The 121,896-nt window shown below is 38.1% G+C and overlaps 2 protein-coding genes across 6 annotated transcripts; one reads left to right on the top strand and one right to left on the bottom strand.

The window, feature by feature from the left end:
* Positions 1-542: 542 nt before the first annotated feature.
* LOC126831060 (uncharacterized) lies at positions 543-82,973 on the bottom strand. 5 transcript variants are annotated; one of them, XM_050561673.2, is made up of 8 exons: positions 82,933-82,973; positions 56,424-57,343; positions 31,683-31,775; positions 12,840-13,101; positions 6,447-6,696; positions 4,022-4,370; positions 2,370-2,516; positions 543-1,764 (listed from the first exon to the last, which is right to left on the bottom strand). In XM_050561673.2, exons 2-8 carry the CDS (start codon positions 56,480-56,482, stop codon positions 1,449-1,451), a joined length of 1,476 nt encoding a protein of 491 aa, XP_050417630.2. In that variant the 5' UTR covers positions 56,483-57,343; positions 82,933-82,973; the 3' UTR covers positions 543-1,448. The 5 variants fall into 5 exon arrangements, with proteins under 5 accessions (XP_050417630.2, XP_050417629.2, XP_050417632.2 ...); XM_050561672.2 differs by lacking the exon at positions 82,933-82,973 and adding an exon at positions 64,992-65,092; XM_050561675.2 differs by lacking the exons at positions 31,683-31,775; positions 82,933-82,973 and adding an exon at positions 64,992-65,092.
* A 20,136-nt stretch (positions 82,974-103,109) lies between these two features.
* LOC126830371 (large neutral amino acids transporter small subunit 2) lies at positions 103,110-120,640 on the top strand. Its single transcript, XM_056102912.1, has 11 exons — positions 103,110-103,563; positions 104,409-104,534; positions 107,991-108,090; positions 108,315-108,359; positions 109,220-109,343; positions 110,357-110,460; positions 112,193-112,289; positions 112,849-112,998; positions 115,698-115,872; positions 117,364-117,446; positions 120,629-120,640. Exons 1-11 carry the CDS (start codon positions 103,110-103,112, stop codon positions 120,638-120,640), a joined length of 1,470 nt encoding a protein of 489 aa, XP_055958887.1.
* Positions 120,641-121,896: the final 1,256 nt, after the last annotated feature.

Below are 121,896 nucleotides of genomic sequence, written 5' to 3'. Positions count from 1 at the left end.
TGAACATTCTACTTCTATAAGAAGGAGAGTTATTGTGTTCCAAAGTCTCGACCAATCAAATTGCTTATCTCTGTTTAACCTGAGCAGAAAATGCTCATTATCGAACTTAGTCAAGATATTGATGTAATGAAACTATACACAAAGTTTCATCACTCTCACATAATTAGAAGTAAAGTTATGGTGTCCCAAAGCATCAACCAGTTAAACTGCTTATATTTGCTTACCTAAAGCACAAAATGATCATCTTCGAACTCCATAAAAGGCATTCACTTAATAAACACCTACACCAAGTTTGAACACTCTATCTCAATTAGAAGAGGAGTTATAGTGTCCCAAATGTCCCAAAAATTGTGACTGACAGACGGACAGACAGACCCATTTTAATAGTCCCCTGCTTTCCTCGAAAGGCGGGGGTCAACAAATGGGTGTGGGTGGGGGGTGGCTGGATGGCTCATAGAACACGTCAAAGTGATCCTGTACCTTTATGATAAACAATATACATGTCATGGGCAAGTTCCTTTGTTTTAAATGCACAGGGAGGATAGTAGCTGATTTATAACTTATATTCTAGTATATATAAGATAAACAAGGTGCGACGGATAATACAGGAAATTATTGCATGAACTTGATTGAGGTATAGTATAGTCTTTATATATAAATATACTCGATATACATTCAGATATAAGTCACGAAAATAGATATTTATTCACGATCGTCATATTCGTAATTCCCGCCATCGCCATGAATACAGCCCCCGGGCGTAGTATTGCCAGCACCATTGGTAGCAGTAGTTTCTTCCCTAAACTTTCGACTTCTTGCAGAACACGTAACAGTGCGTCTTTATTCAATCAGCTAAACGACAAGAGAGGGACTTGACTATCGCCGATTGTAGATCCTACGCTTGGGAAAATGCCCTTGTATTCATTCAGTCCGCTAAAAGACAAGAGAGGGACTTGACCATCGCCGATTGTATATCCTACGTGTGGGAGTTGGTATGTAAGAGAATGCCCTTGTATTCATGGTGTTGTGTTCTAATATGATTACGGAGCGACTCTTTCTACATGGTAACACATTCTCTTCATTGTTATTCCAGTTAGAAATCAGCACACCAAGTCCCTGTGGTCAAATGTATTCCTTCCATCTATACCACTCATTAATAACTTAAATACATTGTATCTACATTTTTCACTAAAATATACTTATTTTACATTGATATTCTTCCTAATATTATGCTCTTTTTTAAATACTTAGTACTTCACTATGATGATGATGGCCACCATATTCACTGTATACGTCAAAGAGGTACGTTGAACACGTCATCAATTATGTGATCACGTCATCAATTATGTGATCACGTTATTCCGGAAGTGATAATGACCGGAACAATCACACATCGTCGAGCATATAGAGGTAGAAAAATGTACACTTAATAATACATCACTTATATCTCATTTCCCGCGTTTCTTCGCTTTTCTATTCCGACTTCCGTTTTTATTTTTATTTTTACTTTTATTAGGTTTATCGTCTGCTTTATGTTTGCCCGTTTCGTCACCAGCCTTATTTTTTTTTATTTTTTCGACTGCTACATGGTTATTTGTTTTTTCTTCAGATTTATAATGACTCGTATTTGTTGGTGTTTTCTGGATGTAACCTTTCAGCCCCAACTCGTCTGGTTCTAATTCTGGACAGAAACCACTTCTTACGTCAAACTGTCCCTTTTTATTATTGCATAATGGCGGCATGCATCGTCCGGTCTTAATGCATCTGAAGAAAAAGAGAAAACAAATTATCGCCGATTAATCGTCTTTTCAAAGTTGACATTAATATACGCGAGATATCCTTATAGTTAGCATGCCAACGCTCTACCCATCGAGTCACCGCGGCTCCAGTAGACTACGGATCTTCCTTGCCAAATAGACTAGTACGTCACTAAAAACAAACGACTAAAGGAACCGACCAATTGCTCTCTAAATGTAATCAATTCGGGTGTTACAGGGTCAAAAACCCTAAAACAAAATCAACGACACCTTTTCTGGGTCCTCCTACTGTCCAAAAGTGAAGGTTGGCATCATCATATATAATTAGATTGACGATCTCCTGCCAGGAATAATACATGTGGAACAGACGAGAATAATGTGTTTAGTCGCCATGATGATTTTCCCATCAACAAATCCATGACAGTTGGAATTGGAAATAGTAAGCCACGATCCAGAGAGGGGGGGGGGGTGTTAATGTCCACTCGACACAAACTAGGTGATTTTGGGACTAAGATATGGTTAGCCATTCTCCCCCACCCTCTCCCCTCAATACTCAAAACTATACATTAACCATTCGGTGCTCCCCCGTCCAAATACTCCAAACCAACTTACATTAAATCTCGTTCTGCTAGCGGTATTAATCCATCCTTCATACTTTCACAGAGATAATTCTCCTCGTTAGGTGCCTCTAAACAATCACATACACATTTTACGTCAGGACGAAATTTGGTAAACGGTGACGGGCATTCTTGGTGGCAGCTGTAAAAACAAAGATATAGTCTATACTGTAAGATCTCAACTATTGTCTACCGCTGTAAATATCTTTTATAATAGTAAGTACAGGGGGACCACACTACACACAAGACAAAAATCTACAAGATAAACCTGCGAACAAGACAGGGTACAGACATTGCAAACAATAATAAACAAATATCAAATCAAGTGAATTGATCTGGGGGCCAGCCGTAAGCGTCTACTGCGATGTACCGTCGCGTGTCTGTAATAGTACATGCTGAAGCACATAATAGCAGGGGGGGGGGGGGGGTTGCTCTGAGCTAGTTACGGCCCTGACTTCAATCTAAATCTAAATTAATCAACTTGCCAAAGGTGCATCTCACGCCGTAAATGTTGGACGTTGTTTCCGACACAATACAACATATCGATTAAAAATATTGATACCAGTTGATAAATAATTCGTAGGGGGGTCGGAGGTTCATCCATGGAAAGGTTTTTGGTGTATACATATCAAATAATATGACTAACTGTTCAGTTTATTTCACGTATATAATCTTCGTATTATGCCTGCTTAAAGCGCCTACAGTCGTTCGAGTACCAGCGTGTAATTTAAAACGCCACTGATATCAAACAAAAAACAGTTATTTTACATTTCTTTGTAGTTTAAAGACACCAAACCGTTTTCTCTCTAATCAACACAATATCCCCAACATTTCTAATTAATGAATGAATTTCTCTGCACCAAATGGGCTAATGAAAACAGGTATACGTATTTTGCCCTGCAGCAATTAATAATAATAATAATAATAACTGTGATGCAGGGCGGATCCGGGAATTTTTGCAGGAGGGGAGTTTGCCAGGTTCATGTTAAGGAAATTTGACAGTTGACAATGCATCACGCCATCATCGTCTCTCAATTACGTAGGCATACATACACGCATTATGTGTTTTTTAAAAAGCGAAATCCAACACCCCGTTTGACGTCAATTTTTATTATGAATTCACATTGTGATTCAATTTCATTGATGCAAAGCATTAATTGTGGTATCGCACATGTCTATATTATTATTTCACGCTTTGAATGTCAATCCTATTCCACCGCCTGATGATAAAGGATAAATCGCATGGCCCTGTCAATTTTCTCATAAAAGTGTTGTTTTACAATTTTTCTTATATAGCCGACAAGGGAGGTGTGGGGTTTAGGGGGGTGGGGTAGACCCCCAAACGCCCCCTCTGGATCCCTCCTCAACGTGTACAATCCGAACGACGACACGTTGTTCCTCACTCGCTGAAGTGCCGAAATGAAATGAAATGAAATGAAATGGGTTAAACGTCCTACTGTTCTGCTCCTAACCTGGGCTAATGAAGACGGGCACACGCCATACAGTGTGCTATGAGGGAAAATTTGCCCGGGCAGCGGCGCTACGGCCTACTCTTATATCGCCATTTTGATATGTTCGGTATTCTCGGCAGCACAATGACCGGTTTTGAGACCATTTATTCGTATGAAATTTGATAATTGTTCCTACCCTGGAAGACCTTTTCTTTCCTTGCAGCCACACTCGGTATGGTTAACAAACGGGAGGGACATCACCATGTTTTTATGAGGAAGGACTGAGCCAGACGTCGGGTCAGTTATTGTTAATACTAAAAATGTTTTTGTCACAATTTTAATCGTTTTTGGACCACATTCTTGTGTTGCGTTTCCACAGCAACCAGTGACGTTGCGACACCTGTGTAAAACAGTGCATTCTGGGAAATACATCTTATTCTCGTTATTTTCATCCTCTATGTGAACTATTTCTGGTTGCGGATATTTACACTGACCAAGTCGGCTTGTCTCCATCTCATCAATGTGATGGTAGGCTTCAGCTAATTCTACAAACAAAAAACAAATGTGCATTTTATAATTGCAAGTCCTGATATTTTTTTAATTTTAAAGGAGCTAAATCGCTAATATTTTGAACCTAGAAATTGGCAGAAATGGGCCGTAACACATATAATAATATAATATGAATTTATATAAACTGTTTTACATTCAATCGTGTCCGTTTTACTGTGAATTGTCATCAGTTATGTTCGGCGAAATACGCCAGAAGTCTCAACCGCAAGTCAGTTTCTAGCGTCTGGTTATTCCAGTCAACACTAATATTATTTATTGCGCATGCCCTCCAAATAAGAACATGATATCACCGTTTGACATGACTTGTGGAATATGTCTAGTCTCATTCTTTGAGCACCTTGTTACAAATGGCACTGAAACGCATTATGGTACACGATTCGTGTACCAATGGTAAAATGTTTATTTTGTCTTAAATATTGGATATCAGAAGCCCATCTTTTTCAGGTAAGATTGCAAAAAAAAATCGTGTTTTCAATGTCGAAGATTTTGGATGATATTGAGTTACGGACTTAGCTACTTTAAACATAAACTAACTAAACAAGCGTTGCTTTACTAACTAAATATTCACACATTTGACACGAAACTGAACTGTATCTTTCCAATCCAACTTATGCTAGGTTCACACTGTCGTGCAATGCGTTACAATAGGGTTGTCCCTATTGAGTTCACGATCTGGTACGTGCGGATACGTATCGGATTCGTTTTGACAAGATCAACACGATTGGCTACGACTGACCTCAATATATGATAAGACCTGATAGGATCACCACGATTTCAATCGTAGCGGGAATCGTGTAGTGGGAACCCGGCTTTAACGTGAGTCGATTCAGACAGACACGACTCTTACGTAACAATTCTGGTTGTCAGCTGCTTGTAAAGTGGTTGGAAACCCTGGACCCACTGTTGTCATTCTGCAGTTCCAATTTGTAATAAGTGGTTGTACTAAACAACGATAAAAACCACCAAGAACCGAACAAGAGCGGATGGTCAGCAGCGGTGAAGATATTGCATAAAGTGACCGACAAGCAAAGATATGAAGAGCCCTGGGGTAGAACGATCTAAGTCACTTTTTCAACGAACCCCAGTTAATGGCGCCATCTGGTAGCAAATTGTACAAGCTTTCTGTGGAACAATCAATTTCAGGTAAAAACGATCTGAGTCACATCGAACCAAAGCCCTTCGAAAAGTCCTCCCTGGAAAAAAAGTCCATCGTATCCTTTATTTGAACTTAATTTGGCTGAAAAGTGGAAGTCAGTTATTGTACTGGTAATAATGATTCGTATTAAACATCATTTTGAACTTGTAATTAAACCCATTCGTTGTTCTGTTCGCGTCAAGCATTCTCGTCCAAAAGTCTGTTTGCCTTTTATGCGAAAAGACGAAAGTGTGACTAAGATCTTTCTTCCCCTGGACTCTTCATATGAAATAAATATGCATAGTCTGTAAATCATATCCAAATTTTGAAGGATTTCATAAAAAATTGAAAAAATTAGGAATAATCATAATTGGGACAAAAACGGTCCTACTAATCACCAACAAGAACTGTTTTAGTCAGTTTTATTTATTCATAATTTTTGTCCATTTTTTATGAAATCTTTTAAATTTTGTCTAAAGGGGCGGACTCTGGTTTTCTACTGGGCTGAAAATCACAATGTACAAAAGAAATGAAAAAATGAAATGGGGTTTAACGCCCTACTGTTCTGCTCCAACTGAGATAATGAAGACCTTGTGCTATGAGGAAAATTTTGCCCGGGCAGCGGCATTATGGCCTACTCTTATATCCAACTGCCGAGGGATCTTTTACGTGCACGTCAATGTATACATGGAACCTCGGTTTTTCGTCTCATCCAAATGACTAGACAGCTGTCCTTGTCAGGCCCCCCGTCCTGCACCACTGACAAGCGGAAATCATCCCGATGAACTTTCTCTGCCAATGCAGGTATCGAACCCGCGACCTCCAGGCTAGCGAGCCAGCGTCTTACCCACTTAGCCACCGTGGCTCCCATGTACAAAAGACAAATTAACAAATGAATACACACAGTAATAATTACCTTCTTCCATTTGATTGGTTCCCGAAGACAACATTTTTTCAGTATCGTAATCATAATATTCATCTTGGCGTTTAATCTCTCGTTTTCCCGTTAACAGTGTCTCTATTGTTTTAGCTGTTAAAAGTTCATGGATCTGATTATCTGAAATGTCTTTCTCCTTTAAGAATATTCGTATTAAATCATACGGATTACTTGCACCACGAACAGTTTTTCTAAAATCTGATAATGTCACCGGATTTAATTGCACGTCCTGAAAGTATATCAAAATATAAAATTATTACAGAAAACTTAGATATTAGATTTTCAAAGAAAACAAGCATGCATTTGATAAACTTTGAAATATGAATCAGAAGTAGCAGACGATAAATATCACGTGGTGGTTTAAATTTTCTGTATTTTGACCCAACGCTGAACCGGATTGCCAGATAAAACAGCAGTGATCAAATTCTATGGAAAATGTGGATAAAAAGAAACTGACATTGATAGGAAGGTTAAATTAAATGAAACATACCATTAGGCCTAACAACATCCCCTGCTACGTTTTAAAGCAATGATGCAGTAAATTTTAACAGAATGTTTACTGAGTTATACAGTCTGTTACTGTCAGCCTATTTAGTCTATCTTAATGGGTTTTTTTAACGTCCACTCAACACAAACTAGGTCATTTCGGGACTAACACATGGTTCAATTTTATTTCAATAATTCGCTTGGGAAGAAAATGGAGGACCAGAAGAAAACCCACGAAGTTGGACAGGCGACTCTAATCGAAACCACGCCAGCTGACTCAATAACAGACCTTATGATACAGCGCACACCTGCTAACCATTCGGCCATCCAACCTCCCTGTTAACTTAAAGGAGGTATAAACGTCTTTGATTGAAGTCAAACTTAAATATTGAAGGACGTCTAGTCATTTTTGCGTGCATTTATGCTACCAATTTGTCCCCGTGTCAATATTATATAAGGTCCAGTGAATCGACGGGACATACCCCTATAAACAAAACAAATCCAATGTTTTCTATGTAAACTCGTTATTTATAATGTTTAGGACCGTGTCTTTAATGGAGGGACATGTCCCTATAAACAAAACAATTCCAATGTTTCCCTATGTGTGTGCACTTGTTTTATAATGTTTAGGACCGTGTCTTTAATGGAGGGATTTATTTACTTGCACTTTGTATACCTGTTACATATACGTTGATAAATTTACAAACGTTCACGATAAGACAGACATGTTGACTGATGTAAATATCAAATATTCCACAAACGCCGTTAACAGTTTAAAAAAACGCTAGATTTTAATCAGTCTTATAAATCTTCTCTTTTCGTAAAGAAACTATTTATAATCTTATTTGTATAAACGGGTAAAATTGACAATAAAGTCGGTATAACCTGAAATTTAAGTGTTTATAGCGAATCAAAGAAACAATATTAAATAAAGCATCTGTTTATTGGGGCGTACACCTTAATACGTCCACAACATTATGTTTTTCGTATAAAAACGTCCATGTAACAGAATATGTTTACGAACAAAATGAATAATATTCATCAAATTAATCAGATAATGTATAATAAACCTTCGTTTTTTTTATATCTTAAAAAGAATATTTCATTGAGGATGTTTAGACGGGCGAGATTTGAATGGAAACCACAATGCTATTATCAACAAAAAAAAAATCCGCAAATTTAATTGTTTAGAATTTCAAATCGTTTCCTAACCGTGACTGAATAATCTCATAGCTAAAAGTAAAATGGTATAATTGAACTAAAAGGAGCCAAATCGCTAATATTTGGGAACTAGAAATCGACACAAACGGGTCGCAACGCATATAATAATGTAATATGAATGTATATAAACTGATTTACATTCAATTGTTTCCGTTTTTACTGTAATTTCACATACGTTCGGCGAAATACGCCAGAAGTCTCAATCGAATGGCAACCTCTAGCGCCTTGTTATTCCAGTCTACACCGATAGTATTTATTGGGCATGCTCTCCAGGTAAGGATATGGCGTCACCGTTCGACATGACTTGTGAAATATGTCTAGCCTCGTTCTTCGAGTCCCTTGTTACAAATGGTGCTGAAACGCATTATGGAACACGATTCGTGTACCAATGGTAAAATGTTTATTTTGTCTTAAATATTGGATATCAGAGGCCTATCTTTTCCCGGTAAGATCATAACATCAAAGATGATTTAAATTGGCAAATAATTCGTGTTTTTAATATCGAAGACTTTGGATGAGACTTAGCTACTTTAACACTTGATCAACCGACATTGTAAAATAAAATCTAGCTAGATTAAAACAAAAATTATTGCATTATGTAAATCTTTATTCCCTGAATATTCACAAATTCGTCGAAAATTACTATTTTGCCTTATTACACTATTTTGCCTATACCGTTTTTTTTTAGGACTAATGGTTTGGATTGTTCGTACTTGGTTTTATTTTGCTTTACACTAATTCAACTGGTCTTAAAATTTAAGTACCTTAGTTGTCAATTCGACAGGCGACAAATGTGACAAAGTGCTCTATAACTTTCATCAAATTGAACTATTATTTAGATGCATTGTGCTTATTGATCTCCAGTTGGTTTTGATAATACATGTATATGATATTATTTTTTCAGCTCTACAAATATTGTCTTCCGCTGTGTTAGAATTACAGAATTAATTAATCCAATCTGATTAAAATATAGATCTATATTTCGTTTCGTTTTTTTATATTTTCGATAGCCTACACTACATGAAGATCTGACAAGTTATAGCGATATGTCACGTCAGGGGTCAAAAGACCGACTTATGACCCTATGACGTCAGACATTTGATTAACCAATCAGCATTGATATTACTAGTGGATTACCCACAGTTCCGTGATAAACACGCCTAAAGCTCGCCGTAACAGACCGTTTCATTGGTTTATTCCTGACATCATTCAGAACACGAGTTAAATAACAACTCTTCCAGATCCTAGTGTAGTAAAGACAAGTAAAACGAAATTTTGAACTATAAAAACGAAACGAAATAGGATTTGTGTTTTAATCAGATTGTAATTAATCCCACGTGTAGAACCTAGCCGGTGAATGGACTCACCCGAGTTCAGCCGCTGTCGTGGCAGAGGCGGAGAATGGTTGTCTATTAATGTACCATGTTAATGTTATTGTTTCCTGGTGTAGTTTATTTCCTTTTTTATTTATGTTCCTGTTTAGTTTAAGTTCCTGGTGTATTTATGTTCCTGGGGCCTGTTTCACGAAATCTTAACTAAAGATAAAATCCAAATTTTAGTAGCTACTTCAATATTGATTGGCTTAGCACTAAAATCTATCTAATATTATCTAATCAAATTACTAAAATTTGGATTTTATCTTAATTAAAATTTCGTGAAACAGGCCCCTGATTTATATTCTTGTTCCTGATTTAAATATACATTATGCAAGAGCTAAACCTGATTATTGCAAGTCTTTATTGAGGCTTCAGATGTCATAGAAATTATAAATTAGATCTTTATTTACACAACAAGCACAAATCCAACTCTCTATTAAAATCCCCCATAATGTATCTTTAAATAAAATGTTCTATTTACAAAACTGATATTTTATTATCACTATAATAGCGTTACACAAAATCTATATTAAGTAAGTTTATATAATTATTATCCAATATAAAACCGACTGAGTTTTATTGTATAAACATGTAGTTAAAAAATGTCATTTACTGCACATTGTAACGGTACGATCCAGTGGTCGTATAAAATATATACCGTTTGTCAGCATAAATTGAGACCCGTAAAATTTGATGACATTCTAAACATTGAACAGTAAATACATTGAAATTACCGGGAAAACATATTTGGTGAAATAAATATATCAGCTCATTTGAAAAATGAAATTAAATGAAATGGGGTTTAACGTTCTACTGTTCTGCTCCGGCTCGGCTAATGAAAACGGACATAAACCATACAGTGTGCTATGAGGGACATTTTGCCCGGACAGCGGCGCTATGAGGGACATTTTGCCCGGACAGCGGCACTATATATATATATATATAGTGCCGCTGTCCGGGCAAAATGTCCCTCATAGCACACTGTATGGTTTATCGAATTCCAACTGTCAAGGGATCTTTTACGTGCACGCCAATGTGTACACGGGACCTCGGGTTTTCGTCCCATCCGAATGACTAGTATGCTGTCCTTATCAGGCCCCCCGTCCTGCACCAATGACAAGGGGACATCACGTCAAAAAAACTCATTTCAAATCTTCAGCGTTAAACATTGCTACTATTATAATGCAATCAACGAGCAAGGCGACGAATAACGTGCTATTCAACTTACAAGTACAGCGCGAACATAGTTTGCCAATAAGAGAGATAAATGGGGTTTAACGTCCACTAGACACAAACTAGGTCATTTCGGGACTAACACATGGTTCAATTTTATTTCAATAATTCGCTTGCGCGTAGGGGTCTTTAGCAGTGGGAGGAAATCGGAGGACCCGGAGAAAACCCACGATGATTGACAGGCGACCTTACTCCTTGTCACGTACAGCCGGGGAATCGAAACTACACCAGTTAACTCAATGACAGTCTTTATGATTCAGCCACCCCTCCTCACACCCCTACTCCCCAATTTGCCAATAAACAGGGTTTCCTGTTCACCACAACTATGCTTCCATATAAACATATATTTCGTGGATTGACTAGATGACCTAATTATGCCTAAAGAAGCAGATCTTTAAAACTATACCACCTCTACTGAATAGTTGCTGTTTTATTTATACCGTTCACCTGTTACCAATAGTCTTCTCAATGTTGAGGAAGAATGCATCATGATTCCCAGACTAATTGGAAAGAGGTGTCTTTAATTCTCCCCAAATTTTTTAAACATAAAGTTTTTATATATAGATTTTTGGCGTTCTTCTTAGTGTTCAGGGGCCTGTTCACCAAATTTTAACTAAGATAAAATCCAAATTTAAGTAATTTGATTGGATAATATTAGATTGATTTTAGTGCTTAGCCAATCAAAATTGAAGTATCTACTAAAATTTGGATTTTATCTTTAGTTAAGATTTCGTGAAACAGGCCCCAGGTTAATAATGATATGTACACAAATGTAATTTCAAATAATTATCAAACTCATATAAAGTTGACTTTTTGCAGTTCACAAGACAACACCGCATTAAGCAATTAAACATACATTATGCAAGAGCTACATCTGCCTATTGCAGGTCTTTCTTTAGGCCTGAAATGTTATCTAAATCATTAATTACACATTAATTAACTTATCCAGACCATATTCAACTCTCGATGTCACCGCTAGCCTGCGATATTTAGCGGATTGGAATACATTTTTTTGAAAAATAATTTTAAAACAATAATTGGATAATCGGGACTTTGTTTTTATCGTACCGACTTTAATAATGATGATCGAGGCTATACTTAAAATTCAAAAGCTAATATCTCGGTTCAGAGTGAATAAATTTGACTGAAATTTTCAGCATATTCTATTTACGTTATCTATTTTTTAAACTTATAGCGAGAACAGTCAACTCTTTATCTAATCTCTCATAATGTACCTTTAAGTTATTTAATCTCCCATAGTGTATCTTTAAGTTATCTGGGTTTTTTTAACTATTATAGCGAGAATAGTCACCTCTTTATCTAAACTCACATAACGCCCCTTTAAGCCCAGACCAAGGTAAAACAATGATATAATGTACAGTTGAGGCTGAATGTGGCTCATGATAATGGTAGTGTATATTATGGAAGACTAAACAGCTCTTTATTCAGTGTTCTTAGTTCTTAGTTCTTCATTTGTTGTCGTATTTCGATATTTGTTCATTAAAATTAACATTTGTATCTTAAAATCAATATTTGTTTTACAAATCAGACATTTGTCATATCAGATTTGTAAAATGTATTTTTGTTTAATTTAATTGTATTTTAATAAAAAGATAAAATTTATTTTTGTAAATCAATAAAATAATCTACATTTACATTTCATGATAGAAATACAACGAAAAACAAGTCTCGAACAACAAATTTCCAAATACAAATATTACAAAAAATTTCTCCAAAAACAAAAATAAGAACTAAGAACCCTGAATAATAAGCTGTTTGGTCTTCCATAGTATATGACTATTATTATCAAATAGCAAAAGACAGGATTTAAATGTAAGGCTCTGTTGGTTGATCTGACAACTTTTTTCATTCATCTTTTCATTTCTGTTTTTCTTCTCTTTTAACCCTAACTAACCCACCGGCCCTCATTCGCGTGCAGGCTCTCCCCCCCCCCCTTTTAGTCTTATGGGTTAGGGTTAGGGTTAGTTATCTTTGTATAAAAAGGGCCGCCTAAAAAAGTAGTCAGATCAGCCAACAATGCCAAATGTTTACTTACCATTAATATATCTGAGTCTATATACTGGTCGACATGTTCATGTGAAATATCATAATCTGTATCTAGAGTTTTGTTTAAAATAAGTCCAGCACAGGTGGCAATAAATATTAAAAAAAACACACACTGTCCTAGAACACGCAACATTTTGATTTTGGTCCACTTTGTATGAGATTGTCTTTTCTGGCAATGCTGGCACCGTATTTCTACAATTCCTGTCTCTCGGAACCTTTCCACTTCCTCCAACCTTCCACTCACTGAAGCTCTGAAATTTCAAATAAAATTCCTAATTAATTTAATATATCATAATTAACAAGCAGTGTACGGGATGTTGACATAATATAATCTCCCTAGATAAAAACAGAGATGGGATTTCTCGTAAAGATAACCCAGGGTACGCAGAAACCGTCTGTTAAAATGGCTACGTACTCAATTCTTTTGAACACAATTTCTCATTTGCGAATGAATAAACAAATGGTGATACCCCTTCCTCTCACATTCTGCACACAGGGATCCATCTCCTCCATTCATCGATAATAGATCTCTACCCTAAATGGCCGCCATATCAAAAAATTAGTATACTGTTTAGTAATGCGTTTCTACTCCGTTTCACATCTGACATACACACAAAGAATAAATAAACTTTTTCAATAAATATTCAACAAAATTCTCGAAGTATACTTCGTGTTTTCGACTAAAATCGTCGATTTAGGACTTAAAATGTCGGTCAACTAGCTTAATGTCTGTTCTCAAGCGGATAACCTATGTTTAGTATATGTATCTCTGACTGCAATTGGATTTATTCAATTACTCTAAACTATTTCAAGCTTTACCTTCAAGTTTAAAAAAAAACAAATAAATGAAAAGGAATAAAATCTCCTAAATAACTAACGGAATAAAAAGGCTTAATGGCTGATGAGATGAGCTGTATTGAAGGTTTTTATTTTTTCTTCTACCCGTAAGCAATTAACTTTGATAGCCCAAACATTCTTAACATGCCACGTTGAATAATCTGAATTAAAGTTGATAGTTAATGTTTATATTATGCTCAGCTTTAATAATAAAACGTGGTTTTAAAAAATCATGATGAAATAACTAGGCAATAGCTGACTGGGCTGTAGTATGGCTTTATGCAGTGCTCTTATGTTAGCTAAAATCATACTTTCTGTGTAGGATAAAGCACGAGACTGAGGGTATGATGGGGAAAGAAAGACTGAAGAAAATAACCCGAGAAAAAGAAAAACTGAGGCTGGTAGGTCGAGGTTTTTCTTTCGAGGGTTTTTTCTGAAGTCTTTCTTTCACAGCATAACCGAAGTCGCTTGCTTATAAACCGTCTATGTTTACATGTACGTAAAATGACAATATCCCTAAATTCCAGAAAGAAAAACCTTATATCATGTTTTCTTATGGAAAAAAAACTACCCTGGAAGAATAACCCGTTACAGGTTTAAAGAAAAACTTTCAGAAGAATACCCCCAAATTCCCCTGTATATATATTCAAGTTATTGCGGGCATAGAATATACCCCAAAGATCAAAGAGATTTGCCGTTATAGGTTTATAATGATAAATGAAAAATCGGGTTTAGAAACAAGGAAATTTAAACATATATTCTAATACCGATAATCAGTAAATATAAAATATCTTAATTTCAATTTTATAAGACCAATTCTGAAATTAGGTAAGAGACATGCAATCTGATTAAAACACAGATCCAATTTCGTTTCGTTTTTATAGTTCAAAATTTCTATTTTACTTGTTTTTACTACACTTGCTACCACTCGGCAAACCTCGGCAGATTCCGGTATCCTACATCTAGCCTCGGCTGTGTGACAGTAAGTGATATGTACCTACGCCTATACATTTGCGATGCGGCACCGGTTTACTTATAAGGGAAACTTGCCCGCGTTTAGAAAGAAGTTCTCAAAATTGCGTCGTTCGAAGAGTGTGTAGAATTTTCAGTGCAAATTTATCCTTGTCTAAAGAAAATCGGATAAACTTGAAAGAAAACAGCTTCAAACTTTGAAAATTTTGTAAGATAAAACATTCTTCAAATACGTCGTCATCAATGACGTCATTGGTCGTCATGGACAACGCCATTGTAATCCGGGAACTTGAAAGTAGTTCTAAAGGCGGACTTTGTCATACAGCCGAGATTAGCTGTAGGGTACTGGAATCTGTTGAGGTTTGCCGAGTGCACTTGCTACATGTAATGTAGGCCATCGAAAGTATAAAAAACGAAACGAAATATAGATTTGTATTTTAATTAGATTGAGGGAAATGGAACCGTATTCCCATGTCGACGATAGCCATAAAATGACAAATTTTGTTAAATCTAAAATTACTGCAAACCATCAAGCTGCGGTAAAAATTAGTTAAAGTATATGACTACAGCAGGAGAAGAACGCCATGCTGCGTTAAAATGAGTTAAATTTAATAACTCCAGCTAAAGAAGAACGGTTCTTATTGTCATAAAAGACCTGCAATAAATTAAAACTATTTCGAAAACACTACATAGTTCTAAGTGTTAATTTTCTTTATAAACAATATTTTCATTCACTAGATATCTGAATTTGTATTTGAGAACAGACTGTGCCAATGTGTATGCCCTCACTATACTTAAGATACAAAACATGAATTTTTTTTAGAGTATATTTGTAATTATAACGAGATATATAAAATAGATAAACTAGAGACATTTTTTTTAAAATATATATTTGAAAGGAGGAATTAATAGAGAATGCAGAGCTGACAGAAATGGGGTTTAACGTCCTACTCTTATATCGAATTCTGTCAAGGGTTCTTTTACGAATAGCCTCTGTCCCTGCCAGGCAACCCCGAAAACGGGAAACCACGCTAGAAAATCCCAGGGGACAGATGGGTGTGGTATTATTTGTTGCGGTATGCCGAGGGGGTGGCGGTATGGTACAGTCCAGCACAACCTACAACCATCCAATACTACCAAATGTCCTGAAACAAGCTGGCTAGGACAGACAATGATTATACGTTATACACTTGACTTGTACAAGGCTGAAAACAACCATAGAATTATTTTACGGAGATTTAAACGCACGAATTGTTGCACTTTGTGAAAGATAGCCATGATTATCTCGACGGGACAACTTTATATTGACAGTTTTGAATTGTCTGTTTTCTTGCATCTGAATGTAAGAGGTTGAAATGTAGGTCATTCAGAGCTGGACAGATGGCTATCTTTACGAAGTACAAGTTTATATGAAGCAAAGACGAACATCCGACACTTTGGCAGTAGTTTTTTTGTTGTTGAACTCGAGATTCATCTTAACAACATGAATAGGGCGTCTAACCACAGGCCTACGACAATAACTGGGGCAAAAAATCTTCAAAAAACAGCGCCGCACTATGTCTGAGGTCAGACATGAATCAAAATGATTAATGACTGTATGCGAACATTAAATTCACGAATATAATATGGTATATGTGAATGTTATGCATATATCGCTTGAATAAATCTTTTTAAAAGGAAAACTTAATATTTTTGACATGTCAAATAACTACCCAAAACGTAGATGAGAAAATATGTTAAAATGCGCTCAAAACAAACAAATTACGGGCAGTAATTCTTGTGTATTAACAAACAATTTACGGTGTCTATTTCTTGTGTATTAACAAACAATTTAAGCCTTATTTGTCATTTTTATTATCTTAACGCACGCGCAGGGGTCTTTGCTGCGGGGAGGAAACCAGAGTAAACCCACGAGGTTGAGAAGCCACACACGTTCACACCAGGGATCGAAACCACAACCGGAAGCCAGAGGTGACCGGCCAGGTAGAGGTCGAAGCGTCGCACATCCCAACCCTCCACAGTAACAAATGTGTAGGGCAATTAAATATATAGACAAGCAATAACAACAAATCATAAACCATGCATGACAACAACAAGATCAAAGGCATGAAAACTACATGATCAAAGGCAAGGTGCATATAAAGGATTAGTGAGACCATTGATGATTGGCATTAATTTGTTACTGCACTTGCTTGAAAACGTTGAGAGAATACTCTTCGAAACGTCGCCTAAATAAATCAGTAATTGTTCTTCCATAAGTATGTGAAGAGCTCCGGGGAAGAACGATCTAAGTCACTTTTTCAATGAACCCTAGTTAATGGTGCCATCGTAACCTTTATTTTGACGTTAATATGGCTGAAAAGTTGAAGTCAGTTGTTGTACTGGTAATTATGATTCGTATTAAACATCATTTTGAAGTTGTAATTAAACCCACTCGTTGTTTGGCGTCAAACATTCTCGTCCAAAAGTCTGTTTTGCCTTTTATGCGAAAAGACAAAAATGTGACTTAGATCGTTCTTCCCCTGGACTCTTCATGTGTTATAGTTTGTTGTTCTTATTTTAACTAAATGCCTCTAAACTAGTTAATAGATTGGAACAAAACACACCATAAAGTAGTTGCCTCACATTGGCAGCACTATGAATGTGCTCTGTGTATTTTAGTATTTTTCAAATTGAAGTCTTACTTTGTGATCTTTGGACTATAGCAGTATAAAGACCTTGTTGGACATTTATATTGTAAAATATTTTAGTTTTTATTTGGATATTTGCAATTAAATGTGTGTGTTGATTATTCTAGCTCAATTATAAGGAAAGTTTTTGTGTCCCAAAAAGTGTGACAGACAGACATACAGACGGGCAGACCAATTTTAATTAATAGTCCCCTGCTTTCTTTGATGAAAGGCAGGGGACAAAAAACACAGACATTTTATTATATCTAATATTTCTTTTTAAACCTGTATGTAGCAATAAAATGAACATTGGATAATTAAAATATGTATTATGACGTATACAATATGCATATACACACACCAAGAGATGACTTTTATAACTTCAAAGTTGAGCACAATTCTTATCAAAGGTATGCATAATTCAATTTGAAAAAATATTAGGTTTTTATGTAAGAATAAATAAATAATTATAACTTATAAAAAATTGACGTTTGCGGTCGTCGATCCTAGAAAGCAATATAATAACAAACTAGACTATTTCGGGACTAACATATGGTTCAATTTTATTTCAATAATTTGGTTGCGCGTAGAGATCTTTAGCAGTGGCAAGGAAACCGGAGGACTCGGAGAAAACCCACGAGGTTGGACAGGCGACCCAACTCCTTGTCACGTACAGCCGGGGAATCGAAACCAATAAGTCTGGAAATAAGGCACCTGTCACAGACAATGTCAGGCACAGATTCAGGCTTTGTCAGGCACAAAACTTCTGGTGCCTGTCATTTTGTCCACACCGATTTGTCTTTTTTATTGATATTATTAATACATAATGTACATGTCCGGCACTTAGTTGAAAATGTCAGGAATTATTTCATTAGTGGCTGACATTTTGTCAGGTACATCTAAAACCATTATTTCCAGGCCTGGAAACCACGCCAGTTAACTTAATGACAGACCTTATGATACAGAGCGCACGCGCTAACCATTGTGTTATCCAATCCCCCAATGAAATAAAAAACTAACCAATGGAAAAAACTGTGTACAAAAAGCATACTTTATCAAAATAAACAAAACCAGCATTTCTACAAAATGTAGAAATAGCGAATCATGGCCCGTTTTGGTGAAAAGATGTCTACTTTTTTAATTTGTTACGGAAAGTGGCTCAAAGTAATTACTAGTAAACTACATGAAAACTGAGTTATAAAAGTTAAAGGTTACTTACATTTCTAGTACAATTCTCAACACACTGATGTTTTTGATATATATAATGGAAGTTTCGTTAATGTTCTGGCTATTGTATTACCTGTCGACAAGGTGCGGTAAGAACCAACCAATGAATATCGTAAACGGTTTTCTTAATTATTCAAAAAGTCTATTTATCAAGGTTATGACTGTCATTCTAAATCTCAGGAGTTATAAAATGGAAACAAGACACTAAAACTAGAGTAAAATAAATAAATAACTAACTGTAAGGTTAGGTCTATTTAATAAGGCCAATTTCAAGTTTGGTCAATGGTCCTTCCTAGTGCACAGTAAATTAGATTATATAAGACCAGTCTCCACCCTAACCCAAAACAAACCATATATCAAATCCTATCCCTAACCGTTAGTAAATAAAATCAACTAGATATAAGAATCCCTAGCCCTAACCCGGTGATATGGAACAAACACGATTTTTTTAGAAAATCCAATCCGTAGTAGGAAACACACTAATGTGGCTCTCTCCCGAGAGACTCAAATTTATTTATTTTTTTTCTTCAGAAACAATAATACGAGAATACCAGAAGCACCATCCAAGGAAAACCATCAGCGCCACCAAAACCAAAAAACAGTGAAATCGCCTTTGTATATAAATCTAATGTATTGTAAGTATTTTTTAATAAAACTAGGAAATATCACGAACAATTTTTCATCATCCTAGGTCAGTGCTTATGTGGAGACTTAACCTCTCCCCCAAATTCTTAAACCTAACCAACAATTACGTGCAGTAACCTTATTTACATCTCAGCGACCTTGAAGGAAATTGAGCTGGCCTTAACAAATAGATTTAGCCCTAACTATGGACTATGTGTATACAAAACCTTGGATACACTCGGCCTATGTGAAAATACAGTGCGCGAATGACGGAGGGTCTGGTAAAGGATGGGACAAAAAAAGATGTCCCGTGTACACGTTGTAATTCGATATAAAAGTAGTCCGGAGCGCCGCTGTCCGGGCAAAATTCCCCTCATAACACACTGTATGGCATAGATCTGTCTCCGTCAGCCCAGTCATTGTATGCAAATATGATGCAATTCTCTAGATCATATTGTAATACATCTAATATACACGAGTGTCTGCTTCAGGGGCGTGTCAGTGTGTCAAGCAATTAAATTCATTGTTTACATTAAATCGATATGATTGACAGATATTGATTTTAGCATTGAGCTAGTGATCATGATTATTGAAATTTGTGACATGATTCATAAAAATCTAAAACGACCCCGTCATCGCATAATATCGCTTTAAGAAAATGTTAATAGTTTCAAAATGTCCACGGACTATAAAACAGCCTAAATAACGTCAATGATTTCGAAGAGATAACTTAGGGTGTTGCACTGCTCTTTTAGGTCCTCCAAGGTCTGGAATCAAGTTAAAATTAGTCGGATTTAGCAAACCGTTTCCACTTGACAAAAAAAACAAAACCTTTATACCATGAGAAAACCCAATCTGATTAAAATACAGATGTATATTTCGTTTCGTCTTTTTAAACTTTCGATGGCCTACACTACATGAAGATCTGACCAGTTATAGTGGGAGGTCGAGTCAGGGGTCATACGAGCGATTTTTGAACCTAGGACGTCATACATTGATTAATCAATCAGCGTTGACGTTTCTAGTGGTTTCCCCACGGTTCCGTGCACAACACGCTAAGAACTCACCGTAACAGACCGTATCATTGCCCAATTCCTCACATCAACCAGAACGCGGGTTATATAACTATTCTTCCAGATGCTATAGTGTTGTGAAGACAAGTAAAACAAAATTTCGAACTATAAAAAACAAAACGAAATATGATTTGTGTTTTAATCAGATTGTATATCGTCGCTTCAATTATTTGGACTACTATATATCATTCCAATATGGAAATGTCATCAATGACTTCAAATTTACACGCTCACAGAATTAATTAAGCTATGACAAAACCGACACAAGAAATACGTGACGCGCAGAGCTTTCAGTGACAAGGACAATAACTCCGCGAGAAATTCCACAATGTCTATATTCTCTAAAGCAGTGATTCTCAACCAGTCAGTGCCGCAAGATCTTCCTAAGTGTGCCGCGACATTTTGAACGGCACACAAAGGAAATTTCTCACTAAAGAAGCCAGCTATTCCGTCCGTATTCGACTGATGAAATTCGAAACACTGCTATGACTAGTCTACGGTTGTATACCGTCTGACTTGCCATGTTTTTATTTTGCAAAATTCAAATATTTTTCATATATATTTAGCCAGGTGCGCCGCTATGTTTTCACATGTGTTCCAAGGTGTGCCGGTGGCAAAAAAAGGTTGAGAACCACTGCTCTAAAGCTATGGTCGCATAACTGAAGTTACGCCAAAACAATTTCAACTTACATTTTCATCGAGTTCTCCGTTAGTTTTTTGCCTTTTTTATATAATCATGCACGTGTAATAGTATAGTCAACAGAATACATACACCTTATATTTTTCACCTGCCATGTAGTATAAAACAGGTGATGCAATATCGTTTAAAAGTTAAGTTCATTCATCCGATATTCAATAGGTGTGTTAAAAATCCACCAATGAAATACAAAGCACAACCGGGTCTATTATGAAAATTCACGTGAATATTACACACATCCTTTCTTTACCTATATTGTGAGTATATGTTTTATATATTCATAAAATATTTATAAGGTAGTCAGTTATTATGGAGGTTATAGAACGAATAGATATGATTTTAATGGCCCAACAATTAACAGGAGAGAGAGAAATGAAATGAAATGGAGTTTAACGTCCTACTTTTCTGCTCCTAACCTGGGCTAATGAAGACGGGCATACGCCATACAGTGTGCTATGAGGGAAATTTTGCCCGGACAGCGGCACTACGGCCTACTCTTATATCGAATTCCAACTGCCAAGGGATCTTTTATGTGCACGCCAATGTGTACACGGGACCTCGGTTTTTCGTCCCATCCGAACGACTAGACAGCTTTCCTTGTCAGCCCCTCCGTCCTGCATCACTGACAAGGGAGAACCACGCCGGAAAATCTGGATGAACTTTCTCGGCCAATGCAGGGATCGAACACCCGACCTCCAGGCTAGCGAGCTAGCGTCTTACCCACTTAGCCACGTGATCCCCCTGGAGAGAGAGAGAGAGAGAGAGAGAGAGACAGAGAGAGGGGGGGCGGTCGGGATAACTTAAACAGAATATGCTGAAATTTCAGTCAAATTGCTCCACTCTGAACCAAAATATTAGCTTTTGAATTTTAGGCTAGACTCGATCATCATTACTAAAGTCGATGGGACAAAAACAAAGTCTCGATTATCCATTTATCGATTTAATTATTTTTCAAAAAATGTATCCCAATCTGCTAAATATCGCAGGCTGGCGATGACATCGAGAGTTGATTATGGTCTGGATAAGTTAATTAATGTCTAATTAATAATTTAGATAACATTTCAGGCCTAAAGAAAGACCTGCAATAGGCAGATTTAGCTCTTACATAATGTAAGTTTAATGCTGAATAAAGTATACGATTGCTTTTCTTTATCAGAATTGTTTATTTAACAGTTTACACGAGCCAAGTCAATGACCAGAGAGTTGTTATCAACAATTGAGTGATGGTAGTTAAACGAATTAAACATTTCTGTTAAGAGTACATCTCGCATATGATGATTCTTGGTAGTTATATGTTCTTGATGCAACTTATTCCTTATTCCTGTCGACTGTACCCCCGAACTTTTAAATTTAGACTGCAAGATAATTTCGATTTGGTATGAAAAATTTGAATTATTTTTTGAACTGCTTGTGAGCGTGTATACACATTGTCATTATAGAAACATATATATATACTATTCAAAAAAAGTACTGGATATTTGATTTTGGGGGCATAATACTAAAATATGCAAATGACTACGAAAAAAGTCACTATAGAACCTAACAGAAGAAACATTTCCAGTAACATGTGACGCCCAAACGCAACAATAGCTACCGCATGGAATGCAGGTGATGCTTGGGATCATCATGGGGGTCCAACCCAAGATTTGCACGACTCTGACTTTGAATGTTACAGTCATTGTGGCATTGAATTCCATGCTTCAGATCGGCACAACACAGGCGGTTGTGGCGCGGACGATGAATGTTTCTCAGTCTGTCATAAGCAGGCTATGGTCCAGATACCGTGATACACAATCTGTACAGGACAGACCACGCTCAGGTCGACCAAGGGCGACAACTCAAGCCCAGGATCGATTTATCCGTACCTTGGCCTTGAGAAATCGTGTCATCACAGCAAATCAGATCAGCGCTCGTCTTCAAACAGACACTGGTGTGAGAGTGAGTGGCCAGACGATTCGGAATCGACTGCATAGGGATCACCTTCGCGCCCGACGTCCTTGCGTGATCCCTTGTTTGAGAGATCATCACATTCAGGCAAGACGTCGTTGGTGTAGGGATCGTCAACACTGGGATAATCGACGCTGGAGCAATGTGATGTTTTCAGATGAGTCAAGGTTCACTGTTGATTTTTTGGACAGACGTAGGAGGGTGTGGCGTCGTCGAAACGAGCGCTTCCAAGACGTTAACGTCATCAGACATGATCGATTTGGGGGTGGTTCTGTTATGGTGTGGGGAGGCATCACTGTTGCTGGAAGAACGGCTTTACATGTTGTTGCAGGGCGTGTTACAGGCCAGTACTAGCGGGACAACATCTTGGCAGTCCATGTTGTGCCGTTCGCACGACGTCATGGCCGCCGTTTCATCTTCCAGGATGACAACGCAAGATGTCACAGGGCCAGGATCGTTACAGGTTACCTCCAACAACAGAACATCACCACATTACCTTGGCCAGCACTGAGTCCCGACCTCTCCCCCATCGAGCATGTCTGGGACATGCTTGGACAGAGGTTACGTCAACGTCAACAACGTCCTGCCAATGTCCAAGAACTTGCTGCTGCGTTGCAACAGGAATGGGACAATCTGGACCAAAATGACCTTAGACGTCTCATTAGGAGTATGCCACGTCGGATCAATGCTTGTTTGGCGAACAGAGGAGGATTTACCCGTTACTGACTTGGTTGTGATGCTGTGGTAACTTTGCTGTTTGACCCCGGGTATCATTTTACCCTTATAATGGTCAGTCTGTGCTTTACTTAGTCTAACGATCATTTGGAATAAATCGATGAATGTGAACTTCATTTCATTTTGTCATTTGTTTCTTCGTCAGTTTCATTAGGTGACTTTAATAACACTTAAAAATCAAATATCCCCTACTTTTTTTGAATAGTATATATATATAGAAACTATTATTACTATTATTATTTTTATTATTATGTACTTGTATAATATTGTTGGCATTTTGCCTAGAATATACACTTCATTCATAATTTGATTGTATGATCCACTCGTCTATGAATCAAAGTAAAGAGGCAACGAATTAAGAGAACACAGCAACTGTTTCGTTTTTATGGATTGCACTTATTACATTAAATCTAATAATAGCCCGTTTATGTGAGTTTTTTTATATAAACAATATTTCAAGGTATAACACCACCAATACCTTAAAGCGGAGTTCACAAATATGACAAATAAAATAAGGGTTCGGTTAACCCCCAATATTAGTATAAATTAGGTTGTTTTATTATAAAAAAGAAACTATGTGCGATTAATTACTTGAAAAAAAATAAACAAAGAATGATCGATTTGCACTCGGAAGAGGTTGTGAATTTTGTTAAAGCTGTTGTCTTGGAAATAAGCTGCAGTTTTACCAGTTTGTAGAATAGAAACACGAACCTATATAATTGTCAGCTCGTTTTTTTAAAAGAAAACGATAATCGACGAGTCTACCATATTCATAATGATAATTCCATGCATTATTTTGTACTAGCAGGGTTAAAGCTGGACTCCGATTACAAAACTACAGAAATAATTAAATAAAAAAAGGTAACGCCCTAAACGACCGCCATACTTGTTTTCAATTTGTAGAGGAAACATGGCGATCGCTTAGGGGTAACAAAAACACACGCAGGTCACGCCCACTTCCAGTAATTGCCGTGTCAAGCAAACTGTAGTTTTGTAATCGGAGTTCAGCTTTAATGTATGTTATTCAAGGACACGGTTACACGGGTTCATCATACAGCCAAGTTAAAACGACCTAACACGTTAAAGTAACCAAGTCTTTAACTCAATGTCATCCAAAGTCTTCGACATTGATAACACGAATTATTTGTTAATCTAAATCAACATAGTATCCAATATTTAAGACAAAATAAACATTTTACTATTGGTACACGATTCGTGTACCATAATGCGTTTCGGCACCATTTGTAACAAGGGACTCGAAGAACGAGGTTAGACATATTCCACAAGTTATGTCAAACGGTGACGACATATTCTTATCTGGAGAACATGCGCAATAAAACTATCTGTGTAGACTGGAATAACCAGACGCTAGAGACTGCCATTGAATTGAGACTCCTGGAGTATTTCGCCGAACATAACTGATTAGAAATTAGAAACGACTGAATGTAAATCAGTTTATATACATTCTTATTACTTTAGTATATGCGTTGCGACCCATTTATGTCAATTTCTAGGTCCCAAATATTAGCGATTTAGCTTCTTTAATTGTGTGTCTGTTGATAGTAAAGAACAGAACACAACAGGATAAAATTGGTATTGTATTGTGTAAAAAGAAAGGAAATAAATAAATAAATAATAAAATTATTCCAACTCTGTCCTACCATCGGTTTATAATCTAGAATTCCCTAAAACTGAAACGAAATATATCATTTCTAAAAATAACTTCTTTATGGTTTAGAACGGTAGTTGGGAGACCACATGACATGACAACATGACATGACAACATGCTATCCCGAGCCCTAAATTCCACATCGTGTGAATGGTTCCCAGATGATAAATGTAACCCATAATTCTATAATCTATAGAAAATATCCCGAGAATATTTGAAAATGAAAATATAAACTAAACGTCTAGGTGATTAGAACGATAGTTGGGAGACAAGATGACATGACAACATGTTATCCCGAGAACTATATTCATTTCATGTGAATGGTTCCTAGATGATAACTGTATAATTTATAGAAAATATCCCGAGAATATTTAAAAATGACAAATATAAACTAAACGTGTAGGTTTTGAAATAATAATATTTTTTTTTCTCCGCGATAAAACAATGAACTAGAAGAATCGACTTACCTAACAAACGGTGCTTATCATTTTAAATAAACAGCTGAATAAAACATGGAAGAATCTTGTTATTGGGGAGAGAGATATCAACTACTGGAAATCATCAGCATAATCGAGCAAAAACTTCAGTAATCTGCGTTTAAGACGAGGGTTTGAACATAGAATAGAAGCCTATTTTCTTCCCGTCATTTCAATCAAAATTCCTCTTATGCCTTCACTTGCCAAGAAAAGCCGTTGTTGATCAAGCTGTTATGCAATAGGGTTAAATATATTGAATGTGTAAGAGATAATACGTGCAGATTTGCTTGCAAGACAAGGTACATAGTAGATACGTAATTAGTTAATTGAGCGATTAAACTTGTACTACATGTTACCCTTCACAGATAGTAACTCACCGGCAAAACAATCATCTCTTAATTCATAACATTACGACTGATGCAATCAGCGCGTTTTGACCTTTAAAGTTGCTATGTCTCTAACTCAATATCATCTAAAGTCTTCGATATTAAAAACATAAATTATTTGTCAATTTAAATTAACATTGATGTTGTGATCTTACCGGGAAAAATGGGTTTCTGATATCCAATAATTAAGACAAAATAAACATTTTACCATTGGTACACGAATCGTGTACCATAATGCGTTTCAGTGCCATTTGTAACAAGGGACTCGAAGAACGAGGCTACACATATTCCACAAGTCATGTCAAACAGTGACGGTATATTCTTATTCGGAGAGCATGCGCAATAAATACTATCGGTGTAGACTTGAATAACCAGACCCTAGAGATTGCCATTCGATTGAGAATTCTGGCGTATTTCGCCGAACATAACTGTTTTGAAATTATATACATTCATATTACATTATTATATGCGTTGCGACCCATTTGTGTCAATTTCTAGGTCCCAAATATTAGAGATTTAGCTCCTTTAAATAGATCAGATTGTTGAAACATTAATTTCACACGAATGTAAAACCAGTGATGTCACACGTGGACGTCGCTAATATTAACCTTTACTCACGTCTACAAATCCGGATTCACACCCATTTATGCTAAAGTAGCTTAATTTTGAACTGTAGCCGATTTATTTCGAGATTTTAACAAAACACAATTAAATTTATTACGTGTGTCTTTTGGTTCTCGACCTATTATCTTGTTTTATTACACAGATCCTTACAATGCTACTGTTGTATCATAAGGTCTGCCATTGAGTCAACTGGGGTGGTTTCGATTCTCCGGTTATACGTGACAAGGAGTCGGGTCGCCTGTCCAACCTCGTGGACTTTCTCCGGGTACTCGAATTCCAACTGCCAAGGGATCTTATATGTGAACGCCAATGAATACACGGCACCTCTGGTTTTTCGTCCCATCCGAAAGACTAGACAGCCGTCCTTGTAAATTTAGAACCAGAATATGATTGAGGGCTATAAACAATGGGACCACGATCTCACTCGTGCGGTATCATAAGGGTGGTAATATTCTTTCTACCAAAAATGGTGGAGATGATTTTATTGTGTGACCACCTAACATGATGACTTGTGAAGTCAGGAAATAAAACAGTAAGAATAAAGTAAATACATGATAAAGTAGTTATTATAATGGATCTTTATGTCTAAGATTAGCTAATCGGGCAACAAAATTGCCATAAACCCACAAATATATTAGTAAACCATTTAAGTTAATGCGACCTGCTATAATGCTACATTTAAAGGGATTGTTCTATGATAAAGGGTATCTCAGTTAAAAAAAACATTATTATAGTTAAATGTCTAGTCGAGATTTCATCTTTATGGCTGATGAAGAAGACTCCTTCCTATGAGTTTTATTGCGAACCTAATGACTGCTCATAATCACACACATTTTATACCAAGATAAAAAAAAGAGAAGTTTTTGTTATGTGTGCGTTATAATGTTCACAGAGACATGGACTGTAAATCACGAGGGATTATAGAAATATTTTAAGCTGTAACTTTTTTATGGAAACTCTTTGTGGTGCACGCGACGCATTATTCAAAGGTGAAGAATTATGACAGGTTTATATAAATAAAAAAAATGCGAAAATGGCGGTAATGGTTGAGAATTGTTATTTTTATTTTATAAACTAGTGTGTAATACCGAGATGTGTTATTAATCAATTATGCTATATTATCTAATTATCCTTAATTACCCTCAAGTAATATTTAGCTACTCGAGTTAAATATTTACATTATGTTAAGTATTCCAGAATTTCAGATCTTGAGATAATTTTGATCTGTTATGTGGTATCCTATAATTATACAAGTATGTATCCGAACCAGTGCATTCACTTGAACATACATCAAACAAGAGCTAAATCTGTCTATTACAGGTCTTTCTTTAGGCCTGAAATGTTATCTAAATTATTAATTAGACATTAATTAACTTATCCAGACCATAATCAACTCTAAATGTCATTGATAACCTGCGATATTTTCTGGATTAGAACCCGGTCTGCTGCTTCTGATTAAATCAAAAAATGGACAATCGAGACTATGTTTTTATCGTACAGACTTTAGTAATAATGATCAAGGTTAGACCCAAAATTCAATCGCTAAAATCTCGGTTCAGAGTGAATCAGTTTGACTGAAATTTTCAGCAAATTGCCTTTACATTATCTAGTTTTTAACTATTATAGTGAGAACTGCCAGCTCTTTATCTAATCTCCCATAATGTATCTTTGAAGTTACAATTTCATATTTTTAAGTTATAGTTTTAAAATGTATTAAAATAAAGCCCTAAAATAGATGGTATCTATAAACAGTCCTACCTTGTTAAAGAATAATCCTATTAATCCTATAATTCACTATTGCCAGTTGAGAAATTGGCGAAAATATCATTTTCAACTTTAAATTCAAACGTTTGGCGATAGCTATTCCATGATGGGGAATAGGAAAACAAGGGAGGTAATTGGGAGGTAATTGTGTTATTATTTCTGGTGTGAAGATTTTTAAGTGTGAGAAAGATAACCTATGATCGTATAATAGTGAGTTGACAACCTATTGAGCAAAAGACATAGAAATAATTATGTTTTGACTTTCTTAGAAAATATGAAATTGCAACTTTAAGTTATTACACAAGAAATCCCCGATATATTTGAAATGAAAATGGTCAAAAAGCACCCAATAATGTAATATGAGTTTATATGAATTCATTTACATTCATTTTTAACATTTTTATTGATAACTAGCAGGATACCCGGCTTCGCTCGGGGTCATAACTCCGAAACCGGAAGTTGTAGACTAACGCCACCTGGCCTATGTTACTCCCCGGTCCGAGCTACCCCATACCCCAAATTTCAGACTCGGGGCAGACCTAGTGTAGCCGCCAACCCCGAACTGACAGACTTCGCTCGGGGGTCATAACTCCGAAACCGGAAGTGGTAAACTAACGCCACCTGGCCTATGTTACTCCCCGGTCCGAGCTACCCCTATACCTCAAATTTCAGACTCGGGGCAGACCTAGTGTAGCCGCCAACCCCGAACAGACAGACAGACAGACAGACAAACGACAGTCACAAATATATATATAGATTTATAATTAGTTATTTTCGTCAAAACAGAATTACTCCGGCCAATCTGATTAACATACAGATCTATATTTCGTTTTTTTTTTATACTTTCGATGACCTCTACTGTATGAAGATCTGACTGGTTGTAGTGGAAGGTCGCGTCAGAGGATATAATGTCTGTAATGTCAAAGACTGTGGATAATATTGAATTAGAGCTTTACGCTCTTTAAAAGACCTTTTATTTCGGGACTCTTTGAAAATTGTGACTTCTCCCTGAAGGAGGAAAGGAGAAAAGTATCTAACTCACTCAATATCATCCACAGTCCTCGACATTGCTAACAGGAATTGTTTGTCAATTTAAATCGACATTAATGTTGTGATCTTACCGGGCAAAGATGGGCTTATCATATTCAATATTTAAGAATGAAAATTTTAATATTGGCACACGAATCGCGTGCCAGAATGCTTTCGAGCGCCATTTGTAATGAAGCGGCTCGATGAACGAGGCTTAACACATCCCACAAGGGAATACTACCGGTGTGGACTAGAATAATCAGGCACTTGAGATTGCCATTAGATTGAGACTTCTGGCGTATTTCGCCGAACACAACTGATTAGACATTACTGTAAAAATAGAAACGATTGAATGTAAATCAGTTTATATACATTTATATTACATGCGTTGAGACCCATTTGTGTCCATTTCTAGGTGCCAAAGAATAGAGATTTAGCTCCTTTAAGTTATTTTAACCTTCTCCTGTGCTCGTCTGTGATTTCTGTTACACGGGAATCAATTACTGAAGAACTGTATACAGGTTCGAGAGAAGAATGCCACCCTACCGGGAGGAGCATACCACCCCACAGAGAGCAGCATGCCACCCCACCGAGAGAGGCATGCCACCCTACCGAGAGGAACATACCACCCCACCGAGAGAAGCATGCCACCCCACCGAGAGAAGCATGCCACCCCACCGAGAGAAGCATGCAACCCCACCGAGGGAAGCATGCCACCCCTACCGAGAGCAGCATGCCACACCACCGAGAGGAACATACCACCCCACCGAGAGAAGCATGCCACCCCACCGAGGGAAGCATGCCACCCCTACCGAGAGCAGCATGCCACACCACCGAGAGGAACATACCACCCCACCGAGAGAAGCATGCCACCTCACCGAGGGAAGCATACCACCCCACCGAGAGAAGCATACCACCCACCGAGAGGAACATGCCACACCATCAAGGTTTTGTTATACCTATTCTGCGGAAGTGTACTTTCCTGTCTTGTGGGGGGGGGGGGCTATTATGAGGAAATTCTCGGTTGTCAAATCCTATTTGTAAAAACGTTCAACCTATGCATTAGTAGAAATGAAGGATAGAGCCTGGGTTCTGGCATTCGTCGTGGTATTATTTTACTTTGTTGTGGCCTGGATGCTGTGTTAAGATGATATTGTTTTTACATGTTCAAGCTGAAAGGTTATTGGTTATTTGAACGTAAGAGAAAAGGACCTTGAATAGAATAGAAGGAATTCTATGAACTTAGACATTAATAACTTTTAGAAAGACATTCCTGAGCCGAATAGCATGCAGATTGCAGACGGGGAGTTTAGATATCAAATAATGCATTTTCTACTATGGTTTGAATTATCCGATTGCAGACGATGATATCAGCTCTTATAACTTTTCATATAAACGGGAATAACAGAGAGACACATCGGGTATAGTAATTCGTGCAGAAATTAAAGTATATAAAACTGGTTTCTTAATCAAATAGAATCAGGAGAGTCATTACCGGTTCATCAACAATATGGGATTGTTCGTCTTTTTAGTCGGAGTTTATTTTTTTTTATCTCCGACAATTGCGCCAAATGATCATGTTCACACTATCCATAACATCAACCTCGATGATTAGCCGGTAATGCGAGAGAGAATTTTATTTTATAATACTATTACGCCGAGGAATTGTTAGAATTCCAGCTGACGCTACTCCTTGTGATGCCCAGTCTGGGCGGTGTGTGTGTGGAATAGCTTTATTTTACGTCCGCTTCCATCGAAGTGATATCGCAAACAGATGCCATAGATATACACCCCTCGACCGGTTGTATCATAAAGTCTGTCATTGAGTCAACTGGCGTGGTTTCGATTCCCCGGTTGTGCGTGGCAAGGAGTATGGTCGCCTGTCCAAACTCGGGGGTTTTCTCCGGGTCCTCCGGTTTCCTCCCACTGCTAAAGACCCCTACGGGCAAGCGAATTATTGAAATAAAATTGAACCATATTTTAGTCCCGAAATGACCTAGTTTGTATCGAGTGGACGTTAAAACCCATTTCTCTCCCCCCCTCTCTCTCTCCCTCTTTTGAAGTGAGTACAAAGAAGATTTATGAAATGTGAAATTAGCCTACCTCCTGAGTAAGACACCAGAAGGATATGGTCTATAGAGAAGGGATGCGGGGATGTAAGATCTCCCTTTTCGTCTCTTGCTCTTCCCAGACACACTACAATATCCAAAAATTGTATGAATAATTTATTATTAATAAAAATTTACTCCACAAATCGACATACAAGAATGATAAAAACAATAGACACGCACAGAAATAATATTGGCACTATATAACAAAAGTCAACAGCATGATTATTGTAACTTTCTACCAAACTTGGTACCGGTTATTAAATAGTCAGCCAAAATAAAAACAAAATCAAGCACAATCGAACCTTACCAGTGGTCAGATACTAAATCCAGCTGACAAATTCGACAAAAACAAGTCATTAAGGTATATGGACTCGCCACATAAGGGAAATTCAATAGAAAAACGCAATAGAAGGGTAATCACGACTTGCCTTCCCAATTGAATCACCACGATTAAAACCACGATTTCAATTGTAGCAGGAATGGTGATAGTGAGAACCAAGCAATAGCATTTAGTCCATATTAATCCATGCGCTTAAAAAGAAGAACCAAAGATAACCTCTTGAAATATTAGTTTAAAAGCGGGCTAATTTTCTAATCTGTATATTTAAAAACTTGAGAAATATTCAGAAGAATCTTTCTATCAAGACAAACCCAAACTATTCGATATCGGTTTGAATAAATTATAATTGGCTGCCGAGTTTTACGGTGTAACAAAAGATTGCCTTATAAGTTAGATATAAATGTGGCCACCACGTTTGGGAAGGAAGAGTTTAAACCACTGATTAAAATTCCATTCTATTGGAGGATTCAGTGCATTTGTGACAAAGTACTATATAACTTTCATCAAAATGAACGGTCATTTAGGTGCTTTTAAGTACAATATTAAAATACTGTATGGCCTCAGCTGGTTTTTGATAATATATGATATTGACTTTTCAACTCGGTATAAACTTCTGTTAAATCACGGACTGGCTATGATCTAATTAATCATGTAATTAATCCCATATGTCATTTAAAAACTACATAGGATCTGTGTACAAGATCCACATGACTTCAAAGGAATATACACTGGTCAGTAAGCATACCATGACGTGATAAAGAGACAATTGTATGATCATGTGTCTTATCTATTCTCCGGTGCTATATAATCAGGAGTTTACGGACAGTTAGGCAGACGACTAAAGACGACTAGAGAGGAGCGAAGACGGAGAGACCGGCGTATGGGCTCACCCAAATTCAGCCGCTGATTTGGCAGAAAGGCAGAATGGTGGATTTAATATAGTTATGTGTATTCTTGTCGTAGTCTAGTTCCGGTATATTAGTTTAGGTTCCTGTATTGTTTTGTATGTAGATGTTAGTATATACCTGATGTAAATAAATCATATATTTACTAAACTGATCTCTGTTATCACTAAGATAGTGTTACACATTCGGTAGACTGTGGTTGTAATATTATGCACGAATAAGACGTGGATGTTAAACCCCATCTATGCGCTCTCTCTCTCTCGCTCTCTCTCTCTCTCTCTCTATACTGCCCCTCCCCTCGATCTCATTGCTAAGTATTCAAGATGACTGTTTATTTGCGTGCACAAGAGGAACTGTCCGGTAGTTGTGGCGACGTTGCTCAACACTGTTTCAGATTAGATTGAAATAAACACAGCAACAACCTGTCCTTATCTATTTCTATGCAAACACTTTTAATGTTAACGATATGATTTAAACTTTGTTTAAACGATACCTTTATCTTAAAATTAAAGATTAGACAGCAACTATTAATGTGAATTGAAGTAGAATCTTGTCATTTCCATCTGATTAACGTTTTCCTTGTCTACGATTCCTGACAGTTACAGGAATATATTGGGTAAGATTCTTGTTTTCTACACACTTATATAAACAAATCATTAATTCAGTGACATAATAAATATATAATGTTTATAATTCTAGTATAAAACATAACATTTAAATTAAAGGCTGATAAAAATCTTGTAACAACATTTTACTTATTTATACGACTCGTCGATTAAACGGGACAAATCTTATCTATTGAAGCAATAAACAGAGTGGGTTGAAATATAATATCATTTCTTACAATTATAAGGGGAAATGTTGCCCGGGCAGCGGCACAATGGCCTACTCTTATATCGAATTCTGACTGTCAAGGGATCTTTTACGTGCACGCCAATGTGTACACTGTTCCTCTGTTATTCGTTCCATCAGAACGATTAGCACCACTGACAAGGGGAAACCACGTCGGAAAATCCCGATAAATTTTCTCGGCCAATGCAGGGATCGAATATGCGACCTCCTGGCTAGCGAGCCAGCGTCTTACCCACTTAGCCACCGTGGCTACTTATTACAAAATTATTACCTTATAAGAGAGAGTGATGGGGTATAACGTCCACTCGACACAAACTAGGTCATTTCGGGACTAACACGTAGTTCAATTTTATTTCAATAATTCGCTTGCGCGTAGGAGTCTTTATCAGTGGGAGGAAACCGGAGGACCCAGAGAAAACCCACGGGGCTGGACAGGCGAACCCTACACACCTTGTCACGTACAACCGGGGAATCCAAATCACGCCAGATGACTCAATGACAGACCTAATGATATCAGACCCCTGCGTGCAAGCGAATTATTAAAATAAAATTTAATCTTATGTTAGTCCCGAAATGACCTAGTTTGTGTCGAGTGGACGTTAAACTCCATCTTTCTCTCTAAAGGCATAGTATGGTGCTCTCATACATTTTATATTGACTGATTCCCCCCCCCCCCTCTCTCTCTCTCTCATTAGAGACTTTTGGCAAGCGGATTTTTCCCATCCGTATCACGTATCCGTATCGTATACACGATACGTTGCGTCAATGTAGTTTTAGAGTTTTGGCAGATTTTCGCGTCGCGTACTTATGCGTCTCTGAGCTGAGCTTAGTTCTATTACAGCATCATCACCAGTAGGCCTACTAGTCAAGTGCCTAGCCTACAAGTCGCTGGGCTGTTAAAAAAGAAAATGTAATGTCAAATCTTATTAAAAATCTTCGACCTCGATTCGACAGCAATTTCTGAAAGTTTGTATTCCTTTACCATAGAACAAAATCATTTACAGGTCCCACCACCCTAAATTTAGCAGCATGTAGACAGACTGGAAAAGTATGAAAATTCCGAGAAAAACACGTCAAAAATAATGATGACATTCCAGTCGTTATCATGGTTAAAATCACATCAAATATACACCTTCGTGTTCTGGGATAGCCTACACATAGATTCATAAAAAAAACCGCTATAACACATCATTTCAACGTCTACAAGTAGCAAAAAGACGGTAAAAAGATGACAATGTTTTACGGACCTTTTCCGTATGAAAGCTGTTCGATACGTGCTGTCGTATCCGTATGCCGTATCACGTATGAGAAATACACACACATTGATGACGTCAAACGCGAAATCCAAACGGATACGCGATACGGACCAGGAATTTACGCTTGCCAATAGTCATTAATATATTCTAATTGAATGTGTAACCTCATCAACAGAACGTTAATAACAATATGTACAGAGGAAGAAATGTCAACATAATTTTGTTTATCTGTTCGTTAAAGAAGATTTTTGTGTTAAATGTTAGGTCACAAAGATAATCATGTTATGTCACTTTACACGCTGAGACATCTGTCAGCCAGCCTGCAAAGTGGTGATAGATGGAAGCTAACTTTATAAAAAGTTCCGCTGGAGGGCTTGTCTGATTAGTTCATAACAAAAACAAACAGGGGGTGGTCTTTAGTGGGATAAGCAACTAACGTATGTAATACAGCCTAAAAAAACAAATCTCTTCCTGACAGTTATCTGACAGAACAACACAAACACTTAAGATACTGTAGAATCTGTCAAACCGGTCATTAAAAGTTGTAAGGAAAACTCATTTACATCATGTATGTCTTTCAACCATTGATCCGAGTTTTGTGTGCATTAGAAGGGTAAAAAAAACCCTGAACGGTTGTATACACGCGATACCCACAGATAGCATGTAATGTGTATATATTTTACCACACACAGCCTAATTAAACAAGAACTAAATACAAACTCAGGGTGTCAACAAATAACAAAAAAACTAATAAACAAAACAAACCTCAACTAGCCAAAAAACCCAACTAGCCAACCGTCTTCTTACACAGCAGTAAATCATGTATAGAAACTGAGGGAATCAACAAATAACAAAAAAATTACCCCCCCCCCCCAAAAAAAAAAAAACGGCAGTCTTTTTACAGAGCAGTAAACCATGTATATAAACTCGTTGATGGACACACTACGTTTTGCATTCCGTGTTGACAGTTCTAATCTTCTAAAATATTGAGTACAGAATATAAAGCGAATAACAAATTGAAAAATATCTGACTTGGATCAGAGAGAGAGAGAGAGAGAGGTTTAACGTCCACTCGACACAAACTAGGTCATTTCGGGACTAACATATGTTTCAATTTTATTTCAATAATTCGCTTGCGCGTAGGTGTCTTTAGCAGTGGGAGGAAACCGGCGGACCTGGAGAAAACTCACGAAGTTGGACAGACGCCCCTACTCCTTGTCATGTACAACCAGGGAATACAAACCACGTCAGTTGACTCAATGACAGACCTCATGATACAGCGCACACCCGCTAACTATTCAGCCCCCCCCTCCTTTGGATCAAATAATATACTTACTTACTAATTAAAGTTTTATCTTAGCTAGGTTGACTATCGTTAATTCAGCTGATCCCTGAACGATCAACAATAAGAAGATATTGCTGGTCTCTCCGCTTTCCGAGTCCTCGGTAACACAGCGAATATCTCGATCGTTCCAGGAATCAGTTAAATTCTATCTGAATTTAATACCCATTAAATATACTTCATTTACTTGAGATCATATTCACGATGATAATCAATTGTACATGTTACATTAATGGGAAACTTGAAAGGAATTTTACATTCTAAATTATGTAAATGGATATGATATTCATGTTTCATAACCACGCGTTGTTAAAAGATTAAGACGATAAAGGGCACATTAAGCAGTCAGTTTTATTCATAGGTCTAGACACCTCAGTATTATTTCCAAATACACAGCCTGAATAATAATAGCTACGTTTCGCCAAAATACTCATTAACAGTTTTAATCGCAACCATAATCTTGGTTAATTTTGACTTTAAAATATTGCCATGCTTGTATTACACCTGATGTTAAAAGTAACAAATACATTCGAATTTTATAAGATTTTGTAAATCAGCTTAAAGGTTAACTTAAAAGAGAACCCAATCCTTTGATGGTCGAGATTAAATTTCATTTTCCGCAACCCAGATGAAGTTATAAATAGGGAAATGAAATGGGGTTTAACGTCCTACTGTTCTGCTCCTAAACTGGGCTTATGAAGACGGGCACACGCTATACAGTGTGATGTGAGGGAAATTTTGCCCGGGACGTTGCCCAGTTTCTCTACTCTTTATCGTATTCGTTTCAACGAGATTCCCCGGTTGTACGTAACGAGGGGTACGATCGCCTGTCCAACCTCGTAGATTTTCTCCGGGTCCTCCGGTTGCTTCCCACTGCTAAAGACCCCTACGGGCAAGCGAATTATTGTAATACAATTGAACAATATGTTAGTCCCAAAATGACCTAGTTTGGGTCGAGTGGACACGAGGTTGGACAGGCGACCCTACTCCTTGTCACGTACAACCGGGGAATCGAAACCACTCCAGTTGACTCAATGACAGACCTTATGATACAACGCACACGCGCTAACCATTCAACCATCCAACCCCGCCTAAAGTGTAAAACACTTTATTTGAATAAAAGTAAATAAGAACATAAAAGATAAAACCCTTTAAAATCGACAAAACACCTGATTCACAATATGTAATCTTATACAATCTCAGGTACACTTTGGGCAGGTATCTATTCAAACAATTTCGTCATTTGATAGGTAGGAAGAATATTTTCAAATCCACTGAAGCTAAAAATGCATTGAATTTAAATTTTGGATGTAATGTGTAGAATATACGTATATATAACACCTATAACATATGTGTCGAATATCCCTATATAACATCTTTCCTTGATATGACCGTTTTTGTCAAAATTGTTCAATTATTCGGAATTCTTTTTGAATTTTTTCGTCCGTGATTAGCTGGACCGACCGTTTTTGTCAAAATTTTTATTATTCAGAATTTTGTAAGTTTTTTTTTAATGAAATCATTTAAATTTTGAATATCTATAACATATATATCTTCCCTTGTCGGTAACTTTTTACAATATGTTGGACGATACTGACAAAAGAAACATTTTTGTTGGTGATGAGTAGCATCGTCCTAAATCTACCAGAGCTGAGTTAACAGTACACTGATCTAAATCTACCCAATTGGCCATATTCATGAAGACGACTATTATCGGATAAGGTGGGGATGCTACGCATAGTGAAGTTAGGCCAATACAAGCCACATAAAATACCCTAATAAACTAGGAAAAGGTGGGGATGCTACGCATGGTGAAGTTAGGCTAATACAAGCCACATAAAATACCCTAATAAACTAGGAAAAGGTGGGGATGCTACGCATGGTGAAGTTAGGCTAATACAAGCCACATAAAATACCCAAATAAACTAGGAAAAGGTGGGGATGCTACGCATGGTGAAGTTAGGCCAATACAAGCCACATAAAATACCCTAATAAACTAGGAAAAGGTGGGGATGCTACGCATGGTGAAGTTAGGCTAATACAAGCCACATAAAATACCCAAATAAACTAGGAAAAGGTGGGGATGCTACGCATGGTGAAGTTAGGCCAATACAAGCCACATAAAATACCCTAATAAACTAGGAAAAGGTGGGGATGCTACGCATGGTGAAGTTAGACTAATACAAGCCACATAAAATACCCTAATAAACTAGACGATAATTCCTGGGTATGTTCAATCTGATTATAATACAGATCTATATTTCGTTTCGTTTTTTTATACTTTCGATGGCCTCCACTACTTGAAGTGTAGTAAAGACAAGTAAAACGAAATTTTGAACTATAAAAACGAAACGAAATAGAATCTGTGTTTTAACCAGATTGGGGTATGTCAATTAGGGATTTAGCAACGTGGATTCTAAATGACAATCAGAAATCGGAAAATCGAAACTTAATAAACCTTCGTCTGCACCTTTAGAGGGGCATTATGGCACATTAGTTATTCGCACTATAATAGTTTAAAATCAGATAATGTAAAGGGAATATGCTGAAAATTTCAGTCAAATTGTTCCACTCTGAACCAAGATATCAGTGATTCAATTTTAGACCTAGCCTCGATCATCATTACTAAAGTCGGTACGATAAAAAACATACTCTCGATTATCCAATTTTGCATTTAATCATCAATGAGCGTTGAGCAGCAGATCGGATTCAAATCCAGTGTAAATCGAACACATAAGATGGCATCGGGAGTTGATTAAGGTCTTTTCATGTTAACAAATGTCTAATTAATAGTTTATATAAAATTTCGGGCCTAAATAAAGACCTGTCATAGGCAGGTTTAGCTGTTGTATAATGTACGTTTAATTATACCTTTAGCAGACATAACATTAAGTTACGTATATGCAAAAATCTCATCTAAAAGTAACCCCATCGACCCCAACAGTCGCCACAGGAAGCTTAAGAGGCAATAAAACTACACAAGTATCGTCTGGCGTCGACTAATGTTCTGATGTACATGTTTAAGTGCAACTTAATTCACATACATACTACATACCTAATAAGGATAGATTTATTTACCGCAACTATGAAAGGGCAGAGTATATTGAAAGATTAGAGACGACCCAACGTGATCTAGCACGAGACTTGGGATATTATATAACACCTTGTGGTTATTAAACTGTCTCTAATAACAGTCCTGATATTACCAGACATATAATAACCCAAGTCAACAATAAAACTCGGAATTAAAAGGGGTACGACAGCTATATTCTTGGAATTCTTAAAATAGACGAAAATAGTCTAAAAGCACATACAGGGTGACCCGAAAAGAAAACAGAACTCGTAAAAATTTGATTAAATCCTATAATGGTCGCTGGACTTAAAGGGCCAATCCCGATAATATTTTGGAGGATAAAACTGCTTAATTTTGTGTTAGAATCCCTTAAAATCCTCTACCTTAGGGCCGGGCAACTAACTCAATATATGTGATATCTTTTTTAAACAACTTAAACCTGTCAGTCTTCATCTGAAAATGGAGACTGGTGTCCCAAGCTGTATTATGCGTTTTCTGTGGATAAAACCAGGCTTTAATAAAAAAAATTATGTGTAGGTGAAATTTACCTTTCGTTATCGTACAGCACATGGGTCATTCATTGTATAGACCTCTAAAGGAACGGGAATCAATTATCAGGTCATCCAACAAAAAAACTGACCCGAAATTTTAAAAGGGTTACGTTTCCGGATAAGCAGTTTTGACGTTCACGACCAAACGACTTAATATTTTGAGCTGAAACTTTGAGACAAGGTAAATACACCATTCCTCTATATTTTGGCGCTTAAATATCATATGTACTCAGACTTTAATTTTTGAGACTCTGTTCAATTTGGGATAGTCCCTTTAAACATCAGTCTGTGTTCATCATTACCCAATGTTTAACTCATCTTGGTCGCTTTGTATAAAAGTCATGTTTTTTCCAAAATATACCCCAAAATGCCTCCGTGGCATTAGAGGCAAGCTTGCATAAGTTGCGCAAAATTGTCAATTACTCGAACACATTCCATTTTGGGGATTTTGCTGGACCTTTGTAGGATTTTATAAATTTTTTATGGGATTCTGGTTTTTTTGGGGATGGGGGTGCGGGGCCACCCTGTATTAAAGTAATATGAATGTATAACCTGATTTACATTCAATTCATTATTGCAATTTCTAATCAGTTATGTTCGGTGAAATACGTTAGCAGTCCAGATCGCCTGGCAGTCGTTTGTGCCTGGCTAGTTCAGTCTACAATTTTATCTTTTAGTCGTTTGTGAACCAGTCTAATTTAATATCAACCATATTGACTTGTAGGATATGTTTCGCTTTAAAAATTGTCCATCAAGTCTTATCATTAAAAATGGTGCCCGGGACCTGAGAAGAGGGATAGCGGTAATCTGTAATCCGTTACGAATTGTTGTAAAAATTATGGATTTCGCCAATACACACCAAGCGGCGGATGATCCTCTTCTGCTCCGAATTGCACTGTAAGTGTAGGCCAGTCAACCCAGACATTTGTCTGATATTGTATCAAAATCATTTATAGGACGCTGCCACATTTTATGGTTCTTATTTACAAATGTTGCAAGTTGCCTGGGCATAGGCGTACGGACTCGATGACAGTTAAGGGGGCAGAACCCGAAATGCCCGAAAAAATTTCGGGTTTACAGAGAGCGCCAGTCTTCCTTGACAGGCTAAGAGAGCGGAGCTTACCTTGCCCCCCCCCCCACTGTTGCAGCTGCATTCACAAATAATAATCGATGCCCGAAAAATGTCGCACAAAGTAGAGTGGCTCCAGACAATATGATTTAATCCATAGTCAACTCAGTACAAATTCGTATTATTCAATTAAAAGAAAAGTAAAATTAGTGTTATATTTAGGCTCGATAACAGTAAGGGAAGCAAAACTAAAAATTTCGGGTTTACAGACAGCGGCGCCGGTTTTCTTCCAGGGGTGAAGAAGCGGAACTGACCTTGTATGGACCCCCCAAGAAAATTTTGGAATATTTGACAGCCGCAAACGCGTTTTCCTGCTATTCAAGCCCGTAAAATTAGTGTTTTATTTGATTTTGGGCACTTTATTTTGCCAAGTGGATTTTGCCAAGTAGCTTGCTCGAAAGTTAGGGGGGCAGCTGCCCCCCCACCTGCCCCCCCCCCCCTGGCTCGTACGCCTATGTGCCTGGGTCACGTTTGGAATACACATAAGATTTTATTTGTGTTTACATTGATATCTTCCAATCCACTATGCCTTTCTTTTTTCAACATGCATCTTGATTCGTGGCTAAAGTGGGTAAGATGCTGGCTCGCTAGCCTGGAGGTCGCGTGTTCGATCCCTGCATTGGCTGGGGAAGTTCATCGGGATTTTCCGACGTAGTTTACCCTTGTCAGTGGTGCTGCAAGCAGAGCTGTCTAACCTAGTCTAGTCGTTCGGATGGGACGAAAAACCGAGGTCCCATGTATACATTGGCGTGCACGAGAACAGTACGACGTTAAACCCCATTTTATTTTATTTACATTGGATAACATGCACGTCTTCATTATAGTCCAGTCGGAGCAGAACAGTAGGACGTCTTCTTTAAATACCAGTAGGCCGTTACACCCCATTTCATTCCATTACAATTCATGCATTTTGATTCCCAGGGGACATCTTGTTTTAATCACCAATTGTATACATACGCAAGAACACAGTTCCTTCACGCTGAAGTTCAATCCTTACGATGATGATAAAAGTCCTCATTCTTTTTCTGAAGCTGGTAAAAACGTTTTATCTGTTAAGCAGACGAAAGGTGATCATATTTTCATTATTCGGTTCATTACTTGGTGCAGTGCTAAAACACAGGGGGTAAACGGTGCTCCATAGATGTGCAGTTATACTAGATCGCCTTCTTTCTCAACAACAACAATTGTACACCGGACTGCATTAAGATTCCTTAGAGGCCCGGGAGACGGATCGCCGAATGGTTAGTGTATCATAAGGTCTGTCATTGAGTCAACTGACGTGGTTTCGTCAATTCCCGCTGTTGTACGTGATAAGGTGTAGAGTCACCTGTCCAACCTCGTGGGTTTTCTCCGGATCCTCCGGTTTCCTCCCACTGCTAAAGACCCCTACGCGGAAGCGAATTATTGAAATAAAATTGAACCATATGTTAGTCCCGAAATGACCTAGTTTGTGTCGAGTAGACGTTTAACCCCATCTGGCCGTTTGACCCCTGTTGGACAACTCATTCATAAGAAAAAATCAGGCAGCAGGTCGACAAACCTACCCATATAGACATATAATCCATCAAAAAACATTAGGTGGACTTTATTTCCATGTCAAGGCTTCAACTAGGGTCTCGCTGCCATACTAAAACCCGAGGTTCAACTATTGTTGATAAAAATGCAATTGTTTTATTAAAGACGAGGTTATTGACAATGACAGTGTTTACGAATAAAGATTAACTCGTAAATACTGTATTAAGTAATGGATAAAGCACGACCATAACTAAAGACGGGTGCTTTATCTTACTTATAAACCGTTTGGGACACACATGAAACTGAACTCTGATAAGGAAATATAGTCCAAGAGTTGAATATAAGTTAAATCCCGTGAAAAATAGCATTTCAAATACACATGTTTGAAACACGGATAAGAAATTTTGACAAATTTATTATTTTATTCAAATCGTGCATTTTAGTGCGGATTTAATTTATTTGAATCTATGTTTGTTTACATGGAACTGCATAGAATCTTGTCATCTAAACTTGCGTTCTCATTGTATGCAAATTTCAGCGAATAGCCGCAGGAATTCGGATTGGTTTGTCTCGGATGCGTCACATTACAGCTTATTCGGATTGAATTCAAATTGAACCGCGCCCCACGGAATGTGCATAACTAGCAGAGGTGAAGGTCGTTCATATCGAAGATATTCGTGATCTTCTGTTGCAATGTTTAATTTGCTGAGATCAGCAAGACTACATCAGCGACGCCGGGTCTTGCATTGCATCTTCGGCATCCTGCGCGCACGATTTCCATGGCACCAGAATCAAAGGCGAAAGAGGGTGATTCTCTTCTGGTAGCGAAGATACATTTCATAATTAAAATCCTTTCAGCACTAAACATGCATAATGCAAAGCACTACATTTTGCTATTCCAATGCTGTCTTGTCGTTTGCATTTGATATACCGCCAGAATGATTTGGTATTATTGTCGTCGAGCTATTGTTGGATGGTATTATTGTTCAAATTTAAAAGAATTAAAGAAAACTATCTTTGAAAATTGTAGCAGATATTCAGTTATTGTATTTAATTTAAACAATAAAATAACATATTGTCGATTGTTTTTATCTTTTTTGGCTTTCATTGGAATTAAAACAAATTTGGCTTTCATTGGAATTTGGCCAAAAATTGAGTCTGTTGACCATAAGTTGCATAACTTTATTTAAAGCTTGTGTTATGTTTATTTGGGAATTTAATTGGCGTTATTTTATACAGACTGTGTAATTGTTTTTAAATGGACGGTAATCCCTGCAAAAGTTTCTGGTTCTGATGACCTAACCCCAACCCTAGATCGGTGATTCTCAACCAGTGTGCCGCGAGTTCTTCCTAATTTTAAAACGGCACACTAAGAAAGTGCGAAAAACAACGTGATCCCAATTGAGTATATTCACTGGTGTCTATTGATGAGTTCATAGCTGTGTTTTTCTTTTATTTAGTTTGAGTCATTCTATATGTTTATGACTAGTCTCTGTCTACGGTTGTATGTCGTCTGACTTACCATGTTTTTATTTTGCAAAAATTCAAATATTTTTGATATATATTTAGCCAGGTGTGCCGTTGGCGAAAAAAACACAGTAGTTAACAAATAATCGTCTTCCTTCCTATTTTATACCCCTCGCTCTTAAATCCGCCCCCCCCTCCCCGCCCCCTTAGTTACATTAGTGATTAATAATGATAAGAGTTTAATATAATGAGTGTTAGAAGTGGTTAATCTCAAGTGTATGTATGTTATCTGACAGCCTTGGTTGGTTATAATAACTTTATTAGTCTCATAAAGCAAATTAACAGATAGTTTACAAACCTAACTGTAAGCTACTTGAAGATATCAACCGCTAACCACGTGCGAGCTTACTATAATCCAGAACCCCACCACGATGTTAGCGACTAATGAATATGAATAATCAAAGAGTTACCATAGTGGTACCCATAGTCTCTTCACTGGCTTTTGGTCAAGTGGAACTGAAAGATGGTAACACGTTTTGAGATGGAGAGTTTGCGAATCAAGTCATTCAGAATAATACACATCGATTTAGATTCGAAAACCCAAATATTGAATATTAGAGTCACGTAATGACTCCTTATTTCCGGGGGGTGCGATGGCCTAGTTGTCTTGAGTGTCACGCCTCGACCTCTAGCTGGCTGGCCACCTCTGGCTTGCGGGGTGGTTTCGATCCCTGATGTGAGCGTTTGTCGGTTTACTCCGGGTACTCCGGTTTCCTCCCACAGGAAAGACTCCTGCGCGTGCGCTAAGATAATGAAAATAAAAAAAGACTTGTCTGCGATATCACCTTGGGTGGAAGCGGACGTTAAACCACTAAGAACATAACACATCCTTATTTCCACTTCCCTACACGCGACCAGAATAAACTGAGGGATTTTCACCACTATCTTATAATTCTGGCGTCATATCGAAAATCTAAGTCAATCAGTCGACGCCTATCTAAAGACGAATCTTCTGTTCTGAGCCGATCCAGCTTGAACTGACGCAGCATTTTTGGATTTGTGACGTCATTGCCGCCATCATGGAATTTTTACGCCAGATCTGAAGTCCATCTCATGATTCGATGTACACGTGTACTAAGAAGCCGGTAACCTTGTAACTTGGTATATGATGGTGGACAAACAATAGTTTAGACTGTATGAGAAGCTTTATTCTTATTATTTCTATTATTTGTAATTATTGTCTTTAATGTTTTATTGTTACCCATACGTTCGTTAATTGTGTATATTTTATTTAATCCTTAGATACTAGCTTCTTTAAATACCGAATTGTACATTCATTCAATATTATAGGTTTCCAGGACAGCCACTCTGCCTGTTAGACATGCTGTTCTGTGTATATGATATTGTATGTCTACCGGTATTCAACCGTTTAAAGGATACTTCAAGTGTGTATTTTTTTACCGAAGATTTACACTGTTACAGATTGGTGGAGATGCCGGGTATAATTGGTATTAAAAGAAATCGATTGAAATTTAAATAAGTTATCAAAACATTACATTGGACATTAAATGAATGAATGAATTAATAAAGGAACGAATGAATAAATGTACGAATTATATCCCCATTACAATATTCGGATTCGTAACGTCATCGTTGCTATCTTGACCAGGTGACATCATATCTGAAATCAGTCGATGCGTATTATTCCAAGGAACATCCATGTCAAGGAACATTCGTGCGTTCCAATGGTGGGCTTTTTAAAATATAACATTTGAGACCTAAAGAAAGCCCTGCAATAGGCAGATTTAGCTCTTGTATAATGTATGTTTAACATACATCGTCTGGGCTATATATTCTAGGTATTGTTGTCCCTGCATTCTGTAATTGAAAGGATTTAAATTTCATGTCTGTAACGACTTTTAATTAATAAATAAATTTCATTGCATTAAGTAACAAGGGCAGTGTAGATTAAACTACGCACAAGTGAAGTTATCCACATGTTACCGAGCATGTCAGCCATCAAATACGCTCAATTTTCACTCGTATGTTGTGTTTATATAAAGCCTACTGGGTGAATACAGATAACGACAGGTTGACTAGAGGCAGGTTAACATTATATAAACGGTCAATCTATCTGTCATTAAGTGCAATTTGACACTTAGAACGTGCCTGTGGTGCTGGTACATACAGAGGGTTATCACCCAGTATAAACCTTATTAGTGCTCAATTCAATAATCCAGATACAGTATATATCTCTCTTTTCGGGGAGTTGGGTGGCCGAATGGTTAGCTTGTGCGCGTTGTATCATAAGGTCTGTCATTGAGTCAACTTGCTTGGTTTCGATTCGACAGGTTGTACGTGACAAGGAGTAGGGTTGCCTGTCCAACCTCATCGATTTTCTCCGAGTCCTCCGGTTTCCTCGCACTGCTAAAGATCACTACGCGCAGGCTAATCAACCTCTAATTATAGTCGGAATTATACTTCTTTGATAAACCGGGGGTTGGATAGCCGAATGGTTAGCCCGTGCGTGCTGTATCATAAGGTCTGTCATTTAATCAACTGGCGTGGTTTCGATTCCCCGGCTGTACGAGTCAAGTAGTAGGGTAGCCTGCCCAACCTCGTGGGTTTTCTCTGGGTCCTCCGGTTTCCCCCCACTGCTAAAGACCACTACGCGCAAGCTAATTTTTGAAATAAAATTGTCTCGAAATAACTTAGTTGGAGTCGAGTGGACGTGAAACCCCATTTTTCTCTCTCTTTTTCGGTATGCTCCCCCCTTGTCAGTGGTGCAGGACGGGGGGGGGGCTGATAAGGACAGTTGTCTAGTCGTTCGGATGGGACGAAAAACCGGGGTCCCATGTATACATGAGGCAAAATTCCCCTCATAGCACACTGTATGGCGTATGCCCGTCTTCATTAGCCCAGTCGGAGCAACACAGTAAGACGTAAAACCCCATTTCATTTAATTCCATCTGCGATGCCGTTTACACACCTGAATAAACAATTATTTTATCAGAAGATAAACATATCAGATATGAATTTTAATGAATAAGATTAATGAATTATAGCCAGGAATTTTATCTACTAGATTTGACAACTGATATCCAAATTCTACCGCCCGCTTATTGCTTCAAGTAGCGTTAGATCCCCCAGATATACTGTAATAATGATCGAGTGTAGTGGCTTGGAAGACTTGTCCTTGCTGAATTTTACAATACTAGTATTGATTACCTTCAACGGGTGTCGTGCACGATGTGTCTAACCTTCCAAATTTATCACTCGATGGATGCTAAACATTTATTCAATCTCGTGTAGAATTAATCGTAATTTTAGAATGTTGACTATAAAAGGCCGGAGGTAATATCGAACCCTGTAACATACTGTGATAGAGTAATACAAATTACATACATAACGATTATTCACTACAATCTTTTCCTAAATTGATCATTTCGTGTTTACCATTTTAGCGTTTTCCGAGATTCTATCTGGATTATCGCCGTTAATATTGTTGACTTTTTAGGCTTTGGTTTTCTAACTTATGACGTCAATTGGCAGATCATCGCAATTAAAAAAAACGCCCAAGAACAGGGCCTGCTGATTACACCCCCCCCCCCCCACCAAACCAGCTGACGCCAACCCCCAAGACCGACTGACGACAACCCCCCCCCAGACCGGGGACGACTGACGACAACCCCCAAGACCGGGGCTGACTGACGACAACCCCCAAGACCGACTGACGACAACCCCCCAAGACCGGGGCCGACTGACGACAACCCCCAAGACCGACTGTGCTATTTGTATAACACCTTTCCTATATTCATTACTGAGTCTTTTTTTTTCTTTTTTTTTCTTCTTTTGTTGAGAGTATGTTTTTTATTTTGAGTGAAGCCCGTGTCATTACAGGCCCGGGACATACCGTGTCATTACAGGCACAGTGGACGTTTTGCAACGTATCCCTTCACTTTATTTTATCTATATTGTTGGCTGTGTGTGCTTTGTGTTTCTTGACCGTAGATTTTCTTTGTGTTTTGGTTACGTGTTGTGTAGTTCTCCTGCATTTACTATTGAGCATAACGCAATTAGGATTTATACCGCGTACATATTATTATTACAAACATTTGTTATAGCCGCCCCCACCCCTATATACGTGTTCAGGGGAGCTTTACAATATAGAATTATGAAATCATAAAAATAATACTTATAAAAAATACCGCAAGAATCAATATAGATAGAAATGGGGTTTAACGTCCACTAGACACAGACTGGGTCATTTCGGGACTAACACATGGTTCAATTTTTTAATTCAATAATTAGCTTGCGCGTAGGGACCTTTAGCAGTGGGAGGAAACCGGAGGACCCGGAGAAAACCCACGAGATTGGACAGGCAACCCCAATCCTTGTCACGTACAACCGGGAATTCGAAACCACGCCAGTTGACTCAATGACAGGCCTTATGATACAGCGCGCACGTCCTAACCATTCGGCCATCCATACATGTTTATCTAAAAAGCTTCGAGAGATAGACGGGTTTTTAGTTTTTTCTTACAAGTACTAACATTATTACAGGACCTGATGTCATATGGTAATTTATTCCATAAAGCAGGTGCTTGAACAGTAAAAGATCTAAGACCGAAAGTTAAAAGTTTTGAATGTTTGAGCTATCATCGTAGATATGTACATATCCTTGAATCTTTTAAAATGTTAAAACATTATTATATGTTGTTTCGTAGATAACTGGGCCCTGTTTCTCCAAATCTTAACTAAAAATAAAATCCAAATTTTAGAAGATACTTTAATTTTAATTGGCTAAGCACTAAAATCAATCTAATATTATCCAATCAAATTACTAAAATCGGGATTTTATCTTAGTTAAAATTTCGTGACTGTTAGATCCACATGTAAAACATCCAGTAATTGCAGCTTATAATCATTTTAAAAAAATTGAAGATATATCTTTCATCTCGATCTTAAGAAATGTAATACCATTTTCTGTAGTGGGCTCATTCAAAACAGATTAGTCATTGAGAAAAAAAACCTAGGTAAACACACACACCACAGAGAAATTTAATCATTTGCGTCATCCTTTTTAATATTTCCAGATATCTTTAATTTAATAACATTGAAACACATCAAAATATCATGAAATTTGAAATATAGTTATCGGCCTTACATAACAGATGGCGTCAATCTATTACTGCATGTTGACAAATAAACCATGGGCAACTACAAATATAATTATTTATCTGCCATTTTCTAATGAATTAATGGTTTTCATTTAGCAAAGTCCTTTGAAATTACAAAATATCCCATTATTTGTTACAATCTCAATTGAAAATCTGGATTTACACTTCTTCAAGATTAAAAACCGTGCTGATGACTGACAAAACATTACAATAATGACATTATCAGGATGATTAGGAAAAATAATGGGGCAAAAAAAAAAGTGGATTTACAAGATAATGCAACACTATCTCCTTAAGGGAAACATCTTGGGTTTAGGTTGGTTCATGCGATAAGACTGTATTCCAGTGAAACATCTTGAGTTTAGGTTCATATGAGAACACTGTATTCCAGTGTTTTTTGATAAACTGTTTACAGAGGTTTAGTATGAAGAATAGTACATTCTTGTTACAAATCAACTCGGTTATTTTATAACTTATTTGAACTTTAAACAATTATACTAAAGTATATTAAAGTTTGAAAACTAGGACGAGCGTTATATAGACCGGTCATATCAAACATCGAATGTCGATTAGGCTTTATTTCAAAAAGAGCCCCCCCCCCCCCCCAAGTACAACAAGATCCTAGCTCACAAATAACCTAATGACATGAAATAAAACTGTTTCTTGAAAGTTTAATATTTTTCTTTATCTTGTAAAAGTGATGTAAAGACATATTCGTCGGTGAAGTGTCAAAATGGTGTATCTAAGAATTTTTAAAGATTAAGAAATAGAACCTTTTGCATTTCAAAATTTCCACAAATCAAGATACAACATTTGGCTTAGACATTATACATTTAAATTATACTATATAATCTATAAAATATACATTCTTTAAAATACATGGAAATTAAATAAAAATATTTGTGCATGGCCACTGTTAAACTATACAAGGACGGAATTGGGGATATACTGTTATGTATATGACTTGAACAACGTACTGATCGATAATACGGTGTGCTTGTAGGCACGTATTTAATTGCGTGTTCATTCTAAAACCAATCCCTGCATAGAAACCGTTAATCGTATAATAAAATAAAGTGAAAAGAATTGATTAAATTAAAGACTCCTACACGTATACATTTTTATATTTTTGGAAACGTGACGTCGCTATGAGTTAAACTTGGGTGGGGGAACCCACTTCAAAATGTGAAGAAATGTGAAAATTAAGGACCTAAAATCCCATTCGCCTTTATCTAAATGTATATCTAAATGATTCATGCTCTAATCTTGCTTCTTCATGCGCCTACATTCACTTCATGGACAACGCGGACGACACAGCTTCTGGTCAGTGGGGTGGGGTACCTAGCCATGCCATGATATTGTCAAGATAAGAATCGCTGTATATATACTAAACGCCTGTGTCATCTGCATAGCTTATTTCACACTTTTAAAAGGATTCCTGTTCTTTCGACAAACTGCGGTGTTATTTTGGAATTTTATTTGGAGAAAATTGAAGAGATCGCATACCAAAAAAAATAGTGAGCGATAAACATTAATGTCAGCGATCTCATATCAATTTTGGCAATACTGTTTCTGATTTGAAGGGCAATACCATTTCTTGAACGTGTACATAAAGATGAGTTCCCTTGGTAAACTCGAGACCGGTTTTACGTCTGAGCTATGGATGAAATGTTTCACAATCCTGTTTATAATATTATATCTAGTCTGGGTTTCATCAGAATATAACGAATAGGTTTCCAATAGAAATACCAACATGTTACATTTAATCTAAACAGAATTAATAACGTACATAGTTCACAAAGGTGGTCGACATACAAGAAGCAGAAGGCACTAGCGGTAAAGGTGTATATATTGACTAACCTTTGTATTACCTGTAATCATTACCTGTATGAACACAATATTATTATAGTTCAAATATCATTGTAGTTCAAATATCATTGTAGTTCAAATATAAATTCTAAACACAAATGTAGGTTTTTTTTCTTATATATTCCCTTTTCTAATTAATAAAACATTTCCCTGGTTTGTACATAACCAGGTTTGTGGCACTACATAAGACTATGTTCATTTGATGAAATTAAAGCAAGGATCACCAAACTTTTTTCATAGTGGGCCAGAGATAACTGAAAGAATGCAGAGCGCGGCCTGGATAAATATTTTGTTCAATACAATACACTGAATGGAGACAAAAGATACGGATAGTCATTCTCATTATTTATCAATACATGAAATATACAAAATAATAAAAACAATAAAATGTTTTAATCTTGCCAAATTGTTTGGTGACCCCTGCCATAACGCGTGACGTTACTGACTAGGTGTGCGATATGCGTTATGTAAGACGCTAAAGCATGTTTTATCGTACTGACTTTAGGCAATGATGATCGAGACAAGGCCTAAAATTCAACCGCTTATATCTCGGTTCAGAGTGGAGCCAATCTGATTACAATACAGATCTATATTTCGTTTCGTTTTTTTATACTTTCGATGGCCTACACTACATGAAGATCTGACAAGTTATAGCGATAGGTCACGTCAGGGGTCAAAAGACCGACTTATGACCCTATGACGTCAGACATTTGATTAACCAATCAGCATTGATGTTTCTAGTGGATTACCCACAGTTCCGTGAAAAACACGCCTAAAGCTCGCCGTAACAGACCGTTTCATTGGCTTATCCCTGACACCATTCAGAACACGAGTTAAATAACAACTCTTCCAGATCCAAGTGTAGTAAAGACAAGTAAAACGAAATTTTGAACTATAAAAACCAAACGAAATAGGATCTGTGTTTTAACCAGATTGGAGTGGTCAATTTGACTGAAATTTTCAGCATATTTTCTTTACGTTATCTAGTATTTAACTATTATAGCGATAACTCTCAACTCTTTAACTAATCTCCCATAATGCCCCTTTAATCGACATTGTCATAAAGAGATACTTAAAAGGTTATTTTAGTCTCACCGATTTCGATAAAACAAAAATGACATTAAGAGAGGTATTACGTAAGGCCTAGATAAAGAGCTGGTTGTTATATGTATTGAAAATTAATTTATTCTCAACGAAGTTAGGAAGATTTGACAACCAATCGCCCAAACCAAGTCTTCCGATGTTCTAGAGAGTTGATGTGCCTGTTATGTGAATATATGTCTAAATAATATTAATGAATGTAACAGTCGAAGCTAGAGGGGATTTAACATTCACTCGACACAAACTAGGTTATTTCGTGACTAACATAAGGTTCAATTTTATTTCAATAATTCGCTTGGACGTAGGGGTCTTTAGCATTGGGAATAAACCGGAGAAAACCCACGATTTTGGACAGGCGACCCTACTCCTTGTCACGTACAACCGGGGAATCGAAACCACGCCAGTTGACTCAATGACAGACCTTATACTACAGCGCGCACGTGCTAACCATTTGGGGGTTATGGAGGCTAAATGGGTAAGACGCTGGCTCGCTAGCCTGGGGGTCGGGTGTTCGATCCCTGCATTGTCCGAGAAAGTTCACCCAGATTTACCGGCGTGGCCACACTTATCAGTGATGCAGGACGGAGGGCCTGACAAGTACAGCTGTCTAGTCGTTCGGATGGGACGAAAAACCCAGGTACCGTGTACTCATTGGCGCGCACGTAAAAGATCCCTTGACAGTTGGAATTCGATATAAGAGTAGGCCGTAGCGCAAAATTTCCCTCATAACACTCTGTATGGTGTATGCCCGTCTTCATTAGCCCAGTTCGGAGCAGAACAGTAGGACGTTAAACCCCATTTCATTTCATTTCGCTAACCATTCGGCCACCCACCCGCAAGAAAAAAAGACCTGCAATGCGTAGATTTATCTTTTAAAGAATGCGTCTTTAAATGGTATAAATTTGAGAGATTTCTAACGATCTTGACACGGGAATGTTGAGGACCTACTACTCATATTTGTCGATGACATAACAGTGACCACATAATGTTAATATCTTGCTGTATGTCACCTTCAACAGTACTCTAGTTTGTGGTTTGTTCGACTGTCTGACTGTATTGTTCTATTTTAAGACCAGGTGTCTAAATATATATTATTCATGCAGTGTATATATGCACATGAAATATGCTAATTACTAGGCCTAAATATAAAATATAGGACATGAACTTATAGTATATATTTATTTAATAGGGGAGTTGGATGGCCGAATGGTTAACTCGTGAGCTTTCATAAGGTATATGTATGTCATTGAGTCAACTGGGCTGGTTGTACGTGACAAAGAGTAGGGTCGCCTGCCCAACCTCGTGGGTCCTCCCACTGCTAAAGACCCCTACGGGCAAGCGAATTATTGAAATAAAATTGAATCGAATTGACCTAGTTTGTGTCGAGTGGGCCCTCTCTCTCTCTCTCTCCCTCTCTCTCTCTCCCCCTCTCTCTCTATCTCTCTCTCTCCCCTCCCTCTCCCCCTCTCTCTCTATCTCTCTCTCTCCCCCCCTCTCTCTCTCTATCTCTCTCTCTCTCTCTCTCTTTTCTAAGCATTCTCGTACGGATTCTAATAATAGCCGAAATAAATATCCTTTGTTCACCAGAAAGTGGTATGCATCATGGATACTCTTAACATCTTGTTAATCTTCTAGTATTTCATTGATATAATATGCACAGTTCGCTCTTAAAGTGGAACAATGAATTTATTCTGCAGACAATTTATTCTGATTGTTTACGTGTGTTTACATTCTTGTAATTTAAATAATATACGACATTTCGTAACATTTTCAATAAATAGATTAGATATCCCTAAGAGTGGGAAAGGATATTTTTTTTAATTGATCTTCGTGAATATTAAAAGGTTATTTTCAGGGTGACACCGATTATGATCTTGTTTGTTCAATGTTAGGAAACAGCAGTGGTGGTAGCATCGACTATTCTTAGCGAATTCCAACTGCCGTGGGGTCTTTAGAATTCAAACAGTTTATTGAGCGCAAATATGTTAATTATAAGGGTGTCAATATTTGTTGTAATATATTAAAACCTCCCGGTGGTGGTTATACCAACGGCGTATTTACCCACAGAGTGTTAATATATAAACATTATGTAAGATTCTAGTAATTAGGGGTAAATTATACTGTTTTAACTCTTCAGCACGGGCCATCTAATCTTCATTATTCATTCAAAGTTATTCTTTGTTGTTATCTGTTCAAAAAACCACAGCGCAAATCATCGGGTAGGTGACTACGGTTGCCAGAATTTTAAGTTCATTGCCATGGCATGCCAAATCGGAGGGGGGAACGGTTTATCAAAGAGAGAGAGAGAGAGAGAGAGAGGTGCCAGAATTTTAAGTTCATTACCATGGCATACCAAATGGGAGGGGAAGGTTTATCAAAGAGAGAGAGAGAGAGAGAGACAGACAGACAGAGAGAGAGAGGGAGAGACGGGTGCCAGAATTTTAAGTTCATTGCCATGGCATACCAAATCGGAGGGGAGACATTTTATCAAAAAGAAAAGAGAGAGAGAGAGAGAAATGGGGTTTAACGTCCACTCGACACAAACTAGGTCATGTCATTTCATTTTAATGATTCGCTTGCACGTAGGGGTCTTTAGCAGTGGGAGGAAACCGGAGGACCCAGAGAAAACCCACGAGGTTGGACAGGCGAATCGAAACCACGCCAGTTGATTCAATGACAGACCTTATGATACAACACGCACGGGCTAACCATTCGGTTATCCAACCCCCCCCCCCCCCCCCCCCGGTTTATCAAAGAAGTGTAATTCCGACTATAATAAGAGGTTGACTCGTTGAGTATCCTAATGTAGGTAATTAAGCGGATATGGACTTTCATTTGTCAAATGAGGTTTCTATATGAAGCGTGTATATTACATGTGGTTTTCTCTGGGCCCTCTGGGTACCTTGAACTAATATAAAAAAAAAACAACAGCACGGAAGCGAATTATTGAAATTAGTATATATTTTAGTCCCGAAATGGCGGGGTTTATGTTGAGTAAGAGTTAAACAACGTTTCTTTTTCATTGAATATAATATTACAACTTGAAGAAAGGAACGAGTTTGTCAACAAAAGAAAACGGCCGTAAATATAAATTACACTGATTCTAACGCAATATTTACGAAACAAAAAGTGTGCTATGGCAACAGCCCAAAATTTCACATCAAAATATTTCACATCAAAATATTGGAACTTAGAATTAGTACATGTAGCCCAAGTTCTTCACAGGGGTAGTTAAATTCTGCCTGTCCCTTAAAGTTAGTACCCCCCCCCCGCCCCCCGTCCAAAAAAAGAGAAGAAAAATGCGGAAATGGGATAAAGAAAATGATATTGAACAAATCAATGATCAGATCAGCCTTCCCTCTCAATTTTCATACAAGTACTGATGATAAGTTATTGATTCAAGTACTGATGATAAGTTATTGATACAAGTACTGATGATAAGTTATTGATACAAGTACTGATGATAAGTTATTGATACAAGTACTGATGATAAGTTATTGATACAAGTACTGATGACAAGTTATTGATACAAGTACTGATGACAAGTTATTGATACAAGTACTGATGATAAGTTATTGATACAAGTACTAATGAAGGAACGCTGGTAGTGGTGGATTCGAATCCCGGCTTATGTTGAGATTCATCGTATAGCTTGTACCTGCGGGACAAACAAGTGAACCCAGTCATGTACATATAGACTCACTCTTTAAATAACCCAAAACAGTTGGAATTTCATAAAGAAGAGTAAAATGACACTGTCTGGACCAAATTCATCTCCTCATTAGTAGTACATACATGACGAAAGCTAAACATCATGCAACAGTATGTACGTCTAAAAAGTGTTGCATTGACTTAATTCTTGTGGTTTTAGCTGAGAAAACTTCAATTGTGTGGCATCGGATAACTATAACATCATCTGTAACTTATAGTATATACATTCCCCTACCCCTTGACACTGTACGGTTCTCCATTTATATCTAGCCAGTCCAATACACCGCAAATGAAATTACAAATTTCACAATGTTTAACTGATATCTTTGAACCACTGTGTTGAATAAATTCTCCCTTCATATATTAAGAAATTGTGTATTACTCCCAGAATAACCCAATTCAGGTAAACATTTCATATATATAACTAAAAAAATGAGCTTACCTGATTCGATTGTTTGGCTCGTCGAATGTCATTGAATTTTCCGAACATTCCGCAGCCATTTGAAGATACACAAATCATAGAAACAAATTTCGTTTATAACACTAATTAATCTACAAATAATTAAATAATCCACTGATAATCCACCGAATGTGTAATTTATTTACTCCATGAATTAGTATTAGATCACTAAAATATATCCTTAATCCACAAAGGTACGCTCTCTTCCTTTCAGTTCATTTTTACGTGTAACACTATTGTGTATCGACTCTGCCATAACAAACTCGCATCTTTTAAAAACACGTACACACTGACTACAAATAATGCTCGCCCTTATGAAAAATTTTCCACATTTCCAACTTCGTGTAAACGGTACATTGATATTTTCTTCCATATTAGGTTCATCATCTTTCGATTTTGTTTCTTCCAGCCAAATTCCACACAAGAAAAACAAATTAATCCAATAAAAAGTTTATGTGTTAAAACTATTTAAACGTCCATCTCTCGTCGCTTAAACGCCAGTGGGAAATTTATCAATTGTCACCGCTGTAAAACGTAACACAATTCTTCTAAACAGACAGGCGGCGGTGCTCACAATTGTACCCTTATGGATGAAATGCACAGTAAAGATGAGAATCACTCGTATAGTCCCGCTATAGCTGCATGGAGACCTTCGCGGTATATCAATTTATAATGCGTATTAAATGACGTGTATAATGGGGCTTAATACACATTTTGTTTGTAGGTTGCTTTAATGTATTCTGCAGTTTATTTATGACCGAGTCTATATAGATTAACGCTTGGTTTAAAATGATTGTAGCTTTAATGTTATCAAGTAAAGGCTGCTTTCTCATGAAATATGTCGCCTGCTATCTGGAAATTGGCGGGAGTCTGCTTATTGTGCCCCGTGGTGGCAAGCGTGTCTGAAAATGTTAATAAATTTCATCTATTATCATAAATGGATTTGTGCCAAACACAAGAAGGTCTAACGATGGGTCGAAAAACTTCGAGCACGTGTTTGGTCATGATGTAGGCAATTAAGAAAGTCATAGTAGCCTGTAAGTTGCGTAGTTTATCCAATGATTTGCCCACGCAATTTATGCAGTAACCTTATATTCAAAACAAGAAGGATAGGAAAGGAAGGCACTTCTATGTTCTAGAACTATGTGCGTTAATCGCTTACAGTGGCATGATTTTCCTTCATACACAACCCCCCTCATTGTCTCGCAGAGAGAGGGAGAGAGAGAGAGGGAGAGATGGGGATTAACGTCCACTCGACACAAACTAGGTCATTTCGGGACTAACACATGGTTCAATATTATTTCAATAATTAGCTTATTATGGGTCTTTAGTTCAATAAAATAGGGTCTTTAACAGTGGGAGGAAACTGGAGGACCCGGAGAAAACCCACGAGGTTGGACAGTCGACCATACTCCTTGTCACGTACAAACGTGTCTCTCAAAATGAATGATTACATCTTTGAAGTTTTGAATTAGTAAAGTTTAAATGTTTTGTACTCGTTTTAAACATGCTTTTTTAAAACGTTTGTGATTACTATACAGATGCACCCTTCGGGTGTCGTACAACCATCATTTGTAGGATTTGTTTTTTCATTTTTCAGTCGGCAATACTATATACCGGAAAACACCGGAAAACAACCGGAAAACAACGGGAAAACAACCTGAAAACAACCGGAAAACACCATTTTATACTGAATACTGGAAAACACCGGAAAAACACTAAATACCGGAAAACACACTTAATACCGGAAAACACCCTAAATAGGTAACCCGGAGCCTGGTCCTCTGTGTGCGGTTTTGGACCAAGTGAGCGCCGATGAAGGAAGGTCAAGGTCATACGATGTTCGTTTTACAAATAGCCCCCTTGTATGTCAATGAACTTATTTCATCAGCGCTCACCTGGTCCAAAACCACACACGAGGACCAAACTCCGGGTTACTAAATAGCTACCGGAAAACTTAGAAGAGTAAACTGTGCCCGAGATTTTTTTAGAAAGCGCGCCGCCAGGGTGGAACGGGGGTGGAATTGTCCAGTCACGTGACGAACATAGATCTTCCGTTCCTCAACCTATATTATTTCCACAGTCATTGTCATTAATCACAAATTACGGGCTGATATACGAAAATGCAGGTTTATTTTGAAATAGTGCAAATGATAGTTTTCCATCTACAATCTTCAGATCAAAGGATGCAAGTTCTTACACAGTGCAGCACAATTTGTGCAACAGAAGACATCTCGAATATCGATTGTCTGAAAAAAACATTTTCTTGGGGACATTTTTTTTCCGAATACGCATTCGGTGTAAGTCTTCAGCCACCAGGAAGTGGTTAACATAGTAATGTTTTATTACGATAGTAGTACATAAAACAAATTGGTTGCCCGAGGTTCTCGGGGGGAAAGTAGCCTCATCGGCTCGAGTCCTCTATTTCACAAACAAAAACAACAATTGCTTCCTTGAAAATTTATCGATCAACCCTTTTCACAGACGTCCAGCTTACCACTTCCCGTCAATGCAGTAAGATAGAATATGTAGTTTTCTCATGGACAATAGGGCGAAAGTTGGGGTTTTCTCAAGGAAAACTGGTCAACAAGTTGGGGAAAAAAGCTCGAAAAGTAATCCAAAAAAAAATCCTGTGTGCGGCCCTCGGAATATGATGGAATATGTTGAATATTATTATGGTTCAAGTGATTATATTTGACCCTGGAATGAAAGTAAGCTCAGAAACAAGTAGATTGTTAGCCCTTCCAACGAGATGGATAGCTTTTGGAAAGGATAGACACTTTTCAGATTACAGCCTGTCCGAGAATTGCGTGGCATCCATTTCGTTTGGTGATAAGGACACATAGCGGTTAAACCTAGAACTTCAACTCGAACTATTCAGAGATTTATTAACTCGCTTTTGATGATACTTGCTGTTTTATGATGCGATTTTTTGTTACCTAGGGAGGAGTTGGCCTAGTCGTGCCTTCCACTACTTCGTTCCACCCTGATGCCAGCGTTACTGGTAAGGATCAGGAGACCGGCGCAACCGGCATATAATGGGGCCCTCCGAGGGCAGTGTTTAATCTACTGAAATACTGAAACACTGAAATCTACTGAAATTTACTGAAAACTAAAATTAAAATACAAATTTTTTTTGATCAATGATGGAGGCAGACTGATTGCGTCTTTTAAAACATTCAAAACATAATAGGCATCAACAAAATTTTGGAGAAAAAAATCGGAATTTGTTTTTTTTTTTTGGGGGGGGGGGGGGTATTTGTAAAACGAACATCGTAATGACCTTGACCTTCCTTCATCGGCGCTCACTTGGTCCAAAATCGCACACAGAGGACCAGGCTCCGGGTTACCTATTTAGGGTGTTTTCCGGTATTTAGGATGTTTTCCGGTATTTAGTGTTTTTCTGGTGTTTTCCGGTATTCAGTATAAAATGGTGTTTTCCGGTTGTTTTCCGGTATTTTCCTGTGTTTTCCGGTGTTTTCCGGTATATAGTATGGCCCATTTTTCAATCTACAAGATGCAAAGCTGCAATCGCAGACTCGTCATCGAAACCTTCCTTATACCCCCGTCAGACCAAGGTGGCGTCCTTACTGCGTTGCTACGGCGACGGAAAATGATCTCAGAGCGCGTTAAGATCACCATAAGCGTGGTAAAAGCGTGGTGGAAACGCCAGATATCGTGCTGTGGTCTCCATGGTCGCCAAGATTCTGCGATCTGACCCGAAAGCTGTGAGAACCCGGTGGTTTTCAAGTTTGTAATTTTTGGGGGACATTTTCTCGCCTTGTGTTTACGTTTGCCGGCAATCTTGTGCATTTTCTGGTCGCCGTACGGTCTGACGGGGGTATTACTCTATTCACAGTGGTGCTTTCCAACCATCGAAACCTCAATCGGACCTAAGTAAGAGCTCTTTTAGTTCAATCTTTGTGTCAGTTTTAATTCAATGTTAATTATTTATTAACTATTATTGCGTCCATCATGGAAATCTGATCATAACATGACACATATAATCAGATCAGTACAATTCAGAATTACTTTAAACACGTATTGATACACTATATGTCAAGGGGTTTTATTGCCGAAGGTTTACTCAAAGTTTACAACGGATGGGCCTATGTTCTCTTGCCTGGAAACCCCTTTATATTTCAGGGGAAATATTACATTAGGAACATAAGAAAATAACCCTAGTATTCTTGGCTGGCTTTCCGCAATTGCGATAAATCTGAAATCAGACCGACCACAGGGAAAGTCATTCATTTAGCCTTCACGAAACATGTTCTGACGCGATTAGAAAGATTGGTATGAATTAGACCTTTAATTGCTGTAAACGTAAGATTGTCTGTTGAGATAAGAGCGTTGATTTAACTTTCGGCATTACAAAGATAAAGCTTTACGTTGGTTTCAACCAACAATATTAGGTTATTTACACGACAGTTTTCGTAAGTATGGTTGTGGTTTTCTAGAAAAATCAACGCGCTCCTTGTTTTTTTCAGTGTCGTATCGTACAGTCCAACGTGTAGTTAGGAACGTCATATTTTGCAGCTAGTTAAAGGGGAGAGGGCACGAGGAACTACTTTAGCTTACATTTATCAAACCGTTTTTGTGTAACGAATTTAAACGATAATGTGCAGCCTATTTTATTTACTCTTACATGGACTTTGTAGCATGTCAAATTTCAGCCTTGAAAGTATATCTGTATTTTACAACAAAATAATGACATGAATTATCTGTGGGTGTCCGTATGATCGCACAGAAAGTATGGAACTTAAGAGAGAGAGAGAGAGAGAGAGAGAGAGGAGAGAGAGAGTTTAACGTCCACTCGACACAATTTGGGTCATTTTGGGACTAACATATGGTTCAATTTTATTTCAATAATTCGCTTGCGCGTAGGAGTCTTTCGTAGTGGGAGGAAACCGGAGGACACGAAGAAAAGCCACGAGGTTGGTCAGGCGAACCTAATCCTTGTCACGTACAACCGGGGAATCAAAACCACGCCAATTGACTCAATGACAGACCTTATGATAAAACACGCACGCGCTAACCATTCAGAGAGAGAGAGAGAGAGAGAGCGCGCGAGAGAGTTTTACTTCCAATAATTCGCTTGCACGTAGGGGTTTCTAGCAGTGGGAGGAAACCAGAGGACCCGGAGAAAAGCCACGGGGTTGGACAGGCGACCCTACTCCTTGCCACTGCAACCGTTGAATCACGCCAGTGACTCAATGACAGACCTTATGATACAATGCACACGCACTAACCATTCGGCCATCCAAACCCCCGTGGAACTACGAACGAAGACCCCCACCCCCAATAGTGATCCGCCCAATGAGTTCAAACCTTGGAGCAAGTATTTCTCAGGATGAGTGGCCACCTGGTCAGTCGCATACCTTATGCTATATATTCTTTTTCGATTAGGAGCCACGGTGGCTAAGTGGTAAGACGCTGGCTCGATCCCTGCATTGGCCGAGAAGGTTTATTGCCATTTTCCGGCGTGGAGGGCCTGACATGGACAGCTGTCTAGTCATTCGGATTGGACGAAACACTCTGGTCCCGTATACCACGTAAAAGATCCCCTGCGAGTTGGAATTCGATATAAGAGTAGGCCATAGTGCCGCTGGTCGGCAAAACTACCCTCATAGCACACTGTATGGCGTATGCCCGTCTTCATTAGCCCAGTCGGACCCGAACAGTAGAACGTTAAACCCCATTTCATTTCATTTGTAAAGTAAGATGGGGTAGAACAAAATCTGATGTAACGTTTGTTTTTATTAAAGATACATTATGGGAGATTCGGTAACGAGTTGGCAGTTCTCGCTATAATAGTTAAAAACTAGATAATGTAAAGGCTATTTGGTGAAAATTTCATTCAAATTGATCCACTATGAACCGAGAACTAAGCGAATGAAATTTCTGCCCATCCTCGGTTATCATTACTAAAGTCAGTACGATAAACAGCATAGTCTCGATTATCCATTTAATCGTTTAATCGAGAAGGAAAGTTATGCAGTAAATCGGCTTACAATCCACTAAAGATCGCAGGTTAGTGATGCCATCTAGAGTTGATTATGGCCTGGATAGGTTAACTAATGTCTAATTAATAATTTAGATAACATTTCAGGCCTAAAGAAAGACCTGAAATAGGAAGATTTAGCTCTTGCATAATGTATGTTTAAATTGCCGTGTACATGAGCGACATTATCCTCGAGTACAAGGAATGTTTAATAAAAACTAAAGTAAACCAATCAAAAAATATCAAAGGGTTATGGCTAATCCGTAGTTTTATCTCAGTCATCGTCTTTAAATATTTATGTTTTAAAATAATTCTTTCTCGGAAGCTGTACATTGTGTTGTGACAGCCAAGGTGTTTGTTGTAACGTTTATTAATCGTTATTTGATCGCTCGAACAATGTTGGACCATATTTTACACGTCAACCGACTAATTCCAGCAGCTCTAACGTATCAGAACAGATGTCTTATATCACGCCCTTGCGTAACCCCATCTCTCCTTTTACACAATTTTAAATGGTGTAATAAATAGCTGTATTACAATCTGGCGATATGGACGATATCAAATTAGTATTTTCACTTGGGACCTTGTGATCTTATTAAGACGGATTTCGATGAAACGGGTTAACTGAATTATCTTGGAAACGTTTTATCTGTCTCCACATACTTCCCGGTGTGTGTGAGCAAACTGACATGGAGATAAATCAATTTATCAAGATAAAAAGATACTAATACCGGAGATTAAGGTGATTCTAACCTCGTAAAAAGGGGCATAAAAACCAATAAATCTTAAACAGGATACTTGGTAGCTTGTGTTTTAATCGCTCTTCCGGTTTGGCTATAGGTACGCAACGTGACAAGGTACCATCCATAAACTGGATTTGAATCCGATCTGCTGCTCAACGCTCATTGATGATTGAAACACATTATGGAAGATTAGATAAAGAGCGGGCAGTTCTCACTGTAATAGTTAGAAATTAGGTTATGTAAAGAGAATATGATGAAAATTTCAGTCAAATTGATCCACTCTGAAACAAGATATTAGCGATTGAATTTAAGGCCTAGTCTCAATCATCATTACTAAAGTCGGTACGATAAAAAACATAGTCTCGATTATCCATTTTTTTGATTCAATCATCAATGAGCTTTGAGCAGCAGATCGGATTCAAATCCAGTGAAAAACCGACACACAAGATGTCATCGAGAGTTGATTATGGCCTTTTCATGTTCTAATTAATAAATTAGACAACATTTCAGGCCTAAAGGAAGACCTGTAATAAGCAGATTTAGTTCTTGCATAATGCATGTTTAAAAGGGCAACAGACAAATAGTATTTTCGTTATTTAACAAAATATCTGGGTTGTTATTATTATTACTATAATAACCAAGATTAAAATAAAAATGTTGTGTTAGGTTCCAACTGTCGGGCGATAGGATTGTCCCAATTGAGTCCACGATGTGGTACGTTCGAATACGTTTCGATACGGGGATCACGTGGCTAAGTGGGTAAGACGCTGGCTCGCTAGCCTGGAGGTCGGTTGTTCCATCCCTGCATTGGCCGAGAAAGTTCATCCAGATTTTCCGGCGTGGTTCCCCCCTTGTCAGTGATACAGGACGGAGGGCCTGACAAGGGCAGCTGTCTAGTCGTTCGGATGGGACGGAAAAACGAGGTCCCGTGTACATATTGGCGTGCAGTTGGAATTCGATATAAGAATAGGCCGTAGCGCCGCTGCCCGGGCAAAATTTCCCTTATAGCACACTGTATGGCGTAATCCCGTCTTCATTAGCCCAGCTTAGGAGCAGAACAGTAGGACGTTAAACCCTATTTCATTTCATTTCATTTCATTTCCACGATTCGATACGATCAACACGATTGCTACGACTGACCTCAATATATGGTAAGACCTGATAGGATCACTACGATTACTTCACGACTAAAACCACGATTTCAATCGTAGCACGAATCGTGACAGTCGGAACCGGGCATAAATTAGATAACGCCATGGCCTTGATGTTGGTAATAACAAATAAAACATGTTGAATAGATTTAACCACAGCTAAAAAAATAGCACTTAGAATTCGTCTTTTGTTATTGTTGTTGTTTTTTTTAAGAGAAGGAATACGTTTGATTGTGAGTGATCTCTAAATCACATTTCCGTTTATTCTGGAATATTGTCCATCAAGAGAGAGAGAGAGAGAGAGAGAGAGAGAGAGGGGTTTAACGTCCACGCGACACAAACTAAGTCATTTCGGGACTAACATATGGTTCAATTTTATTTCAATAATTCGCTTGCACGTAGGGGTCTTTAGCAGTGGTAGGGTCCGGAGAAAACCCACGAGGTTAGACAGGCGACCCTACTCCTTGTCACGTACAACCGGGGAATCGAAACCACGCCAGTTGACTAAATGACAGACCTGATGATACAACGCGCACGCGCTAACCATTCGACCATTCAACCCCGCCCCCCACAAATAGCGGAAACTTTCCTTTACTCATAAAATGAAGAAAATGGATGATTTACTAGAATTTTGCAGAGAATAATACATTACCATGTCGTTTCCTCTAGTCAGCTTCAGTGGATATGACACGCGTTCATTTCAAGTGATATAATAGTTTGTTGGTCAGTACAGTGATATACAGCACGTATTTAACTAATCTATCAACTACCTCTATATCTACTGTTCTATTCTACATGATGCAATACACACGAATAGAAATATACACACCATCGATTGATTTACCTAAAACACATCCAATTAACTTAAAGAGAAACACACACACACATGCGCGCACGCACAATTTTATAGATAATCTTACAGTATTTAATGAAATATTTATGCAACCGGTCACGATTTATGTGAATGGGGTCAAGGATGCTAGGAATGCTGTCGGAAGTATTTAAACCCGGCCGTCACCAGTAGTTCCGTGTTACACTCAACAATCATAAACAAATTAAATGATTTACGTTTAAGATTTCGTCAGTTCTGCTGTTATACCCGACAATATTTGCTTTACGGTGATGGTGAGAATTTAAAGGGGTATTTTGAGAGATTAGATAACGAGTTGACTGTTTTCGCTATAATAGTTACAAAAATAGATAATGTAAATAAAATATGTTGAAAATTTCAGTCAAATTGCTTCACTTTGAACCGAGATATTAGCTTTTGAATTTTAAGCCTAGCCTCGATCATCATTACTAAAGTCGGAACGATAAAAAAGCATAGTTTCGCTTATCCATTTTTGGATTTAATCATCATTGAGCGTTGAGCAGCAGATCGGATTCAAATCCAGTGAAAATCCGACACATAAGATGACTTTGAGAGTTGATTAAGGTCTTTTCGTGTTAATAAATGTCTAATTAATAGTTTATATTCCAGGCCTAAAGAAAGACCTGCAATAAGCAGATTTAGCTCTTGTATAATATATGTTTAATATTAGCCGTACATCTAGCGACCAGAACGTTGAAATATCTACTCAGACCTAGCCCGGGATTGAAACTGATAATCAAAAACAGCCATAAAGCCACAATGTTCTCTTGTAAAACTTAACCGTAAAAATACCACAGTGCCTCTTTAATCAAATATGTTACAGTCTATGTTTAACATGGAAAGTTATCGATATTTCAGTGATGCAATTGGCAAATGTTTGATGCAACATCCCAGTACATATTCGTTATTTTAATGTGTAGGCAAGCACAGCTGTCGACATTTTTTTTATTTCACATCAAACAAAAGCCAAACATAGCTGGCGTTTGAAATTCATTATATTTTTTTCAGTGAAAGGGAATACTATGCACGTAACTGGGGCAATACAATTTGCTCAATGACACTAAAATGTATTACTAACGTTGGCTACGTGGTGATTGTCATGAAATGAAGTTCGATTTACCATCTTATTTTTTCAGCACCGACGGGACGAGTTAATACGGCGTGCTAGGTGGGTCATTTTGCCCGGACCGTGGCCCTACTGTTATTTCTAATTCCAAATGTCAAGAGTTATTTTACGTGCACGCCAGCGTGTACACGCGATCTCCATTATTCGTATCATCTGAAGGACTAGACACTTTTCCTTCTTAGGCTTTCCTTCCTGCAACGTTGACAAGGGGAAACAACGCCGGTAAATTCCCTGGAACCTCCACGCCCAACACCGGAAACGAACCCGAGGACGCCTGGTTAGCCAGCCATAGTCTTACTCATGGAGCCACCCCCCTTCCCCCGATTGTCATAAATTCGCAAAGTTTTTGGTTATAAATTTACCCCCGCGGCTTACAAACCGTATTGATTTGAGTGTGACAAGAAAAATTTTGTGGATTCAACGACAAATCAAATTAAAAGTCTTCGCTAAAAGAGAGAGAGAGAGAGAGAAAGAGAGAAATAGGGAGATCATTTCGGGACTAACATATGGTTCAATTTTATTTCAATAATTCGCTTGCGCGTAGGGGTCTTTAGCAGTGGATGAAAGGGAACCGGAGGACCTGGAGAAAACCCACGAGGTTGGACAGGGGACCCTACTCCTTGTCACGTACAACCAGGGAATCGAAACCACGCAAGTTGACCCAATGATAGACCTTAAGATACAACGCACACGCTAAACATTCGGTCGAGACCCCCCCCCCCCAACATATTTATGGAAGTACGGTCAGGGAAAACTAGTTAGCTGTGTGAACTTCCCAAATGAATAAGAAGTGGTGCCAGGTGTTCTAGGAAAGGCATAACCTGCCGCGTGCAATACATCAATCACAAGTATTTCCAGCTGGTATACCAGAGTATCCACACAATTTAAATCCTATCATGTATCTTTACACTTTAAATACATTGAATACCAATCTAGAATCTGCACTACTACAAGAATTGCTAGCTCGTCAAATATTCCACCATACTCTCATATATGCACACACCATAGGGTGCACAAATGCCTGCATGCACGTTGATAGATATCGCATGTGCGGTTGTGCAATCAGAATGTACGTATCAAAACTACAATGTATTAGGAAAGACAGATGGATAGATGTACAACAATATGGTCTGGTAATTTAAGAGGGAATATGATTACCATATGTTAATACTTTCAAAATACAACAGTGCAATCAAATGGGAAGTGTCATCGGGTAATAAGAAGGAATTATTATTCAGATAACTGGATTTGGACCTGGAATACAAAATGAAATGGGGTTTGACGTCCTACGTTTCTGCACCAACCGGGCGAATGAAGACGAATTTACGGCATGCAATGGGCCATCAAGGAAATTTTCCCCGGACAGCGGCGCTTCGGCCTACTCTTATTGCAAAGTGGAAGTTTTGGGGATTCTTTTACGTGCACGCCAATTTTAAAAGCGGGTTTTCTTTCCATTCGAACTACGTGGTGTATCTTGTCCTACATGAGGAATTGGATAACCTTAAAGTAGCCAAGTCTCCAATCTGATTAAAACACAGATCCTATTTCGTTTCGTTTTTATAGTTCAAAATTTCGTTTTATTTGTCTTTACTACACTGTAGTGTAGGTCATCGAAAATATAAAAAACGAAACGAAATATAGATCTGTATTTTAATCAGAATGCTAAGTCTCTAACTCAATATAATCCACAGTCTTCTATATACAAAACACGACTTAAATTGGTCAATTTAAATCAACATTGATGTTATTATCCTACTGTGAAAAGTTGGGCCTCTGATATCCAATGTTTAAGACAAAACATCATTTTAAAATTGGCACACCGAATGTGTGCCAGAATGCTTTCGAGCACCATTTGTATAAAGCGACTCGATGAACGAGGCTAAACATACCCTCTTCGTGTATTTCGCCGAACATAACTGATTAGCAATTACAGTCCAAATAGAAACGATTGAATGTAAATCGGTTCATTTACATTCATATTACATTATTATATGCGTTGCAACCCATTAGTGTCAATTTCTAGGTGCCAAAGAATAGCGATTTAGCTCCTTTCAACTAATAACCCCGTCAGACCGGGTTGGCGTCCTTACTGCTCTGCTACGGCGACGGAAAATGGTCTCAGAGCGCGTCAAGATCGCCATAAGCGTGGTAAAAGCGTGGTAAAAACACCAGATATCGTGCTGTGGTCTAATGATCGCCGGGTCACGGCGTTTGCTTTGAACATGTTAAAACAAACGCCAAGGTTCTGCGATCTGACCTGAAAAGTTTGAAATTTTTGGGACGTTTTCTCGCGTTGTGTTCACATTTTCTGGTCGCTGTACGGTCACAGCAGCGCAGTAAGGACATCACCCCTGTCTGACGGGGACGTTATAAGTAGCCATGGAATTAAAGCGTTGTCATTTTCAACATCAAAAACTATAACATGTTATTAAGCCCACTTAATGATCGATTGTCGAGCTAATATATACCCTTCAAAAAAAGTAGGGGATATTGAAATGCAAATACCTATGCAGGTTGTGATATGATAAATAGTCATGGACACAGGACATGCTTTGAGAGTATGTTCACAGATGAAGAATTATCGCCCCAACAGAACCATTGAGTTGCACATGCGACACGCAATAGCGCCATACACGTGGGAGGGGTTCATTGTCAAATTTGACACTTCAAGGAATGGTTGATGAAAACTGTCGCGTGCTGTTTTATCTATCCATGTTAGCATTCCTGTCGGTTCTTGCATAGGATTTACTGTTTAGCGTATCTTTGCTTTAGTGTGTTACGTTTAATTTTTTCGGGAGACGTGTTCGTCGACGTCAACGTCAACCGACAACGCTGCAAAAATTGGCCGTGGCACTGCAAGAGGAGTGGGTCAGATTGCTCCAAATCGTGATTGGACGGTTGATTATGAGCATGCCACGACGAATTGCTGAATGTCTGAGGATTGGTGGAGCAATTACTCATTAAGACAAAAATCAAAAACGTCCATTTTCACTTGACGGTGTATCTCTTTGCGAGTGAAATGGGGCCGACAGATAAGTCGCCCATATCAACTGTTTATGTTCATGTGTAGGCAATTGGCCTGTTATTAACATACACTGGTTACCTCTAATAAAAACAGCAGTGCCTTTCCGCAGTTTGTATTGTTTCTGAATATCTCCTTTTTTGAAGAGTATATAACCGAAGCCCATTCGTCTTGAAGAGAGAGAGAGAGATGGGGTTTACCGTCCACTCGACACAAACCAGGTCATTTTGGGACTAACATATGGTTGAATTTTATTTCAATAATTCGCTTGTGCGTAGGGGTCTTTAGCAATGGGACGAAACCGGAGGACCCGGAGAAAACCCACGAGGATGGACAGGCGACCTAACTCCTTTTCACATACAACCGGGGAATCGAAACCCCGCCAGTGGACTCAATGAAAGACCTTATGATAAAACGCGCACACGCTAACCATTCGGCCATCCAACCCCCCCTTGAAGATTAAAAGGCTGCAGTACATTACACAAGAATTAAGTCTGAATACACTCTAAACGATTTGTTCTATTGACAACATTGACATAAACTGTTTAAATAAAGGCTTATACCTGTTTGTTAAGTCAATACCTTTTCAGTAACTCACGACACGTTATTGAGAATGGCTCACGTGGGAAGTTCAACTTTTTATTGATATTTCATAACCTCGCAACAAGGCATAATTCTCCAGGGCCGTGTGATTGCCCTGTTATTTATTGGCTTGTCAATGGAGGTTTAAATCTGATAGTTGAAATTACGTCACGTTACAGGTTAATAATCTCGTCAATGAATGTCTGGTTGTATCACGTGACATGCATTGCGACCAAAAGCACGTACACAGTTTATTATGCTGCAATAGTTTACTGAGTAGAAAATTCTACAATTGATTGATAGGAAAAAGGGAATGGCAGTTTAGATAAATACAAAAATTAGGGGCGTGCAAATCGATTCTGTTTGCGGGGCGGGGGGGGGGGGTCTTTAGCAAAAATTTACGACTGACTACTGATGCACGGGCCCCTAACAGTATTACGAGTGACGCAGTCATGAGCCAAGAAGCACAGATGCGGGCTTTATCGGGCGTGGCGTCCTGGGGCATGCTCCCCCGGAGAAATGTCTGAATCTAGAGTTCCTGAAATACCATTTCCTGGATTTTGAAGAATTCTGATGGTCAGAAAACACTTATAACATGAGTAAACGCTTGAGAATTCATGTTATTTATTAAGAATATTGCTGGAACGTACAAAGTACTTTGAATCTGTGATAGTTTACATGTTCGATATACTGTTGCGGTGAATATACATAAACCACCGAAGCATAATTGTGAGACCGACTTCACCTATTTTGAGACCGCCTATATTGTTTTGGCTACCCCCCACCCTCCCTGCAAACTCACACATACGTCCCTGACAACCATAAACCACATAGATCAGGAACCAAAACTGTAAATACAAACGACAAACGAATATAGGGTTTCACGTGATCAAGTCAGTCCTTACCCTATAACATATTCAAATGTTTTAGAGATAGACGAGATTAACAATTTTGTTTAAACTGCACCTCCAGTATCGACATCTTTTTAAAATAGAAAATAACATACATAATATATGTATTATAAGGTCCATGGTATTGCTAAGAATCATATATTGATGTTTACTTGCATTATGAATATATAACTCAAAGATGCTGAATATGTTTTACCAAATGCACCCAATTGACCCAGGAGATTCCAGAACTGCCATAACGGATGCAAGTCGTATCTTACAGTACAAAAATACCTCGTAATGAAGTGTTCCTTAGACAATATTAATGTCGATTATAATAGGCAAAACTAAAAAAAGCGGTAGTCTGCCCTTGACAAGAACAGCTCTCAGACATGCCAGAGAGAATGAATGCAGTAAAAAGCCATCTGGAAGACATATGGTAACATCTAATCAAATTCAGTCTTTCTGTATCTCGCAGCAAGAGTAGTGCAGCAAAAAGAAATAAACAAAAAAAACAAAAAACAAAAACAAGAAAAAAAGAAATCACAGAACTTTGTAAAATTCCAATTGGATTCCCGCTTAGGATGTTGATACCTCAACTTTAAAGTGAAATTAGTATGTTTATCATTTGGTGTATCTTCGCATTCGCACATCAAGGAAACACGAAGAGAGCTTCTCTTGGGATGGTGGGGAGGGGGGGGGGGGTGTCGAGTGGACGTTAAACCCCATTTCTCTCTCTCTGTCTTGGTGGATCTTCGCACATCAACGAAATACAAAGAGAACTCCTCTTGGGATTGGGGGGGGGGGGGGTACGTGGATGGCCGAATGGTTAGCAAATACGCGCTGTATAATAAGGTCTGTCATTGAGTCAACTGGCGTGGTTTAGATTCCCCGGTTGTACTTGACAAGGAGTAGGGTCGCCTGTCCATCTCTCTCTCTCTCTCTCTCTCTCTCTCTCACACTCCCTCTCTCTCCCCGCGCTGTAGAAACACAATTGACGATACTCCTTTTTGAACTTCAGTCCTGATTTTTAACTTGATAAAATCATGTGTTGTTATTTGCAATAAGGGTATGCTCTTGTTGCCATGACGGGCAAGGTGGGTTGTAAACAAGATGGAACTTGTCGGTGTTAAATGACGTCCGATCTATATACGACGGAGCTGACCCACCGGAGTCTCCTAGTATCTCGGTTTGAGAAAGCACCAAAGTAACAATAGAGGTTTAAAATCTTGTTAAGGAACTGCACAATCAACCAGAATATAGACATTTTTACAAATCGCCTTTAATCCCAATAGAAGCCCCCTTGGTACTTCCTTGATGTGCGAAAATGACAGACCGACCTTATGATACAACGCGCACGCGCTAACATTCAACCTCCCATACAGCGCGGACATAACAGATTTATCTTAAGCCGTAAACAGCCCCTTTAACTACAAATTATTTTCATAAACATATTTGTATGAAGGGTATGACCATTTGATTGGAATCCTGTTTCAACACATGCAAGTGCATCTATGACTGGTAGATATCACGATGCGTTAAAATGTTAAAAACATAATAAAAATTCTTATAATGTATATTAATACTGATATATACAAAACCACATGTTAACCTGCCCTTGTTATGGCAACCCAACTCTATTTGTTGCTTGTAAAAACAGTTTGAGTAATCATTATCTAGCGCTCAAACCATGTTGGTATTCCGGATCAAGTTACTCATATACATAAATACTTAACCACATATTGAAAACATATTGGTATTTAATTAACTAAATTAATATGGATGACAAGCAATATCAAACAGAAGTTAACACCCGTTATTTTTTTCTATTTTCAATTCTACACCACCCATGTTAACAAAATATCACAGTTGGGTTAAAATTAAATAGGTGGGTATTAATGGTGTGCGCTGGCAGACGAAACAGGCCTGTAACTAAGGGGGGGGGGGGATACAGGGGAGGGGGCTTTGCCCCCCCCCCCTGCAAAAAGTTTCGCCCCCCCCCCCCTCTGTGAAAAAATTGTCGACCATAAAAACAATAGATGTATTGTCCGTCAATTTGACAGCACTCCCGAGAACACTTCCCGCCCCCTCGTTTCTCTGGGCTAGTTACGGCCCTGAGACGAAATTAAATGAAATGAAATTTAACACCTCACTTTTCTGACACCCCCCGCCCCCCGAAACACCCTCGCTAAACAAACGTACGTCACACTAAAACTGAAAGAATACAGCCGAATCCGAAGAGAAAACTTGATCGGCTAGGGCGGCCGAGTCTAATGGAAGGTTTCCACTGCCGTGCGATGCGTTATGATAGGATTGTCTCTATTGAGTCCACGATCAGGTACGTCAAGATACATTCGATACGATTGCCACGATCCACGATCAGTTATACGTCAAGATACATTCGGATACGTTTCGATACGATTGCCACGATTGACCTTAATATATGATAAGACCTGATACGAACACCACGATTACTCCACGATTACAACCACGATTTCAATCGTAGCACGAATCGTGACAATGGGAACGTAGCATAATGGAAGGTTCTGTAAGAAGTTCGTGATAAATGACCTAATAGACGGAGAGATATAATTTTTGTTTGTCGAGTACCGAGAACAAATTACAAAAGAATTTCTTTCACTAGAATCTAGTAAAGGGATGTCTTAAGGACTCCCAACTCAAAATTGTCCGCTGAAACCCTGTAGCGTTTTTTATAATTAGCATAAATCCAAGATGGCCGCCAATTGGACTTTCTGGCTTCCATATATTGGAAACGGCTCGTTTTAGAGCAATAAATGTATTATCATTAGATACAAAAGTGATATCAACGAATCGGAAAAAATGGTTATCACGACGCCAGCAGGTCATGGGGTGACGTCATGACGGCATTGTGACGTAATGACGTCACACTGACTTTATTTTGACGTCAAAACACTTAGTCCTGCAGAAGTATGGCTGAACTTGGAAGTTGTACACAAAGATTTTTTTATGATTGATTTTAGTAGCCCATGGTGTCTTCTTTAAGAATCTGCCGATTGAACCTGGGTCACCCTTGAGCGTTTTGAGAAATTCAAGATGGCGTCCAAGACGGCCGGCATTTCAAATAATCACCTGTAACCTCCATACTATTTTGTCTAGGATGATAACTTTGGTGTCTAACCTTAGGTTTTTGGAGCCAAGAAATACACCGAAATCACCCATTATGTTGTGCGGTGATTAGATGATAGTAAAATGCAAAATGCCAGACAATATGGCCCTTTAACTCGATAGCGGCGGTTTGGACAATAATTAGTTCACCAAACCAAACTATATATTTATGGACATAGAAGCATATGATTGATACGATAACACGGCATACATGCCTAACAGGGGATCCAGGGCCACATGGGACGGCCCTGAAAAGAAGGGCACAATCTGTGTTTTGATCATTTAAAAAGCAAATTCTACCCGCAAAATACGAAAATACCCCCACAAAACTAGGTAATATTCAGTTTAATCCTTTAGTCGTGTGTCTGGTTGCAACCTGCGACTTCACAGGTGCAACATTCTATACATTCTAAGCCAAGCCCTAGTGCAGCTACAAGCAAGCATACTATTTGGGGCGTCACTAGTTCATCCGCATTTGATGAGCCACAGGAGCAATTTGACGGATTGTAACGTTCTCAATTTAGTCTCCTTAACCCAGCAATACAGTTCTGGATCAAGTTCTGGTGGATTGCGATCTTCCAATGAACGCCACACAATAGCATGGTGGTGACATCGTTTTACTTTCCATACGAATACATCATTCGTTTGAGCAAGACTACATGGTTTAAATGTGGATGATGATGATATATTTTCAGTTTAGGATGCCTATACCCTCCAGCGTGTTTCAGGCGTCGATTTGCAAGTTGACAAGAATCACGTTGGTGGGTATGGACATCCAAAAGTCATCATCCCCACTCAAACATGGTAGTCTTGCTCAATGAATGATGCATTTACGGGCAACGTAAAAAGAGCTCATCAACAAGCCATTGCTAGGTGAAGGATACTAAATTGATAACACTACAACCGACCAACTTGCTCCGGGGTCTGTCATGTGTCACATCAGATGCGGATACAAGAATGACACATCATGCAGTACGCTTGTTTGTAGATGCACTACGGATGGCTTAGAATGTACAGTATTTTGTGCTTGTACTGCCTTAGGTTGCAGCCAGAAATACGACCAAAGGATTAAACTGAATATTGCCTAGTTTTGTGGGGGTTATTTTCGTGTTTTGTGGGTGGAATTTGTTTGTTTAAATGTTCACAAAACAGCTTGTGCCCCCCTTTATCCAGAAATATGTAGTTTGTCTCTAGATATAGTTTGGTTTGGTGAAATAATGGCCCATATTGTCTGGCATTTTAGATTTTACTATCATCTAATCACCCCACAACATAATGAATGATTTCAGTGTATTCCTTTACCCGAGTAACATACGTTTAGACCCCAAAATTATCGTCCTAGAATAAATACTATGGGAGTTATGGGGGATTATTTGAAATGGCGGTCGTCTTGGACGCCATCTTGAATTTCGCAAAACGCTCAAGGGTGACTGGAGTTCACCCGGCAGATTCTGAAAGAGGACACCATAGGCTACTAAATCAATCCTAAAAAACTTTATAGATAATTTCCAGATTCACTCGAAATATTGAGGTTTGACGACCGGACAAACTGCTTTGATACCGAATAAGCCGGTTTGACGTGAGTTCTGGTGTCTTTGAGAACTAAGAATAAGTGGGCTGAGAACTCGTTTGTTTTTGTAACACTGACTGGACTGGAATTCAGTCTGGTGAGTGAAATTCTATCTGCACTGTACATGCACATGAGCATTAGGAGGGGTGACCGAAATGTCCAACCGGTGAAGCTGAGCAGCCTGATTGATTACATTCGATCCCTCTGGTGGTGAGCTTGACAACATCCCCACCATTATTTAGGTTATTGTCGGAAGTTATGCACGTATCCATGGCGAAATACGGCTCTTTTCACAAAATTAGCAAAAGAAAGTTTCACAAAAAGAAACTAGGTCACAGCCCGCTTATTCTGAGTTCTCTCAAGTCCGGCCCACACCGCCACGACTTGCCCAGACTCTACCCAACGCATTGTCTTGTCTCAGATGATCAGTGCAGCGTGGTGAGTCCCCCGACAACGATTCAATCGATTTCCGTCGCGTCGTGGCCCGTCGGACCGACTGAGCATGTTCAGTCGTAGTCGGATGCAGTCGTAACCCATCGTGTTTGTGTGGACACTCACACGACACGATCAATTGTCTTACTGTTGTTTAGCCAATCAGCGGCATCTTGGCAAAATATAATGTCACTTTTATGCTTCCGGTTTACGTTTTGGAATCACTCGCTAGAGGGAAGTGGCGTAACTCACGATGTATAATCTGTGAGAGTCGGGCCTGTGTGGACTGGTACCGTCGTAGGCAAGTGACGTAAAGACGCGACCCGATTTTTTTTTACAACTACCCAAGACGCTGAGTCCTGTCGGGTTGTGTGTAGTCGTAGCGGTATGGGCCGGGCTTAAAGCCTAGCTTATATCGCCCTACGACGCGATAAAACTGACGGAGACTCGAAATCGGCGACTGGTTTACGATCAAGTGGAACTGATCAGTTATGACTATGAGGGCGACCCGAGCGCTGTTACGACTGGTGTAAGTCGGACGGCAACCAGTCGCCGTCCAGTTTCTCTTGAGTCGCACATGGTCTACTCTTACGACTGGAGACAACTAGTTGTACCTAGTCGCAAGCGACATGAGAGCACATACAACTGGCTTAAGTTGGCGCTTCGCTGACGTAGCCAATAAGATTCGGTTATTTAGTCACGTGGTACTCAGGGGCGGTAACAGCCACGGGAGACAAGTGGAATAAGGCTAATTTGATGATTATCACGTGTCAGTCATGTGATCAGTTGTGGCTCCGATTCTTCAACTGACGCCGGGCGAAATGAGCGCGCTTACAACTATGATCAACTGGTTGCTCGTGGTTGCGTCCAGTCGTGGATAAATTCAGTCGTAGCGACATAAGCTGTCAGATGCCGTTAGTCGCCGCCAGTTTCATCGTGTCGTAGGGCGACATAAGCTAGGCTTAAGACATTAGAACTCACGTCAAACCCGCTTATTCAGTATCAAAGCAGTGTTTTGACGTCAAAATAACGGCAGTGTGACATGACCTGCTGGCGTTGTGATAATTTTATTTTCCGATTCGTTTATATCACTTTTGTATCTAATGATAATACATTCATTGCCCTAAAACGAGCCGTTTCCAAGATATGGAGGCCAGAAAGTCCAATTGGCGGCCATCTTGGATTTATGCTAATTATGAAAAACGCTACAGGGTTTCAGCGGACAATTTTGAGTTGGGGGTCCTTTAGATATCCCTTTACTAGATTCCAGTGAAAGAAATTCTTTTGCAATTTGTTCTCGGTAGTTTTTTATTTCTCTCCGTCTATAAGGGACATACATGTAGATCCCAGATATTGGTGCAAGGGACCCTAGGTGTGTTCAGTTGTACGGCTTATGAATCATAAACCAATCTCGACCCCATCAATCATCAGTATCGTTAATCACGTACAACAGTTTTCATATACAACAAAACAAGAATCCAATGATTGGTGTTCTTATTTGTTTTGTTCTATTTTTTAAGTCTGGAGGTCGGGTGTTCGATCCCTACATTGGCCGAGCAAGTTTATCCAGATTTTCCGGCATGGTTCCCCCTTGTCAGTGAGGGCCTGACAAGGACAGCTGTCTAGTCCTTCGGATGAGACGAACAACCGAGGTCCCGTGTATATATTGGAATGCACGTAAAAGAACCCTTGGCAGTTGGAATTCGATATAAGAGTAGGGTCCAGCGCCGCTGCTCGGGCAAAATTTCCCTCATAGCAGACTGTATGGCGTATGCCCGTCTTCATTAGCCCAGCATAGGAGCAGAACAGTAGGACGTTAAACCCCATTTCATTTCATTTCATTTCATTTCTATTTTTAAATGTATCATGGATGCACGTAATGAGTTCCGAAATGCTTTGGTAGAAAAGTTTGTATAGAACAAACGTCCCATAGTATAATTATTATACGTGTTTCATCTCTGTATACACTGTTACTACTTCCGTGGATCCTACGATTCCCTGGTTGTACGTGACAAGGAGAAGGGCCGCCTTTCCAACCTTGTGTTTTTTCCGGGTCCTCCGGTTTCCTCCCACTGCTAAAGATCCCTACGTGCAAGCGAATTATTGAAATAAAATTGAACCATACCTTAGTCCCGAAATGGCCTGGTTTGTGTCAAGTGGACGCTAACTCTCTCTCTCTCTCCCTCTCTCTCATCTCTTTATACACTATTACTACTTTCGTGGACACTTTTCTCCTACGATTTGCGGGGGGGGGGGGGTTGTATGGCTTAGTGGTTAGCACGTGCGCGCTGTATCATTAAGTCTGTCATTGAGTCAACTGGCGTGGTTTCGAATCCTTGGGTGTACGTGACAAGGAGTAGGGGCGCCTGTCCAACCTCGTGGGTTTTCTCCGGGTCCTCCGGTTTCCTCCCACTGCTAAAGACCCCTTCGCGCAAGCGAATTATAGAAATAAAATTGAACCATATGTTAGTCTCTCTCTCTCTCTCTCTCTTTCTTTCTCTCTCTCCGGTTGAATCCACAAAATTTTTCTTGTCACACTTAAACCCCATTTCTCTCTCTCTCACACACTCTCTCTCTCTCTCTCTCTCTCTCCCTCTCCCTACGATTTGGCCAGTGAAATCATCGGTTCTAGTTTGTATATAAACTAAAGTAGAATGAAATATAAACCAATAACAAATACAACGCCAATCTGGTTAAAACACAGATCCTATTTCGTTTCGTTTTTATAGTTCAAAATTTCATTTTACTTGTCTTTACTACACTAGGATCTGGAAGAGTTGTTATTTAACTCATGTTCTGAATGGTGTCGGGGATAAGCCAATGAAACGGTCTGTTACGGCGAGCTTTAGGCGTGTTTTTCACAGAACTGTGGGTAATCCACTAGTAACATCAATGCTGATTGGTTAATCAAATGTCTGACGTCATAGGGTCATAAGTCGGTCTTTTGACCCCTGACGTGACCTATCGCTATAACTTGCCAGATCTTCATGTAGTGTAGGCCATCGAAAGTATAAAAAACGAAACGAAATATAGATCTGTATTTTAATTAGATTGAATTCAACGTGTTCGCATTAAATCATAAGGTCTGTCATTGGGTCAAGTTCTGCGGTTTCAATACTCGGCTTGAACGTGACAAGAGTTTGGTCGCTTGTCCAACCTCGTGTATTTTCCAGCCCCGCCCCCTTCATTGCCAAAGACCATTTCCTCCCACTGCTAAAGACTCCTAAGCGCAAGCGAATTATGTAAATAAATTTAAACAATATGTTAGTCCCGAAATGACTTAGTTGTGTCGAGTGCACGTTAAACCCCATTTCTCTCTTTCTCTCTCGCTAAAGACCCGTTCGCGCAATCGAATTATTGAAATAAAGTTGACCTACTTTATATGAAAACCGACCCACCCCCTCACTCTCTATGTGGCATTTCAAGCCAGATTTACAATCAATTACTTCTTAAACACCAATCAGGTGGCAGTATTTTCTGTCGGATACCTTACTTCCTTTTAAAACCAACTCGTTTGACATTCAGTATGCAACCTTTCAACTTGTACGCGAATCTCGAGGTGTGACAATGTCATTGAGGATATCTATGATTTAAATCTGTTTTAATTTATTAGCAGGATATCTAAAATGCTTCAGGACAATCCACATTTAGAAAGATCACCTTCAGAATAAAAATGCAGTTGAATTATCCAATTTCTTTTATATGTGAAAACATGTGAAAGGGAATGTCAATCTTCTAGATATTTAAACTATATTTCGTAATTTTATTTGTATGGCAAACAAAAACATATGAACTTGACTGCAATTTGTATGACAAACAAAAACATGTTAACTTGACTGCAGTTTTGTTGACTGCTTAGTAATAAACCGTTTCAAAAATATGAAACTGGGGTTTGAGATATATTGTTGTATGTATATAAATACAATGTAATTAAAATCCAGATCTATATTTGGTTTCTTTTTTTAATACTTTCGTTGGCCTACAATACATGAAGATCTGATCGGTTGTTGTGGAAAATCGCGTCATACGAGCGGCCTTTGACCCTATAACGTCAGACATTTCATTAACCTATCAGCGTTGGTGTTTCTAGTGGAAACGCCAAAAACTCGCCCTAACAGACCGTTTCATTGGCTGATCCCCCACATCATCCACATCACGGGTTATATAACAACCCTTCCAGATCCTAGTGTAGTAAAGACAAGTAAAACGAAATTTTGAACTATAAAAAACGAAACGAAATAGGACCTGTGTTTTAATCAGTCTGTATCTAAATATAGTATCTAGAGAAGTGAGTGCAGTTAAATTGACGTTTCGACTTTTGTGTGTTTGCACTTAGTAATCTAGCTATGTTAAAGCGTCTTGAAAAATGAAAAAAAAACCCAAAAAAAACAAAAAAAAAAAACAACCCCAAAAAACGGAAGTAGTTTAAAAGTACATATTTGTTAGCCATGTGAATTTCCCAAATGGAAATCTCACCAGGTGGCGTGTACAATGAACAAAACTATATCTGCGTTTTCTTTTATTTAACAAAATATGTTTTAAGGCTATTTCCATCTTGGGTGGCCCAATTGGTTAGATCATACGGTCTGTCATTGAGTCAACTGGCGTGGTTTCGATTCCCCGGTTGTACGTGACAAGGAGCAGGTTCGCCTGCCCAACCTCGTGGATTTTCTCTGATTCCCCGGTTTCCCCCCCCCCCCCCCACTGTTAAAGATCCCTACGCGCAAGCAAATTATTGAAATAAAATTGAACCACGTTAGTTCCGAAATGACCTAGTTTGTGTCGAGTGGACGTTAAGCCCCATCTCTCTCTCTCTCTCTCTCTCTCTCTCTCTATTTCCGCATACATTCTCATCAGTTTCTACCACAAAATATAGCAACCAGAATGCCAATGTACAGATTTGCTTTTGATGTAAACCTCCAACATGTTACGACATATAGTTAAGACCATAGTACTTTTATTATACGAATATTTTGATCTTAAAGTATTCAATTGTGACAATTTAAAGTTTACATTAGTTTCAGTGGATATCACACCATCATATTTGTGTTGGTTTAAACACTATTTATTTACCATATATTACATACTATATACAATACATAATAATTTATAAGGGACAATAACACTCTTGCTGGCTTGACAGCTCCAGAAAATAAATAATAGCTTTATTCTAAGTATTAGATGTTGTGTAAATTATCCATTAAATCCTATTTTACTTGTCCAGAGGGTTCAAAAATATTTTTAAATCCAAGTCACATTTGAAAAGCTTTACGTCAGGCTTTAAAATCATTTAATTGAATTTTCCAATTTTTTTATATTAGGTGTGTTAAGTTGAAATTTGTAACATCAATTAATTGGAATATTGTAAATAGTACAATTTGTTGACCGGAATAAAGATTGGGACATATTATTCAGTTACAACAAGAGTGGTATTGAGCCTTTAAGATGAAACATTCATCAAAAACTTATGACGATGGAAATAATGTAATAGCCGATCGACACAATTTGATTAAAATACAGATCTGACCAGTTATAGTGGAAGGTCGCGTCAGAGGTCATAAACTATAAAAAACGAAACGAATTAGGATCTGCGTTTTAATCAGATTGCGAGCGACAGAATGTATGATCAGAAGCCCGGTCCTTATTATTCTGTTGGTCTAAAAATTACTCGATCCTCTCTCTCCCAAAACAATTACTCGATCCTCACCCTCCCAAAACAATTACTCGATCCTCACCCTCCCAAAACAATTACTCGATCCTCTCCCTCCAAAAACAATTACTCGATCCTTTCCCTCCCAAAACAATTACTCGATCCTCTCCCTCCCAAAACAATTACTCGATCCTCTCCCTCCCAAAACAATTTCTGGTAGTGACTACGCTGGCCATATTTTCCCGGATTCTTTTATATTTTTTTAAAATTACCCTAGAAGAAGTTTGCTGGGTTAATGAATTCTACTTAAATCCACCCAAATGCGATTTGCAAGTCAGGGGCCTGTTTCACGAAATCTTAACTAAAGATAAAATCCGAATTTTAGTAGATACTTCAATTTTGATTGGCTAAGCACTAAAATCTATCTAATATTATCCAATCAAATTACTAAAATTTGGATTTTATCTTAGCTAAAATTTCGTGAAACAGGCCCCAGTTTGGAAGTTGTAACTACGAAAAATTAAATATTGTATTACACGAAAAACTTGCTTGGAAATCGTATTTTGAGGGGCATTTTTGAAAAAAAACCGCTACGATTTTGAATTAAAAATGACGATTTGACATAAGAACGGTATATTATCAAATATTGATATATATGTGAGTTGAAGTAATATATATATTTGGAATCATGTGCAATACTCATTTTAGGAAAGTCTATGGTAATTGGCCTTGACATTCCTCTGGAATCTGTGGACTCCGCAGATGTGATTCTTTGAACGATTGTTATTTTTGAAACAGTTTATTTTAGAAATAAAAGTTAAAAGAAATTATATTGCAAATTAATGATCACGTGTAATTTATATTAACATACAAAATGAAATGTGGTTTAACGTCTTACTCTTCTGCTCCTAAACTGGGCTAATGAAGACGGGCATACTGTGTGCTATGAGGGAGATTTTGCCCGGGCAGCGGCACTACGGCCTACTCTTATATCGAATTCCAACTGCACGCCAATATGTACACGGGACCTCGTTTTTTCATCCCATCCGAACGACTAGACAGCTGTCCTTGTCAGGCCCTCCGTCCTGCATCACTGACAAGGGGAAACCACGCCGGAAAATCTGGATGAACTTTCTCGGCCAATTCAGGAATGGAACACCCGACCTCCAGGCTAGCGAGCCAGCGTCTTACCCACTTAGTCACCGTAGCTCCTTGTAATAATTTATATAAAGTTGTATATCAAAGCTAAAAATAGATTAAAAGTGCACTGGAAATATTATCTATTAATAAACGAGTATCTTACCTTTATGACATTAGTATATTTTTCACAGCGTTGCATTTATTTAAAATAAGTATCACGTAAAGACGGTCATATATATAGTTGACTAGTTTTTACAATATACGTCATTCAACTTCTAGATATTTCCCTATCATAATTAACTAGGGTGCCAACTATACATAACTCTACTTTCATTTACATTGACAGTTCATCATTGATCCATTAATATTCATTAAAGACTCCCCACCCATGTCAAATTATACAATCTAATTCTCATTGTGGGACATTTCAAAAGGTTTGTTAGTTTATTAGTTAATGGACATATAAGTATACGCGTAAAAAAAGGTTGCCTTTTTATTTAATAAACACAATCTACATGCGTAAAGAGGGTTACCTTACTATATAATAAACACAACCTACATGCGTAAAGAGGGTTACTTTCCCTAGAAAGTTTCACAAAGCTAAAAGTAATAGATTTCCAGTTAAGGTATCTGTCAATCATTGACTAGTCATTGAAATCAAACCACCGCGGTGTCCCTTATTACCAAATACAGCTGTAATGTTTTTAGGTGTAGCATGCATTCCTGCAGGTATGCATGGTGTTACGTGTTTAATAAAAGGCTGTAAAAAGTTTAATCATAATATGATTATAGTAATACACGTCACTTTCACATGTCAGTTAAAAGATTAAAGTGACCAACCAGGGACATGCTGCAATATTTTTAAATATTCTCCGAAACGTGCCGAATTTCACGGAGCGATAATACGTAAATGACTTTATGATCTAATAATAACCAGAAAAGAAAAAATTCGTTTGTAAAAAGTTAAAAAGTACAGCTTGTATGTTTGCATTTGGATTATGATGTAAAATTATGTCTGATATAAATTTGAAATAAAGCGAGTATAATAAGAATTAGTACTGATAATTCCCTTTGACATATTGTGTCGTTCGTTGGCTTGATGGGGTGGTCGCGGCAACATGGCGGTATAATAGATTCAAAATTCTTAAATGCTATCGTCTAATTTCTATCTTCTATTCATGTAATTTCTAAATTAAGACAATGTATAATCCAACTTCTATATTTGTAGAGTGTAAATTTTAATTTGTTTCAACTTATTTCTATTATTAAGACTAAAAATGTCTACTTCATTGTCGCTTTACATGTTAAGCATGAACGTCGAACAAATTAGAATTCTTTAAGAATTCAAATTTCATCATTCAACAAATAATATATATCATTTTCTTCGTATCGTTTATAAAGATGCAGGGCCGCGTCTTCTCTAAAACAGAGTAAATTATAAAGTTGTGAAAATATTTCAATCACTAAGATAATTAATGTTTCTTAAATTAACAACTTCAACGCATCAATTGGCTAGTGTAGCGATTTGCCAACCAATTCCTGCCCTGGAACATCAATGTTCCACCGATAAACTGATGTGCCAAGCTGGACTATTCCTGCCCCGGAACATCAATGTTCCGCCGAGAAACTGGTATGCCATGATGTACCCTGGAAAATCGAGCAAGTGGTATACCATGATGGACTATTCCAACCCACCGAGAACACACGTTACCTATTGTTTCTGGTATATGTACGTACATCATACCGACTTCATGAATGAGTTTACCAAAACATTATTCTTGTTACAATCTCTGGTTATAGGACGAGAGGCAGTTAACCATGAAGGTGACTGATACGCTCACTTCCCACTCAGGGACACCACTTGAAATCCCTTTATATAGTACCTACCGCAGGAAGTGCCAAGACAATCAATCTTAGATTGGAAAGTCGTGAGTAAGCAACAAAATAAAAAATAAATGCATAAAGGCAAGTAATTACATTGTGAGAAATTGAGTTCATTTGCACTGAAAGTGAATGCGCAGTCATTCTTGTATTATGAAAAGAAGCTGAAAATGATCGAAAGTAATCACACTTTCAATAAAAATGTAAACTTGCTAAATTCACCTTTAGTCTTAGTGACCCCGGAGGTCAAAAGGTGAAATGGACCCCCCCCCCCCCCGCTCAGCCTCCAGACTATAAATGCCTCTCAAAGATTATTAAATTTGATTGTTTTCTATAAATTAGAATAATTACAATTATAATAAGATGCCAACCCTAAAAATAAGAGAAAAATTGGTTGGCGTTGGTAGATTTGTAATTGTTTGGGGTAATGCACCTGATCAGACCTAATAATTGTGTAGCAATAATACTTTCAATAAGCGGGTCGTGAAAAAAAAAACTTCAGTCAGTCGAGCGTGTAATTGGTAGATGAACATGAGGTAGCCGGATGTGGACTCTGTGCTTGAGAAGGCACATACTGGTTGTGGCCTGACTATATTCTTATACGCCCTAATTAGTCGCCATGTTCGTTCTACAAATTGAAAACAAGTAAGGCGACTGTTAAGGGCGTTAACCTATTTTTTATTTAATTATTTCTGTAGTTTTGTAATTTTTTAATGGGAGAGAGAGAGAGAGAGAGAGAGAGGGTTAACATCCACTCCACACAATCTACGTCATTTCGAGACTAACGTATAGTTCAGTTTTATTTCAACAATTCTTTAGCAGTGTGAGAAAACCCACGAGGTTGGACAGGCGACCCTACTCCGAGTCACGTACAACCGGGTAATCAAGAAACCGCGCCAATTGACTCAATGACAGAACCTATGTTACAACGCACACGCGCTAACCATTCGGCCATCCAACCGAACAGATTCTGTAATACAAACAAACAGTAACCCATAGCACGTGCTCTTTCAGTTGCTTTAAAATTAAATTACTTGTTAAATAAAATTAATGTTCCCTAGTCATCGTCAACGGCAAACGATAATGAGTCATCCGAGCATATTAAAGTTTAGGTTATATTTTTTTTATTCGGGTAAAATATTTATTATCCCTTTATAGCAACTGACTAATATCGCAATATATATTTCGCTAATCTTTCAAGCCCCTTTTACTGTTTGAGGGTTAACTGTAAGAATATATGTTTAAAGAGGCATTTTCAATTTCACAAGAATTAAATGAACTTTATTTCTAATAATATCATATTGTAAACACCATTTGACTTATCTAATTATCAAACACACAAACGTTTGTTAAACTGTTTGAGAAAAAAAAAGTTATACAACTTGAGAACTGAAAGTTAATGGGCATATTGGCTCAGTTGATTTGGCTATAATTGTAGTATAGGCCTAGATACGTAACCAACGTATCTAAGTAGTCCCATGGAACATATACTCTTCCCAAAAAAGTAGGGGATATTCAGAAACAATACAAAACTGCGGAAAAGCACTGCTGTTTTTATTAGAGGTAACCAGTGTATGTTAATAACAGGCCAATTGCCTACACATAAACATAAACAGTTCAAATGGGTGGCTTATCTGACGGCCCCATTTCACTCGCAAAGAGATACACTTCCAAAAGTGAAAATGGACGTTTTTGATTTTTGTCTTAATAATGAGTAATTGATCCACCAATCCTCAGACATTCAGCAATTCGTCCTGCCATGCTCCTAATCAACCGTTCAATCACGATTTGGGGCATTCTGACCCACTCCTCTTGCAGTGCCACGGCCAATTCTTGCAGTGTTGTCGGTTGACGTTGACGTCGACGAACACGTCTCCCGATCAAATTAAACTTAACACACTAAAGCAAAGATACGCTAAACAGTTAATCTTATGCAAGAACCGATAGGAAAGCAAACATGGATAGGATAAACAAGCAAGCCTCAGTTTTCATCAACCCTTCCGTGAAGTGTCAAATTTGACAATGAACCCCTCCCACGTGTTTGGCGCTGTTGCGTGTCGCACATGCAGCTCAGTGGTTCTGTTGGGGCGATAAGTTCTTCATCTGTGAACATACTCTCAAATCATGTCAAATGTCCATGACTATTTATCATATGACAACCTGCATAGGCATTTGTATTTCAATATCGTTAAAAACTGCCTTGAATTTAGAGTGGGTATGAAACTTAAGTCCCATTTTGGATCTTGTTTTCCGTCATAAACATAGATTACTCATTATTTTTTTTTTACACAATGACGCTTTAAGGAAGTTTTCGAAATGACGCATAGCCCCGCTATAAGTGGAAATAGGCCATCATAGCAGCTATAATTTGAAATATTTTTTTTTTACCGTATGCAGTCATGCACAAGCAAAGCTGAATTATCTGTAGGAGTCATTCTCTCATGGTCCCGATGCTTCCCACTTAATTTAGAGAAAATCCATTAAAACCATAGACACCATCGTGTTCATAGGGTTTTTGGCAAAGGGGGGAGAGATAACTCCGGAATCAAAGTTGAATATCGATAGGGTTCATCCTCTCATAACTCCAATGCTTTTCACCAATTTTTACAAACATCCTTTGAAAAAATAGAATATGTCGCGATCACAAGATGTTCGGCTATGGAGATAACGCCAGAACGAAGGTCGCCGAACGCTGAAAATAATTAGGGTTCATCCTCTCATGACCTCAATGCTTGCAACCAAATTTGAAAAATAATTGTTAAAATATGTAGCCTATACGACGATCCCAAGGTTTTCGTCAAAGCGCGGTAACTCTAGAACGGAAAGTCGTAGAAGGCCGAATATCAAATCTGTTGAAAACGTTCGTTTATATCGCGTTCACAAAGTTTTGGGCAAAGGGGAATAACTCAGAAATGTGGGCGTATAAAAATTACATACTCCTCAGCAATAAATTGTTGACGGACTGAGAGGGACAATGATGAAAATCGACAGGTGTACGTCACCTTCTCTTGACCCAAAATCCAGAGCTTCACACTTTAAAAATCAAAAAAGTCAACAAAACTTAATTTACTCTCGATACTATCTTATATGTCGGATTTTCTCTGGATTTGAATCCGATTTGCTGCTCAATGCTCACTGGTGATTTAATCCGAAAATGGATAATCGAGACTATGTTGTTTTTTTTTTATCGTACCGACTTTAGTAATGATCGAGGCTAGGCCTAAAATTCCTACCCTAAATATCTCGGTTCAGGGTAAAGCAAATTGACTGAAACTTTCATCATATTCCCTTTACATTTATATTATGTATTTTTGAACTATTATACCGAGAACTGCCAGCTCTTTATCTAATCTTCCATAGTGTATGTTTAAGTAATTGTAGCCGATAGGGTGAACACATACTGCTGTTAAAATGAATACGTTAAGTTCATGTCTCAAAGATAATTATCTGATTTTCCTCACAAAATAAATCTTTTTAGCTTGTAGAGTGATCACGAGTCAAATATGAACGGACTGATGGACGGTAAGGGTGTTCACAATGCTCCCATACTACGTGTGGCCGTGACCATACTACTTGTGATGTTACAAATCTCTCGTTACTATAAGAAGCAATCCGTGATTAAAACACAGGCCCTATTTTACTTTTCGTTTTTTTTTTGTAGTTCAAAATTTCGTTTTACTTGTATTTACTACACTGGGATCTAGAAGGGTTGATGTGAGGGATTAGCTAATGAAATGGTTTGTAATGGCGAGTTTTTGGCGTGAGGTGCAGGGAATTGTGGGTAACCCACTAGAAACATCAACGCTTATTGGTTAATCAAATGTCCGACGTAATACGGTCAAAAAGTCACTCGTATAACCTCTGACGCGACTACCCTCTACAACTGGTCAGATCTTCATGTAGTAGAGGCCATCGAAAGTATAAAAAAACCGAAACGAAATATAGATCTGTATTATAATCAGATTGGAAGCATTCAAATCAAATTTGCCCATTTCTTTCTTCTCGGAATCGTTGATGCTGTAGCCAGTTATTGGATTTTGATTTAGATTTTGTTAATCGTAAAAGGAACAAGACTCGTTCCCTACTCGTATATATTAAGTTTGAATATTTAGAGATATTAAACGATATGGGATGGGGGCGGGAATGATCAAATGGTTAGCACGTGCGTGCTGTATCATAAGGTCTGTCATTGAGTCAACTGGCGTGGTTTCGAATCCCCGGTTGTGCGTGGCAAGGAGTAGGAATATTTAGAGATATTAAACGATATGGGGTGGGGCGGGAATGATCGAATGGTTAGCACGTGCGTGCTGTATCATAAGGTCTGTCATTGAGTCAACTGGCGTGGTTTCGAATCCCCGGTTGTGCGTGGCAAGGAGTAGGGTCGCCTGTCCAACCTCGTGGGTTTTCTCCGGGTCCTCCGGTTTCCTCCCACTGTTAATGACCCCTTCGCACAAGCGAATTATTGAAATAAAATTAAACCATGTGTTAGTCCCGAAATGACCTGGTTTGTGTCGAGTGGACGTTAGACCCCATTTCTCTTCACGATATATAAGTGTAATAAATATGCTTGTCTAAGTGTCTGTTTACACTAAATTATCTTCAGGATTTACTTTTTCTGTGAAATCTAAGACCAGATACTTATCATTGACCTTACCTTAAATTTAAATCTATCACACTCAGATAGCAGTGACGTGATATGTCAACACTCCTATCCATCAACTTTTATAGCCATATCTTCCTAACCCCAGACATCTGAAAACGAAAGTAATGAGCTCTTCCACGTAAAACAAAACTTCTTTCAATTTTGAGTGAATTCTTTATCACTACAGAGAGAGAGAGAGAGAGCGAGCGAGCGAGAGAGAGAGAGAGAGAGAGAGAGAGTTTGGGTTTAATGTCCACTCGATACAAACTAGGTCATTTCGGGACTAACATATGGTTTAATTTCATTTCAATAATTCGCTTGAGCGTAGGGGTCTTTAGCAGTGGGAGGAAACCGGAGGACCTGGAGAAAACTCGACTCTGTATAAACTTCTGTTAAGGCACCGACTGCCTACGATCTTATTAAACATCTAAATAATTCAATATGTCCTTTACAAGCTACACAGGATCTGTGTATAACACTCGGCAGAACGTCTAAGACAATGTAGTAGTGGTCAGTGCATCATACCATAGCATGATAGTGACTTCAAAGGAAATGCGCAGTGCACTTACAGACACCATAATCTGATAAATAAACAATACCATATATATGGAAGCCTATAACTACCATTCATAATTTCTACTTTTCCTTCAGAACGCGAAAGTCGAAAAGTAGAAGTTAGACGCTATAAAAGCCAAAATCAACTCGAAAATAGGAAATTAAGAAATATCACACAGCGATAATAACGCCCCTCGTTTTTTCCTAATTTCTTATTTTCGACTTGCATTTTGGCTTGTATACCGTCTTGTCGACTTTAGACTTAGTCATATTTTTGTATTTTGCAAGTCGAAAATAAGAAATTAGGAAAAAACGAGGGGCGCTATTATCGCGGTGTGTTATTTCTTAATTTCCTATTTTCGAGTTGATTTTGGCATGTATAGCGTGTTGGTGCCTTCTTACTGACATCAATAAATACAAAAATATGACTAAGTCGAAGGACGACAAGACGGTATACAAGCCAAAATGCAAGTCGAAAATAAGAAATTAGGAAAAAACGAGGGGCGCTATTATCGCTGTGTGATATTTCTTAATTTCCTATTTTCGAGTTGATTTTGGCTTGTATACCGTCTTGTCGCCTCACATTTTGTCGTAATTTCTACTTTTCGACTTTCGCGTTCTGAAGAGGCGAAAAGTAGAAATTATGAATGTTAGTTATAGGCTTCGATACATTTATGATGATTCACTCTTGTCCATTTTCCCTAATTGTCGTACGCTATATAAGCAGGAGTTCACTGACAGCAAGTCAGACTTGGAATAGAGCTCCTCCCGATTTATGTCTATTTCATGTTCTTAATAAAGGTCTTATCAATTATACTGTTATCTGTAGTGTTACACATTGCAGTTTTTAAAGAGAGAGAGAGAGAGAGAGAGAGAGAGAAATGGGGTTTAACGTCCACTCGACACAAACTAGGTCATTTCGGGACTAACATGGTTTAATTTTATTTACATAATTCGCTTGCGCGTAGGGGTCTTTAGCAGTGGGAGGAAACCGGAGGACCCGGAGAAAACCCACGAGGTTGGACAGGCGACCCTACTCCTTGCCACGTACAACCGGAGTTTTTAAAGGATTTGCTAATACTGTTTTTGGTGGCCTTAGAAGCAAATAACAAAGTGGTTTTAATTTTATTCTTTCTGTAGTAAGGGGAGCAAATCTTGTTTCTTTCGCGTGCTAGAAGCTATATTACTTCAAAGGAAATGTTATCGATTCATTTTTCAAGTCATACAGTTAAAACAACAGCTTAATTAAAACTAAAATTATCGTGTCCCAAGGAATCAACCAATCAAATTGCTTATCTCGGCTTACCCTAAATAGAAGAAGTTACTGCCCTTATAAACAACTACACCAACATATCAAACCCTAGCCCTGACCCCTAATAAATAAAATCAACTAGCTATAAGAAGCCCTAACCCCGGGACAGTGAAAAACCTCATTTTAAGAAAATCCAATCCTGAGCAGGAAACACTCTGATGTGGCTCTTACCCGAAAACCTCAAATTTATTCTTTTTTCTTCAGAAACAAAAATATGTTATTACTAAGTTCTGTACAAAGGTAGGATGAGGTAAAATATGTTATTACTAAGTTCTGTTCAAAGGTATTGTTTAACGGTAGGATGAGGTAAAATATGTTATTACTAAGTTCTGTACAAAGGTATTGTTTCATGTGAGGAAATTTATAGATTTAACATACAGCTCTGTATGAATGAATCTACTGAGCTCTTCTATGAGGTCAGACCTAGAACGTAAAACATAACGTACAGTCATTGGCTGTGACTTGTTAATTCTATTACATGCCTCGCTCTCGAGAAGGTCGATATCATTGGTTATTTCCCAATATGGCAGGTTTTGGCGTTATTTGATAGGTTTATGTGTTTATATAGTAGGCGGTTGTAGTATTATAAAGCCACGTGGTGCCCACAGACATGTCATTATTGCAATTTGCTTTAAAGAATTAACTGAGTGATTTTCTCAATATCACACGACTTACTAAAATTTCATCACTAACTGAAATATACCGAGGTATTTTCTAGAAAGAAGAAAAATGTCTGTCGTTTTACCAATCATCAACCTGTACAATGGTGAGGTCTGTCAAGAACAGAGAGAAGAGGGGGCATCTTTCCCCGGAGCAGATCTAAAATTAGAAGGAGTCTGCATACTAAGTGGTCCACGTGGATTTTTACAGAAGAGGCTGACAGAAAGTTTTGAACAGCGGGTCTACAATCAGAAGACCGGTCGACACCGAGGATGATCAAAGATTTCGAATCACGTTTGGATGTGCTCGTCTCGAAATAAAAGGCTGGAGAAGAAACAATTGATGTCCACCAAGAAGCGGGTATTCCAAGAAACGGAGCTCGACCTTGTCTCAAAAACTAGAATTAACTATTGATTCACACGTAAATAGATGTACGTAGAGGAGCTTAATAATCTCAAATTCATTCATTTTTAATTGATGATTATAATTCAAGACCGCTTTCATATATTATATTATCATTAATTTATTTATTTATTTGTATATTATAATCAAATTCCTTATTTGGAAGATCATTTTTAAAATTCTAAAGTCCATTATTTCGAGTCGCGAAGCACAAATGAACATAAAATTGTCCAACATTTTGTAATATTGTTTGTTGAATAGTGTATGCGTACATTTCTTTAACGTGTGTTTGTTTGTTTATTTATTAACATTAACTAGTATTGCGGTTGTCTGTTTTGTCATGTTCGTACGATGCCATTATAGTGTTCATGTTCCATCATTTCCCTTTCCGTCCACAAATCATATGAGTCTTAAGAAGAAATTATTTATTTATTTATTTATTTTTTGTGGAAAGTTGGAAAGAAAGTGGTAACTAACTAATCAAACATTTTATAATCGCTTTAAACTTGATATTTCCATTTCATATATCTTAATGATGTAAATAGAGTTTAAGACAGCCAAGGGCAACGAAATATCAATTTATTTATTCTCTACATTTTAATGTGGTAAAAGATAAAATGCTCAACTGTATAGTCAATATGGGTATTATTTATTGTGATTTCATATATTATGAGAAATATCAATTTATTTATTCCCTACATTTTAATGTGGTAAAAGATAAAATGCTCAACTGTATAGTCAATATGAGTATTATTTATTGTGATTTCATATATTATGAGAAATATCAATTTATTTATTCCCTACATTTTAATGTGGTAAAATATAAAATGCTCAACTGTCTAGTCAATATGGGTATTATTTATTGTGATTTCATATATTATGAGAAATATCAATTTATTTATTCCCTACATTTTAATGTGGTAAAAGATAAAATGCTCAACTGTATAGTCAATATGGGTATTATTTATTGTGTTTACATATTATGAGATAATTGTTTTTATTTACATATTGTTCATTTAAAAAAAATTCTTCTTTTACAATGAAATACATTTTATTTGTTCTATTTGAGAAACTTGAAAGGAATGGCTGGAATTGGGAGTTAGTGTTTGAGAGAAGAAATGGACTGGAGAATATAAACATGCTATTGTCGGGGTATGGTTACAAGATGTGGGGTTAGGGTTGTTGGTTACAAGACGTGGGGTTAGGGTTGTCATGATATAGTTACAAGATGTGGGGTTGTGGGTTAGGGTTGGCTAAATATATTTATATCATCGAGGTTTACTGTGCTTAGATGGATTTCTGGTGGTAACCTAAACGCTAGAACAGAGAATTACACGATTTTATTATGAAACACGACAAATTTATTCCAGTCGTCTAACATTCCTAACCGGTGTATCCAACTCCGATTCTGTCCTGTCACAGATTCCTTTGGGAAATCCCTGGTTACGTGGCTTCATAATTCTGATTGGGAGCATAACAGACCATTTTTTAAGGTTTTGCAACTGCGGAGGCAAGATATAAGGGTGGAGGGGGAGGTTCCACGGGGGGAGGGGGTGTTCTCAAACCCCCCCCCCCCCGACTGGCGGTGGTTCCGGGGTCCTCCCCGCGAGAATTTTGACATTTTGACCTCCTAAATGATATTTCTCCGCTAATTTGCGAGAGAAGATCTCACTACACCGACCCTGACCTACCAATCATGCCCCCCACTTTGGCCTGAAAATATAACCTGGCGCATGAACAACAACAGGTGTGGTATATTTACATTATCTTTTTACTGCAGGAAATAGTTGTATTGATCACAGCCTTACACGAAGCGACTCTGTTATCAACATCATCAGATTTTAATGTGAGGAAATTTAGTTATTGTCCGAGCATTTCTCTGTACTTAATTTAAACAGGACGAAATGTGTAGGTAAAGCAAATAACGCACGAGGAACTGGTCTCAACTAGTATAAAATGGAAGGAACAAAACCGGGAGGGTTTGGGGGGGTCTAGAGTGTAACGCTTTGACCGCTAGCTCGCCGGTCACCTCTGGTTTGCGGTTGTGGTTTCGATCCGTAGTGTGAGGGTATGTGACTTGGAGATAGGGGCGCCTTCTCAAACTCGTGGGTTTACTTCGGGTACTGCGGTTTCCACCCACAGGAAAGACCCCTGCGTGTGCGCTTGTGCTAAGATAATAAAAATAAGACAACTTGTCTGATATATCGCCTACTCTTATATCGAATTCCAACTGCCAAGGGATCTTTTACGTGCATTCCAATGTATATATGGGACCTCGGTTTTTCGTTCATCTGGATTTTCCGACGTGGTGTTCTCTTGTCAGTGGTGCAGAACGGAGGGCCTGACAAGGACAGCTGTCTAGTCCTTCGGATGAGACGAAAAACCGAAGTGCAGTGTATACATTGGAATGCACGTAAAAGATCCCTTGGTAGTTGGAATTCGATATAAGAGTAGATGATAGTGCCGCTACCCGGGCAAAATTTTCCTCATAGCACACTATGGCGTATGCCCGTCTTCATTAGCCCAGTATAGGAGCAGAACAGTAGGACGTTAAACCCCATTTCATTTTATTTCAACTTCCACCAAAGGTGATATATCAGACAAGTTGTCTTATTTTTATTATCTTAGCACAAGCGCACACGCAGGGGTCTTTCCTGTGGGTGGACACCACTGTACCCGAAGTAAACCCACGAGTTTGAGAAGGCGCCCCTATCTCCAAGCCACATACGCTCACACTACGGATCGAAACCACAACCGCAAATCAGAGGTGACCGGCGAGCTAGCGGAACATTGGTTATTTCGTGTAGGCCCTATTAGTTTAAAAGTTGTAAAATACTTTTAAAAATCGACAATACTTTAGTCTAGATTAACCCCTTGAGTCAGAAATATCACGTTTGTGACAATTTCTCAATAGTTTATGTTATCCAAAATACCATAAAACTACAAAATTCAAGCGATTTAGTTTATCGGTACGCATTATTTCTATTGAAACCTGCGAGTAAATCAAATGCCAAGGTCACGAAAGCGACATGCAAGTTCAAGGCCAAACAACTGATACATTTCAAAACAAATAATAAGCAATAAACTTATTTATTTCATCTCTCTACGACTGTCTGACCATGTGCAGACATTGTTACAATGTATGAAACTCTCCTCATTGGTATTGTAACCGTTAGTTCAACCTGGCAACAGTTTTCAGTTCCGAAGCGTTTATGCTTACACCATAAGTGCCCTCGTCGGAATTGTGCACTGCGCGAGCGCAAGCAATTTTAACTAAAATCTATTAAAATTGCATTTTAAGTTACAATCGATCTTCTTCTAGCATAGAATTTAAAATTTCATTTTTAGTTAAAATCTATTTTAGTGATTTTACATTAAGTTTTTGTGAAATAGGGTCCAGATTGACAAGTATTGAGATTGTAAAACATTGGTAAATCACAGTCCTGAAACTGAAAATATTATCATAAATGGTATATGCCAAATTGGCAAGAGATACCAGGTCCCCACTTTTAGGTAATTTGAATTCTAAAAAGATATTGAAATGGTTCATAACAGGTTCTTTAAATTGTTCCTGGGCACAGTAACGTAAATTGGCCCAGCTGGGCACAGGAACAAGAGCATCCAAACTGACCGGTTCGTGGGGACAAGAGTTACATACATTTTGTATATTATGAAACCTATTTACTATTTTAAACCTATAAAATAATTCTTAAATGTATTAAGCATACCAGAAGAAAGGCTACTTAAATAATGTTTTAAAATGTCATACAATCTTCATGCAAATGGTGGAATGTACTCATTTAAAAATATTTTGTATGGCTGTGCTATGGCTGTGTCTATGGAGTTGTATGTCTGTGGAGTTGTATGGCTCTGGCCATGGAGTTGTATGACTGAGGCCATGGAGTTGTATGGCTGTGGCCATCACAGCCATGGAGTTGTATGTCTGTGGTCATGGAGTTGTATGGCTGTGGCTATGGAGTTGTATGACTGAGGCCATGGAGTTGTATGGCTGTGGCCATCACAGCCATGGAGTTGTATGTCTGTGGTCATGGAGTTGTATGGCTGTGGCCATGGAGTTGTATGACTGAGGCCATGGAGTTGTATGGCTGTGGCCATCACAGCCATGGAGTTGTATGTCTGTGGTCATGGAGTTGTATGGCTGTGGCTATGGAGTTGTATGGCTGTGGCTATGGAGTTGTATGGCTGTGGCCATGGAGTTGTATGGCTGTGGTCATGGAGTTATATGGCTGTGGCCATGGAGTTGTATGGCTGTGGCCATCACAGCCATGGAGTTGTATGGCTGTGGTCATGGAGTTGTATGGCTGTGGTCATGGAGTTGTATGGCTGTGGCGATGGAGTTGTATGGCCGTGGCCATGGAGTTGTATGGCCGTGGAGTTACATAGCTGTGGAGTTGTATGGCTGTGGCGACGGAGATGTATGGCTGTGGCTATGGAGTTGTATGGCCGTGGAGTTATATGGCTGTGGAGTTGTATGGCTGTGGCGATGGAGTTGTATGGGAAAATCATCAAATGAAAACGTATTTAAAAGTATAATATTAATTCTTTATTATCTTACAGGAATTCTTAAACATAGACAAGATATGAAAAATATGATAATAAATAATACATGGATTTTAGGCGGGTTCTTATGTTGCAACACTGTGAAAAGTTAAGGGGCTACCCTAAGCTGATGTTGCAATTGATGAAAAAAAAGAAAAAGAAAAAAAAAGGAAAAATAATAAAGAAATAAAATTTTTAGAGGGTGCTATCGTCTATCAAATTTCGAACAAAATGTGACTTTTTGGCATTTTTCTTATTTTTTTATTTTTATGGTAAAAAGTTAAACATGAAACGTAATGTTTGGTGGTTAATTAAAAAATAATATTTATCAAGCTACAGAGGTGATTCCAGTGTTTTATAAAAAGTTCGAAAATTGGCGAAATTAAGACCCTTTCTTCTATGCCTTCTTTTGTGGCTTCCGGTGTACCCCAGAGGGTCTGTCCTCGGACTGATCTTGTTTAGCTTATGCACTAAACCACTTGGTCTCATAGTAAGACATCATGGATTATTATTTCATCTACACGCGGATTGCAGATGATACACAATTGTACATTTCATTCAAACCTATTAAAAGTGACTTCAAAGCTGAATATTGAAACTTGTATTGCAGACATTAGAATTTGTATGAACAACATTTTTTTAAAACTTAATGTAGATAAGACAGAATATTTAGTCATTGGGTCTTCTTTAAACAGGAAAAACTTAAACTTTGATCTATCGATACAAGCAGGAAATAGTTGCCTTGTCACTTCTCAGTCAGACAGAAATCTTGGTGTAATTTTTAATCCAGATTTTGCTTTGGAAAATCACATAAAGAATATATCTGTAAAATATTTTATTATAATCTAAGAAACATGGGTGAAATATGTAAATATTTTATGAAAGACCAAACAGCTTTTTATTCAGTGTTCTTAGTTAATTGATAATTTGCACCATATTTAGAAAAATGTCAAACTCAACAATTTCAGCGAGAACTATTTTTAGTGTGCTGCCCTAAAACTTTTAAATAAACATCCATATAATATCCCGGTTATGTACCTCCCTTTCTTAATTTAAATTTTTTCTTAAAACCAATTTTTTTAAGAACTATATATGTAGTGTCAAGTTATTTATACATTTAAAATCTACTAATAGAATCTTATATTCAATTATAAAAATTACAGGTCAGTGTCGTTTATATAGGTGTTAAATGATAAAAATTGAAGGTGAACAGCCGAGTTTGTCAAGTTGTTTAAGGGGTACATTATACAGGACAGAATCAAAAGAATCTATGCGAGAAATAACTAATGAATTTATTAGTGTATTACTATTGATGTATTTCATCCATGTTTCTTAAAGTAAAATAACTTATTTAAAAGATATATTGTTTATGTGATTTCAAAGAAAAATTTGAATTAAAAATTACAACAATATTTCAGGTTGACTGCTTGTATCGATAAATCAAAGTTTAACTTTTGTATCAATAGATCAAATGAAATGAAATGGGGTTTAACGTCCTACTGTTCTGCTCCTATGCTGGGCTAATGAAGACGGGCATACGCTATACAGCGTGCTATGAGGGAAATTTTGCCCGGGCAGCGGAACTATCGCCTACTCTTATATCGAATTCCAACTGCCAAGGGATCTTTTACGTGCATTCCAATGTATACACGGGACCTCGGTTTTTCGTATCCTCCGAAGGAATTATTATTATTATTATTATTATTATTATAGCATATTTATAGTGCACCCTTTCATATAACATGTTCAGAGGCACTTTACAAAGTGACAATGTAAATCACACATAAATAACAAGATTATGGGCATGTTAACGATTGTATACAGAGTCAGTTAAAAGCCTAATTAAATAAATGTGTTTTAAGTTGTTTTTTAAAAGAATATAGAGATGTACAACATCTTAAACTAAATGGTAGATTATTCCATAAAACAGGTGCTTGATAACTAAGAGCGCTGACCATAGGAGACTAGTTGAACAGTTTTGGGCTTTAAAAGTAGTTTATCTGATGTACGTAATGTTCGGCCAGGTGTATAAAGTTCTAAAAGATCTGAGAGGTAAACAGGAGCTAAATTATTTAAACATTTAAAAGTAAGTAATAAAATCTTAAAATCAATTCGATATTTAACAGGTAACCAGTGTAAATTATATAAAACAGGAGTTATGTGGTCACATTTCTTAGTTAAAGTAACAAGTCTAGCCGCAGTATTCTGTACTTTTTGTAATTTATCTATAAGCTTTAAAGGTAAACCAACTAAAAGTGAATTAAAGTTATCTAATCGAGAAGTGACCAGAGAATTAACAAGTGACTTAGTGGCCTCTACAGTTACACATTTACGTATTTTACCTATATTTCTAATATTAAAATAGCACAATTTACAAATATTATTTACTTGAGCTCCCATAAGCATAAAACTATCAAAGATTGCGCCAATATTACGAGCAGAATAAGATGAAAATATATCACAATTACCAATTACAACAGGGGGGTTATCTTGTGCAGATTTACTTAATTGATGCCTTGAGCCTAATAACAAATATTCGGTTTTATCATCATTCAATTTTAGAAAGTTCTTTGACATCCATTTTCTAATTTCACTAATACAGTTCTCAAGTTGCAATTTTGATAAATTGAAAGAAGATGGACAATTAGGTGTAAATGAAATATATAATTGAGTATCATCGGCATACAAATGAAAGCTGAGACCATATTTTCTGACAATATCTCCTAATGGTGACGTATAGAGGGTAAATAAAATCGGCCCAAGAACAGAACCTTGGGGAACCCCAGATGACAAAACAGATTCAGACGACGATTTGCAATTAACTAAAATACACTGTTTTCTATCCACAAGATAGCTCTCTAAAAGATTTAATGCAGAGCCACAAACACCGAATTTAAATTGAAGTCTACGTAGAAGAATGGAGGGGTCCACCGTGTCGAAAGCAGCAGATAAATCTAATAAAATTAAAAATGTACATTTTCTATTATCAATTTCCATTAAAATATCATTTGAAACCCGGGTTAAAGCTGTTTCGGTACTGTGAAATTGTTTATAAGCACTTTGAAATGGTTCATACAAACAGTTATCATCTAGATGGGCCTTTATCTGAGAAGCAATACATTTCTCCAATATTTTAGAAATAAAACTTAAGTTAGAGACTGGCCTGTCATTTTTAAAAACATTAGGATCCAGTGTAGACTTTTTAATTAAAGGGATAACATAAACTCGTTTGAAAACGTTGGGAATAGTAGCGGATGATATACAAGAATTAATAATATTGGTAAAAACTGGAATAACTTCGTCTAGACAGTCCTTAAGAACAGAAGTCGGAACAGGATCTAATGAACAAGATTTAGGAGCAGACGATTTAATTAGCTTTAAAATAAAAGATTCACTAACCAAGTTAAAATTTTCTAAATAAACAGAATTTTCTAACTTATCAAAATCATGAGCGTTAAAGTCAATAGTTTTATTTAAATCATCAAGTTCAGTTCGTATTTTCTGTATTTTTATTTGAAAGAAATCAGAGAATAAATTTGCAAGTTCAGTGTCATTATCATTGTCCGGGAGGATAGTACGCTCAGCATTATGGTCCAAAAGGGAATTCACAACTTTATACAGGTCTTTTTGTCTGTTTTCGCCATTTTCTATTTTATCAGAGTAAAATTTAATTTTAGCATCATCAATTAATTTATTCACATTGTTTTTTAAAGATTTATAAATCTGTTTATGGACATGTAGATTTGTTTTCCGCCACAGATGTTCAGCCTTATTACGGGCTTGTCCTTGTCAGGCCCTCCATCCTGCACCACTGACAAGGGGAAACCACGTCGGAAAATCCTGATGAACTTTCTCTGCCAATGCAGGGATCGAACACCCGACACCCAGACTAGCGAGCCAGCGTCTTACCCACTTAGCCACCGTGGCTCCTACACAGTTAGAATACTTGTTCTTAGCCACCGTGGCTCCCTCATTAGACCAAAGTTTAAGTTTAACTTTTTCCTGTTTAAAGAAGACCCAATAACCAAATACTCTGTCTTATCTGCATTAAGTTTAAAAAAAACTTTTTTTCATCCAAATTTTTATGTCTGCAATACAAGTTTCAATATTCAGCTTTGAAAGACACTTTTAATAGGTTTGAACAAAATGTACAATTGTGTATCATCTGCAATCCGCGTGTAGATGAAATAATAATTCATGTTGTCTTACTATGAGACCATGGTGGTTTAGTGTATAAGCTAAACAAGATCAGTCAGAGTACGGACCCTCTGGGGTGCACCGGAAGCCACAAAAGAAGGGCTAGAAGAAAGAGTCTAGGAAAAAGATACAATTTCCTGGAAAAATTTTGATAGACGGTATATAGCACCCTCTAAATTTTTTTAAATTTTTTTTCTTTATTTTTTTTTCTCATCAATTCCAACATAAATCGAGGGTAGACCCTATTCTGCAATTTAAGGACCACCCTAATGGTTTTATGTTAACAAATCACAGCCTATTGCATTTCATCTGATATTGCTTGATTTAGTAAACATATGCTTTGGAGGACATCTTTTTATTTTGCACTTTGGCACTCTCTAGCGACGCCCTGAGGATAGTAATTCGTATTGAAATGAAATGAAATGGGGTTTAAGGCCCTAATGTTCTGCTCCGACTGGGCTAATTAAGACCTTTTAGAGGAATTTTTGTCCGGGAAGCTGCACTATGACCTACTCTTATATCGAATTCCAACTGTCAAGGGATCTTTTACGTGCACGCCAATGTATACAAGGGACCTCCGTTTTGCGTCTCATCCTAACAACTAGACAGCTGACCTTGTCAGGCCGTCCGTCCTGCACCACTGACAAGGGGAAATCACACAGGAAAATTCCGATGAACTTTCTCGGCCAATGCAGGGATCCAATACGCGACCTCCAGACTAGCGAGCCAGCGTCTTAACCACCTAGCCACCGTGACGGGTGAAACTCGATTAGGTCTATTTGATAAGGCCAACTTGATGTTTGGTCAATGGTCACGCGCTAATCCCAGTCCTAACCCCTGGACCTAGCCCCAAATACTTACCTTAACCCGAACATTTCGGGAATAACATATGGTTCAATTCTATTTCAATAATTCGCTTTTAGCAGTGGGAGGAAGCCAGAGGACCCGGAGAAATCTCAAAAAGTTGGACAGGCAACCCTACTCCTTGTCACCTACACCGCGGTGGGGGGGGGGGCGTCCTTATGAATGAACGGGTGACATACGCTTTTCTCCAGCTGCGATACATTATCCATGTTCTCGCATACTTATTAATGATTATGGTGGGTGAGATAAGATAAAGAATTTTATAGGGCAATGTTAATTTCAGATATAAGAGAGAGGGGGGGGGGGAGAAAGAGGAGAGAGAGAGAGAGAGAAATAGGGTTTAACGTCCACTCGACACAAACTAGGTTATTTCGGGACTAACATACGGTATTATTTTATTTACATAATTCGCTTGCGCGTAGTGGTCTTTAGCAGTGGGAGGAAACCGGAGAACCCGGAGAAAACCCACGAGGTTGGACAGGCGACCCTACTCCTTGTCAAGTACAACCGGGGATTCGAAACCACGCCAGTCGACTCAATGACAGACTTTATGATACAGCGCGCGCACGCTAACCATTCAGCCATCCAACCCCCCAGAGGAGGGAGAGAAATGGGGTTTAACGTCAACTTGACACAAACGAGGTTATTTCGGGACTAACACATGGTTAAATTTTATTTCAAGAATTCGCTTGCGCGTAGGGGTCTTTAGCAGTGGGAGGAAATCAAAGGACCCGGAGAAAACCCACGAGGTCGGACAGGCGACCTTACTCCTTGTCGCGTACAACCTGGGAATCGAAACCCCGCCAGTTGATTCATTGACAGATCTTATGATACAGCGCGCACGTGTTAACCATTCGGTCATCCAACGCCCCAATTTCAGATATAAATAACTTATTAGGGCCCAATAGATGATCTGTTTACGATCACTTGAACCGATCTTTAAACGCAAACCATGTACAGACACAGATGGTACACGCGTTTATATTGTGCACTATGGAAAGGAGATACATGTAGGTCCAATCGAATATAATCTGTTTACACACAAGGGCCTTGTAGCTGATTAGAAACGGAGTTCTACTCGGCTTATCACAGTGGTAAGTGGGCCACAACCTATCAACTATCGGTCATACATTTCAGTATTGTTAACTGATACCAGACATGCACACCACTGTGAACAGTATCATAAACCGTAGGTCGTGAAACAACGTGTATTTGAAGCATGTACATGTATCTGAATTAACTTAAGGTCGCCATATGTATCCCCATCATGGTGATTGTGGATAAAGCTGATCTGTCTGGAGGTGCACCTCGAGTCCAGCTTCGGAAACAAATCACACTGTTTCACTGTGTGTCAATAATAGTTGGAATCATCATTGGATCTGGGATTTTTGTGTCTCCCGTTGGCATCCTGCAAAATGTGCAATCGGTTGGAATGTCTTTGTTGTTATGGACAGTTTGTGGGATTTTTTCAACTTTATGTGCTGTATGTTTTGCGGAACTAGGTGCCTGTATACCAGAATCTGGTGGGGAGTATATGTACATTAAAAGAGCTTTTGGTGATTTTCTATCTTTTATATGTTTGTGGATTAATCTGATGATTATACAACCTGTGGGAACGGCCGCTTCCACCCTCATATTTGCGACCTATATACTCCGTCCAGTGTATCCAGACTGTGAACCACCTAAAATAGCTATACGTCTAATTGGTGTTTGTGTCTATGGTAAGTGGTTTTCATGATTTTCAGCACTAACAGACGGACTCTTTCAATAGTTATACGGAGAGAGAGAAGAGAGGGAGAGAGAGATGGGGTTTAACGTCCACTCGACACAAACTAGGTCATTTCGGGCCTAACATATGGTTTAATTAAAATTCAATAATTCGCTTGCGCGTAGGGGTCTTTAGCAGTGGGAGGAAACCGGAGGACCTGGAGAAAACCCACGAGGTTAGACAGGCGACCCTACTCCTTGTCACGTAGATGTAAGTTATGTGAATAATATAAATATATATAAAAGAAACATAGCATTAGATCATTTAAAATTGTTATAAGAGTCATTTCAGAATCTGTCCACATTTTTCTAACAGCAAATAAAGCTAATTCCAACCCTACCTTGAAAGTAATTAATAAAGGTAGGTGTTCGGTTGATTGTAGTGTTGGAATGGTTTCTCCGTACGCATTGAAAGGTATCAAAAAGGGATATTTCTTTCATATTTAAGAATGTTTTTTTTCAAAGCGAACTTGACTTTCAGTATGTTTAAATCATCAATACAATCTTCTAGATAGGGGTTTCGAATTGTCTTAAAACCCTACCCATCTAGTCTATCACATTCATTAATCAATCAGTGATGGTGTTTCTAGTGGTTTACCCACAGTGCCGTGCAAGGCACGCCAAGAAGTCGCCGTAACTGACTGTTTCGTCCTTGTTGTCCTTGTCAGGCCCTGTGTCCTTCATCACTTACAAGAGGGACACCTTGACACCCCAGATAACGAAACACATTTGCCTTAAGGTTTATTGTAATTTTTTAAATTGATATCTAATTACTTGCACTATCGGTCTTTTATTTCAGCATGTCTTACAGCTATCAACGTTTTTAATGTAAAATGGGCGACCAAAGTTCAAGCCATTATAACTGCCAGCAAATTGGCAGCATTATTTATGGTTATAATAATAGGAATTCTCTGGATAGTTAAAGGTAAAGATCCATTTTTAATTCATCCGTGTTTCAGAGGTATAAATTCTCTCTCCGATATAACAGAATGATTCTTCAATTCCTTAATATACCGGAACATAAATATACATATATCGTGACTGCCATTAATTGACCAATTTTGTTATATTTAAGGATCATCAGATTAAAGGATCAAAGTACATGTAAATGTTGTAATTAAAACTGACATGTCGATAGATGAACAATGCATAAAGGATTAAACAATATAATAAATCAACAAAAGCAATAAATGGGATTTAACATCTACCCGCCCTACTGTAGACGAAAGTAGTATGAATTATATTAATAACTGAAATGAAATGGAGTTTAACGTCCTACTGTTCTGCTCCTAACCTGGGCTAATGAAGACGGGCATACGCCATACAGTGTGCTATGAGGGGAATTTTTCCCGGGCAGCGGCGCTACGGCCTACTCTTATATCGAATTCCAACTGCCAAGGGATCTTTTACGTGCACGCCAATGTGTACACGGGACCTCGGTTTTTCGTCCCATCCGAACGACTAGACAGCTGTCCTTGTCAGGCCCTCCGTCCTGTATCACTGACAAGGGGAAACCACGCCGGAAAATCTGGATGAACTTTCTCGGCCAATGCAGGGATCGAATACCCCACCTCCAGGCTAGCGAGCCAGCGTCTTACCCACTTAGCCACGTGATCCCCCAATTATATTAATACATAGGACTTAAATTCACAATTGTGTAAAAGCGAATTAGACACTGTTATAACAGCGAGTGAAATACGAGAATGTATGCAAAGACTTAAGCTTAATAAAGCATCATCTTGCGATACTATCCAATACACTGTAAAGACCTCCTGATGCCCTACTTAGTAGTGGAGATTTTTAATAATGTTCTCATTTCGAGAGGCTTTCCATCAACGTGGGCTATAGGAAACTTAGTGCCAGTCTATAATAAAGAAAGTGGACGCTAATGATCCAAATAACTATAGGAAAACTGTTTACTTCTATCTTGAATAATAGACTACTAAAATTGATAAAAAAAAAAAATATAACATAATACCACAGAGTTAGTTTGGATTCCGAAAAACATGTAAGTACGGTAGATGCAATATTGTTGAATTTTAATGGTAAATTTAAAAAAACGCCCCCCCCCCCCAAAAAAAAAAAACCAAACCAAAAACGTATCTGACCTGGCCAGAAAAGCACTATTTTCCCTTTTAAAAGAATACAATGAAAACTATTTTAACTCCGTAACAAAAATTGTAAGTTTTCGACACCTACGTGAGTAGTATTTTATGCTAAGGGTCGGACGTTTGGGGCTTTCATACAGCTGAGGATGTCGAAAAGGTGAATCTGAATTTTTACAAAAGACTTCTTTAAACACGAAATAGCACTAGTACCATTATGATATACTATGAATTGGGTAGATATCCACTTTCTATAGTAAGAAAAATTCGAATATTCAAATATTGGTTAAAGTTAATTGGTGGGGTGGGGGGGGGGGGGGGTGATGGCCGAATGGTTAGCACGTGCCCGCTGTATCATAAGGTCTGTCATTGAGTCAACTGGCGGGGTTTCGATTCCCCGGTTGTACGTGACAAGGAGTAGCGTCGCCTGTCCAACCTCGTGGGTTTTCCCCGGGTTCTCCGGTTTCCTCCCACTGCTAAAAATCCCTACGCGCAAGCAAATTGAAATAAACTTGAACCATGTGTTAGTCCCGAAATGACCTAGTTTTGGTCGAGTGGACGTTAAACCCAAAAGAATTATTAGGATTAGGATATATTAGGAAAATAATGGCTTTGAAAATTCTAAACGCCCATTGTCTGTAATAAAACTTCGTCTATTTGATATTTTTAAACAAGAATGCCATGAAAAAATTAATGAATCGTCAAAATGTCATATATACAAATATATTGTAGATAAGTTTACACTCCAGTTTTATCTAACTAAATCGATAAATAAAAAATATATACGTAAAATAACAAGAATAAGACTTTCTAGTCAGAATTTAAATATGGAGAAAGGCAGGTATGAGATAGAGAGAGAAATGGGGTTTAACGTCCACTCGACACAAACTAGGTCATTTCGGGACTAACATATGGTTTAATTTTATTTACATAATTCGCTTGCGCGTAGGGGTCTTTAGAAGTGGGAGGAAACCGGAGGACCCGGAGAATACCCACGAGGTTGGACAGGCGATCCTACTCCTTGCCACGTACAACCGGGAATTCGAAACCACGCCAGTCGTCTCAATGACAGACTTTATGATACAGCGCGCGCACGCTAACCATTTAGCCATCCACCCCCCCCCCCGAGGCAGGTAGGAAAGATAGATTATGTATTTTGTGTAATAATTCAAATATGAAGAAAGGCAGGTGTGTTAAAATCGTTAGGAAAGACAGATCATTTTATTCCTATTAGTCCCAGATACGATGACCTGTGAAATAAATTATAAAGCAATATAAAACCCAAGTGTCAATAAACTAATACAACTTCTTGCCGCTAAGAACATCACAGAGTTAAAGAATCTGGGTTGATTTTTGTTTCAAGTCAAGAGAAGATCTAAACTGATTTAATCGCCTGTTTAACGCCGTTTTGTAACTGTTATAAACATTCTCTCCTTATATCCTGTTTAACGCTATTTTGTACATGTTGTAGCCTAACAAATTATAACAGGTCAACTACTTTTAATTACAAGCCAATTGATGTGTTAATGTTGTAAATTAAAAAAAAAAAATATGACAGGTCAACGACTTACAAGCCAATTGATGCGTTAATATTGTAAATTTAAAAAAAAATATGACAGGTCAACGATTTACTAGCCAATTGATGCGTTAAAGTTGTTAATTTAAGAAACATTAATTATCTTAGTGATTGAAATATTTTCATACCAGTATACTATGCATTAAACTAATATCTGAACTTTCGGGCATTGATGACACACTGGCGTTATTTTTGAAACTGGACATGGAACGTTTTAACCCAGTGAAACTTCTACCGATACATTAATATGAATTAAAGACATTAATATGAAATAAAGTTAGTCCCTGGGTTTGTAACTACTAAAAAACATCGATTTCCATTTTCAATAATAATCTATTCCGAGTTTATAATACAGCCCTCGTTGTCAACCTATTCATAATTTTGTCAATTTTGTATGAAATTGTTTGAATTTTGGATATGATGCGCATAGTGTTTTTTTTTTTTTTATTGTTGGCAATTTCACTTATTTCACGAGGTTGGACAAGCAACCCTAGTCATTTTCACGTACAACCGGGGAATGGAATCCACGCCAGTTGACAGATCTTATGGTTCAACTTGCATGCGCTAACCATTTGCTCTCCCCCCTACCCCAATTGGGAATTAGGAGTGAATGCAAAATCATAATATTTATAACGAAGGCGTCCATTTTCTGGAACAAACAAATTTCTTAAATAATATGCAATAGTCTTTTACTTTAAAGGAAATACAAGCAACTTTCAGAATCCATTTGCCAACAGTGACTACAGTGCTGGATCTGTGGCTATCGCTTTTTACTCTGGATTTTGGGCTTTTGGGGGCTGGTAAGACGTATTACATATTGCGTAAACTGTTCAAGCAGAAATATCCATTTGATGTAAACATCACTAAACTTCTTAATTTCGTTTCGTTTATTTTTTTTATACTTTCGATAGTTTATCTCGATACAAATCAAAAATTGTGCTACAGAAATTCATTCCGTTTTATTTAAAATTGAGATCCACAATTTTTAATGAATAAATCTGACCAAGTGCATTCTTCGTTTTAGGAATTACCTTAATTTCCTAGCTGATGAAGTAATTGAACCAAATCGGTAAGTCGAAGATACGGAACTTTGATCCTGGAATTGTTTGTGCGGGGTTTCGGGAAAATCAAATTATTTACTGTGCCTCTGAGATAAACAAAAACCCAATCTGATTAAAATAAAACACAGATCCTATTTATTTCGTTTCGTTTTTTATAGTTCGAAATTTCGTTTTACTTGTCTTTACTACACTAGGATCTGGAGGAATCGTTATATAACCCAAGTTCTGGATGATGTGCGGGATTAGCCCATGAAACGGTCTGTTACGGCGAGATTTTGGCGTGATGTGCACGGAACTGTGGGTAACCCACTAGAAAAATCAACGATGATTGTTTAATGGAATGTGTGACGTCATAGGGTCAAAAGTCGCTCGTATTACCTCTGACGGTACCTTCCAATACAACCGGTCAGATGTTCATGTAGTAGAAGCCATCGAAAGTATGAAAAAAAAACGAAACAAAATATAGATCTGTATTATAATCAGATGGACAAAAAACTGACTAGAAAATAACCATTTGTCCTTTTCACTGAACTAATGTTATTAAATATATTGTTCGGTTTAAACATGGATGATGAAAAGGGTCAGTTGATTAAAGGAAAAATCGAAGGCCATAAGTCTACAAATCGAAAGAATTGACCCGACAAGTCGACAAAGTGAAAGCGACGATTGTCGGGTTAGTTTGTCGCGTTGTTGGTTGATTTTGTCGACTTGTCGCCTTCACAACCCAACAAGTCGACAAAATACGATTATTTCGACTTGTCATGCCACGACTTGTCGCCTTCAGAATCCGACACGTCGAGAATGTAGAATGGCAACCATATGTACCCCAAGTTAAAAAAAATGACTTTTTTATCTAATCTATTCTTAGAAATTTACCATCAGCAATACTTATATCCATGGCAATAGTAACAGTTGTATATTTGGTAGCCAATGTGGCATATTTTGCTGTACTTACTCCACACGAGATGTTATTATCATCAGCAGTTGCCGTGGTAAATATATCGAAATATCATCTAACTTACTTCCCTTTAGAATGGTTTAAATGTGACGCGTTAGGTTGGTTTAGACGATATATTATTTTGAAACATTTTAGGTTGGTTTAAACACCATTTTATGCCGAGCACGACTCTTTAGCTGCTTAATTACGGTTCTCTTATCTAATGACATTCAGTTATCTTTTTGAATTGTCAGATATCCTCTCACAGTCTCATATAACAACTTTTGGTCTTCGAAGGAATTATCAGTAAGCAGAAATTCGTCAATGTATCTGTTATCACTCGTTACTTCAGTCAAGTACCTAGAAAGAGAACTCGTGTTTTCCTTTTGCTTTCGTCACTTCCGTTTCTTAAAATCTTTGTTACGCATCTATCGTAGCAATTATCTCTGTGTTAAAATTATATCAGAACGTATCTACACGTAGCAGATCGTGGACTCAATATGGACGATCCTATCGTAACGCATCGTACGACAGTGGGGACCTAGCATACCATGCAACCAATAGAATGGACGGGGCCTAAGTTTTTCCTACCGCCCGAACGTCTAGATGATTTTCCTTGCCAGGATCATTCTCGACATAAGGTTAGTCTCGACATACCCACCGAGACAGCGTGGTCCCCTCTTATCTTGAAAATGCAACGAAATGAAATGGGATTTAACGTCCTACTGTTCTGCTCCTACTGGGCCAATGAAGACGGGCATACACCATACAGTATGCTATGAGGGAAATTTTGCCCGGGCAGCGGCACTATGGCCTACTCTTATATCGAATTCCAACTAACAAGGGGTCTTTTACGTGCACGTCAAAGTATACACGGGTTCACAGTCCTTGTTAGGCCCTCCATTCTGCACCCCACTGACAAGCGGAAACCACGTCGGAAAAACCCAATGAACTTTCTCGGCCAATGCAGGGGTCGAACACGCGAAACTCCAGGCTAGCGAGTCAGCGTCTTACCCACTTAGCCACCATGACCCCCTCTCTTATCTTGAACATTCATTTTAATTTCAGACATTCGCAGAACAAACAGTACGCCCTGTTGTCTGGATAATGCCGATATTAATAGCTATATCTGTTATGGGTAGCATTAATGGTAGTATGTTGTCCATGTCCAGGTATGTTGTCCATTGTCCATGTCCAGGTATGTTGTCCATGTCCAGCTATGCTGTCCATATCCAGGTATGTTGTCCATATCCAGGTATGTTGTCCATTGTCCATGTCCAGCTATGTTGTCCATATCCAGGTATGTTGTCCAGGTATGTTTTCCATTTCCAGGTATGGTGTGAAAAGTCTGACTCGTTCGGTAGCTCCTTTTGATATGACTAACGGTACCCAGTTTCCAAGTTTCTGATAGATGATCAAATGAGCCAGGTGCCACCTTGGCATCGATCTTCGGGAATAGAAATGATCCATTATTTGATGCCGACAAGCGATTAAAGGAAATACAGGAATGTGTCGTGAAATCAATAAAACGTAATGTGAACCTTGGTGGCCTTACGATCGATTACAACTTTTTAGATGCATTTGATGCTCCAAAATTGTTTATTTTTCATTAATGAGAGAGAGAGAGAGAGAGAGAGAGAGATATGGGTGTTTAACGCCCACTCGACACTAACTAGGTCATTTCAGGACTAACATAAGGTTCAATTTTTATTTCAATAATTCGCTTGCGCGTAGGGGTCTTTAGCAATGGGAGGAAACCGGAGGACCCGAAGTAAACCCACGAGGTTGAACAGGCGATCCTACTTCTTGTCACGTACAACCGGGGAATCGAAACCACGCTAGTTGACTCAATGACAGACCTTATAATACAACACACCCTCGCTGCCCCCCCCCCCTCACGGCAACTCATCGTCGTTTCAAAAATAACAATCGCTCAAAGAATCCAATCTGTTGAGTTCACAGATTCTAGAGGAATGTCAAGGACAATTACCATAGATTTTCATAAAATCAGTATTGTATATATATTACTTCAATATTTGATAATATACCGTTCTTATGTCAAATTGTCATGTTTAATTTAAAGGTGCATTAGGTAAGATTAGATAAAGAAAATGAAATGAAATGAAATGGGGTTTAACGTCCTACTGTTCTGCTCCCAACCTGGGCTAATGAAGACGGGCATACGCCATACAGTGTGCTATGAGGGAAATTTTGCCCGGACAGCGCCACTACGGCCTACTCTTATATCGAATTCCAACTGCCAAGGGATCTTTTACGTGCACGCCAATGTGTACACGGTACCTCGGTTTTTCGTCCCATCCGAACGACTAGACAGCTGTCCTTGTCAGCCCCTCCGTCCTGCATCACTGACAAGGGAGAACCACGCCGGAAAATCTGGATGAACTTTCTCGGCCAATGCAGGGATCGAACACCCGACCTCCAGGCTAGCGAGCCAGCGTCTTACCGATTAGATAAAGAGCCGACAGTTCTCGCTATAAAACAGTTAAAACAATAGATAATGAAAAGTTGAATTTCAGTTAAATTACTTTATTATGAGCCCAGTTCTTGGCGTTAAAAGAACAGTGTAGTCTCGGTTGTCATTACTACTGTTGTTAAGATAATAAACAAAGTCTCGATTATCCATTTTTGAATTAAATCATTTTGACAGTTTTAACTGTCAATATTAATCGAATCTGTTGAAAATCTGAAATATACGATGGCATCGAGAGTTGATTATTGTTTGGATAAATTGATTAATGTCTAATTAATAGTTTATATAACATTTAAGGCACAAAGAAAGGCCTGCAATGGGCAGATTTACCTCCTGAATATAGGTTTGGAATATCGAGCAATTAATTCATGCAGATCAACACATTGTAAGACGTTTTCTTTGTCTTTTAACAGGTTGTTTTTCGTTGGTTCTAGAAATAATCACCTACCTGAAGTTATTTCTATGATATCTGTTAGATTTAGTACTCCAGCGCCATCACTCATCGTCATGGTAACTAGTATACACATATTTATAATCCCATAAATAACATATAATCTATGGATTTAACAAAACATTTTAATTTAAGTATCGGGTTAGTGGCTCACTAACCTGGAGGTTCCGTATTCAATCCCTTCAGTGGTGTAGAACGGAAGACCTAGCAACGGACAACGTATAGTTGTTCGGATGGGACTAAAAACCGAGGTCCGGTGTACACATTGTCGTGCACGTAAAAGAACCTTTGACAGTTGGGAGTCGATAAACGAGTAAGCCATAGCGCCCTTGTCCGGGCAAAATTTCCCTCATAGCACATTGTAAGGCGTATGCCCGTCTTCATTAGCCCAGTAGGAGCAGAACAGTAGGACGTTAAACACCCTTTCTTTGCTTTTCATTTCATATTCATTTGGACTAGACAAAAAATTGGCGTCCACATGTGATCATATTATTTGGTCCGGATTGTTGATTCAAATATGGACGCGTTTGCTTTACAATTAATTTTATATGGGACGTCAATATCCCTTTTTATCATTATCCATTATTTCTAATTTTTAAGAACATATTTTTTTTTCAGTGTATATTAACCATAACAATGCAGAATTTTGAAGAGATCTTTTATTTAATAGAAATGATGGGGTTTGGATTTGCAACTGTTCTGACCACTACTTTGGCTGCGCTTATCCATCTTAGGTGGAAGGAACCCAATCTCAAGAGACCCATTAAGGTACGAGGAAAGCCCCGATTAACTGGAGCGGGACCCTGGGCCTGACTGGAATCGCGGGGCCCCAAACCGTAACGCTACTGGGAGATTATTTCATATCCTTTCGAATGGCACGCATGTGTAACACACAATTAAACGGTCTGTAATACAAGAATAATTACATATTATCTGACCACATACGAAATCTATTCAGTTCCGAATGACATACATGTCTAGAAGCCTAGACCGATCACCGAGTGGAACTTCACAGAGAAGGTTGAGGGATGAGGGATAGCTCCGTCTCCGCCCTTGCGTCGCTAGATAGGTTACCGTGAAACTTTCATCTGGAATTTGAATTTTTTCTCTTTTTGCCATGACCCCCCCCCCCCCCCGCCCTAACCTATTTCCCCTTGGACCTTTACCGGAAATCGGAGCCCCAAAAATGTAAACTCCATATTAAAGGGAAAATTCACAAGTGGAGGTTTAAAGTAGACTGTTTACCTGCCCTGAATGCTGCAGAATAAAAACAAATTGACCCGTTCGAGGTAGTTAAGACATTTAAAAACATTTCATTGTTTAAACATACATTATGCAAGAGCTAAATCTGTCTATTTCAGGTCTTTCTTTAGGCCTGAAATGTTATCTAAATTATTAATTAGACATTGATTAACCTATCCAGGCCATAATCAACTCTAGATGGCAGCGCTAGCCTGCGATCTTTAGTGGATTGTAAGCCGATTTACTGCATAACTTTCCTTCTCTAGTAAACGATTAAATGGATAATCGAGACTATGCTGTTTATCGTACTGACTTTAGTAATGATGACCGAGGCTTATGGGAATTTCAGTCGCTTAGTTCTCGGTTCATAGTGGTTCAATTTGAATGAAATTTTCACCAAATTGCCTTTACATTATCTAGTTTTTAACTATTATAGTGAGAACTGCCAACTCGTTACCGAATCTCCCATAATGTATCTTTAAGTATGTGAGTGACTTTGTCATCGCGTCGATCCCTTATCCAGACAGTTATGACCAACGCCTCATGGTACACGACAAGGATAAAAATCTCCGAGAGTCTTTCACCAAAATATATAAGAGCCTGCTCCTTTAACGTTCGGTGAGCGCCGCGGTAATAGTAATGAGAAATCCAACCTAAGTAATATTTGGAAATATACTGTCACGCAATGATTATTTATAAAAACGCCCATTTGTGGCATCTAAAATGGCCATTTTTAAATACATTTTACACTGCTTTGTGGATTTCAAACTTATTTGGACGGTATATTACTAAAACAGACATATTTATATCTAGTGTTCTGCAACCTTCTGTTCCAGAAATATGCATCCTTTTCCGAAAACCTTGTGAAAACAACATTTAGACCTATTTCAAATTTTTTGCGAAGCACTGTGATTAAGCTTTTCGTGACCTTCATTCTGATTTACAGAACAAAATTCCGACCATAATTATTTCCCAATCCTGTTTGTTCAGGTAATTAAACTAAAGCAGGTGTTAATTGGGTTAATGAAGTTGAAGGTTTTCTCTCTGCCACTATTAACTTCTCCTACCTACTTCTTTTCTGTGGAAAAAAGGCCTAAAGTTGAGACCAGTTCGACATGTATCAGCGTTGGGGTTAGTCCTTTCAATTACAGGTACTCGATAACTGCCCTATAGCCAGTTTTGTCCATTTCTGGTGATTTCAATGGGTAGGTTCACAAGATGGTCTGGTACGAAGTAGTGCGGTCACGATATATCGTTGAATCGATGTATCGCGATTCACTTTCTCACGATTCGCGTATTGAATCAAGAGACACTGAATTGATGTATCGCGATTCTTTTTTATGACGCTTTGTTGTCGATTCAGTAAGTAACCTATAACTCATAAACATACATTATACTGAGCTAAAATTGCCTATTGCAGGTCTTTCTTTAGGCCTCAAATGTTCTCTAAATAATTAATTAGACATTAATTACCTTATCCAGGCCATAACCAACCCTCGACGGCATCGCTAGCCTGCAATATTTAGCGGATTGGAATAAATTTTGTGAAGAATGATTATAGTTCAAATTTCGTTTTACTTGTCTTTACTACATTAGGATCTGGAGGAGTCGTTATATAACCCGCGTTCTGGATGATGTGAGGGGATTAGCCAATGAAACTCTCTGTTACGGCGATATTTTTGCGTGAGGTGCACAGAACTGTCTTCTTGTAGTAGAGGCCATCGAAAGTATAAAAAAACAAAACGAAACATAGATCTGTATGCTACTCAACTGGTAATTAATCAGAACTGTTCAAACCAATTAGCTGTTTCAAGGCACATTTCGGCGTCAATTTTTTTATTATCATTTGAACAAAATTTTGTAGGAATATTGGTATTTTGCTAGCTATGCATACGTTGCTTGGTCCACAGGTCTTCGCCTTACAGGAAAGGTTGGGTGGCCGAATGGTTAGCGCGTGAGTCTGTTATTGAGTCAGCTGGCGTGGTTTCGATTCCCAGGTTGTACGCGACAAGAAGTATATGCGGTCGCCTGTCCAACCTCGTGGATTTTATCCAGGTCCTCCGGTTTCCTCCCACTGCTACAAGACCCCTACGCGCATGCAAATTATTGAAATAATGTTGAAATGACTTAGTTTGTGTCGTGTGGACGTTACCCCCCCCCCCCCCCTTTGTCGTCTCCCTTTCACTTGTACCTACGAGTTAATCTTTTTTAAATTGTTATTTCAGCTTCCAGTTGTATTACCGATATTATTGTTTCTGATCAGTACTTCAATATTAGTCTTAACCGTTTACCAAAAACCACAACAAAGTGGGTTGGCCATTTTAATAATAGCCTGTGGTATACCCCTGTATTTGTTTGGAACATGGCGGAGTAAACCAGCAAGTATACAAATTATATTAGGTACATCTCTTCTCTCACTCACTCCAGCCTAAACATGCCTCCGCGCACTGTTGAAAAGCATACTAGTTGGAACAAAATAGTTCCAAATATATTTACAGTGTCAAATGTCATACGAAGATTCTTGTATGTCTTAGGAAAATCACTTTGGACTTCGATTTGAATGCACTGAATTCGGGCAGCATTTCCCTAAAGTCATTACAAGCCAGCCAGTTACACGCTGGATAATATATATATATTAGGTCCAGCTCATTAGACACTTTATTCGAGGCGGGGCCAAATTAGGCCCGAGTACTCGAGAATAGACTCTAAATATTTTATTTGTCTTTAAATATGTATTTTTTAAAAATAAACTAGAAACATTTCCCGTGAATCACTCGGCAAACCCCAGCAGACTCCAGGGTCCCGTTTCTCGAAATCTTAACTAGAGATAAAATCCAAATTGTAATAGATACTTCAATTTTGATTGGCTAAGCAATAAAATCAATCTAATGTACCCTAGATGTAGAGTACCGGAATCTGCCGGGGTTTGCCGAGTTTCCTGTGAATAAGTTCACGTTGCGAGTCTGATTCATACAGGATCATTTCACGTCATGTTTTCAAGGCTGTGTACGGGGGCTTGTGTAAGTTATACAATACCTCGTTTCGTTTCAAAGTAGCTAAGTATCTAACTCAATATCATCCAAACTCTTCGACATTGAAAACACGATATATTTGTCGGTTTAAATCAACATTGATGTTGTGATCTTACCGGGAAAAGATGGCCTTCTGATATCCAATATTTAAGACAAACTAAACATTTTACAATTGGTACACGAATCGTGTACCATAATGCGTTTCAGCGCTATTTGTAATAAGGGACTCGAAAAACGAGGCTAGGCATATTCCAACGGTGACGCTATATTCTTATCTGGAGAGCATGCCAAATAAATACTATCGGCGTAGACTGGAATAACCAGACTGATTAGAAATTATAGTTAAAACAGAAACGATTGAATGTAAATCAATTTATATACATTCATATTGCATTATTGTATGCGTTGCGACCCATTTGTGTCAATTTCTAGGTCTCAAATATTAGCGACTTAGCTCCTTTAAGCTCTCACTTCGTCAAACATCAGCTAGGACTGTACCTTTGGCGCAGTGGGATGTTTACCGTCCATATTGGGTTCAAATTATGCCGTTGGCTGATTTCGTAATACTTGACAGAAGGGCACGCTTTCTTTACGATTGCAAGTCGTTGTTAAACAAAATAATTTCCACCGCTTGTCATGTCATCAATGGACATAGTTTATGTTATCTTGGCCCTGTCTATAAAAAAAGATTAAATTAGTACATTATTATAACCAAGTTATTTCAAGATGTTTTATTATCGGCAATAATTAGATATCTTAATTATTCATTTCTCAAAGTTTATATAAAAAAACAAAACAAAAAAAAAACAACAAATGTTTCACTCTTTCATTTGAAATAAATCATTTTATTTTTTTGCAGATAACATAACCGTGTTCATCCAAAAGTTGATGTATGTGGCGGCGGAAGATGAGGATAATTCTAAAACATTGAACAACGATGATGTAATCAAATCGCTTATGGGCCGGTCACACAGGCTTCCGCGAGTTGATCACGTGTAATTTTGCTATAAATTTTGCAAATTTTTTCTACACGCGGTGAAAATCAACCAATTTGTCTCAGACATGCTGGACACGCGAATGACAAGTGGACCACACGCGCGCGTGTGCATCGCGTGTCCACCACGAGTCCTCCGTGTGTGAGCGCTTGTGGTCAGAAAATGGGGTCACACGCAGCGCGTGTGTATCACTTGTGCTCCACATGTGCTCCGCGTGTGAATCACGTGCCGATCACTTGTGCTCCGCTTGCCGCCCGCGTGTATAAAAGCCGCCGCGTCCGGTGTTCTTGATCACAACTGATGAAAAATGGCCCACACGCGATCTTTTTATAGCAGAAATAACTAGTGGTACAAACGAGATTGGGTCGTGGACGACACGCGAATCAGTCGTGGTTCAATCGCGATTCAACGCGAAAACACGCGAATGGCCCGCGGATGACTCGTGACACAATCCCTGAGGAAGCCTTTTACACGTGGAGCACACGCTATCACAGGTGGTAGGAACGCTGTAGACACGCGGATCACAAGTGGATGACAAGTGCTACACACGCAGTCACACGAAGAAATTTTGCGTTTGCCCGCGAGTGACCACTTGTCGTCCACTTGTGATCCGCGAGTGTACCACGTGTTATCGCGTTTGGCCCGCGTTTGTACAGCGTTTACACCACGTGTGCGACACGCGGTGGCCGTTGCGCCTAATTTTTGTGCTGCTCAAAAATAAAATCGGACTCCGTGCGCGTGTAAAATTTTTCGCGCGTGTGCGCACTTGTTATTCGCGAGTCCACCACGTTTCATTCACGTGTCATTCACTTGTGACCGCGCTTACTTCGCGTTTGACAGTTCTTCCTCGCGATACACTCGTGATCAACTCGCGGAAGCCTGTGTGACCGGCCCTTTACGGAAAAGTCACCAAAGTAAGGGAGATAACTCTAATAGGACTATTGTAGGCAGACCACCATTAATTTCTCCATTGACTTCGATGTTAATTCTGGCCTCTTTGGCCACCTACAACTTTTTCCAAAATTTTTGTTGGGCTGAATGCTTTTCACTACAGACAGAGGAACAAATGGTCATGTCTTTGCACTAAAATTTGTATGAGGTTGACCACCAAAATTTTGAAATACATACACAAACTCGAAGAAGCATACTAAAAACATGTAACTAGTTGCCGTACATATCACCGTAGCCAACCTCATAACCCCGTTATCCTTCCGCTTCAAAATCATGAATATTTACCAAAACCTAGCAGAAAATGTTAATTCAAACCCTCTTCGTCCATTCTAGACCAAAAAATCAACCATAATGGGCATGCAAAAGGGCAGAAAAGAGACACGGGGAGAATTGCTATAAATAGACGAACTACAATTTGTACCGAGATGGTGAAATTTCTGCCTCCTATATTGCAATTTTTGTCACCGTGGCCCTGAAATTAAATCATCCATTAAATCAGGCTACTAATGCTACGTTATAAATTTTCCTCGTCTTGGATAAGATCTTAAATTTCTTGCATAGGACACACCTTAAATATTCCTCATTCGTTCAGGAGGATTCCATCTTAAATATTCCTCATTGATCATTCAGGAGGATTCACTAAATTTGGTAGCTTGTAACTGAATAAGAAAGTCAACTCTTACATCGAATTCCAACTGCCTAGGGATCTTTTACGTACAAGCCAATGGGCGCTAATGCACTTTCGTACACCTAGTACTTGCCGTGATCCTAGAGACTTGAAATTTGCCGAGGGTGTTCCGGGTTGTTAACCAAAGCGTTTGATTTTACACAACTTTTACTTCTCAAGTTTTCAGATACACACAGCTAGACGTGCGGTCATGATGTTTACTATTGAGACTCGAATACCAAGACACTAATATGACTTTCTGAACACCAAGCAAGCTTCTAACATCACTGACCATAAATAATAATAATAATAATAGTAACAATTTTCGTCATTCTGTTAAGTAGCTGTTCGTTATGAATATAACTTTTAATTTTAATATATGAGACCATATATTTATTTGCTAATGCACTTTCGTACACCTAGTACTTCCCGTCATCGTAGAAATGGTAGAGGTGCTGGGGGTGCTCTCATAGTCACTAATTATGATCTCACGCCAAATTTCAGACGAATCGGGCAATAACTTTTGAATTTACACAACTTTTCTTTAACAGTTTGAATGCGTACTTTGGTGGTCTCTATACTATTTTAATGAATGATGCCCTCTTTAACAATTTTGATACACGAGACCATAATATAGCACCGTGACGGTCTCTTCAACAGTTTTAATATATGAGACCATAGATTTAATTGCTAATGCACTTTCGTACACTTAGTACTTCCAGTGATCGTAGAGACTTAATATTTGCTGAGGGTGTTCAGGGCCACTAATTATCAAGTTTTAGTCGAATCGGTCAATAACTTTTGATTTTACACAATTTTTCTTTAACAGTTTGAAGGCGTATACTTAGCGGTTTTTATACTATTTTTGGCGTACTTAGCGGTTTTTATTCTACTTTTGGCGTATTTAGCGGTTTTTATACTATTTTTAATGCACTAGACTATGTAGTATACCTCAATGGTCTCTTTAACAAGTTAAATTAGATTAGACCATAATATAGCGAATTGATGGTCTCTTTAACCGTTGTAATTCATGAGACCATATTATATATTGCTAATGTCATACCCTCACTTGAAGGTCTAATTTACGAGACCACATTGTGCCTTGACATTTTTAATGCATGAGACAATATGGTACCCTATATAGATGGTCTCTTTATCAATTCTAATTTATGAGACCACATCGTACGTTAGTGGTCTCTTTAACATTTGTAATGCATGAGACAGTGCCGTACAATTAATTCCAAAATTATTAATACATTAATGATAGTATTTTTCCTTATATATCCGACATCGGTCTTAGGAGATATTTATAAAATGGTTATACAAAATAACTACACAAAACGTATAGCTATTGCCAAAATGAAAAACAAGAGATTATAATGTTACTGTATGAAGATAAAGTACATCATTTTTTTACACTGATACAAGAATAACAAAAGATTAAAAAATAGTAACATTTCGTTTTAGATATATTCAACATATAATTTACTGTAATTATTGTAATTCTACAGTTGAAAATATAGACTACTAGCAGAATGCTCGGCTTCGATCGGGGATCATAACCCCGAAACCGGAAGTGGTAGACTAACGCTACCTGGCCTATGTTACTCCCCGGTCCGAGCTACCCCTATACCCCAAATTTCAGACTCGGGGCAGACCTAGTGTAGCCGCCAACCCCGAACAGACAGACAGACAAACAGACAGACAAACGACAGTCAGAAATATTAGTATAGATAGATACATATATTTATTAAATACACGTATTATCAAATATTATGGCATATACTACACGATATACCATACGACCATTATAATTAAAAACTTAGGTGTAATTTCACATGACAACTTGTGAATGACAATTTTTGCATCAAGTATAAGTGAATCTTGAACTACAAATATTATAGATGGTTCACATTCTTTCCTCTTCTCTTTGGGAATTCATTGCCTTAAAACATTACAAACCATTTACTCCTGAAATACATTTGAAGCTCAGTTAAACAATTTACTGTTCACAGATACGTTCTCTATATATCTCAATACAGAAAACCTGAAAAATATCCGATAAAATAATGTACCTTCATGGACCCTCAGCAGTTTTAATGTATATCGTGGAATACACCGGGTTATTTTGTACTTCGATTGTCTAGTAGACAGTTTTCATTTCAAGAAACCATTTGGCTATAAAACACGGGACCATATTGTACCTGTATGGTCTCTTTCAAAGTTTAATTGGGGGGTTGGATGGCTGAATGGTTAGCGTGCGCGCGCGCGCTGTATCATAAAGTCTGTCATTGAGTCAACTGGCGTGGTTTCGAATCCCCGGTTGTACGTGACAAGGAGTAGGGTCGCCTGTCCAACCTCGTGGGTTTTCTCCGGGTCCTCCGGTTTCCTCCCACTGCTAAAGACCCCTACGCGCAAGCGAATTATTGAAATAAAATTAAACCATATGTTAGTCCCGAAATGACCTAGTTTGTGTCGAGTGGGCGTTAAACCCCATTTCTCTCTCTCTCTCTTTCAAAGTTTAATTACACGAGACCACATCCAGTGCCCTAAAACAGGAGGCCAGGCCCGTTTAAAAGTTTTGATTGCATGTATTCAAACTGTGATAAAGATCACCAAGATACGACTTCAAACTGTTAAAGAAAAAATGTGTTAAAGAAAAAATTTTCAAACTGTTGTGTAAAATCAAAGGTTATTGACCTATTCGTATGAAATTGGGTGACTCTTAACACCTGCAGCGATTTTCAAATCTCTACGATCACGGGGAGTACAATATATG

This window comes from Patella vulgata, chromosome 8, assembly GCF_932274485.2.
Source record: "Patella vulgata chromosome 8, xgPatVulg1.2, whole genome shotgun sequence".
NCBI classification, from domain to species: Eukaryota; Metazoa; Mollusca; class Gastropoda; family Patellidae; genus Patella; species Patella vulgata.
This window is presented reverse-complemented; position numbering and strand designations above follow the sequence as displayed.

Bases quoted from the DNA above. Each gene is read 5' to 3' on its own strand.
- LOC126830371 (XM_056102912.1), top strand. From the start codon at position 103,110: ATGGTGATTGTGGATAAAGCTGATCTGTCTGGAGGTGCACCTCGAGTC. The intron at 103,564-104,408 runs GTAAGTGGTTTT...CTTTTATTTCAG, and splicing joins AATTGGTGTTTGTGTCTATG to CATGTCTTACAGCTATCAAC. The intron at 115,873-117,363 runs GTACATCTCTTC...ATTTTTTTGCAG, and splicing joins AAGTATACAAATTATATTAG to ATAACATAACCGTGTTCATC.
- LOC126831060 (XM_050561673.2), bottom strand. From the start codon at position 56,482: ATGGCTGCGGAATGTTCGGAAAATTCAATGACATTCGACGAGCCAAAC. The intron at 13,102-31,682 runs GTAGGCTAATTT...TTGAAATTTCAG, and splicing joins TCTGGTGTCTTACTCAGGAG to AGCTTCAGTGAGTGGAAGGT. The intron at 6,697-12,839 runs GTAAGTAAACAT...ATATACTTTCAG, and splicing joins TAGACTCAGATATATTAATG to GACGTGCAATTAAATCCGGT.